We start from the raw sequence: 144,179 nt of genomic DNA, 5'->3' as shown, positions 1-144,179 counted from the left end.
TGGGGAATATTTTCAGATAAAAATATAAATTGTTGGCTTACAGCACCAGGATAGTGTGTCTCAGCTTGATGCTTATAAAAGTATCCCATATGTATTCCATGACCAGGCATTTTAGTTTAGTTTCAGTTTATTTTAGAGTTATGGCAAAAATAAAAATGCAGATTATCAGCAGCCTTAGAAATGTAATTCCTTTGTGTGATTTTAAGCAGCGTCAACCAAAATAATCCAAGAATTCAAGACAGCCAGTTCAGTGTGATTGCATGCCCAGCATTTAGTAACCGAAGCTCTGATTCAAATGATTTCCCATGGTGTTTAGGAGTAATCTGAATCATTTCAATTTTATGTGTTGGTGTCAGCTTTCACATTTCATTCACAGGCCCAGTTTGTCTGCAGATCGTCTGCCTCTAACCCCACTACACACTGCTGTTTGAATTTTCACACCACAGCGAGTAGGAATATCACATCAGAGGGTGTAAAACCATCTCAATCCAACCCCTGAAGGCCTTCAAGTGATCTCACAGTTTTGTGGGTGTTATGGTACATTTATTGTCTAACACATTTGAGAGCACTGTGAATTAGTTTTGTCTCTAGTACACAGAATGGAGGAGGGCCTAGCAGAGAGTTCATTGAAGGGTGGTATTGACCAGGAGGCGCTCCACTGCAAATTAACTCTATAGGGAGACAGCGGCCACACACACACACACACACACACACACACACACACACACACACACACACACACACACACACACACACACACACACACACACACACACACACACAAACATTGACCTAAATCTGGGAAGTGTTTTTATGGCGAAAAATGTTGATTGATCTCAAAAACTCTGCAATCATCCGTATGAGGAAAGATGTCTCCAACAGACATATCGCTGCTCCCTTTAAGGCTAAAACATGCATTGGCAAATCTCCATGTGATCCATATTTAGGAAAGCAGCAGAGGTGTTAGAGTAGCCCTCTAGTAGCTCTACAACATGCATCAAGCAAATGCTGAAAAACAAAAGCAAAAAATATCTGGCAAATCTGGAGTTGGGCTAAAGCAAAATATGAAACTGAAACAAATATAATAGTTCCTTGATGCAAAACACAATTTGGATACATGACAAAATTGCAAGCAAATAATGCAGAAATCAGTTTCTTTTGCATAATTTATTTTTAAATCAAAACTTATTCTAGGGCTTCCTTTGTTTTCTCCTTTAATCAAAATATAATGTTTTATATAAAGTTAATAAAGCAATATTTGTAATAATAAGAAAACCGACACAATTCACTTTACACAAATGTGTGAGAATATTGTAAGATGACAAACCAAGATAAAAAAAGGGAAACAGCCAACAAAAGATACACCTCATGGACTGTACTGGCTTTTACAGTACCCAAGGACATGTTTTTAGCCATTGGTTTTTTGTTTTATTCCCTTTAATAATAATATAGGCTTCATTCCCATATGCATGCGTTGGAGTTATAAATTGAAAATGGAAATTTTTCTATTTAAGTCCTGATTATCGAAGCAGGTGGAGAGCAATTAAAATAAATGAATGTTGATGTGCCTCTGTCCGTGCATTACAAAACGCTGGGGGCGTCTTAACACACATTTATACACACCCACATCGGAGATTCTCTTATCACAGATTTCATTTAACATTTGGCCTACATTCAAAGGAAAAATAAGGAGGTAATCATGCTAGATATATATGAATGTGTGTTTCCGTTTCTGTGTCTGTGTGCGTTAGTGTGTTTAAGCCTGTGCACATCTGTGCGTGTGTGTCCTGGGTAAAAGAAATAGTTTACATTTGGCTTTTGAGTGTCAAACAGCTGAGAATGCAGGAAACTCAGAACAAGTGCTGTCATCTGCCACACGGAAAACTAAAACTTTCACATCATACATCATCAACATCACCGTCAGACAGACACAAAAGCACACACACCCCCCACACACACAAACACACATATTAAGAGGATGGCAGGATGTAGGAGAGTCCCAGCAGGAAGGAGGAAACATCTGACATATTATAACTTTTTCTCTAGTGCTAAAACATAAAATGAAATGTATACCTCCAGTGGATTATCACAGATCATGTTCACCTTCATGCTAAACCAAACATAAATCATTAATAAAACTAAATATGGTTTAGCATCAACTTAGACTGACTATTGCATTTTCAACTTTATCTTAGAATCAACATTTTTAGCGAGTTAAAGATGTATCATGGGCTTTAAAAATGTGGTGTACTCCCTTTTGCAAATGAACAGAATGATCAGCTTGGTTAAAAATACCCTACATGACTGATTACTTGTGGAAATGTCTAAATTGGCAATTTATATTGTATGATTTGTGTAAAATCTTATATTGCAGGTAGGTGTATAGAAAATCTGGCTGTGGTTTTGAAGCAGATACTTGTGAAAAGTATCCCTTGACCGCAAAAATAAAAGCATAGGAGGCCTGTTTCATGTTGGCGATGGAGTCAGTAACATAGGGGTTGGTTGTCTTCTGATTGGAGCATGTCTTGTTGATATCATTATACCTCTTAAAGTAGACGCCAGCTGCTGAGGTTAAACTTGAAATGATTCTTTAAAATAGCCATGACTGCTTTTCGTCTTTACAAAATGTTTTTTCAGATAAGTTCATTTAGATTTGACATGATGAAATTGCATTTGCCAGACGGACAACGTGTCCATGTTAACCAGGCTAGTTGGGATAAGGAGGATAACATAAGTTGGCAGAGAGTGAGATAACAAGAGGAAGGAAAAAAAGACCAAATGACAAATAGGCACAAGAGATCAGACTTAAAGCAAAGCAGGATGCAAGGAATGGTAGTGGAGTTAAAAAGAGATCTCAGAGGTGTGGTTGACAGGAAACACAGCCGTTGTGTCTTGCTTTGCCCCAGTTGGGTGTCGTCTTCAACTTCAGCCCCTGCTGATGGATGATGAGACACCAGTGGGAGCCGAGCGGCGAGGCGGGACGGGGAATTGGAAACGTTGTCTGAAGCTGCCTCCTTTGCCATAAATTAAAACAGGACGGGAAGGATTGAATAGTATGTGTGTGTGTGTGTGTGTGTGTGTGTGTGTGTGTGTGTGTGTGTGTGTGTGTGTGTGTGTGTGTGTGTGTGTGTGTGTGTGTGTGTGTTTGTGTGTGTGTGTGTGTGTGTGTGTGTGTGTGTGTGTGTGAGAGAGTGTGTGTGCTTCTTTGCTGTATTCTTCTATACTTATAAGAACCAATTTGAGATTCAGACGTAAGGAGTGGCGACATTTTGTCATCTGAGATCATTTTAGTTGAAGGAGTAAGGCGTCTGTGAAAGAAACAAGTTAAAAATGGTTGTATTTGACCTAATCAAGGATTTATTTCTAATGTTTTTATTCAAATTTGTTTTCCTTTAGCCACATTTTCGATTAGTTTTCAGAAATATTGGGGACTAATAGAATACATGGTAGTGTGTAATAAGGATACAAAAGGTAACCATGTCTCTTAAAATAAAAAAAAATACATAATACAAGTACAAGTACATCTGATAAAAATGGGGATAAATGTCAATTACCGAACGACATATTACATTCAGCATTTGACAAGCTTACACATTATAATACTTACCAAGTCTTACAACTGTTATTGTTTGACTTTAGACGACTGCATGGGTGAATGAAAGGCAGCTTTTTCCCAAAAAAAGACTGAGCAAAGGGAATAGTTTTTGAGAAAATATCCTTGTTTTTTATTTTCTAAAGTTACATTGTTTTAAACAATATAAAAGCAATATTATGGATATTTCTGTTCGCTTTATTTGCTATTTTGACAATCCGAAAGTAACGGAAAATAATCAGTGTGTGTGAGATATAGCGTAGCCGTGTGAAGGATAACAGTCCGTGTGTGGATTTGTGTGTGCTTGTCCATGCATGACTATCGAAGTGCACTGACTAGCATGTGTCTGGAATCTCAAATTGCATCCAGATGTCACGGCAAATCAATTTGAGTCAAAGACAGCCGAACGTGTTTCATAAGGCTCACAAACCCACGGCAGGTGCGACCTCTTTCTCAGCTTTCAACAATGTGCTGGTGGTTGGTAAGATGAGTGGAAAAATGAATGGATACAATTATGGTTAGAGTGAAATATCAGCCCTATATTAAATATGGGAAATCAGCTACAGTATAGTCTGGGTACCATTTCTGATGCAATCGCAAACCACTATTTAACCATAGTATAACGTTTACTTAAAATGCTGTCAAATTCTTGTATCACAATAAAACTTAAAACAACATGCGTGTACTAGCTTAAAAAAGTGAAAGAAGGTTGCAAAATACTTATGTATCTCATAAAAAAAAACAGTTTAAGGTATAGTTTAAGCTTCAGTTTTAGCGTACTTCTCAATTTATCAAATTATTAAAACACAAAAAGCAATGTAGTGGGAACAAATTGTATTTAAAATGTATAATGGGTTTATTATTTCAAATTATATTGTCCACTTTGATGCAAACATCCATCTAAAACGTTACCTTTCTTTTTCAATCACTACTTTAAAAGACAAAGAGATTTTGCGAAGATAACGGTCTTAAATAACAACAGAAGTGTTCCCTTCAGATGAGTTCATGGGAAAGTCTCATAAAAAGTTATATATGATAGATACGTTTGATGTATTGGTGATTTATGATCCATGTTCCAGTCCACCTCTCTATCAAATTCATGTGTAGCGATCACACTCCCTGAGGTCCTCGTTACCAGCATGGCCCCTTGACCCAGTTTCAAACTGGACAAACATGTACACTCTCTCATGAACGTATACTATATAATCCATGAATGACATATTTATGAAAAATATCAGCAACTTTAATAGTTACAACATACCAACTGTATACTTCTGGCCCGGGTGTTGTATCGTTTGTCATTCCAGCACAGCATGATCCATTATCCAAAATGTATATGACAAATAATCTTTAGCGACAGGAGTAGAGTGAGAACTGAGAGGATAGAAGAGAAAGATCTCTGGAGAGAGATGCTTTATCATCTGTCTGGTTTGGATCATGATAGGGAAAATGTGAATAGGGTGCACAAAGAAAACACAATAAATTACTATCTGTGCTCCTCATTCATAAGGCTGGATTATCATCCCCAAACCATACATCACGTGGAACATTTTGCGCACATGCATGGCCATATGGAAATGGGCAGGACTTAGGACTTAGGAAAACAAGCAGTCACAAAGACACACAAAATAGTAATTGTCGGCAAAGAGCCATTAATCCAATTTGCTATCGGGAACAGGTCCAAATAGGTTTTGTGTTGGTGTGCGGCTAGGTGTTGGATTTTTGGTATGAGGCCTGTATCAATCCATCCCCTATGTATACTTATGTGATTGTAACTCTGTGTAAATAGACCTCTGAGAGCTGTAATGTCAGTAAAACGCTGACATCAAGGTAAAGGAAACACATTACATCCTTTTATCACCAGTAGGTCACTTAGGTCTTTTGACCAGGCCTCACTGGTTGTCCCTTTGCTTTAAATAAAATGTGAACGTGCCTCTGACACAGTAAAGCACTCTTCCTCATAGACATACTCTGTAAATATTCTGTCGACGCCTTTAAAAAGCAGATGAAGCTCATGTTAAGTATTTTTAATTATTGATGATTGTATGGTGTGCTTTCACCAACTTCACTCTGATAAAGCATTGTGTGAACATTCTGTGAAAGATGCAATACTAAATACACTTTACTTACTATTAATATAATCTCCACAAACATAACTTGCCATTGAAGTCAAGGCCAACACATATGTCTTATATCTAGATAAGAAAAACACATTTACTGCCTCTTTCCAAAACTAAGCATAATATATCAGCAGGGGTTGCAGTTGCTTTTGGAAATTGCCAAGCCAGTACATTGATGGCTTAATGAATGCAGAAACTGTTTGTTTTGATAAAAATACTTCAGACTCCACGTCATACTGTGTGACTTCATGTGTCCTGTCAACAATAAGACACTTTTTACATCATATAAATAACATATAAACCAACCAACTAAATAACTTGGACGATGTGTGGATGAATGGTGATTAACTCTGTTTTGCGAAGTTGGACAGCGTTATTATTTCTTGTACTAAAACGAAAACCTTGAAACTCAAATGTAAACATGCAGGAAGCAACATACCCAGGAATGAAGCAACTTTAAGGACCAAGAACAGGACAGTCATCACTCGCAAGGCTAAACCTCGTCTGAGTCCTACCTCTAGATAATTCCTTCACATCCTATGTTCACTTCACTCTGTGACACCACTGGGATGTAGTTCCCTTTTTCACACACTATATTTTCTTACCCTTTCCTGTGGCCGTTGTTATGGATATATGATGTATCAACAGAAGATGGTGCGATGTTGTCTCGTGAATGTGATGATGACAACAGTCAATCATGCAGTCCCGCACCTGTAACACATCATTTTCAGCTTGCAGTCTGACCACCTGCTCCCACACTAATTTACTCCATCCTCTCCCTTTGCAACATCCCACACTTCACACAGAGGCAAAATCATAGAAACCTTTGTCATTGGTTGAAGAAAGGTGTGAGAGGAGACAGGCCCAAAGTTGTGATCGCTGCAGACAAGGAGTCTACGGTGGGGAGGACAAAGGCTTCTCTGACACAGGAAATCACAACAAAAGCAAGAAAATTAGGTACAACCACAGACTGTAAAAAACACGGACATACTCTCTGTGACATCAATCAATCAATGACCGGATGGTGTTAGACACACGACTGAATCAATACAAAAAAACCTTTCAAAGTTTGAGTGTTTGATAAACCACCGCCAGTCCAGTCCTCTTTCACATGATCTCATACTTTTCCACCTGACCTCGTCCACTATGCAGTCTTTCTTTTCTGTCTGTGGGGTGGCCTCAACTTCTCATCTCTCCTCTGTATGTGAGAATTCGACACATAGCTGCTGGAGCAGCACTCGAGATACAGCTGTTATTGTTGTTGTTGTACGTGTTTGAGCATTGATGTATTGTTTTTTTTTAGTACAGCCACTTTTGTTATCCCTGTGTTTTTCCTTGTGTGTATGTTTGATGTTGACCTTTGACCACTCGGCTTTTTCATCCTATCTCCCACGACACAAATCCATCTATTTCTATGTTTCATATACTGTATGTGTTCTATCTACACTTCATAGTTTGCTTGTTGTTAACACAGGCAATACAAACTTCTGTTTGTTTGTTTTTTTTAATTTATTGTCATTCAGTGACTCATGATCAAGCAGTATCTTACAAATGTCACTGCCTAATGTACTCTCTGATGTGTGTTTCTTTTTGTGTTTGTCATTTGTTAAGTGGCATTTCCAGGTTGATAACAACGTGATGAGAAAGAAAAAAAACACATTTTATAATGGTTTAATATAGTTTGTATTTTCTTAAGAAAGGACTGTGGAGAATTTACATTTTTAGTTCCAATTTACAACCTAACCTACAACTATGTTTTTATGAGCTTTCAGCTGATAACAGTTGCCTTATTCTGAACCGATATCCCCCTCTTAATTTCTTCTACTCTCTGCCTGTATTTGTATATTTTCCTTTATCCCACCTTCACTTCTGTCCACTTCTTTTCTCAAAATGAACAGACAAGATAGTTCATCACTGGATAAGATGAATAGTCTGGGACAGTAATATAGATGGTGGCTTTGACCTGTAGAGACTCCTCCAACTCGATCCGAATCAATCTCCCATCCAATCACTGCAACCCAGATGTCCATCTTTCTTCCCTCTCTCTATCCCCTTCTCTATCTCTTGCCAATCTCCATTCATCAGTCCTTCAATCTCCATTTTCTCCTCTCATCTTTTCTTGCAAAATTACTTGAGTCTCGATAAAAAGTTGGTCTCTTTTGTTGCTGTGAAGAAAGGAGTACATGATAATAAGACTTCCAAAGTTTGCCCTGAAACTCTTTGTTCCATGGATCTCATGCAGTATTCATATTTTGGAAGAAACCTCCCTAGATTTGCTGTAGTTTCTTCTTACTAATCAGGTACAGAGTTAATGACCTTGAGGCATTAGCAAAACACGGTCAGTTACACCTGCAGCTTTTTGCTGAGTGTGTGTAGGAAGGGTAGGTTTGAGGTTTAATTTCTTTATGATTGTCCTTACAATGTGTTAACAAGCTAGAGTTAGACATATAGACACTTTTAAGGGTTGATATAGTTATAGAGGTTGTGCAATTGCATATGGAATGGACTAATGTGATAAGATGCAAATTTGCCCGGGGCTTCTCAATCTAACGTGAAAATTCCAAACAACTCAAAAATGTTTTGATGTTAGCCAAAACTTTGTGATTATCGCAGTGTTACATTCAAATATGAATAAAATTAAAAAATAAATATCCAGTGACAAAAAAGTAAAAGAACAGAGTTGAGGAAGGATAGACAAAGAACTCAAGTGTCTGATGTCCTGGACACATGCTCCCAGAGTGTCAATCTACTTTTGTTTAAGAAACCTGAGCGTAAATGCAGAAAAGTGAGGATACTGCCAAACATGGTTTTTCTTTAGGCTATAAAGGAAACTTTGCTAGATCAATAAAAGATAGAGGAGCAATGGGAACAGATTTGGCGAATGAATCATGCTGTACATCAAGCTTCACTCTGGAGAGAAATTCTGGCAGAATAAATCACAAGATGTGTGTGGACCAAAAACAAGGGTGTAACAATCCTCTAACAAATATTAACGCGAAATATGAAGCAATATTCCAATCACATTTTCCACACAGCCATTATTCATTTGTAGTTTGACTGTATGGTTTAATAACAGGAGACTGCAGAGTACTATTTATATTATTGCTCCAAACATTTACATTTTTTTTCCCAAATATGGATGGAAGACTACAGACCCCCTCAGACACATGGTAAGTGCATTAGTCTCTTACTAAGTTACAGCTAATGACTGTACAGTCGGCCCCTTGTTTGTATAACAACTTCATCTCTTCCATTGGCAAATTTGTGCCAATGATCTAGAGTTACAAAAAATGATTGTTCACCATACCTTAGGAATTATTCAACAATTAGAAACTCAATATTGGATGCATGAAACTCTCAGACGGACAGCAGATATTTCAATGTCGGTTTGTTTAATTCTGGCTTTGTGTTTCATTCAAACTTGAATCCTTATTTCTTCAAAAGCCTAGATGGAGTTAGTATCTGACTATTTTTTCTCACTGAGCAAATAAGTACATCAATATGTGTACCAGGGTAGTGACTTTTAGGTCAACCCCCCTTTGTAATCATTCTACCTATACTTCTAGTAATACGGTAGCGTGACATGTCATTGGGTTATTTTATCAGGAGCAGAATGAGATAGGGGGAAAATCCCTTCTTGTTCCTTTTGTAATCCTGTGTCTGCTCTGCGACAGGGTATTGGATCCTTTGTAGAGATGAATCGATGATGGTATTTGCACAGTTCTTATCACACTGCCTACCTACTGTCATAGAAACCCAGGGATTACATTCATCTCCGGCTTACCGCTGTCAGCAAGGGAGGGACGGTGAGGCTCCCCTAACTTTCTTTTTCTTCCATTTTTCCTTCCTTCTTTCTATCAATCTTTTTATCCGTCCATAAAAAAATTCATTTAAGAGGCACATAATAAATGTTTACTGAAATGTAGGATCTCTTTTGGTGTCTAATCTCACCTGATAAAGGGTTCAGTTCAGTCAGCAGATCACAGAACACCACGGTTTGCAAGTGAACATTATGGGATATCACTCAAAAAAGGAGCAAAAGGATTACATCGGGCTCACAACATGCAACAAAGAGCAAGACCCAAAAGAAGAGGAAGGGGGAGAACGCAAACTGAGAAGGACAAACAGCAAATAAATGGGGAAAAATATGTGTTAAGAATGTCAATTAAAAGGGAAAATAAAAAGCCATGATAAACTACTTTTCTTTTTTGTTGTTGTTTTTTTAGAGTAATGGTATTGTGAGCATAACCAGAACAAAGAGCCGCAACCCACATCTGTCCTCTCTACTCTGCATGCAGGAGACCACCTCCAGCTGTCTGCATAATAAACACCCTCTATGACACACACATACACACGCACATGGCAGAAACGAGCAAATATGCAAGCCTGCATGTGCACGGCACGCTCGGTTCCTCGTGAACATTGCTGTGAGTGAACATTAAGATGTTGTAATTTTTGGGATAATTAGTTGGCCTGTCAGTTTTATGGCTGTACCTTGCTAGCTCAGAGATTAGGCCTCCGAGACCTCTTGCTCTGCTGAACATGCAGTGCTGAGCCATTGTGTGTGAGTGTGTGTGTGTGTTTGTGTGAGAGAGAGGGAAATGGAGAGAGAGAAAGCCATGCAACAGAGTGAATGCCACAGAGAGGGAATTATAATGCCGCTATTTAATTAGCAAAACCTCATTCAACTTCATTTCTTCCATTAGTGATTCAGAGCCGGTATCACCGTTAGAGATAGAGATTTCCCTTCAGAGACATTCCAACGTTTTCTTGCACATTTAATAATTTAAAATTCATAGCAGTAATTTACATTCAAATACCCATTGTAATCACTGTAAGCATAACTTCTCTGAAAGAAATAGCAATTATATCTGGATGAAGTTCTGATAGTAATGCGATCCCAAAGATTGAAGAAGAGCAGTTAATGTCTAAAAATATAAAACATATACTCCATCTGTTTTTGCACATGGTGGTAGCAAGCTTTTACTCTTTTTTGAAAGATACATTTACATGGAAAAGAACAACAAAACCTATAAATAGGTAAAGCTATACAAATAAGTTATAGCTACACGGTAAGTAGGTGAGAATGAATCATTTCCGAAAAAAATCCAAAGCTGTTCACTCCTCAACTCTTCATCATGTTTATCCTTTCGATCTGGATGCTGTATACAGTAAGTTCATGCTCATTTGCTGATAACAAGAATGCACATGACACACACAACTCTTTTGGCAAGTATCTCTGCCAGCAGACATGTTCTCCAAGGATCTGATTTGTTTTTCTTTTGAAAAGACTCAACAATTATCCAGCATGCACAATACTTGCTGAGGGAATAAACCTGGCAGCACAACTGAGAGTTCATTTCTTTTTATAAGTAACGTAGGCAGGCAGCAACTGGGGAGAGTAAAAGAGCAAGCGAGAAAGTAAGACAATTCCATTATTCTTTTTAGCACATGGCTGCAGCTTGTGGACATCTTAAACACTGTGTTTATAGGGCTGCAGTCCATTAGCTCATACAGACTGTTAGTCATTAATTTCCTCAGACACACACACATGCACTCACTCACATGCACATACATGTGTGCGGTGCAATTATTCATGACTTGAAACAGGGGAAGACAAGTAATTGAATTATGTTCCATATAAACAATAAACTCAGGAGAAATGAACCTGCTGTTTTGACGTCCCCGCATTACATCTAACACCCTTGGCAAGAAGCCCGCATGTGAGACAAACACACACAATTTAGCATCTTTATGATTCAGTTTCACATTAATCACTATAGTCTTATGAAACCTCCTCAAACTAAATACTGTAACAAAATCTAAGAAGTTGGTATTTGGTATTGTTGCACTCTTATTTTTTGGGGGGATAAATTGTCCTGTCAAAGTGATATCTGCTAAAGCTCATCTTACAAATGAAAAAAAAGAGTGTGAAGACAAAATGTTGCATTATCCATTATCACTGAAAGGATGTTGCTTGACCTCTGGTTAATTGACAGCTTGAGTAAATTGAAAAAAAAAGCTGTGATATCCAACCATCATGTTCACTCTCAGAGGTTAAAATGGCAATTTGTCGACTCACTGTCATCTCCTTGCTGGGAAATACATTCAGTTCATGGTGGAGGACAAACTCAATGACAGCTTTTAACCAATACAAAGCTATTTTTCTTGGAATTCTTTACAAATGTGTTTACACATGGACAGTATGTAATGTAGTGAGAATTCAACATTTAAAAACACTTCGGTGAATAATTTTTATATTTGAGAAAACACCATATGATTGAATGAAGTTGTTTCTCTTGTTTATGGAAAGTATAATGACAGTCAGAATTTACTCCATAGCTCTCATGCAAATACTATCAAGTCTATCAGGTCTAATGTCATTGTTCCTAGGTGGGAAACCATTTGGGTATCACATACTTTTCATTTCACCAGTGACTCCTACTGGTTGAGTGAGGTGTTTAAACACAACTTTTTTTAGATTTTAGTAAGATTTTATTGTATATATCACTCCCATTCCCGACCCAAATACTGTCCCCCTAACCCTCTAAAACCCAGCAAGTGTTTGGATCATAACATACATTATCATCCATCTTGTGAGGAAACGGGTGACATTGGACATGGATACTTCTCGCAACCTCTTTTTCCTCTTTCCCATAACTAAAGGATTTACTATGGGAGAGGCTATGCAAAGAGTGTGCCTATTTTTTTGCACTTTACTTTCAACAGTCAAAGTGTGAAAGTAGAAACTGTAAACACTTCAGCCAGAGCGGGCTAAGGGGAAATAAGAGCCACCAAGAATGTCTTATCATAGCTGAGGGTTCCTTCATGTATTCCTTGGTTAAGCTAGGAAGAAAATTGAACTCATTTTTTATTTAAAAAGATCAGAACCAATCGCCTCATACATTTTATCTTCAGGTTACCTCTGCTTTTCTGTAGCTCACATCCTGTTGCATTGCACACTTTTTTTCAAATTCAACATCAGTAGGTAGTAAGTGCAATATTTTTATGAACTTCAATTAACATACTCTGGGCAATAATAACACCAATGCTTGATACCCCCCACATAATGATAAATGTGCCAAATAGGGCAATAAATCAACACAACCAATCAAGCCTGTCAATGCAACATTGCACACTTCCCTGAGTTACCCGTCGACCTCTGTGAAGCAGACGGCGTCTTGCGGACATCATGCTGGTTTGAGAGTACTGCCTGAGGGTAATACCCTGTCCACCGCACACACACACACTCACACTCACACACACAAATATACACAGATTTCCCCTGGCTCTGTCCTGGGCAGCATATGGCAGACCTTGAGGTTCAAGGACACCAGTGTTCCACAGATTTAGGAGATTCATCACTGACAGGAACACATTCATCTCAAGCCTTACCCACACACACAGGGACAAACACATTTGTGCACACACAGACACATATACGGACTATACATTCATGACAGAAAAGTCTGAGAAAAGCAGAAGTAGCCATCCGCTCTACACAGATTAGTTTCTATCTGATGACTGTAGGTGCATGACAGTGGCTTAACAAAAGAGCCCCTAAGGGAGAGCTACACACAGACACACACATAAACACACACCAACTCTGTTGTTAACCTTGTCTAGATCATGGGAACCATAAGACTTCTTTCTTGTCCACAGTTGACATAAGCTTACATTTATTTTTAACTGTTGACATTAAAAACTATGTAAATCCTCATGTTTGCTGTCTCCTGTGCCAATTTGAAATTGAGGAACTCGGCCGTTACTTGTGTTGATATGGATTGGATTATAGTTAATCCGTGCACACAAATACAGAAACATGCAGACATGCTGAACATGATATGAAGCATTGATGCAGAGGCACAACATGCAGCTTATGTGACATGTAGTCAACAAACAGCTACCGTTGGCCAGCTCCTCTTATTTGTCAGCAGCGTGGCCTTGGTCCCTCGTCCTGACATGTTTGAATATTCCGGGATGTGCTTCAGTAAACACAGCTCCTATGAGCTTCACATGGATCTGATGGATCATATCTTCTGGCATGAGTATTTGTCACAACAAAAGGAGGGAACAAACACAATGGCTACAGTAACTTACATTTATAGTGGATGTTATTTCATGATGAGTTCATGTGTGTGCGCTTTGCTTTCACAGCAATACTCAGATGCATACGTGGTATTTATTAGAACTTCTGCTATTTTTAATTACTGTTTGATTATGATTTGAGTGGTCTGATAAGACAATAATGATAATACAAATAATAAGACACTTTTTATTTACAGAGAGCTTTTAAAGGTACTCTAAGACAATTTACAGATACACACAAGAGAGAGCGTTTTTTGTTTAATGAATGGTTGCAGTAAAAAGGTACCACAGCTGAGGTGCAAAAATTAAATTTAAATGCCAAATATACACTTGATATAATCTACTTTAAAGTTTCATAAACCATGGGAAGTATGATCGACTGTATGATTGTGTGTGTGTGTGTGTGTGTGTGTGTGTGTGTGTGTGTGTGTGTGTGTGTGTGTGTGTGTGTGTGTGTGTGTGTGTGTGTGTGTGTGTGTGTGTGTGTGTGTGTGTGTGTTTGTGTAGACGACTAATTAGCCTGTTTGTTCTACATGCTTTATTGGTCCTGGGGGGAAGACAGGAGATGGGCACATACACACCTTGCTCCCTACAGAGGCCCATCTGCTGTACAGCCACACACACATATACTCAATCACGTACACACTGCTATAGAAAGCCACTATAAAACTGCTGATGGGGGAACACAAGAAATTGATGGGATCACTCATTTGAACTGTCTGTTTGGAAATATTGCTCCACTGGCTGCAGAATGGACTCTGATGAAGAGTGAATGATGAAGAAATAGAACTGAGGCAGGGAAAAAAGCTCAAAACCATCAGTTTTTACTTGATTTGAGCAAAAAAGAAAAATAGGTTTGAATTAAAACTGGTTGTAATGTAATGTAAAAGCATCCAGGAGTAGACTATACAAGTAAGTAACCTACTTTGGGTTGGAATAGTATTAATAAAACGGTTTTTTTTGACACTTTTTAATTCCACAATCTTATCAATCAAACTAAGTCATATCAAATGCTTATCTTAATAACTGCTGAATTCAGAACCTATTGAACAGAAGTATATTTATCTGCACACCTTATCAAGCAGTAAAACTGCATGTTTACACAAAACTCCTTCAATGCATAATTGATTGATGCTCAGTCAATAGTGTTGGAGTAATCTCTTCAGATATAACTTGTTCTCAACACATAAACACATGCATCAATTTTCCCAGGTTGAAACACAGAATCATGTTATTCTCACACTTTTATCTTTCAATCACTTGCAGAGGTTTGTGATCTTTTTCTGAGGCATGCATTCCTTCCTCCCATTTCTGCTCTATTATTACAACTCTAAAAAGCCTCTGCAGCATTAAAAACAAATTAAAAAAGCCAGAAACAAATTCTGAGCCTTAAAATTGATCGTAAGTAATTCCAGATGCATCAGTTTTGATGTTTCAAATGCTTTTATTTCAATAACTTTGAATAAATAAACCACAGATAAAAATGGGGGTATAATGCTTCTACTGTATCTGTTTCTGTACCTGTATAACTGAAAAATACATTTCTGAATCAGGCATACATATCCATCCCCCTCTGAAGGGTTGAGAAACTGCCTTGAAGCTGTGGACATCCCCATGGAATTTGTTTAATTATCACACCACAATAACGCTTCTCACACAAACTAAATACATAGTACTGCAAACAACAGCGAGCCCCCACTGTATGCTATCAAAGCTCCAGAGAAAAGAAAGGGAGGTAGAAGAGTCAATATTCCACCTTTCTGAGAGACATATAACTGTGAGGCTTTGCTTTAACACATCGTGTGGTAAGCTCTTTCTCACTTGGCTAACCTTGAATGATGCCTCAGATGAGAAGAAAATGCTATTTTCACCTCGCTTGTGGACCAGAAGTGGCTTCGCTATGAGATATGTGTGTGTGTGTGTGTGTGTGTGTGTGTGTGTGTGTGTGTGTGTGTGTGTGTGTGTGTGTGTGTGTGTGTGTGTGTGTGTGTGTGTGTGTGTGTGTGTGTGTGTGTGTGTGTGTGTGTGTGTGTGTGTGTGTGTGTGTGTGTGTGTGTGTGTGTGTGTGTGTAATGTTTTCAGATAGAGATTGCTTTCTTACAACCAAGACCATATAATTACAGCGTTACCAGTGGAATGTATTAGCTACCACCTAACGCACCAGTCTTATCAAATGCAGTCCAATAAGATAATAACAAATTCTAATAGTTTTGACAACAATATTAAACAAACAAATAAATATGAGAGTTGAATTGACATCTGTGCCATGCATACACTTACTTAAATAGTTTAAACCCAACAAAGATGGAATTAATGTAGCGTTATTGGATTAGATGTAATATATACAAATGCATGTGTTTGTCTGTCTGTCTGTCTGTCCGTCTGTCCGTCTGTCTGTCTGTCTGTCTGTACACATTGTCTCTGTACACACAAACTGAAAGATTGAAAATCAAGTTGACTTTTGTATGTAGAGCTAGTTAGAACAGTAGTTATTTACCTGACTACCTCAAGTAGAAGCTAGAAACAATCCACTAAAGTACCTGGTATTAATACATGTATGTGTCTTTTGGACAGATCTAACTAAATGTGTGAATGCCCCTAAGACACAATGAGGAAACACATTGAGATTACTGCGACTACATTGGACATTGGTCTGGGCAGCATATGGCAGCATTCTTTAGCAGTGTGCACACAAATGTTTCCTGCCCCACATTGAAAAATCGACTTCCAAGCTGTAGTCCCGTGCGTGGGCAGAATTAAGCGCTCAGTCCAAGCTTTCCTGCCACAAACCAAACAATGACATCACAGTCGCTATGTCAATGTCTTGAGCATTAACAACAAACTGATCATCACACAGAAAACCATCCCTAGAGCTTAAAAGCCTGGCTTGAAACAACACATATCTACCTTTGTCAGATTTCCTTTCAAGTTAACTTTTTGTTCCAATGCTGGAAATTATATAAATAAAAAGTGATTTGATTTACAAGCCAAAGTGTAAGAAAACAGTGTATTTGATTAACCTCAAGTCCATTCACTTTGGATAAATAAAATAAATGTCAACTCTTAAATTAAGAAACCTTTAAATTCTCATACAGCAGAGTCATGGATAACACTCTTAAAAGTGTTTCTTACTTTTGACATCCTTCTACTTTACCTGTATTATGAGAAAATATATTAAAATATGAAACACCTTGCTTATGGCTGAACCGTTTCATACACTACTCATTTTTCCTGGCAAGCTTTTTTATCAGATGAGGGGATACCTCCGGATGATAGGAACTTTCATATAAATGTATTAATAAAAGCAGCAGGATGATTCAATCACAGGGTACGAATAGTTCAGTGTAAAAGCTTAAATTGAAAGTGTGTGCAAAAGCCAGGTCATCTGTACATGTAAAAGTACTCAGCACGATCATATTAAAGTTTTGGTGACGTCTGAGAAATAGAACAGGCATGTGTGCAACTGGCCGTCTGTAAAAGCCAACCAAAGTTTTTTTTTTATCTTTTAGGGCTCAGTAGTTTCAACCATACTGTCCATTTTTTGCTAAACTTTCCAAAAGCTGGGGCTTTTGTGTGTGTGTGTGTGTGTGTGTGTGTGTGTGTGTGTGTGTGTGTGTGTGTGTGTGTGTGTGTGTGTGTGTGTGTGTGTGTGTGTGTGTATGCACTGTTTGTATGGGTGTGTGTATTTCCCTCCCTACATACCAGACCACAGTAGGATGTCCTTTTCACAAGTTTAGTCCTCTATCCATCAAACACTAAACCCTCGCCTTACTGTTTTTTTCCCCGTCTATATATCAGACCCCATCTCTCTCTCCCTGTCTGTCTCTTGCTCCATCTCAGTGGGATTCAGGGCCCTAAACTACTTTCCCTATGGCCTATAACCTCTCAGGTCACATCCTCCATGTCCCTGACCCTCAGAGTCAGAGCAGCCTTGGGAAAGTGCCGGCTGACTGATTTACCGATACGCGGGATGCTGGAGCTCCGGAGGGGTCAGCAGGGGCTCGCATTGCTTCACTATCCCACGAACTAGGCCTGTTCTCTGGGTTAGTTGTGATTTAGTGATAGGGTGTTCTGGATCTAAAGCACAATGTCAGAGGACATGTGGGAGACATGTAGAAATCTGAGAAGTGTGTTGCCACTGAGCTTTTTCTCTGTTTGCTGCTCCATCATCTGAGACAGCCAGGGGACGGGAGGGTAACGGCTTCTGGTTCGGTCAGCAGACAGTTTCCTGCTCTGAAAGTGTGTTCAAGTGTTCAAAGGTTCTCTCTAGTTGTCAGCAATAATATGTTTTAGAAAATCAATTTTAGCAGTAAAGTAAGTACCCTTGTTCAACTTTGAAGAGTGTCAATGGCTTTTGGATGTGGTATCTGTGGTACCCGATCTTCAAACACATTTTTAAAATGTGAATGCTTATGATAAAGGGAAAAAAAAGAAAGGAAGTCGTAATGTTAACATGACACTTTATTGTTCCCTGCAGAGATATTCTTTCCGTTTTTGCCCCCTTTAACAGATAGGTCAGAGGTCAGGGTCAACTACAAAGCAGCACCACTGGAGGTGGAAGATGTTCAGGTCCATCTCAGAGATGGATCAGTTTTAGATTTCAGGAAGCCCTTTATTTGTCTTAGACAGCAGTTTGTCAAGAACAATAAAGTTATACGGTTGTTTGTTGAAGATAAATTGTGAACATTCCAATGAGATATCTTGGAAGATGCGTCCAATAACTTACAAGAGTCGTGCTTTTTGGTAATTTGTCTGACATTAATTCAGAAAGTTTAGCTCTGATCTTGTCTTTGTAGTCTCTGTTTCTTTCTCAAATGTTAACTGCCAACATAGTGAATGTGCTAAATTGCTATTTTGTACTTTTGTAGTCACAGCAAGTTTGCTGAAAAAGTGAAAGGAGTTGAGGAAATAGTTTGTTATTGGATCTACAACAGAGTTCGGTGACTTGTACACAGAGATACCCTGTGGACATTAATATATCAAATAACAGGGGGGGACTTGTGGATTTAGATAAAACCCAATCTCTATGGATTATCTCCATGTTCCCCTATTCCTCCTGTACATTATGCCCTCTTTTAATGGGGTGTTATCTGGCAGAGGGGTTTAAACACTTACAAAACCATGTGTCATCTTCGTCATTTTGTTCCTTTTAGTTTTCCTTAGAAGATCTAATAAGCGTCATCCATCTGTCATTAGATGAAAAGCCCTGTACCTCATAGCCTGGCATCTCACTCACTTACTCACTGATGCTGATGTTAAACTGGCTGTAGAAGCGTTATGTGCAAATCATTTATCTCACATATTTTAATTTGATATATTCTACACACATAATATATTGTACATCATTTTACTGAAGGATAGGATTAATGTACTCTGGCTTAATGTTTTAGCTCTGATTGATTGATGTGCTTACAATTTCTGAAACCCTCTACTATTCTACCAAATAGATACACCCTTATGCTAAAATGTGAATATTAAAATGTAAACTATAATGTTTATCCTGCGTACTGTATACAATATGTTATGATTTTGTTTGCCACAGCACATATGCATTTCAGGTAAACATAATGTGTGTCATTGTTTAGAGCAATGTCATATTTTGAAAAACTCTTTGAATAATATTTAATATACTGTTAGCATTTTCAAATGGTGTCGTCATCACTGATGGACAAAGAGCGGGGTCTATCAGTTATCCTGTAAAGCCTTGAAACACACAGTTTACAGTCAATTCATTCAACATTAATCTTCTGTACTTCTTGTGAACTTTATTGTATAATGTTCCTGTAAACAAATATGACTGAAAATGTTGGTTAAAAAAAAAATGTTCTCCATGCCTTCCGTCTCTCCATCATGGTGGTCCTTCATTTAACGCCTCTATTAATCATATGGCAGTCATTAATTCAACCAGGGTAAGAATCATAAGGATTTGTCCCATAACAAACATGAGCCATTTCTGACATGTTTAGAAACAATGTTGAATCACCTAATGAAAGCTCACGCTAAACACACAGCTGAGTGCATGACATGTTTTCAGCTTTGTTCATGTTTAGGGCTTGACTCAAACAAACATCATCAATTTTATTTCACTGATGTTTTTTTGTTTTTTTCCACATGAGGGGGAAGGCTCGTGCATACCATAAACAACTATGCTAAGAGGTTTCTTTAACAATGTGTTGCACACTTTTCCCATTAAATGATACCCACTAGTAATCACAATTAAAGACAATTACCTTTAATCCACCAACTTTAAAAGCCTTTAATCAAAAACAATGTCCAGGCTCATCCCTTACTATTATATGTTATAATTCATATCTTAAATGTTGCATATCTACCAGAATAAAAGCACAAACAGCAATGTCCCTTTTTCTCAGGGAATAGGATATGATACATAACATCATCATAAAATAAGCTTGAGTGGCTATACTCAACAAGGTGCAAACTATGAATATGTTGAGATGCTATAATAAGCTCTGTAATGTTAATGCACAATCATTTTTTGTTATTTCAAAAAGGAAGTTATATTTAAGGTTTGGTTTGTTGGTTTGTATGTCACCAGGATATCATTAAAATGACTCATGAAACTTAGTGGAAGCAGGTTGAAATATGTTGTCATGGGGGTACATCCAAATAATGGGGTGGATACACCAATTGATTTTCACCTTGAATTTATTTTACACAGGTTAAGCAGGTTTGTCAGAGTTTTGTTTCCTCTGTTCCCACTTGTAGTGGTTGGTTTACTTAAAAAAGGTCACATACAGCCTCCACATTCTCAGCCAATGAGGTAAGGCACTTGAGAGACTGACAGACAAAACACAGGGCAAAACGTCCCAAACCATCTCTCCTTGGAGGACAAGGTAAAAATCAAAGGCGACTCAGTTTATCAGATCTTCATTTGCACACACACCAATCTCAGACACACACACACACACACACACACACACACACACACACACACACACACACACACACACACACACACACACACACACACACACACACACACACACACACACACACACACACACACACACACACACACACACACACACACACACACACACACACACACACACACACACACCCCCAGTGTCCTTAGTTGAAACTACTCTCTTTCATGCCAGTGGAGCCTGATGCAGATCCTGAATGTTGGTTTCATATTAGCTCAAGTGACTGGCAAGTGGATCATTGTCTATCACATTTAGCTAAGCATGAAAATCAGTGCATTCATCATGTTGTTAATAAATGGTTTATTCTGTATTTATATGCATTGAAATACATTGGAGTGAAGCAATACCATTTATTTTCTTTTACTACTTCTTATCCAGTTTTTTAGTAAGAAGTGTTTTCAAGCCATGTTGACGTGTGTATGAAAATAATTCAGAAACTTAGCCTTCACGATCTACTCACAGACTCTCTACAAAGCTCACTCCCAACAACTGTAGCCTTAAACATCAATGACGGATCAGTAAATCCCCTAAGAAACTCCAGCAGGCCGCGCTTCACACATTAGAGCGGCCGACATCATGCCGGCCGCACCAGCCACCACCGTCTGTAATAGTTATACAGCTTACAATAAGAAGTGCAGTATAAACAGCTCCGTCCATACATCAGACCTTCTGAAATGCAACAGTTGCTTTGGCCAATTTTTAATAAGCATACTCAGCCCAAAGGCACGCATTAAACATTAACACTGGCTCTATACAGGCCTGTAATCCTGCACTCTATTCTTCATGTGAGCCAACATGAAAGTTCTACCAGCCCAAACAGAGAGCTAAGCGACACACATCTTGCTTTCTTCTGAACCACCTCAACACAAGTGCATCTGGTCACTATGAACATTTGGTCTGATACTTTGATATGTAACTATCAAAAACATGCTGGATTATAATAATGAACGTATTACACAATGAACAAAATATGACTACCGTTTGCGTGGTTGGAAAAGTTTTCAAGTGAGCAGAATAATGGGCTACTTTGTTGCCTTCTGAAGCTCTGAAGTAGCCAATAAAGCCATATATTGGCATCGGTTTGCCACATACTGAGCATATGGGTGGACATATGGAGGAGTGGATAGTGCTGCAGGAGTTGTTCAGGAATCTTTTACCTATCTTTTGACACATAATCAGTAATTTCCAGGCCCTATACAAGTGGTGAATTAATTTGTATTCCTTCGACGTGGTTACATTGTGTAGGCAGGGTGTATTAGATGACATTTTAAAGTCGTTAATCACATCATTTCCACTTGAATCCAGTGGCTTTCAGCGGTGCATTTATAAATGACTGGCTGGCAGGATCCTGTGACACAACTCATGGCGCTGAATGCTACTGAGATCATGGGATTCATTAGTTAACCACACTTCCCCTCTCTTTTCAACAGACAATGATTGCCATGTAGCCTCTGCTGTGGAAGCTTCCTGGTGAAGGGTGATGATTAGCCTTTTCTTGGGGGAGTGTGTGTGTGAAAGGAAGTGTTTGTGTGCCTGAGTGTAGTGGTCCACATTGAGATTTTCATACTTCACTTCTTCACTGGTGACAGATCCTAACTTGGCAGAGCAAAGGAAGACTTTCAGTGAACCATTTACTAAAAATGCACACTCAATGCACATCCAAAGCCTGGTACTGTTTAAAGCCAGGAATTAGGCTGCACCGCTCAGTGGTTTTTAGCTCAACTCTGGTATTAATTGTAAAGCTGGGTAATCTGCTTTATCAGGAGCAGATTGCAGAGTTCATGTGATGTAAACGTTCTTTTATACACTTCCAAATGGGCGCTGAATGACTCAGTAAAAAGAAGTACAGGATGTTGTTACGATATTTGAGACTGCTACCACAGCCACAGAAAAAAAAGTGAAGTTTTTCTGGCCTCAAATTAATGTGTTGACTTTGGAGTTCTCATTTAAGCAAGAAGCATGAAGTTGTTTTGCTGTCACATAATATCTTTACGTTTGAGGTTGGGGTGGATGTTTGGGTCAACCCAAAGTTTTACAGGCTGGGGTTCGCATCAACATTGTTTTTTTGTTTTAACATTGACAGTGCAATAAAACTATCCTTTGTTTTCCTCCCTTTATCAATACAATCCCCTTTATTTTCTTGTTTCTTTTTGGGGGATTGTGTTTGATTTTATATCAAATCTAAAATGATCATATTGAGTACTGAAGTATTTATGTTTAATCTGAAAAAATCTATTAAAATACCATATTATGCTTTCAATTAAATGCTCGTGTATAACATCACCGCTGAATGTACTCACACTGTTACTCCCTCAGGCCAGTGTCAAACTTGAGACAGCCCCTCTGAAGGGAACCAGACATGCTTCTGCAGCTGGTTAGCAATCGTTTGGTTCAAGTTGGATAAAGAACATAAATAGTTCAAGTTGTCAGCAGATTGCCTGTACAATAATTAACTATATAAAAGATACACAAAAAATAGTAGGATTACAAAAGAATGAATAAAGAAGACCTAAAAGAAACAGACTGAGTTTAAGAGTCAGAAAGATTAAAACAAAATGAATAGGACTTCAGAAGATAAGGAACTCAGTAAGATGAGAAAATATATCTGTTTGAATTTGCTGTTATTCTCTATAAACATGTAAAAAATATCATTCTATAAAATATTTAATTGATATTGTTACTGAAATGTAATCTTAAATGTCCCATATAAAATAAGATTAGATAGAAATATAAGAAGAGCATTACTGGATAAGAGAAATAACTAATTCTTATAAATTAAGCAGTGCTTTTTTTAAGGTGTTATGAATTTGTCTGAAAATTAAAGTGAATATCTAAAAATATCCAAGGATGGATTCATCTCTCTAAAGTGTTTCTGCCTGCCCAGCTATTGTGATTCAAGCCCACATTATGTATGATATATCGGGAGGCAAAATATGCTTGATGGCATGGTAATTAGGAACCATCTATTTTCCCCAGCAATGTGACGCCAGGATCATTACTGACTATCGCCGTGATGAATGTTTCATGAGACTTAGTGGTTATGAATATATTTGTCCGCATTTTGTATGTACATATTAAAATTATGGAAAGTTCCACTGAGAGGATGTTTAGGAACATTCAGATTCCAGTTGATGTCAAGGCATTGGATCCAGCTGTAGGTTGAATGCTGTCAAAAACACACATAGTCCATTATTTAAAACAATATATTTTTTATCATATTATTTATCGGAATTATTATTGATGTTCCTGGATATTTCCAAAAAATAGTGATGTCTGGTGAAAACAGTGAATCCAGACTAATTTTCTGGTCTGAACAATATTGGCACACATTGGCAGCCATTGGCAAGATGACTACAACATTTTCCAGTATTTCATGCGCCTTCAGAATATAAGTCTAGACATCAGTGAAAGCATTATGAAAACAGCGAGATTAGAGCGAGTAGGAGGACATTTTTAAGTACAATAATTCTCATGCAACAGATGTAAACTGAGCAGAAAGAAATGTAAACAGAGAATACTCAGTGTTTCCGAAAATGTAATTTATCTCTGGCACAAATGTGCCAACACACTGTAGCAGTGACATGTGCTTGCATATGCGCGTCTATCTCTCTCTCACAGGCGCACACAAACACGGTTGCAGGTGCAGCTCTTCTGACTGATGAGTCTGTAAGTGTTTCCAAAGCGCTCTGTGACAGCTGTCTCTACACACACTGTTAACATGAAACTCTCCATCCCGCTCTCCCTTCCCTTTGTTCTTTCTCTCTTTTCTCTATCCCGCTTTGGCTAGCACTTCTCCCTCTCTCTGTCTCTGTCTTTCCGCTATGGCTGGCCAACGCTGGAATCAATCTTTCATCCCGAGGGCTTATAGGTGCCAACTCTCAAGGTACAGTAACAAGAATAAAACTCGAACTCATCTAAAAGAACTTTGCTCCATTGTCCGATGTGGCATGGTAAAAACCAATCTGTAGTGGTTACGGAGTTCAGGCCAAAGAAGGGAAGCAGCTGCAGCTATGCCATTGCCAGGATTGCATTTTTATCACCACACATTGACAGAAAGTTCGACAATAACCCCAGAGCACAGCCTCAAAATATGATTAGCATGGACCCAGATCATAATGGCTTTTACATGCAATTACGCTGAAGGGGGAATTATCCAGAGTATAGGAATAATGTAGCTGGGGAATGAGACAATTGCTTGCTAATGTCTGTTGTTGTTGGCAGACCCTCTGGAAATGTGTTTATTATAAGGTTTTACATTCAGACAGGCTGCATCTGCAGTAAATCATGTGATGTATCTTCATTAAAAAAGTGTAGTTGTTTGTATTCAATTAATGAAAGGATTAAAGTGATTTTAGACAGCTAGAATCTATATGAGAAAATAGACACCAAAAATATTAAAATGTACAATCAATTGTGAAAAACAGTGGATTCACTGCAGTAACGTAACACTGAGATCTACACATTTCAAAATATGTTTTATATTTGTTAAGGCTGGTTGACCTAATGCAGAGATGGTATAACTGTTGTAAAGGGCTGTGTGCAAACTTTATTTTTGGTTTGAATTAAATAACACAAACTTAAATTAAGCACCAATTAAATGTATTCTTCTGATATTGCAGAGCATGAAAATACAAAAATGTCAGCAAACTCAGAGCATGCAGATGTTTAATACAATAATAATAAAGAGGAGACAATACCGAAACACCTAAATGTATTTTCAAATTCAAAATTATAACACAAATAACTGAAGCAAGCAATGACTACCAAACAGCCCCATATGGAGAACAAATACATAAAAATGAATGTTTTTCGTTTCTTTTTTTTGTTATTCATTTTAACACCCAAGCACTCAGATTGCCCAAGAAATAATATTTAATTTCTTGTAAAAAAACAAAGAAGTCATTTAAAGCTATGTTTTTTTGTAGATGTTTTTGCTCAACATTGTGAAAAATATTTTAAAGCAATAAAAGCTGATTAAAGATGTGAGCAAATAAACTCAAAGGTCCTTATGACAGGAAGTATTGCTAACTTTCTTTAAATCAAAAGTTGAACAAAGTATAACCAACGAAAAACAAGTAAACTAAGAAAGCAGCTTAAAAAAAAGCCTACCTCTGTTGTTGGGTAGCGCCTCCACTGCCAAGAGGGATGTTCAAAAATAGCTTCTTTCTTTGTGACTTAATTTGATTTGAAGAATTTCCTGAGGCATCTTTGGATGAAAACCAACAGCAAAGCGAACAATAACTCTTTTTCCCAGACATAAAATGTTTGACTGTGACAATATTTCCAGCTGAGTCGATCACGGCTTACAATACCATGCCTATTCGAGCTTTCAGTGGGTGTCACACATCCTTTAACAAAACTTTGATCCACACAGACACAAACACAAAAATAATACTAAAACTAAACCTAATTTCCTATAATCCACCTTATCACTTAACTTTTTATTTTATCTTTAGGCTTTTGTACTTCTGTATTAAGGACAACAAACTAATTTAACACATAACACATAAAAGCAGAAATTGTAATAGAATCAAACAATCATCAAAGTTGAAACACTTCACATCTTCGAAAAATTAAAGTATTTAAAAAAAAATATTTTTCTTAATTAAGCTACCGATTGCACAACTCTGTTATAAAGGTCTACTTTTACTCTATACTCTAGTCTATTTTAATAAAACTATGACTACAACTCATACTTCGACCGCTTCTACTACTACTACTACTACTACTACTACTACTACTACTACTACTACTACTACTAATAATAATAATAATAATAATAATAATAATAATAATAATAATAATAATAATAATAATAATAATAATAATAATTCTAAAATTTCCCTAAAAAAACAATGTTTTCTATGGATCAATAATGTATATTGGACACAATGTGCAGTAGATATTGAAACAAACTGATCTCAAAGACATGCAAATGCTGACAGTTATTCAATAAATCAGCTTGACTGTATGTATAACTATCATGTCCAGAGTGCTCCAAATCATTTCTATAGTTTGTACAATCTGTGATCAGAAAGCTCATTCAGTCGTTGCTGCTGCCCCACATGGGTACTGTTTCGCTTGGAGTCAGCTGCGTGCAGTGCCGGTGTTGGGTAACCCTGAATCAGAGCTCTTTGGCTTGTCTTGGTATAAACAGATGGTCTTGGCTCTGATGACTAACTTCTGATCTCACCCCGATAGGATTCTGGCTGTCAGATGTGCTTTCCAATCTCTACAGAGGTGAGACGACTCAAATGGTTTGAAATATGCGGAGTGTAAACAAAGGCCCAGGTCCGATTTCCTGGAAGAAGTTCTATTTAAATAATCACAATCGAACTGTGTAAAGACCAACAAGCTCCAGGAAGCCCTGGTTTCGTGTTTGACTAGCTGCTGGCCTACATCTATTGGTTCCTAACACAATTTCTTTTTTAAGACATTTCCGTTGCACTTTAACTGCTTGATCTTTATTTTGGATGAGTTTTCCACATGAGATACTCATAGGGCGTCAAACTCTGATGTATTTTGTCAGTCAGACATTGGTTAAATGGCTTTAAGCTAACTGTTAGCCATACAAGATTTACTTTAACCATTGTCTGAACATGATAAGCTCTCTGTAATGCTAATGAAGTTAAGGGTGTTTCACTAAGCAGCATACATTACTAGCTAGCTTTATATCTGCAATCCCGAATATTATTTCAATATCATTATTATAAATCATTATTGGTTCATGCCGATATAGAAATCCCAAAGACCCTCCTGTCAAAGAGTATAGTATAAACCATGCGTCTTACTTCATGCTGTCACAGAGGGAAGGCCATGGCCAACCTTAATGAGAACCAAATGTCTTTGACCTTTCCTCACACGGTTGCCCTTCCCTCACATTGTTCACACACTGACTGTATTCTTCCATTAATGATGTCATCTTAACAACAGTGCATTTTCTCTGTGGCCGAAATGAGGGAGGAAGAAGGACTTTCCAAGTGGGATAAAGTGATCATCCCTTTAGGTATTCTGCTCACACAGCTTACAAGCCTGATGAGGACCAGGGTATGCGTACGAAGCCGCTTAATACAATGAAAATATTCCTTTCGATTTCTGCGCCTTGCTTCTCGTAAGGGAAGCGAGGAGGAGGGAGGATTTGGAAGGATTGTATTATCAAACAGGACCTTAACTAGGATCTCTTCTCACATTTTCCATCCAGAGAGGCTGGGGCGCTAGCAGACCATCACATCATTACAAGGGGCTGTGATAGCCATACCTCTGTTATAAGGGAAAGTAGGCAAGGTGCCGTGTGTGTGTGTGTGTGTGTGTGTGTGTGTGTGTGTGTGTGTGTGTGTGTGTGTGTGTGTGTGTGTGTGTGTGTGTGTGTGTGTGTGTGTGTGTGTGTGTGTGTGTGTGTGTGTGTGTGTGTGTGTGTGTGTGTGTCTGTCTGTCTGTCTGTCTGTCTGTCTGTCTGTCTGTCTGTCTGTCTGTCTGTCTGTCTGTCTGTCTGTCTGTCTGTCTGTCTGTCTGTCTGTCTGTCTGTCTGTGTCTCATCTACCATTTTTACCTATTTCAAGTTGCCATGTTGGGCTTGATGATGAAATATAAGATTTCTTCAAGCTATAAAATTTGTCTTAAATTCCTCTGCTCATTGCTATCTGGCTCTTCCTCACTGACCCTGTAAAATGATCCAGATTGATTGTATCTGGTGGTTCCTGTACACTCACAAATATATTTGTTATAATCTTATTTCCTTTTACTTTGTCATAGATTTCTTCCGGGTGTTGTTTGTGTCACATTTCACGTGAACTTCTGTTTAATAGTTAAGGTTGAAGCTACTTTTTTGCTCCAATGAACAAATACAGAAATGAGTTATGGCTGTGCGTTAGTTAGAGTACCCCTAAATATTTTTGATTATGCAAAATGACTGAAAATACAAGCATTCCTAGGAGGTTGAGTTTAAATTAATTTCCTCTTATCTCATTATGCTGTGTGCTCAAACTGTGTGTAATTAAAGTGTTCTCTCACTATATATACTTTTCATCACACTATACTTTCCTGGTTTACCTCAGTCATCAATTACAAAAAAGATGTTTATTATATTTATTGAACAGGTTTTGCATCTGTCCATTCCAAAACCTGCCTTTGGCAATAGTTATAATACAATTATTTTAAATCTCTGCAAAACACAATATATATCATGACTTTACACTACACCCCATACAAGTATGTACATGTGATCAATAAATCAAAAAAGGCTTTTAGTACCCCAAAATGTTAAGTTGGTTCCTCCAGTGGCCTGCTATAATGTCATATTAACAGCATAATGTTTCCATTAGGACATAGTATCATCTTACCAAATCAATACTGATATGTCTGACAGTCCCCACGAGTCTGTGTGTCTGTGTATCTGTGCCCTTCTAACTGTCCATGTCATTAGTGCATTACAGCAGGCACTTCCCTGAGCTGTTTGGACGGCAGTAACTGGAGAGTAAGTCAGAATCAGAGCATGAAAACCCAGCTGATACGGCCCAGCTCGTTAATGTCGCTTTTTCCTTATGATAGTCATCGGAAGTGGGGTGGTTTTATCAATTCTAATATAGCAATAAGTCAGATTCGGTTCCTGAGGGCCCTCACTGGTCCTGCAAAAGTCAATCTATATTTATACAGGTGCACATGTTCACATAAACAAAAATCAGTCCCACAAAATGTGTCCCAACCGAGCTCTTGCAACCTTATCATTGAAACGCTTAGAATTGTACAATAAAAACATGTGCACACACACACACACACACACACACACACACACACACACACACACACACACACACACACACACACACACACACACACACACACACACACACACACACACACACACACACACACACACACACACAAACAATGAGGTCCCCATGAAAGCAGCACTGAGATCTAAGGAGGCTTAACCAAGTTTGACAGTCAACAGGCCTATTAAAGCAAGCCCCGCTGCAACCAAACACAGCGGTAATTGTAAATGTCAGGCAGAATTAACACAAGAATAAATAGCTTTACTTTCCTTATATGCATATACATTGCATGAGAGAAAGGAAGAGAGAAACAGCACATCACAACGCTAAGACGCAACCCTACATACGCAAGTTAAGCATCTTCATAGCATGTCTTCGAATACTTTCAATCCAGGCTCGTAAAACGAAACATTCTGCCTATATAAAGAGATTACACATTTGTGAGCCATGTCACATTTATGGCTTTTTAACAGAATACATTTGTCATGCTATCACACTTGTATTTATTTTTCCACATTCTCTTTCTCAGCATGATCAAATTGCAAAGGAGATGATGAAAGGATTAACACAGAGTTGGACTCTTCTGCATTCCTGTAGGACTGGTGTGGTTTTGACTGACTGACTGGCTGGCTGGCTGGCTGGCTGGCTGCTGCTGGCTGGCTGGTGGACTGTGGTAAAAATCTGAATTGGCTCACTTTGGGGAGAGGCCGGAAAGAACTTGTCATGTCTCCTCCACTGACATGGAAACACACAAGAGGGAAGAGAATAAAGGGGAGAGATAAAATAAAAGAGACGGAGAAAGAAAGATAGAAATTTCTTTATGCGCTATGTAGAAGCGATCATGCATGCATGCGTTATGGTCTCTGCAGTATCTGCTTGTGTCATTTGTTGTTTTCATTGCTTTACGTCCCAGTTGCCCAGTGCTCTGTATTTATGTGTGCAAGCAAAGATCTGGTGTTGTGTTCACTGGTTAGGTCATGGTTCCTGGCCCGAGTCCTTGTAGACTGGGTATGGATTAGTTTATGATTGTTCTGGGAAGAGCTGCCCACACAGCAACTCCATCGGGAACATTCAGAAAACTATTTTACATATTGTGCTCTGTGCTAACCGTCAAACTGTCTCTGCAAGTGTTCAGCTGGATAGCAAGAAGTATAATTGAGAAATAACCAGACTTAGGATGAGATCACATCACGTTGCATTGTTTAACATTAGATTGAGACTTCAGTAAAGCCTGTGGGGTGATGAGGTTACTGCAGCGGGAAAATTGATGCAGCAGAACTGTAGAAGTAGAAGCATCATCTTTTTTGATCTTTGCATTATATTCTTTGTCAGCATTACCCACAATGCATATCAACCGCTGATAGTTGGTTGCTATGCTAGAACCCTCCTGTTGCTAGTCTCAAGCAGAAATGATGAGTGGTCCAGACAAGCTTTTGTTCTTTTTAACTCCACACCTTCACCTTCTGTTCAAAATGGTATGGTAACCAAAACTTACTGCGCGCTCTCTGGAGTCACAAAAGGCTTCATACAACTTTTCCCGCAATAACAGTGCACTTAACAAGGCCTGTAAACACACTTTAATCTGATGATCAACCCTTTAATTTCACCAACTTTGTTTGAACCTCTTTTAAATGATATGGTTTGAGAAAAGTTTCCTAAATATGTTTACCACACAGAAAATTAAGAGTCCTTTAGTTGCCCAGTTAAGCATGTACTCCAAAAATGTTTCTATGTTTCCAGTTGGATGCATTTTTTTCATGGTAGGGAAACCTGTTCCTAAACCTATTCTAAACACTTATATGTAGCAAAAGCATAGTATGACTAGGAGTTTAGGACTAGAACACTTTAAATGGTCAACATTATCAACAGGATTGCTGTAAAGGGCTGCCTGTTTCTTTTTAAACATAAAGTCTTTAATGTCATTCACTGATAATTTGTCAAATAAACTTTACTTTTACTGAAACCAGCCCCTCTAACCAAATGGTGGTGCAGACTTTTGCAACTACCCACACGAGAATTCCTTAACTGCCCCAGCAGCTGGCAAGCGCTGGCTGCAACTTCTTCTGGAACTCAGCTGTTTAAGTTAAAAGTGGCATTAACATGTGGCCTTGCAATTCACGGAGGTCAAGCTGAGCGAGGAGGCATGAAAAGTGCTAGAAACACCAGTAGTCAAGGAGAGACCTTGTCAGAAATATATCCCTGTATCCCTGGCCCTCGACCCCAATCATAAAACTTACAGACACAGAGGAAACCCTCCAGTAAATCAGCCTGTCGCTGGCTCTCACACACCAGGTCTGATCCCGGTGATGTATGGCTTTAATATGTGGATGGAAAGACAGGACATTTAAGAGAAGGCAAGATGGAGAGAAAGGGAGAGAGGGAGAGAAAAGAGGAAGAATAACACAGAGTACTTTGTAACTTTGTTTCAAAGTGTGTGAGCATCACAAGGAAACTTAACATTTTTCATAGGTTATACCGTAGACTAGGGGTGTCCAAACCTTTTTCACTGAGGGCCACCAGAAAAACACACAAAGGGCTAAGCCACTCAATAGATGTAGGAATATTGAGGTTATAAGTTATCAAAATTAATCAAATGTAGGTAAATTATAGGGTTTCGTTTATTCTGTTGGCAGCTCATTCATTAAAACAGAAGCCTGAGATTGTTTTCTCAATCTCCCTTTACAGCCCTGCGTATAGGGCCGACAATGAAGAGAAATATAAAGGGTACATTTCAAGCTTGTTATGCAAGCATTTCTTTTCAACTTGAATACTGTAGACTGATTGTATTTGAAAAGTGGGCTTATTGACACTTGAATACTGCTGTGTAATACATGTTTACTTTTCTTATATTGTAAAAGTACAATATAAGAAAAGCACAAGTTTCAGGTGAGGACCACATTCCATTATACCTTTAAACTTTGCTGAGGGCCAATTAAAAATGGACAATAGCCCGAAGTTGGCCCCCGGGCCGGAGCTTAACTGTAATTATATCAAACAAATATAAAACATGCTTATAAAAAAAGACCCCTTGAGAAGTTTCAAAATACCCCAAACTGTGAAAACATCTGCAATGCGTTTTCGATGCTGCCATCAGTCCTCAGAACACACTGAATTGGTATTTTTCTTGTTTACATACAGTTGTTGATACATTGTGGGAAAAAACCCTGGGAAAGAACATCTCTATCCTTCAAATTCCCTGTTTCTGCAAAAACAGAGACCTTGATGAGATGTAAAAACAATTCAATCTTGTTCTACATTAGAGACTCTATCATGCTCCACTGTGTGAAATTCATTCATGGTAGTGGTTCAAAGAGTGTGACAGCAGTGGAAATGGTGCTCTTATTTAGCATCGTAATTTCCACATGTAATCACCCTGTAGGAGAGGGAGGAAGTGAGAGGAATATAAATCGTCACCCATATACTAATTAGATGTTTGTGTCTATAATTGATCTTATTACATACATTATTACTATGTGATGCCTCAAAGCAAAACTGACTTGAAAAGCAGAGAAGAGAGGAAAGAAGATGACAGGAACAAAGGAGCAGCTTAAGAGAAGAGGGCAGGGAGGAGAAAAGGAAGAAAATAAACTGAACTATACAGAAAGTGAGGACGAAAAGTACAGTAGGGGAGAGGGGAAAAGACTGAAGAAAGGAGAATATAGAGTGATGGAGATGATGTAGAGAGAGAGAGAGAGAGAGAGAGAGAGAGAGAGAGAGAGAGAGAGATGTGCTGACATCAGAGGGCCAGCAGTCCCTGAACATCACTCAGCCTTCATGAAAAATCGATTCTTTCCGGTATGGTCAGTGGTGTCAACAGCAGGAGGAGCAGCAGCTCTGTGGCCGTGCTACAACCATTAACATTAAAAGACAGAGAACTCTTCAGGTATCATTACAGTCACTCCGATCTTCATATAGGCTCTGGGCTGTGATTCAGGAAAAAGGTTTTTCAGGGTTTGTGGTAACATACAGTATATGATATAGGTGTAATTTTTGAAGATTGCGGGGGAAACTGAAAATTGAAGAAGTAAAAACAAGGTGATTAGTAGTTACATAAATGTTGTTGTTTAACATGTTTTGTCATTCTACAGCTTCCCTCTAAAAGTGCTATATAAAGTTGATATATCTTGTTGTCTTGTGTTCAATTAATCAATCAAACTTTATTTATATAGCCAAATATCACACACTTCACATTTGTCTCAGTGGACTTTAAAGTTTGTGCAGAATATTAATACGACACCCTCTGTCCTTAGACCCTCACATTGGACCAGGAACATCTTCCATAGAAACCCCACAGATAACAGTGGAAAATGGAAAAAGCCTTGGGGAGGACAACAGAGTAGGGATCCCTCTCCCAGGACGGACATACGTGCAAAAGATGTGGTGTGTGAATTCAAAAGATAATACATTTACAACATAGGTAGTCCGAATGCTGGAGAATGCATGTTTCTATAAATAAGAAGAAGATGAATCCAGGTGGATGTCAACAATCCTGTGGCAGCCATTATATCACTTTGTTCCTCTTATGGAAACAGAGACTAAGTACTGTATATGCAGAAGCTACTTCAACTTGTGGGTTGAAGAGGGGACAGGGTCACATACTGTATAAGCCTCATTTGGACAACTTAGTGTTTCTTTTTTTTTTTTTCTCAAGACAATAGCTGAAACCACACATTTGGTTAAAACTGTCTATATAGTGGCTTAATTTATTCTGACACATTCCAGGTTTGTCATATGACTACATGCATGGAGCTCTGGGAAAACAAAATCCAACATTTGAAATAGCTTTTTCTAAAAAACACAAAAACAGTAAGTCATGTAGGAACATTGTGTACATCTGGTGTTGACATGCACACATCCTCCAGGTGATTTTAAACTTCTGATGAACTTGTAGCAAAAACAAACACAGTTTCTTTTAAAAGTTCATAGCACTTGAGACGCCTCGGTGACAGGGATTTTACCTTAGGTGCAGCTTGATCAAAACACACACCTACCTGTACGTTCCAACACTGGTGAGGATGCTGCGATGATAGCTTCACTTCCCTTTGTGATGAGACCATTTGTTAAAGTGACAGAGGCGGCCTGAGCACTGCAGTCCTGGGATCTGTGTGAGTGTGTGCTATGATGATAACACTGCATGTAACTTTGGTGATACAATGATGGAAGAGGCAGAGTGTGCTGCGGTTCCACAGAGAGCACAGGCATTACAAAGCCAGCAACTAAAATCCATCTATCTTTGCGTATGTGTGTGTGGCGGAGACAGTATTGTGACAGCTTTGTGCTCCCTGCAGTGTACATGTGTACATATTAGACCCTCTTTGTGTCAGTATTGCCTCACTTGTTGTGTGCGGTAAGGAAAAGCCCTAATTTTTGTACATTCTACCACTGCAGATATATAAACGTGGTTGCAGCAAAGATAATTAAAATATGATATCCTGGTCCTTTATCAGTAAACTTTGATCCCAGGAAGTAATTTTAGGAGGATGACATTCTCACAGCAGGTCACGGGGGTGGCTGAATGGAGCAGTATGAGTTTGCAACATGGCGTTAGGCCATGCAGAGCAGCTGCACTCAGCTGGAAGCCAGTTTACCAGGAACCAAGATGGAAGAAAGAGAGGAGATGAAAAGGGTGGGACATGGGCCACTTTCCTGCTATCAAAACAAATACGAATATTAGGGCTATCCATCGGCTGTATTCAACTTGCTTTTGAAGATACTGAGTGTACATGACTATCAATGTGCATTGAATTCAACTTCAAAATATTGCCCTACAATCACTGTGAAGGTTATGTTTGACACATGAAACTAATGAAAGCCTCCATAAAGAAAAAAAATAAAATTACATTAGCTTAGACATTTGGCAATATTTCATTTTAGTTTGCACATGTGAAAAGGCTTTACCAAATGGCATGGCTCATCGGTTGTTAACTTAAATAAAACTCAACTCAAAAAACACTGCAGCAAACCTGTCAGTGTCGGTCCTGCGACGAACAAGCCCACATATATACATTTATAAGTCTGGAAAAGGCAGAGCTTTATTTTTGATGATTGAATATTACCCCTGTTCAAAATGGGGAATGAATTTTACACATCATGACTTTGTTTTTTCATTATCATTACTCTCCAAGTGCAACCATGCTTTAAGTATGTGTTGCAGCTTCAGGGGGGCACATTTCAGCAGTACGCTGCCAACAGGATGATGAATGGTGCTGGTTAATCTTCTCCTGCATTATTGCATTATCCTGTGCCATTTTTTAAAAGTTGTTATCTACTTGGACAGAACTGCCACAGGCATGACACTACGAGCCCACCTGCCTTCTATCTTCTTATTACCTTTCCCCTCAACTCTTACTTACTTACCCTCTCTACACCCTCATTTTCATCTTCCCTCCATCTTTCCCATCACTTTGGCATTGTCAGTACCATGGAGATTTTAAACAAATAAGATAAAAAAAACAAGAACAAATGGTTGGCATTGTCAAGAATACGATGTTCATTGTTCCCTGAATTAGTGTGGGCAGTATCCTGTTTTCCGTATGTGCACATCTGCCTGGAACATCTGGAAGGTGTCAGCCTTTCAGCATTGAGTAGAGCGACCATCACTCTTTTCTTGTCTGACACATCTCATCTCTATAGAAGCCCATCGCTGCCAATAAGAAGTAAAAAATAACCTTGAAGGCAGCAGCCCCACCAAGAGCATTGTCGTGCGGTAGGGCTCTCTGTTGCCGTCATGCCAAAGAACACTTCAACGTGCCGGGGAACGAACTACTGACCGTCAGATTGTTAGACACCAATTTACCGCTTGAGCCATGACCACACAGACATATTTAATTACAATTGGAAAGAGTGTGCTTTGGAGGACAGTAATCCTTTTTATGGTATTCCATATATTTTGAGCCATATAAGAGCTACACTGAGAACTAAAGTAACGAGAACACTGGGGATGGAATAAATACTTCAGAGGGAAACAACCTAAATGGGCGTTTTAACAGTTATAAATAATGTATACATGCTCACAATTTACTTATACCACCCTGAATACACCTCATCTCGTAAATTGGTGTGTTGTGTTAATGTGTACGATATTAAAGTGCATGTAAGTCGCTTTGGATAAAATCTTCAGCAACAAAAGTTAAGACTGTAAAACCACAACAGTGTAACATGAGCAACTAAATAAACTACTGGATGCAGTTTTCAAACAGTAACTTTGATTTGTACAAGCAATACATTGGTTTCTCAGTGGCCTGACAATATTCTTTTTCCCCTCAAATACATATATCATCGGTATTACATAATATAACATAATTGTATTTTTGGGGTTGGAAAATGCAGATTGACTGTTTAATGATTTTTGCATTTACATTTGAATTAAACATAATTAGCATTTTCCATGGTCATATTTAAAGAAGCAGGATTCTCTCAGACACTCTTTAGTGAAATCAAGGTTATAACATCTAACAGACTGAAATGCACCAATCAGAGATGGTTTAAAAATGTATGTGACAAGGAATGTACTGTACTCTAAAAGCTGTATGAAGATGACCACACTGTCATTTACAAAGAGTTAGTTAAGTTAAATATAATACATTTGTACACCTAACCTTTATGTACTTTAATTTCGTATTTTTTACTATCAGATATCAAGTTTTTACTTAAAATTAAGTTGATGTATATGTATAATATTTTGTGTACTAATTGCTCAATTTGATTAAGAATTTGTAGATAATGCTGTACTTTCATAACCTTTACCATCAATTAAATATGTTGATTCTTACTGTGTGGACGCTGCTGGTGAATATCTTCTTGGCTATGAATGTCCTTTCTATAGACTTCCTCTCTGTTCATGTGGATTGCCCTGTGAACTCAGTGATTTGAAACACATGTCCTGTACAGTATATATGTCAGTGAGATGATTGCTGACTATTATCCGAAAAAGGCAAGATGTGCCAAAAGACTGATCTATGGAATGTAAAAAAAAAAAATATCTAAGTTATGAGTGTTTTACTTCCACTTTTGATCTGTTAAACATATGGAAATACTGTTAGAGTGAAAGAAAAGTATGTGTTGGTCCGCCACATCATCACATTACAGAATAAAAACACAGGAGCAGGTCTATTGTCATCCATTTTTTGGAAAATATTTTGCGAATATTTATTATAAAAATATAAATGTTTCCACTACAAATCATTTTACATTAGTAGACAAGGCCATCTACATTTGCACACGTAAACTCTCACACAGACACACGGGTCAGTCTTGAGACAGAGAATGGGGGGGGGGTCTGGATATAGGGTGCATAACAGTATTGCTCTTTCAGATGTCCCAGGTTTATAAAGTAAGTCAAAAATCAAAACACAGAAACCACTGACACATAATTTACTGTATGCTACAAAACCTTCAACATTGTGCTGTATAATGTTAACAAATAAATAACGTAATCATAATTGCCTTTTATTGTAGAAAAAAAAACAAGGCAGACAAATAAAATCCAAAATAACATAACATATAATACAGATGATTTTGTCTCTTTTTTAATTAAAAATGTTGCACAATTTTTATTTATTCTTTTATACATACAAACATTTGTACAAAGAGGGATGGCCATGTACATATAGAGGGATCTGTAGCGCTAGTTGCTATCCTTATGACGGTTTACATTATGTACATGCTAATTAGAACACATAGCAGCAACAGCAGCATCCACAGGTAGCCCGGGTAACAGAGGACCGACAGACACACTGAACAGGGATGGGTTTCCCAAAAGCACCAGAATCATTCCTTTCCATTAGATAAGCTTAGCGTCCATCAGAGGCAATACCATATCCATTAAAAGTGCTCAAATATTGTTTACTAAGTGCCTGGAAGAAGCGTAAAGACAGCACCACTTGTGGTTAAGTATGACCCATCCAACAGTACCAAAGTGTCAGCAGAAATACTGGATTTGGTTGCACTGAGGGATCCAATCGGTGACATCAAACCAGGAGACTACCATCTTGAAGTGTGTACTTCTTTGTTCAAAGCTCATCTAAACTCTAAGGTGCCTTTAGGGAATCCCATCCTGGACATATATTGTACTATCTCAGAAAGCAATCATTTATTGGAAGAGTTGCATCTCATTCAGAGAATTTTCACACCTTGTTGGTTTAGCGCAATGATCGGAAAACCCCATGCCCAAATTAGAACACAGAAAAAAAGATCAACTCGACTTTGTTGGGAAGAAATCAAAACTGGAGCTTTTTGCTTAGAGATCCCACCTTGATCCCACCCAACTACAGGAGGCACTCTACTATTTGCATTACACACAGCAGGATTCATGGATTACTTTAACAGCTAATTTAGATCCTGCATGGGTTATGTTAGTAAATTTAAACTAAAGCAAGACTACAACCCCTCTCCAGATCAGATCTCAACCTTTTAAACAAGGTGCTAAACAAATCCCAATCCTTTTTTAAGGAAATGATAGCTGATGCTGTGTGGGGTTGAAGACGTTAATCCATGTTACCTGAAGAAGAAACTCAAGTACAACTTGAAACTGGTTACAAGTTTCGAACACTTCCGCAGCCCAACGAGAATGCCTGAAGCAGAGGCCTGTACGTCATCTCATAAAAGTTATATTTTTCCTCTTATAAATCTCTCTCTTACTGCTTCCCCTTTTCTGTCTTTCTTATTCCTGTGACTGCTCCATCCCCTCTGTCCATTTCCCCTTAGAGAAAATAGAAGGAATAACGTATACATCCTGAGATTTCACACAAAGGGCATTGGGTTGAGGGAACGGGACTATAACTGTACAATATCTGTTCATAAGACATAGAACATAGATGTCATGATAAAGAAAAAATCTGTGTGAATTGTGTTATGGCTCCTGTACCTTCAAAGCACAGCGTCCAGTACATTGTGACAGACTCAAGGCTTCCATACAATGAGACTATTTAACTGATTATCATACTTATTGCTTTAATGTGACTACTGAATGCAAATGCTATAGGTTAGAGCTACAGAGTAAGATGGCTTGGTTAACGTTTAGGTGTGTCCAACCAGTGCCGTTCTCATATGGATAGAGACAGTAAATGTAGAAACACAATCTCACGCCTCAGACCTTATTGTCCAGGAAGGGTCCAAATCCGATTAAGCTGCTGCTGTCTGCCATACTCTCCTACACAAGGCGTTTCAAACATTTCACCGACGTGTTTCCACAGGCTTGTTGCTCAGGCGAGGTGGGAGGAGACTATGAGCATGCCCGTCCCCTTTTTAGCCATAAAGGGAAGGCTTAGGGATCGAGAATGGGCTATAATGGAGAGCTCCGTCTTTATGTTAGTCCAGCCCAGTTTATATCTCTGGGCAGGTCCTCCTGTCCTCCATGGCTTTCGTCTGCTTTTTCTACCCCCATTTAGTCTGTAAGGCATCTCAACTTGGGCATGGAGGGATGGAGGATCAAAAGTCTGCATTGAACTAATTTCCTGTTTCCCTGACATGATAACTGTCTTCCAACGAAACAGCAAAGCCCTCATATGAATCATATTTTCCCTCCATTTCTGTCTGTCTCCACTTTACGTATGAAGCCACTGTGTTCGACTGTGATTAGCAACCACACCGGCAGACAGGTCTCTGGTGTTTGTACTCGCTGGGTTAATTTCTTAAACAGGTACCGGGCCATTCTTGGTGTGGGAATCAAGGGCTTTGAGACTGCTCACGATCTTCTTCTGAGGTCCTACGATAGTCACTCCAACCTTTTTCAGATCCCTAGTTTGTGAAAGGGGGTGGAGACAGAAAAGGGAACAGAGGGGAGGGGATGTCGGAACACCAGACACAATCAGGGAGGGAGATGTGACAGAGGGGAAGATGGAAGAAAAAAAACAAGATGGAAAGTGTGCATTAGTAACGGAGGATGTTAACACCCATGTGACGTTCAATGACATGTTCCCGGTGCTGCTCCTTTCACTTTCCCATACATCCGTCATTCACAAAGGACTGCATTTCCCAGAAGGCCACTGGGCTGCCTCATCTCTGAAGGGGGGGGGTCTAAGGGTTGAGGGGGTGTTGTCTCCACTCTCCATTACTAACAAAGAGGGAGGTGGGCCTATGGGGCTACACTGACAGCTGCTATTATGACCCTGTCAGTGGAGGAAATGGCATGGGAGGACATGACGGAATAAAATACTGTATGTAGTTTCCTGTATTGTACTGAACTGTATATCTTTGACAGGGTTGGGATAAGTGTGTGGGGAGCAGCAACACTGGTGCATGTGCAGGAAATAACACTCTCCTATACATTTGTTAAATTGTTAGATGCTCTAAAAAGATTAGTTTCATGCATTCAAGTGTAAGAAAATACCGTTTGTATAGGACATTAGAGCTGGTGTGAGTTTTATGTGTTATGTCTCAAAAGCATGTACCACTCACAATAGTTATTGAGCTCAAGAAGAATATCAAACCCATAATAAAAATTGCTAAACGCACATTATATGCGGAGCACTGTACACTGAACATTGGTGATATTTCAGGACAGAAAAAGTCACAGCACATGTCAAGACTCATGTTTTTGATCATCTAGGAGTTAAAACATTAGCATTGTATTAGTAAAGCACAGGAGTCGCAGTCACACACTCACAGCCATTAAGACATTTGTGTGTTATTCAAAAATTGTCACAATGAAGTTTGTATTATTCAGAGGCAAGCAGTGATTTTAGTTGTCGAACGCATCATAATTAGCAGAAACATCTCGACCAGCCAGAAACTGAAAGCGACAAAAAATCCCAACTTGGCTTCACTCTGCACGACAATGTAAAGGGATAGTTCAATAACGTTAAGTAATGATATGAATATAAACTTAATGTGTTTTAATGTAGTTGATGGAAAACAATGTTTTTGCCTTTTGTTGCAGTTACAAAGAATAGTATTATGTGGGTAAATAAGCAGAAGGCTGAGTTTATTTTGGTTGTATTACATTTAACAGCTGGATGGAAAAAATGCTATTAAGTCAACATTCAATTCCAACTAACTATCCCTTTCAAAGTCAGACAAGTGAATCTATTCAGTGATACTGGACGTAGGTTACTGCTCCCAGGTGGGGCGTGAGTCTTTATCCTCCACCCACCATCCAGAGCCTGAGGAGGCGGAGAGGAGCTGGGCGTTAGAGAGTGGTGATCCCCATGGACGGCTCCCATTCTGGGCAAGTGGCCGGTGTGACGTGGACCTCCGTCAGAACCACTCTACTGAGAGACAGCCAGGCCGAGCAACATTAACACATGAAACTGTATACCATTAATAGGTGCTTTCTCTAGAATATATCTGATTTTTCGTGCAATAACTCAGGATGAATCAGATTTCTATGTTACAGTCAGGAAGTAAAGATAAAAAATAAAAAAAATTGAACATCTAGCAAACATATTTCCTTTGTGCTAAAAACTACCAAATAAAATCTGATAAGAACAAAACATGTTGCATTTTTGAGCCACATGCCCTTCTATAGGAGTAACAATGTGTGTAGACGAAAGGTTTTCTCATCTAAATCATTCTTTGTTTTATGTCTGGAACCCTAATGTATCACCTCAAGAAAACACAATGATGAAAAAATAATACATTGAAGCATTTTAACATGAAACACATGTGGTATGATATAAATCAAACATTTGGAAGCCAAAAAAACAGACACACATCACATGAGAAAGATTAACAGTTGAAAGTGTCTTTCTACAGCGTGTCATCGTGTTAACACAGAAATCCCTATCCTCCCCGAGTCTAACATGCGACGGCTATTCTCTATTCACTGTAGGCATAAGTGAATTCTCATGTCATTTTTCAATAGAAACCAACAATATTTAACCCCTGCATTACTATATACTGAATATGTTTTGCCCTTTAATTTACAACACCAAGTGTGCACAGTTCAAAATAGCTTTTATTTTATTAACACATTTTTTTATATATGCCGTAAAAACTGCATAACAGTTTTGAATTGAAACAAAGAGCATCCTGGGAAATAGTGGAAAAGTACATTTACTTAAGTAGGCTACTGTACTCAGTAGCGATTTTGGGCATGGGTGCGGCATTTCGTGGGTGGCGGCACAAGTGAGCACTTAAAAAAAAAAAAAGTAATCTGGGCCGCGAAGCGGTTTTCTATCTATCATATCACTGTCTGGGGAAATTGGAGGGGGATCTCGCCCGGGGTGTAATTCCATGTAGAACCGCCACTGACCGTACTTAAGTAACATTTATAGGTATTTCGACTTTACTTGAGTACTTATATTAAGTTACAAAATACTACATTGTTGCGACACATTATACATTTTACTCCTCTATATTTATTTGACAACCTCAGTTACAAGTTACATTGGAGGTTGATATTATCAATAAAATGTATAAATCAACTTCTACTGATAAATATATATATATATATTTTTTTTTATAAAGGGCAATTAAAGTTAGCTCCACCTTTACCAGCTGAAAATGTCAAATAATGGATGGATCATAAATTAAAATCCAGTAATATAATACATATTATTCTGGAAATGGCCATTCTGCAGAATGAGTACTCTAAGTTTGGTTACTCAACATATATACAGTATTTCATAACAAATACTTGAATGACACTTGAATGCAGGACCTAAACCATTAGTAAAGTATTTATAACTGTGGCATTATTACTTTTACTTACAGTAAGTACAATATTTGAGTACTTCTTCTACCACTGCGGTAAGGTTTGGGTACCATGAAGGGTTGATGGGTCTATCCTTATGGTTTTATCACTTTAGATTGCTCTACATAGTCTCAGAGTTTAGGTTAAGTTAATCTCGTTCTTAATCTAATACCTGATATTAACTTTTCATGCACTCTTTGTATATCATCTAAATGATGCTGTATTTCCTAATCAATGTATTCCATCCCGTCTTTAAAAAAAAGGATTCCTCAATTACCACAAAAGATGAGTCAGCACTCTGCAGCCACGTATGATTACTGTTCCCTCAGAGGTCAGAGCGTTGCCAAGCCTGGTGCTGAATATCAAGGACTAGATTAAGACTGTACAGATCAATAGAGCGATCTATACGAAGCAATGCATAGTCTCAGCCAAGGCTGCCAGACGTGTAGCTGTGCTTGCCTTGAGTGCCTTAGCCCTAGCCTTCAATGGATTAATGCAGTAGTGATCCAATTGAGCATCCAGCTACACAATAAAATCGACCAATATGATTTCTTTAGTGAGGTTACTACAGAGCGTTGTTATCTGAGATTAATGGTATATTGTCAATACCCAGTGTCTGTAGTGTAAGCTCTTTTATGTAATATGTTGAACTTTTGATCGATTACCGGTACACATATTCATTGGTGAAAGGGCATGATAAATGTCAATGTATCTTTTGTATTGAACCCCTGAGACAATGGAATGAGAAAATAAAATAAAATAACATAGAAAACCAATAAAGAAACTCCTTATTAGCATAAAACAGGTGTGTCTTTAAAGAACTCTGCATGTTGTTTCTTTGGTGTGTCTGGTAGTTCTTACACGTTTACAAGACATTGCAATTCATATGTGCCAACTTGCCAAGTTTTAAACTTTACGTACAGCACCCCTAATGATATAAACTCCCAAATTCATTATTTTTTTAAAGGGCCGTTATCAGGCACTACTTCCTTTTACCATTTTAAGCAGGGCTAATGAATATCTTGTTTGGTAAGTTATTGACACGGGTTACACCTTTGTGCACTGCCCACTTTTACTGCCATCACCATAGTGAATTGCTGGTTTGATCACGATGACAATAAATGAACAATTATTTATCTGATCATATTCCATATTAATTAAACCAGATGCTGGCCAACAGAGGGAGTGAAAGACAGAGAAAAGGAAGAAGAGAAAGGAGGAGGAAAATAATTGCTGCACTATGGCTTTAACAAAAATGTTAAAATAAACTATAGCTTTATTTTCTCAGATAGCTGCACTCTATCCTAAAAGTCTAAAGGCTGCTTGTTACCCGTGTCATATTCAGTATTTTTTCACTTTGCATGAGGTTCATAATTCCTTTCCGTATCTGGATTGTGGCCCAACATGATCAACTCTCTCAGAACCTTTTGTCAGATGGGGATCCTGCCAGCAGCGTCAGTCCTATAATCTCTGCCTGTGGTACTACCTCTCCTTTATCCAGAGGCATTGATTTACTAAAGCCACTGCTGCAACAAATACCCTCGAAGATAGTTCTCCATGGGAAGTTACTCATAGTACCATGTACACGCATTCTAAAACATATGTTTTGAGGATTGATAATGGCTGGATTACATTCATATTCATACATTCATTTTCATACTCAAGCCGTACGTCAGTGCTTCCTTCACACCAAAAACTATAATCACATTGTAATGTTAAAAAAAGGTGCCATAATGTAAGTGCAAGAGCTTATATAATTGAAAAATAATATACATATACTGTATGTATAGTGGAGAAAGACACTATGTTCAGTATCTGAAACACCATGTATTTAAAAAAATATATCAGTGGAATCACATTTACAAAAATATTCTTTTAGAAGTTGTGACAACATATCTGTGATCTGTTTATTTCCTGCTTTATTTTGTTAAGGGTTCACCCCCTGTCTCATGTCTGTATTTGCTTCCTGTCTGTGTTTTCTCTCCTGTCTGATTATCTGATTCTGTTCATCTGGTGCCTTTGTGTTTTCCCTCCCCTGTCCAGCTGTGTCTTGTCTTCTTGATTGGTCTTGTGAGTTTACAAGGGACTGAGCTCTGTTTACCGTTTACTGCATGTTTAGCATTGAAATAAAGGTATGTTCAGTTTAAAACATTTGTCTGTCCTGCAATTGGGTCCTACCTGCTCTGCTCAACCTTGACTATAACTGTGGATTGATGGATCAATAACTGACCCTGCTTTTGTTTTACTGTATGGTCAGTTTGACTCAGATCAACATTAAGAGAACATACTTTAGGTCCAGCAGTTTGTGCTATCCAAATCTGGTTTCTGTAAAATTGGCTTCTATATATTTTTCTGCATGATCTTTTCTCTGCATTTGAATGCTCCACAGTTTAGAAAGCATCATGCACACATATTTGACAGGTTCTTCTGTTTTGAAAGGCCTCTCTCTCCCCTTTTATCTTCTCAAATCTCCTCTCTCATTCTCTCCCTCAATAGTTTCTCTCTTATCCTCTCCCCCTACAGAACTTCTCTCTTTCTTTCTGTCTCTACGTATCTCTCTCTCTCTTCATGCTCTCACCTTCTCCCTCTGTGGTCATACTTGCAACATCAAGAGCGTGGCCAAAGGCCTGTCATAATGAATTACCATGTCTCATCTGGACACCTTTAGTAAGGGCTCTATAGCTTTCTCTACTTTGTGAGAGTGTGTGTGTGTTCTTCACCAAAGGCCCCTCAAATTCCTGGGCCCTGCCACGGGTACTGTGACCCTGTAAACACTGCTGACATGAATAGCCAGAATAGCTTGGTGTGTGTGTTTGTGTGTGTGTGGTTGTCTTACTCTGTGGAGGTCTTGGCCAGGGTGTCACAGGAGCTGTAGCTGACCCCAGAGAAGGCCTCTTTGCAGGGCAAAGTCCTCATTCCATCCATCCAGTCCCCCAGCGTCCCCATGGAGGGGACCTCTGAACTGCTCCTGTCCAGCAACAGGTTGGCCGGCCTGAGGGGACACGGGAGGAAAATTCAAACATTAATGGAGAATAAATAAACATGTTTTCCTTGGGAAATAGTTTATAGCATTTTCAGAAACAAAAAAGGAATCAGCCTTCCCCATACCATCAGCTATTGTTGTCATGATTGAGTTTGTGTTTATTTTCCTTTTTACTTTGACATTTATTTTCTCCTTGTGCCTTTACTTCCTGTGTTTTCCCAAGCTATGTCTTGTGATTAGTCTCGTTAGGATTTATTCTTTTCTTGCCTAATGGTTTTGGCTTCTGGTCCTTAATCTGTATTATGGATTATTTGCTCTCCGGTTTTTACTTGTTCTCAGTTGTTTTCTAGTTTTCAAGCTCTCATCATGTCACTCCCAATGTACTGGCATACATTGTTAACATAGAAAAGTTCTCACTCATTTGTCACGCCATTTAAATGTCTACATTTTATTAGGTTAGTGTTAGGTTAGGTTAGTGTTATGAGAAAATCATGGTTTGGGTGTCATTTAACTGGTCATGGCAAAGTTACAATACATGAAAAGTTAAAAAAAAACGGAAGAGACATGACAAATAACTGAATTCTGGTTCCAGAAAGGACATGGAGAGCTGTCTCCTGAATGAAAGTCTGGTGTTTGAGCTCCTACTCATAAACATCGATTTCAACACTATGCAGACTTTGTGGCTCTTTACACTTCCCGGTTCACAATTTTGTATAATGTATATGAATTGATTTTGTGGGATATAAATGAATTACAGAGCAGTGCTTTGGTAACGCTATGAACAGTGTTGAGAACAGACTGTCCTGATTATATTGCATTACTTATTCATAAAACATTGTTATAATTTTTCTATTTATTTGGAACAGGTTATATACACACTTTCACATGCATAGTTACTATTATATACTCTCTGCGCTTGCATACCTACACAGAACTAAATGTAAACCAGGCCTCTTGATCTGATTGAGTGGCACTCATCAGGGAGCCAGACACACACACTCCCCCCGACACACACACACACACACACACACACATACATACATGCAGCCCATGTGTGTCTGTTGCATACAGTAAACTTGCACAGAGCCTTTGGGCTTTAAATACAGGGGGGAAATCAGGCCGTTACACAGAATATTTCCATAATGCATTTAACATATTCAAGAACAAGATTACTAACAAAAGCGGCATCAGTTTTCTGTTTAATGTCATTACCGGTTCCTGCTGTACATGTACCATGCTGCAAAACACAACATTAGATTTGATTAGATTTGATGGTTTCAATTGGATCAAATCAAATTAAATGCACCACGTTGGGCTTTAGAGTGCTCATTCAACAGCAGAGGGTGAAGGAATGGCTGCAGGCACTGTTCAGACTCACTCTGATTGATGGTTGCCAAAGATGGAGGAAGAATGTCAAGTGAGGTAGAAAGACATGCAGAGAGAAAGAGGAGAGAGCGGAGAGGAGGCTGTCCAATCTCTAATGTCACTACTGATGCTGTCTTTACAAGAGTGGTTCACTTTGCTTTTGTGAAAACAGATCACACCAAAGCAGGAAGTGGGAAACCAGGTGAAACACATTAGGTCAAACTGGGACTCGAAACACATTCATCAATAGCCAAATAAGGGATTGTTTAAAACATGGTGTGTGTTTATGGCTGAATGTGTGAGTGGCAAATGCAATCTTTTTTTATAACGACGTGCTGCAACTGTTTTGCAGAGTAGCAATGGTGCATGCACGCACACAAACACACACACACACACACACACACACACACACACACACACACACACACACACACACACACACACACACACACACACACACACACACACACACACACATATATACACTCACACAAGGGAATAGAGCCTTGAGAACAGGGCAGAACAGGACAGGAGTTCTCCCACAGGGAATACTATTCATGGCCCTGTAAATAAATTTAGGAGAATACCAGGAATTCAACCTGTGACTATTTTGGATTGGCATAGAAGTTTGGAGCCACTGTGTGAAAGAATATTAGAAATATTACCCACATTCAGGGCACTAGGAGGGGGTAATGCCATAAGGCTTACAAAAAAATACATGTTCTCAAACAATTGTTTTTTTAAATATTTGGATTCTTTTGCATATGAAGTTAGTGGTGGATGTTGATGCTCAACATGTATATAACATGCTCTAATTTTGAATTATACAGTGGGGCAAAAAAGTATTTAGTCAGCCACCAATTGTGCAAGTTCTCCCATTTAAAAAGATGAGAGAGGCCTGTCATTTTTATCATAGGTATACCTCAACTATGAGAGACAGAATGAGAAAAAAAAATCCAGGAAATCACATTGTAGGATTTTTAAAGAATTTATTTCAAATTATTGTGGAAAATAAGTATTTGGTCAATAACAAAAGTTCATCTCAATACTTTGTTATATACCCTTTGTTGGCAATGACAGAGGTCAAACGATTTCTGTAAGTCTTCACAAGGTTTTCACACACTGTTGCTGGTATTTTGGCCCATTCCTCCATGCAGATCTCCTCTAAAGCAGTGATGTTTTGGGGCTGTCACTGGGCAACACGGACTTTCAACTCCCTCCAAAGATTTTCTATGGGGTTGAGATCTGGAGACTGACTACGCCACTCCAGGACCTTGAAATGCTTCTTACGAAGCCACTCCTTCGTTGCCCTGGCGCTGTGTTTGGGATCATTGTCATGCTGAAAGACCCAGCCACGCTTCATCTTCAGTGCCCTTGCTGATGGAAGGAGGTTTTCACTCAAAATCTCACGACACATGGCCCCATTCATTCTTTCCTTTACACGGATCAGTCGTCCTGGTCCCTTTGCAGAAAAACAGCCCCAAAGCATGATGTTTCCACCCCCATGCTTCACAGTAGGTATGGTGTTCTTTGGATGCAACTCTGCATTCTTTCTCCTCCAAACACGACCAGTTGAGTTTTTACCAAAAAGTTCTATTTTGGTTTCATCTGACCATATGACATTCTCCCAATCCTCTTCTGGATCATCCAAATGCCCTCTAGCAAACTTCAGACGGGCCTGGACATGTACTGGCTTAAGCAGGGGGACACGTCTTGAACTGCAGGATTTAAGTCCCTGGCGGCGTAGTGTGTTACTGACCTCTAGCCTCTGTTACTTTGGTCCCAGCTCTCTGCAGGTCATTCACTAGGTCCCCCCGTGTGGTTCTGGGATTTTTGCTCACCGTTCTTGTGATCATTTTGACCCCACAGGGTGAGATCTTGCGTGGAGCCCCAGATGGAGGGAGATTAGCAGTGGTCTTGTATGTCTTCCATTTTCTAATAATTGCTCCCACAGTTGATTTCTTCACACCAAGCTGCTTACCTATTGCAGATTCAGTTTTCCCAGCCTGGTGCAGGTCTACAATTTTGTCTCTGGTCTCCTTTGACAGCTCTTTGGTCTTGGCCATAGTGGAGTTTGGAGTATGACTGTTTGAGGTTGTGGACAGGTGTCTTTTATACTGATAACGACTTCAAAAAGGTGCCATTAATACAGGTAACGAGTGGAGGACAGAGGAGCCTCTAAAAGAAGAAGTTACAGGTCTGTGAGAGCCAGAAATCTTGCTTGTTTGTAGGTGACCAAATACTTATTTTACCGAGGAATTTACCAATTAATTCATTAAAAATCCTACAATGTGATTTCCTGGATTTTCTTTCCTCATTTTGTCTCTCATAGTTGAGGTATACATATGATAAAAATTACAGGCCTCTCTCATCTTTTTAAATAGGAGAACTTGCACAATTGGTGGCTGACTAAATACTTTTTTGCCCCACTGTATGTCCTTCAGATTAGTGGTGAGTTATCCCTTATTGGTAGATGTTTTTCCCTCCGAGGTGATAAGTGATTTGTTGCACATGTAAACTAGACATGTGCTCTGACTATCTCATGCCAACAAGATATATTGTGATTTACATAAGAAAATAATAGAAAATCATTACGCTACCATCAAGCAACATAGATAGACACACCATACTAGGCTGTATGTAGAGAGAAGATGATGACAACTAAAGCAGAGACAGGGAAAGGTGAAAAATACATTTGTGGCAGATGAGTGGGTGTTGTTACAATGACTGAGTCTTTTCCTGCCAGATCAGAGGCCTGTCAAAATGCTAAGGGGCCCGCAGGACCCCCTGGAGAGACTGGTTTTTGTAGAAAAAGATGGGAATCCACTCTTGGGAGGTGGGGGTGGTTTGCATGTGGGGAAAAGCGGGAAGTGAATCTCAGTACACTGTAGAGATTCTTTTTTATGAGAAAAAGGAACACAACAACGCTAATAACTACTTTTTTAAGGACTAATGTGATTGTTCTGACTGATTGTATGCCAATACACATTTGTGGATTTTTTCAGGAAAGAAGGGTATCCAAAATGTGTTAAGATAAGAACTTTTGGGCTGACAAGATAAGAATGTTAAGCTGTTTTGCAGGATTATTGATCCTTTCCTCTCCTCTCCTTTCCTGTACCACTTTTCTTCTATTTCTCCTCTGATCTCATCCTCGCCTTCATCTTCTTCTTACCCCCCCCCCCCCCCTGTCTCCGCTGAGAGATAAACTGCAAATGACCTTGTTTCCCCTCCCTTATCATTTTCTTTGTTTCCTTTGTTGTTACATTTTCAGCAACATCTCACGGCTGCTCAAGAGACAATATGATTGGAGAGGAAACAGAGAGATGCTACGAAGGGGAAAATAGAGAGAAAAGAGAGCATCTTTCTGATGGCAGAGGGGGGTTTAAAACCCTTCCTGGACTTAACACCATATAAGATTGTGGAAAACACCAGCTTGTACAAAAGGAAATATAAATACAGCAGAAAGAAAATGAAGTCTTCCCCCATTGTCATGTTCATTTCCATTTCCTCTATTCTGCTCTATCTTTCATTCTTGTGACCTCTAAATAACCAGGACTGTGTAGTCTCTTGTTTTTAGAGCCCTCCAGGGAGCAGCAAGGTGGAAGAGGGGATGAGCTTCAACAGATAGATGTGGGCAGGGCAGAGGGGGAGGAATTCACCTCTCGCTGTGCTACCAGGAAAATTCCCAGGGTGCCTCTGGGAGAGGTTAGACTGATGTACTGTTAGGCCTAATATTAGTCCTTTAAATATACATTTTGATATGTGGCCACTTGTTATCCTCTGCCTCTGTAGGATGTGATGGATATGTTGTATTTTTAATCAATAGTACTCAGTTGGTGAAGAAAGCTATTAACCTAAATTGATTCAAGTGTGACATTTTCATTTGATTCCAGTCAAGCATGCATGGCTCTTACTCTGAACTCTTAATTTATAGAACTCACCAGTTTTTGAGAGTAAAGTTTTCATTAGTTTAAACACAAACACCTTAAACACCTACAATGCCCATTACCAATCCTGTATCCCCCATTCAGTATCCTGTACACTCTAGTCAATATGTCAATCTACAAATTTGGTAATTTTTGATTCACTAAACTGACTTTTTATATCTTGTAGCGTTGCTTACACATTTGCATTCTTAAGACCCTGAAGTGGTTTCTTTTCACCAATAGAAACCTGTTTTCCATTCCCAGTCCCAAACTAACCCTTCTGGCCAAGATCCACACCGACATGGATCTTTGCTCGGTTCCATCGGCAGCCCCCGGCACTAGCTTACTTTCTCCCAAATCCCTCATCATGGAACGGCTCAGCTCTTGTTTCAACCCAACCCCAAATCCAGCCCAGCCATAACTACTGAAAATGAACCAAAGATCCTTATTCTCCAGATAGATTTAGCTGGAAAAAGAAATACAGTAAGGAGAAATAAAATTGGTTTGATTTGTTGTTACAGGTTCACATAGGCTTGTCATTATTCATTTTATTTTGTGAGGCTTGGGGAAAAAAGGGTATTTTGTAAAAAGCCAAAAACCATCTACACATGTAGCAGTCCATTTCACATTGAAGCTGTATTCCGAATAAGTACTAATTGTATTTTAGCATTTTGTTTGCAGCAACAGTAAGGTTTTGGAACACAAAGAAATAGTTTTTTTCCGATCTGATGTCCAAGAGACCCTGTAAATCCATAGCAAGAGACAATGGCCCCTAACCCTGTCTAGGCTCCTGTTGGCCCATAATTAGTCTCTGACAGCCAACCTTGGCCCACTGACCCTAGTGTCTCTCCATCCACAGGCAGGGACAGTAAACTATGCCCAGGTTCCACCCCTGAATCCTCCAGATGCTCTGCTTGGGTCCCAGGCTATAGTCTGGGCTCTGAGGAGGAGGGGGTGCTCCATTAACCAGCCAGGGCAGCCCTGAGACAAACGAGGTGTGTGGAGCTGAGTGCAGCTGCTCCTGCTGCTCCCGCTGCGCAACTGCCGCCACCACACTCTCACATACACACACGTATATACACACCCAGGTCTCATAAATCAACGCAGCAGCCTCTGTCGGCCAGCCTTTGCTCGCCCGGTGTTAAAAGCCAATCAGGGAAATTACATGCAAACTCCAAGGGACCCATTTTCACTTTCTTAAGAAATCATTAGTCAATGTTATGAGCTTTGACATCTCCATAATACCACGGCCGTCTGCTGCAGACCCAGTGCTGGTGCTCAGAATTGACAACTGAACATGGGCTGCCTTGGTCTCCTCGGCCACCTGGGAGAAAATGGTGGCCCCAAAAAAGGAGTTATGCACAAGGGAGGGCGAAAGAAGGGGGAAATTTAACTAACAACAGAAAGAAAAAGTAGAGAATAATTTGACATTAGACAGCATGGAAAGAGGAAAGATGAAGGATAAGGGAACATTTTGGTGAGTCAAGCTAATTCTCATGTAACACCCTGCAAACACAGGAAGCAGGAAGCCAATGTTTACTTCCCTCTTATAAACTGTCTGGTTCCTGGTTAACCCCCTAACCCTGGCGAATTGTGTTTCATTCATGGAAAATCAAATTGCCTTCACAATGCCCTATGATCCCAGAACAATTAGTGAAATCCCCTGCCATAACCGAATACTTCTGTGCATGGAAGGTATATACCGGGCACTACTGCCGGTGTTGGGCTGCCTGGAGGCAGGTGTCTGTTGGTCAGGAACATGAAGCAGGAGAAAGAAGCAGCTAGCAAAACAACAACCACATTCTGAACGTGTTATTCACGTACATTTACTAGCAGGAAATGAGGGCTACTGAACAACAAACACCAAAAAGAAAAGGTAGAATATACTTCTGGTACCTGGATGTGGTGTTGGCAGTGATTTTGAGGCTTCCAGGGTTACGGATGAGTTTATCCAGGATACTGACAATCTGTTCAAACTTAGGCCGGTTGTTCCGCTCTTTCTGCCAGCAGTCCAACATCAGCTGGTAGAGGGTGGCAGGGCAGTCCATGGGTGGGGGGAGGCGGTATCCTTCGTCTACAGCCTTTATTACCTAAGTTTAGGGAGGAAAGGGAAAATGATTCAGAAACAATTTGAAATATGCTCAACATCAAAACAACATCTAATATGTTCAACTCCCACTGTGGGACTGTCATTCACTTGTTTCTTTTTGAGCCAAAATCATCTTCACATGACCTTGAACGTAAAGTTCTCATGTAAATCAGTGGCTGGTACCTTCACTGACTTCCCATCAGTAAACACAAACACCCGGCTGAACTTGGCAACTTGGCCACTTGGCAGTACTCACATCCTGATTAGACATCTCCCAGTATGGTCGTTCCCCGTATGACATCACTTCCCAGAGGACAATGCCATAACTCCAAGCATCACTGGCTGACGTAAACTTCCTGTAGGCGATAGCCTCTGGAGCTGTCCACCTGATGGGAATCTTACCTCCCTGAGAGACAGACAATTAAATTAAAAAACAATCAGTTAGAAACTTGGCTGATCAGGTGGTTCAGCAAATGTATATTTGGCTAATGGATTTTCAGATATGTGTTATTGTCAGTTTTATGATAAAGTTGAAATGGTATGACTATAACATAAAGGACTTCAAGTTAATACTGAATGATGCATACAGGATATATAACATATTGTGTAATAGGTTTATGTCACTTGCAAAGCCCTATAAGGTCCTGAAAAAATAAAACTATTTATGAGCTGTTCTGAAACTAAACCCTCAGTGGTTCTGACCGAGAATTATGATCTCAACCGTTAAAGGAATCTGCAATGAAAGCTACAATTGAAACTTTGAATTTCACAATGATTAATTTGCTCTGCCATAATTGCAAGTATAAACATTCTGACAAAGATATTAGATAAAAATATATTTTTCCAACAAAATTTGGTTTTAAGGTATTCATATGAAGTGAAATTGAACCTCATTCTAACAAAAATGCATGGTTCGGCTTTAATCAGAAGTACTGGCATCAACCTTAGAGAAAGAATGAAAGAAAATACGTATTAATCAAACCCTAATCTAAAGTTTCCTGCACAACATTGCAGAGTTATGTCTGCTGCATTTGTCATTCAAGCTAAGAACCTGGACTAATGATGAAAACTGAGCTGGGGAAAAGAGGCCTATGGTAGCCAAAGCTAACAGAGACACCGGCCAAGCCACTGAGGTCTAGCCCAGTGCTGTCACACACGCGCACTGCCCTCTAGAAAACACAATACTAGTAGCATGATCAGTAATGAAACTCAGTAGTACTCAATGGGGAAACACACAATAACACATGGTAGCAGGAATGAACACAGGAAAACACAACAAAACAACACTCACAGACTCTGCTCCCACATTCATACTATGTAAGAGCAAGATGTTGAGCACTAAATCAACAATGACTTTAGATACCTACATGCACAGGATCATGAAAAAAAAGATTCCAAATGCCAAAGATTCAAGGCTAGAGAAGTAAAAAAGACACAAAGGGCCGGATGGAAATCTGCGTGCATGTGCTGAGCGTTGTCAGTTACTAAAACACTGGGGAGTTTATTATTCTGTCTTATTATTTTAGATTGTGTATTTCTGGGAGAAAGGCAAACGGTACATTGACTGTTTATTTGACAAGCAATTCTCAGCCAGCAAATTATACTATGTTTAAAGGTGCTGCACGCATGGCCGAGACCACAGGATCCTATGATGAAAATGACCACACGCACACACACACACACACACACACACACACACACACACACACACACACACACACACACACACACACACACACACACACACACACACACACACACACACACACACACACAGATGGATGTCTAAGGTGGGGTGTGCCTGTTGATAATTGATCATTTCTGACATGAAACGATTATAAAAATACCCCCTGAACAATCATCATTCTTACCTTTAAGATGTTTACACTTGTTTCTCAAAAGAAACCTAAATTATCTCAGCACTGAGGTTTAGGTGCTTAGGGATTCTTTTACAATTGTCCTTGGGCAAGCATTAAACCTTACTGTTTTGCAAGACACATCCTAAAACCCATTCATGTTTTCTAGAAAACCTAAGTAATTACACCCAAACTATTGTTGTTGTAAAGAAGTGAATCATCTAAAAAAGATGATGCACTTGAGGCCAGATATTTGAGGCCACGGCGCAAAGGAAACGTAATCTGAAATGTAGGTTGAAGCAAAGGGCAAGGAAATGAAATACAAAAAATCGAAATACTTATACAATCTTTTAAAATCAAATACTTGTGCAAATCTATGGGTTGTGGATGGTTAAAAAAGGCATTAAACAACAAAAACACAAACAACACACACAGACACAAAATCGCTTATCAATGTAATTATGTCAATGTAAGTAATGTAAGTGTTTCTCTCCATGACCTCCACAATTGTTATATATGTATGCCATAGCTGCACTGTGATCTAGGGAGGCAAAGCTCTGTGGATTGATATCAATCTCATCACAAAGCTCTTCTTTTATTTATGTGTTCTTCACCCTTGCCAGACAATGGAAGTGTGTTTGTATCTGTTTGTTGAGATTACCTGAGTATTAAGCGGTGCGAGAAATGGTGTAAATGTGGAACCTCTTTCATTATAAGAACATTGATGCAGTTTTTTCTTAAATGTACATAAAAGACTTGCAAATATTGTCTCTAGAGATTCTAATGTCTGTTTTCCTGTTTCTTATTTTCATTTATGTCATTGTTGATGTATCAAAAGGAGCTGCTGTGATGAAAAAAAACAATCCAGACTTGGACCGACAATAAGGTATCCTTGAATTGTATTGTATGATCATTTTAGCTGGAGAGGTATGAATTTAAAATGAACATTAGAACTTGTTGCCAGTTTAGGATAATATTTGTATTGAATACACTATATAATTGTTGCATTCAGGGAGTTGTTTTAACATTGCCTTTTAAGTAGCACATTCCTGGATAAAAAAAATTGTGTGGCCCAGAACAGTTGCCAACATATTAGTTCATTCTGTCAATTCTGTCCCTTGGAATGTGTGTGTGCTCCCTTACCCTGGTGGTGTAAGCAGCCTCCGGGTCGTCCTCCAGAACTCGGGACAGGCCAAAGTCTGACACTTTACACACCAGGTTGCTGTTGACCAGGATGTTTCGCGCTGCCAGGTCTCGGTGAACGTAGCCCATGTCTGAAAGATACTTCATGCCTGAGGCGATGCCACGCAGCATGCCAACCAACTGGATCCCTGTAAACTGGGCGTCGTGTTTCTAGAGGAAAGAAAAATCACACTCAATGTTAATGATATACATTACAAGTTATCATCTACATACATATACAAATTATATACAGTAGAACACAGAGGGAGTGTGACCTTTTATCTATTTGCATGAAATGAAACCTTTCTACATAAGAGTCCAAAGCATTTTCATTAACCTTTAAAACCACCTTTGACATTCTGTACCTCATCTTCAGCTAAACTGTGAAATACCATAGACAGAACCGCTAATAATGAATGGAAATTAGGATAAGACCTATATGTACATACAGTAAGTTATTTGTTTTTCTTTTTCAATCAGTCTGGTTACTGTCCGCTTTGGATACGATGCAATGATAATTTCCCATATATAATCGCTCATGTGATGACAAATTAGAGACCCTTGGCCTTGACATTTTGCTTGAATTAGTAAAAGTTATTTTTCCTGAACTCAAAATATAGTATTGCAATGGTATTCCTCTCTAAAAAAGTATTTTAGCTTGAGAAAAACTGATTAAAATGTTCTTTTATATTTTTAACACACATTGAATTCACTGTTAAATTCATAGCTATCCACATGGGAACTACAGTATTTAAACGTGTCTGGGTTTCCAGAAAGTCATGTCAGGAAAATATGTTTTATAAATGTTTGCCCTAACAAAATGTTTGCAAATTGGTAAGATGCAGTTCTAAAAATCTTTTGTCTGTTTGCATGGGCAATCGCGAGTCTGGTTTACGTTGGCAAACTTTTATAGGTAGCTCTGTATGTATGAACAGGAAACAAATACAAACAAAGAAAAAAGACGAGCTTAAGCCTATAAAATACCAGCAAACACATCTGTCTATCTATCTGTTTTTGCTCAGGGTTTGCAGAATAATTTGTCTATAACAACTTGCATTTCATTCACTGCTCAACACATGCACTGATTTGCTCTGTGTTTGTGAAAGACCAAGTCATTTGCGAGATGAGTGTAAGATGAGTGTGTTTTCCTTTGAAACCAACTGGGTCCACCTCGCCTCCCATTTGGTCTGGAGCAATTAGTGGCCAGACCACCTGGCTTAGTCACTTCAAAGCTTTGCAGATTCAGAACACAGACATGAGCTACAGTGCATGAGCTGTGTATTTCCATGTCTATGTGTTAGCGCATATGACACATTTTCAATGATGAAGTGCAGGACTCTGGGAAAATGTCAGGACACAACAGCTACTCCTCCTTCATGTGTCAGGATACTGTGCAGACACATGTGGATAAGGGCTTAAACAGGACTCAGTAAGCATGCTTCATGCCAATGTTGAGGCTTTTGTGCTTTGGCTTTTCTCAGTGAGGCAGGTCAATTCCCCTTTAAGAGAAAGAGGCATGGCAAGAATCAAATTCCATCCTGGAAGGAAGAGCAACGGGGATACAGTTCATAAAACCTTGTCATTTGATAAGCCCAGTATGGAAAGTTTTGCTGAAACAGTCAGAACTGCTTAAATCATCCATTCTTAGGTACAGCATTTCCAGGAATGTATAGAAAAGCCTGAAAGCTTTTTCTCTAAACAAGTCTGGAACTTTGCTGGATTTATTAATAATGATATGTATAAAAGAGAGAACTAAGAATGTAAATAATCGTACATTGTTATCAGGTCTAACTGTAACTTTACACAGTAGCTATCTGTTAACCGTTGAAGACAATACTGAACACAATAATTTTGCTGCATGAAACCGTGATTACATTTTTCAAGCAATATATTTTAGAGCTAAAACAGAAAGATTAAATCGATGCAGAGAGTTGAGATTTTGAGTTTAGATTTGTAAGCAATTTATTTGGCACTCTGATAATGCTCTTAACTCATGTGTTGAAGAAAGAGTCTTGCACTTTCAGGGTAAATAGTTAAACTTTTCAGATTTTTTAATACCAAATCTCATCATTCAGAATTTGATAAATGCAACCTTTGTAGACATTTGTCTTACTGTAAATTTGAAGGCCAAAATGTACTATACTGCCTGATAGTCCCCTGTTGTGTGATTGTGTGTTGTACAGCAAGACATTTTATCCACCTTTTTAAGGTGTTCCCCTGTGTCTTTTAATCCTCAGATTGAGACCAAGTAGGTGATCCCCCAACTTCCTCAGGGTGTGTACTGCTAAGATGCATCATGATCCATCCATTTTACACTTGTGTGTGTGTGTGTGTGTGTGTGTGTGTGTGTGTGTGTGTGTGTGTGTGTGTGTGTGTGTGTGTGTGTGTGTGTGTGTGTGTGTGTGTGTGTGTGTCCAAGTTAATACTCACTCTTAAGAAGCTGTCCAAGGATCCATTCTCCATGTATTCTGTGACAATCATGACGGGTTTACCTGTGGCAGAAGGAAGTGTTCAATCTTTAGTTACATTATCAGTTGTATCACTCACATAATATAGTGACAGCAATGACTTCAGTTTGCCGTACAACAGTCAACAACAAGTACGAGACACTCATGGAGCCCAGCATTATATTAATTTCAGATTTATTCCCTGAAATTGGAAAATTCATAGGGAGTCAAAAGGGGGGACTGTAACTTGACTTAAAGCAGACGTTCATGGGCCCTGATAGGGACCAGGTTGAGCTCTTTCCTGTCTGTCAAATACACATGCACACATACACACACATCAGAATAAAATGATCCCAGTCAGAGTTTAGGGCCCCAGCAGGTCAGCTGTCAGAGTGTGACATCTTTATTTCTGTGGAAGATCTGGTTGTAAATCCTCCCCGCCTGCTATCATCTGTACCTGATCAGACTACGGTCCAACACAACTTTATTACAGAGGGGAAAAAAGGGAAAGAGACTCTTAAGAAACCTTTAAATCAGCCATTGTTAAAAGAACAGTCGTTGTCAGGCATTGTTTGTGTCCCAGATGGCTTTGTTCTCCCTGCTTCCCTCTTGACTCCCCCACCATCCGTATGCTTCTTCTCCATTTTATTCTGATTAATACGCCCCCCCCACCCCCCCCCCCCCTCCCCCGGCCACCATTTAATTCCCAACTTACCTGTTCTCTATCAACCATGCCTCTCTTTCCCCATCCTCATCACCCCATTCTTTCCTTTTACATCTTCCCCTCTTGCATGTATTAAAGCAAACCCTCCCCACATCTGGCGGGAGACACAGATTGTTTTTTCCAGGAGTGACACAGGCTGCGTGAAGAGGGTGATGGAATCATTTGTTTAAAAGACACAAATAAATTGCTCTCACCGGAAGAAAAATAAATGGAAGTCAGCTGACTCAATAGCTGTAATTAAATCAAAGCCAATCTGGTGTGAATTACAATTCAAAATGCCCTTATGAGTCAATCAGACAATCAGCAAAAAATGTCCTATTTGGTACAACAAACAGCGGAGAACAAATGAGCCAAGACAGAGGGTGTGCTTGAGTTAAGTCAGGGTCGTACAGATTTAAAAAATAAACAATGACTTCCAGTGCGTGATCGTCACCATGAATCATAAAATACACTCTAATTCAAACAAACATTGTTGGCTTCTCAATTTCCCCTTAATGTAAGTTTTCCCTCTTATATACGCTTTTGTGCGTAAAGCGCCACATTAGGAAAGGAGATTTGACTCTCACAACAGCTTGGGTTGTCTAAATATAGTTGCTACACTTTCTCTTACAATTAGAGTAAGTAATTTCTCATCATTTAAACACAGTCACAGCTAAACACCCTCCACCCACACCCCCATCCCTAAAAGGCAGTGATGGATCGCTCCGTTTACCGGCGGACGGTTTTTATAGTCTCAGGAACACACACACCCGGTCCTCCCTCCTGTCCTCCGCCCTCTTCCCTTCCCTCTTACTCTTTTTTCTCAACGTTGGCAGCAAAGATAAAGGCCCCCGAGCCCCTTTATTCTGTGAACACAAGTTTGAGTGAATGTTTTTTTTTGTGTGTGTGTGTGTGTGTGTGAACGCGCTTGCAAATATGCAGCCTGTGGATCAGCCAAAAGCAGCAAGGTAAATGGGGTGTGAAAGTCTCAGGATTATTAAGAATTAACAGGAGCAGCTTAATAAATCACCCTACGGCAGTGTGTGTGCTTGTGTGTGTGTGTGTGTGTGTGTGTGTGTGTGTGTGTGTGTTTGTGTGTGTGTGTGTGTGTGTGTGTGTGTGTGTGTGTGTGTGTCTGTGTGAGCATATCAAATGGACCTCCTAAAACTATGCCCCGCACTCGTGCTGCTCCAGCTCAGGCACATTTTTTCTGGGTATCCTTCCAAATGTCATGTACACACACACACACACACACACACACACACACACACACACACACACACACACACACACACACACACACACACACACACACATACATGCAGCCGTACACACACACTCACACACACAAACTTGGCTTCCAGTGCGTGATCGTCATCACGTACGAATATTGAGCTTCCTCTATTAGTCTAAAGGCAGCAAATGAAACCACAGTGTTTTGTTATTGCAGCATTTTTCACCGGCTAGACATTCATAGGAAGACTGTGATATGTATTATGCAAACAGTCTCAATGATGACAGATTGTAAACAGGAAAACCTTCACTTTCATGTGCTGTGTTCAAGGCTGGACAACAACAAGGTGGGAACAAAGTTGAAATCACCAGTGAATTTGCTTCTTTACAAAACAGTAAGTCGTGCTGGTAAGTCACTTTTATCATTTTAAATGACTAAAATGTAAAAGGCATGTAGCAATTAGGGCAATGAGATTGCAAAAAATAAAACGAAGAAATGAATAAGAGGACTTCAAAATTAGAGACTGTAAAGTAAGAGGAGTTTTAAAGTTTTTTTTTTAAATATTTTATTCTACTCTTTAGAATAACCACGCTGGCAGAACTACTTAACAAGCTTGGTGCCGCAGGGAGAGATAGGGGCCAGGCCTGTTTCAGCGACAAAGTTCAGACTCATTATTTCCTTTTTTCTGCAGTCATTCCTTTTAAAAGAGGCCTTCTGTGTGCTAATGATAGTCTTATAAAGAGGCCCAGAGGGGAGCGAGTCAGAGATATGGATTTATGGATTTATGCTCGCTTTGGACACAGGCTTTGATCAGAGCACATTGATCTGAAGAGATTTACACCACGGCAACTCAATAAAACTCCTGTGCTCTTTCACAGAAGTGTAGGCCACTTTAGAGCCATTTGTCATGACAATTGCAAATCCTGAATCGGTAAAAGACTCTGGAGATGCTAAACCTGTGACAGAATGTGAATGCAAATGTTACTCTGCTCTTTGTTACTCCTTTCTATTAGATTTTACACTATTCTGTGCTGTTTTGTGCATAAACTCGCCAAATTTCTCCCAAAATCTGACCAATCACGAATCACAATTGTTATAATTTTTTTACCAGAATACCTATTACACATCTTGATGATTTAGGATTACTTAAAGAACCTTAAAGCACAACTTTATATGATTAGATTACTACAAAGTTAACTCCCTTCAATGTGCCTTTTAGTGACTCATGGATGCACTTACTGCGTGTTACCACCCCTTCCAGCCTGATGATGTTGGGGTGGTCAAACTGTCCCATGATTGATGCCTCAGCGAGGAAGTCCCGCCTCTGCTTATCAGTGTATCCTCCTTTGAGAGTCTTGATGGCCACACAGATCTCCTTCTTGCTGGGCAGCTTCAGGCGACCACTGCACACCTCGCCAAACTCACCTTAAGACAAAAGCATGGAAGATACACATTTAAAATATATGAAAGAGACTGATAACAGCATGTTAACAGTTCTCTAAATACCATCTATTGGGTCTAACTAACTAAAAATGATTAATGTTGGTATTGTCTTATGGTGATAACGTTCAGACTTTATCGCCATGTATCTGTAAGACGTTTACTATTAGCATATACATATATTGTGTATCATTTATATGAAGATTCAAATGTCACTTCCCATAAACATATATTTGAATAAGATTGTCAATGTTCAAACGCAGAACTGAATCAATAAGTGGGGTCTTATTATCAATAGCTCATTTTTTCCAATCAGACGATGGGTCATGCTTACTTTAAACTTGCCATATATTGTAGGGTAGGGTGATCAGGTGCCAATCAGTCACATGTGGGACAAATAATTTGTTTGCATGGGACAATGTGGGACATGTTACTGTAATGCTAAGAAGTAGTTTAGATTTCAATATACTGTAATTTCCATCTAACCCTAAACACTGAAACTACAGCCGCCCTATAAATATTAATTACAACACTTTACTATGGGTTGATTTGTTTGCACAAACCATGAAAACAGTGCAGACCAAGTAAAGAGCTGCAACCGGAACCGCACTCCACCGGCCTCACCCATAAGTAAATACAACTTGTGTTTATTGATTGACATCTGACACAGCTAATGGTGATAGCCCTCACTCGCTTTTTAGACCTCCATTGGATAAAAGCCACGTTTTCACACCTGGTCACCCTATTGTAGGGACATGGTTAATAATTAACAGTACAATCCTACATCAGGGAAAGGAGTCCAACTTTCCAAAAATGTTTACTTTCAAGTAAACATTTTTTTTTAACCCAAAGTATAAAAACTGAAATTTGATATTGAAAATAAGTACACAGGAATCCACTTCATCAAACCTTATATGTAAGTGTTCTAAAGTGCTTGCCTTGTCTATATTTTCTTACATGGATCTAATACAGTTTAGCATAAGGCTGAAGTGCTGTACTGTACGTACAGGTGTTTGGCACTGAGTTAGAATAGCAGGTTCAGGTTGTGTTGGACTATTTGAGGTGTCACTGCTTTTCAACAGATGCATTGGCCACTTAAGAGTCAACGATGCCGATCAAAGACGATTTTGATAATTACCCCTGTCATTACTTAACTCCCATTAATCAGGCTTGGTATTTATTGACGTTGGAGAGAGATCACGGCGTAATTATGTGTTACGACCACTAATTACAGTAATGACACCATGTGTATTAATACACTTTGAAACTGATCCACTCGATTCCACAGTCCAAATAAAATGATCTTTCAACTTTCCTCAAGTATCGTATTAAAACACAACATGACTCAACATACGCTCTGGGAAATCTCAATTAGCATTCCTCGCTGGTGAGGGGATAAGTGTGTGTGTGTGTTTACCTCAGCCCATGTGTGTGTGTGTGTGTGTGTGTGTGTGTGTGTGTGTGTGTGTGTGTGTGTGTGTGTGTGTGAGCTTCACCAGGTATTGTAAGCTCTGTAGGCAGGCTGGCCACTTCAAAGGCAGCCAGCCATGTCACAGCTGGTGACGGGGATTTGGCTCAAAGACGACAAGAAATGAGTGGAATGTGTATATGCGTGTGTGTGTTACTGGGAGAGTTTGTTTTACCCTTTACTGTATATGAATATTGAGTGTGATCATGCAAGGTGATGTCAGAGCAAAGACATGTGCAGATCTCTCTCGGAGTCCAGTACAATCATTTCCCATAGCAGCTCAGGATCAGAGAGCATGGGTCAAACATTGGACTTGAAGAGGGTCTGGAAGAACTTAAGCTGGAATAATTACACCCTGTCTAAATACCAAATGCATGGCCTGTTTTCCTGGCCTTCAGCAGGGGAAGGACGAGCCAGGACGAGGCACCTTTTTCATGTGGTCACTCTGAGAAAGAAGATCTTGTTCTAATAAGTCTTGATTAGGGACGCTCACCCCTTTCCTGCTCTGAGTGGAGCTAGGTATCCCTCTTTGATGTTAAAGTCTGACCCATGTTAGCAGAGCGGAGCATGTGTTCTGTCTTTTAACACACAATCACAGATTGGCAAGAAGATCAAAGTGTTGTTAACATGTGTAATGAAGACAGATGGGGATTGAGGCAGGAATGGAAACAAGAGGTACAGTATGTCGTGTATTGTTCATGGTGCTAATATGCTTCACTTAAAAGCATACAGGTACCCGATTGTATTTAAGTTGACGGGAAAAAGTTTACATCATGGCTAAAGCTTTAATGTTCAGCTCTGATGTTCACTTCCCAACAGTTCAAGAGTAGAGAGCTAAAGCTTTACCTAGCTAGCTTGTGTTCCAATAGCATTAATGGGTTTTGTCATAGAGGCTTATTTTTCAAGCATTAAAATGTGTTCAGGGTAGCCTGGTGATATTTTAACATATGTGTACTACTTTGTTGTACTTTATTCACAGTAAAACTATTATTTCATTAGCATTCACATTAAGCAACAACACAGGATGTCCCGATAGCAATGAGTGTCATGGCCTCGAGGGAGCTGAAGTTGCTGAATGCTAACAAATACATACATATGTTTGCCTTGTAGGTTTAAATGAACAATTGTGTGATTATCAAGCTCAGTGCAGCATTGGACTATGCAAAGAGAATTGGCTCCAGTCCTCTAAGACCTAAATATATTTTTGTTGTAGAGCCAAAGAGAGGCAAACATTGTTCCTAGTTGGTTGGCAGCAAAAATATTGCACAATGTGAAGTTGAAATTCATGTGGAGACTAAAATAAATACTATGTCTTGGATATGCACTGCGCGCATTAACAATGTATAGTATACTGTATTGTAGCCTACTTCAGGGTGAACTCCACTGTGTGTCGGGGTGTTAGGGTTCAACTGATATTGGTTTAATGTGATGATATACGTGACAGTATTTAATAGTACATTATTAATAAAATACGTTCCCTCCCTTTTATAAACCTGAACTATTGCATGTAATTTACATCTATTAAACATGCATATGTTCATAGATAGATATTTTACTTAAGTAAAAGTAATAATATATAGTATATAGGTACTCTGCTACACATGGAAGTCCTGCATTTAACATTTTCCAAACTAAAAGTACAAAAGTATAAGCATCTAAATAAACACGATAACAAAATGTAAATTATTCAGTCCGGAAAATGTACTCAGGATTTTAGACTGACTATTGATGTTAAAATAACATGGATTTATAAATGATTGGACTATGATTATTGATGTACTAATGTGTTCATTACTTTTATGTTGCAGAAGCTGTATTGGGTTAAACCATAAAGTAACATATAATTGACATGTTTAAGTAATAACTTAAATTGTACTTAAGTACAGTACCTTAGTCAATGTCACTATTCACCACTGCAAACATCCCTGTAATGGGCCTATGATGAGTAGATATATTCTACAATGAATAAAAACACAGGCTTAATATTAGAAGTGGATAACACTGATTTCAATATCTGATTTGCAATTAATTAACCAATATTCACCAATGTATCCTTTTACCCCTAGATATTCACATGTTTTATGTGTGCTATGTACTATGAGGAATGCAATGTTGAGTGTGTTGTAGACCATTGTGGAGCCAGGCATAAGACTCTCAGGCCTTCCTGACAGCTTTACAGTGTGGAGGGGCTGCAGGGACTCTGGAGACCCCCGCCCCCTCGCCTTATGTGCTGTGAGCTTTACTCTCCATCTTCTCCGCCTGCACTCCACATGAATCACAATGCATTACCCTCCCGTCTGCACTCCTGCTCAACTTATCAGGGAATACATGAGGAGACGAGAGGAGAGGAAGATTGTTTTACTGTTGCTTTCATTAGACTAAATTCAGAATAAGATTAACAGACAATTGCTCGAGGAAATGTAAATAAAAGGAGAGAATGAAAAGTAAAAAGATGAAACAAAGAAAGGAAGACTAACCGCAGGAGAGCAGAACAACTTTAAATCTCACCATCTCTCCCTCTATCATAGAGGAGGGCTGGGAAGAAGGGAACTCAAGCTGTGGCTTTAAATGCTTTCTCAATCCCAGCTGTGCAGTATATGACACACAGTTAAACTAGCCTGCTGCTATGAAAATGTAGATATATGGGAACTCTACATGCACCTCATTTTTTTCTATATCTTGGTGTTTCTTTGTCATTTAAATAGAGCATAAAAACGAGCAATAACGTGAGATAACTGAGGTGAGAGTGGGAAAGAAGAAGTCGGTGAGGGGAAGAAACCATTTCTCTCTCTTAATCTTCTTTCTAGTTTCACTATTTTTGATGCTGAAGGACTTTTCTGCACATTGTTTCTGCCCTAATATACATTTTTTTGATGAAATATAATAATGTATGCCACTCCATTATTCAGTGAGGACTTTACTTTGATGATTCAGAGACAATGAGGAATGCAATTGTATCAGTTTACCCTATAATTTTAACTGATGCATTACCTTTTAACAGACTTTAAAAATAGACAATTTTTCCAAATTGTTTTTTTGAGGGACAATGCTACATAAACGTAGCAAGCAGCTTTCGTCTATTTAGTCTCTATGGTATGATTTGTGTATTTCATTGTAGCAAAGTGTACTTGAGCATTTTCCTTTGTCCATTCTCACCTGCTCCCACCACTTTGTCGATGGCAATGCAGGAGGCGTCCAGCTCCTTGGCAAACTCGTGCACAGCCTGGCTCGGGTCCTCATACGTGTGGGGGTCGACGTAGGTCCTGATACCCGGCAGACGCACTGCAGCAGGAGAGAACGGGATCATCAGTTAAAGACCAGAATTCTGTCGGTCCTTGCATCAACATTTCCCACAGACATTTTAATGACTTTGTAAGGACATAGCACTTGCTAGTGCTTAGCTTTACTATGAAAAGCAAAACAGAAAACATATTAATGATAAGTGACAACAAACACTGGGCGAAAAAAACTAAAAAGATGTATATGGCATTCCTCCAAGTATATGTTTTGAGAGAGACTCTTCTATCCATTAAGTAATAAAGCTGTACTTTAAACATAATAACGTTGTGCTTTATTAGTCCCTGTTGGGTAATGTATGCTTTACATCTGACCTATCCAAACTGTCCATGATGCAGTGTGAAGTCGTGGGTCCTAATACCTGGGTCAAGGTTAATGGTAGGAGGACTACTAATAAATAACAGGAATAAAGCAGAATAAGTAACATAAAAGAAGCGAAAATATAGGATTTCATTTTTTAGCTGTTTTCCCTTTGGAGAGGGAGAGACTCTTTTGACCCTGGTCATGTTTCAGTGAAAAGGCTTTTTGTCTGAGGGAAACTCTTTAATTAAAGATGGCTCAGTCCTTGCTGTAGCTGTAAGAGAGAACAACACGGTGACCTTGCTCTCTATCCAAATGAAGCTTTCAGGATGAACGGACCCTAGAAATCATCTTTTGAACTTGGCTCCAGTCTGAATCCTGTCTTTTAATGTGACCAAATGAACCAAGGTAAAGGGGAAACCACTTCAAGTGAGGCGCTAGCTGCTTTAAAACCATCATTGTGGGTAGACACACTCAAAAAAGACATCTCCCCTATCAAACTATCAAACCATCAATAATGTAACTACCTAGTTGAGTTTTCTAGTCCACCAATAGATACGTGTAGAGATGATGGATGGAAATAAGCCCAGAAACTCACAAAAACATGGAGCAGTACTTACAGTGGCCGTTGCCAAATTGCAGTCTTTTCTCATCAGGATGTTTGGATTTGCTGTGGCAACAAAACCTGCCAAACCAAACAGAAAAAGGTCATAAGTAGTGCCACATCTCCCAATAAGACTTCACCCATTGGCCCAGGCTGGAAGCTAGTGAGAGACGTGTGTGAGTGTTTGTGTTTGTGTGTGTAATCCCAGCTCTTATAAACCAAGAGAGGATCAGTAAGTCTTATAATGAGCCATGGATTTAGACTCTCTCTGAACAGTAGTGACTGCCAATTTCAGCCACACACACATTCACACAATTTATAGTTTTCCCTTATATACAAAAACGTATTTACAGCTGTTACAGTATATGTTAAAGTAGTTACAAAAGAGAAACAGAACTAGTCTTATTTGGTGGAATATTATATAAAGTTTGCAGTCATTGGGAAAAATACACATCTAACCAACATTCAGGTACAGCTGGAGGGAAGGAGAGCAACAGGATTACTGTGATTGGAGGAGTAAACACCAAGTGTCAATCAAGTCGGACCGACCTGCCAATCAGGACGTACAGCAACACAGTGAGCAGGATGATGGCCACGGCGGAGGAAATGGCGATCAGAACAACCTGGCTGCTCTCACTGGAAATGGAGAAGGCTGCTGAAAGTCAAAGAGAAACAGGTGATGAGCAGTTCATTTGAAAAAGCTTCTGAAACCCAAAGGGGCTTCCAATTCAGTCCAATTCATAACAGCAAAAATCCTACAAGTGCATTGGCTTCCAATAACCAAAACCTTTTTAAGTGCATGTGCATTCATTTCAAATAAGCCAAACATTTTTAAGTTCTACAAATGGAAATTAGATTTTAGTTCATATATATTTTTTATTTTAATGGCCAGGGTTTCACTAATCTTACTCTTTTATATTTTCAACAATAGCAGTAAAATAATAACTATACAACTTTTATTGTGGGCTAAACTTACAGTCAGGGCTGGTCTCAAACTGGAAGCTGGGGCTGCTGGCTCCGTATCCGGCTGCAGTGCGCGCTCTGATCTGCAGCAAGTAGGCCGTGTTTGGCTTCAGACCATTCAGAGTCACGTTACAGCCCCGAGCACGGAGGATGGTGTAGCTGGTCTCCTGCTCCTCCTGTAAGACAAGGCAGATACATTTTGAGAATTCAAATTATAAATGTTGAGATTTCTTTTAAAGAAACATACCACCATTTAGGTTGGAAACGAGTAATGATTACCATACAGTAGAACACAGTAAGTATTATGTGCATGAACACAAACACATGCTTACACCCACTCACAAATATCCCTGACAGCTATCTGATGAATTATGTCCTCCTTATTTTATGGCTTCTCTCCTACTGATCTCCACTGATAAACAACAGGGGGATTTACACACCGGGGCTGCATTCAGAATATTGTTTCCAGATGTGGAAGGAAGTAAAACGCTGAAGAAAAGATGAGAGGAGGTGGATGAAGAAAAGTAATCATACAAAGAAGCAATTTTTGTGTGGGGGAATATTTAAGAAAACATATATTAAGTATGATATCAATTATATCTTCAATTTAAAGTTTTAAATTATAAATGAGCAAGTAAGTAAGTAAAAATACATGACTTGAAAGTAAAATACATCACACAAGGCAAGCCTGTAACTTTAAGGACAGGACACATAATTTACCGTGAACGAATGAGTACGAAAACCTTTTAAAAAATCAATTTACATTGCTTTTTCCCCTCATTTTGTGTTACACAGCATGTTTGGATTGTCCAGGGTGATAATTACTGAACCAATCCATGCAGATTTGCAATCACATAATTATGGAAGCAATTCGATGCTATGAAAGAAACTGCTAAATAGACGGAAACTTGCACTAAGCCGATCTTACATTTTAATGACAACTTATTAGAGATGACTTCAACAATCCTTAACATTAGCTACATGTTTTGCAACATAGCCAGCCTCGTAAAAATCATCCAAGGCCAAATTGCATTGCACGCACGCTCAAATTCTTATTTTATAGGCCTGGTTACAAATAGGCCCTCACTGGTAATGGTAACAGCAGAAACACAAGTATACATTCACACATACACAGAAGCAGCGTCCACAAAGAACTTCAGGCCAATTAATGGGGTGGATCAGAATTTTATGGTGCACAAAGCTTTATAAACTGCTCTATGTTTGAGGAGGTAACGGATACTCCAGACCTGCACTGGGACAACTCTTCATCACAAATATAAATCTACCCGCAGCTTGTCACCGTTCCTCGTTCTAGACAGCATGTGATCCCCTGAAAATTACACACAGGTGTGGCTAGAGCACCTTTGTGTGTGTGTGTGTGTGTGTGTGTGTGTGTGTGTGTGTGTGTGTGTGTGTGTGTGTGTGTGTGTGTGTGTGTGTGTGTGTGTGTGTGGAAACAGAGACAGAAACGTAGGTCTGACACCTCTCTTTACTGTAGCCCAACAAGTAGTCCGATTCTGAACCATCCACTTCTGTGTGTGTGTGTTTGTGTGGGTGTCACCAGGGCACTGCTAGAATTTAATACAGCCTCTGCGCTGCTTTCTGCTTTGACAACCTAAACAGAGCTGTTGCAAATTATATATTGTATAACACACACGCACACACACACACACACACACACACACACACACACACACACACACACACACACACACACACACACACACACACACACACACACGCATGGATGCAAACTCCTACAGACCCGAAAACAGGAGATGAACAGCAGAAGTCTTATAAATACAGTGTTTCAGGCAGCATTCCTTCCATCTTAGACTAAATAAACAGCCCAAATTAAAGCAGATCGAAAGCTCTCTCTTTGCTCTTTAGATTGCTGTGATAAAACATGCAAAAACAATCAGCAAAGTGGATTCCCACAAATTCTATTTTGACAAAGTGCACTTGAAAATGCCTTATTGGCTGCGGAGCGCCCCTTTAGCCGGTGTTAGCGTAAAGAAGATCACACAGTTAGCATGGGAGGAAACACCTCCCTTTTTCGGGAACATCTCACTTTTTCTGGGAGCGATTTTTGGTTTGGAATTCCCAAGAATCACCAAACATTCTATAAGAATTCCCATGTATAGGACACACAGTTGGGGATCAGCCCTTGCACTTTGGAAACTGGGGCCTCTGGTTTCACGACCGTGTGACAGAGTGGTATGTTTTGGCGGAAAGAACAGTGTGGCAAAGACAGGAGAAAAATACTGTTTATGTTTTTTTTGGTACAAAACATACATTCTATTGTACCTACTGTGAAATTATTCTCAGGTTGATATGAGACTTTTGTAGAATAAGTATAAATTCCCTGAAGGTTAAAAATATAGGACTGAACGTCTGAAGATTCCAGTTGTTCCAAAACAAATATATGTTTTATATAACTTAAGAAACAACATGTGCCATGTACATTAAAGGTTATTAATGCTACTGGAGCCTCGAATGAGTCAGCTTTATGTTCTTTTAAATGGTTATTAACATAGCCCTGCAAATATATATGGGTAGATGTCATAATTGTACAAAGCTTTGGCAATACTGTTGTCATTATGGTCAAATCAATAAAGGTATTTTAATTGAATTTGTGTTACAGTACATCATCGATGGGCTTCCCCTGGGGGAATTAAAAAGTCCATCTTTTCAACAGTTTGCCAGAAAAGTTGCGCAAAACTGGTTAATTGTCTTTAAGAATTAGATGTCCAATCAGCACTTAGCATTAAGAACCTACATTACTTGAAACTTCTGCCTTGCACTGTAAAACCCTTAACTATACCAATTTAATACACAACTTTTAAAACGGTCATCCTAGCATTACCCTCATTCAGCTCACTGGACAAAACAAATCCTGTTTGATTTTTAAACCTCACAAAGAAAAACAGAACTGTAAGGTCAGTCCATGTCCGCCATTGGTTTATCTCCAGAAATCTCTTGGTCCATGCATAGCGTAATTCATCTACCATACACAAGAATTTTAGCTTTGAATGATGTGGTTGTTGGCACAATGTTCATTTTTCTAAGAGAAGCTGGAGTCATCGGTATATTGCTATTGGGTTTCATGATAATGTACACTGTGTATGTCTTGTGTAAATAAAGAAGTAGAAAACCACAAACACATAAAAGCAGAAAGTCTGGCTGATGCTGCAAATCTGAACATCTTCCTGCTAAAAGCTTCTGCTATAATCTCTCTCAGTCTGTTTTGGTGTTCTGTTTGACCATCCTGTTTATGCGTTCATGCAATTATATCTGTGTGTGTCTGAGTATGTGTCTCTAAAAGCCTCTTTCTGTCTCATAAGTGACTCATGGTGTGGTCTTGGTGCTAGGAAGTTGTGCTCCAACTCTTGCCCTCTCACGGCCTCGATCCTTGGCATGCTGGAGGCTCTCAGCGTCCCTCAGCCTGCCACCAGAAGAGGCCTCTATCCTGTCCATTGGGGGTCTAACCTGGTTGTCCCAGTTTGCTCTTCTGCATGGAAGAGCCTTTTGTCTGGGGTTTAAAATCCCTGGGGATGTATGGCTGCTGTGGAGAATCTTATGGGAACGTATGTGTTTGTGTGTCTGTCTCAGAGTGTCTCCAGTAATTCCTCAGCGATGATGTGATTAACAGGGATCAGCGCAAAGGCCAACAGATTTCTCATTACAAAACTCTGACACACAGACTGTTCCTTAAACTCCACCCTTTCATGAATTCCCCTATCTTCTCTCAATGAATATGCATCTGTAATGTGTGAGAATGTGTGCGATTGAAAGAACACAGCTGAGAATTAGACATGCAGTGAGCTCTGACCCAGGATCAGTCATTAACTTCTCCTCTCGCTGTTTTCCGTTTTAACATCTTAGGTAAGGATGGCTGAGCAGGGAACTGAGTTTAGAGAGGAAACTGCTTCTGTCGGCCTACTAATCAAGAGATTAGGGGCCACTGTTGGCATTCAAGCAAACTGTGATCTGGGACACACACATACCCACACAAACTGACACACTCACATGAATCTGCCAGAGTGATTAAACTTGCATCCATGGCTAATTTCACCATCAAATGTCAGCCATAGAACGACATTGGTGCTGAAAGCCAGTGTAATTCGTTCTGCACTAATTTCTCTCACAGGGGAATGAGCGACCCCACAGATGCATTTACGGTCCGCCATTAAACTTGTCTCCATTAGGAGGACTGGAGGGAAGAGGAAGACAGGATGAGAAATAGAAGGGAGGGAGAGATGAAAAAAAGAGGGTGTGAGGGGAGGAATATGAAACAGGGGAATAAAGAAAGAAAGACAAACAAGTATAAGAAGTGTCGATAGAGGTGTAGTAGTTGACAAGAATGGCGCGGTGGTAGAAAAAAGGAGAGGGGAGATATCGATGCAGAGTGAGACAAAACTAATGGGAACCTGTTTGGCTGTTTAAGTGAGATAATGGGCAACACCAGTCTCATGCTAAATATTTTTGTTACTCGACAAAAATACAACTTTTGTAGTTAAACAACAACTCCTTTATTGACGCTAGCCATAGTTCATTCAATGCTCCAAGCGCAACAACCAACATTAACTTCCTGTTTATTTCACAATAAGAGCCCCTACTTCCTTCTACTATGTCAACTCTTATACATGCATTTATATGTAGTTACGTGAACATAACTACAACTGTATGTGAACATAAGCATGTTAACAATTTTAACCCAAGATTTCTTTTTTTTACCTGACTTTAGGGCTCAATACAACACTAAACTTACCATACCATTCCATTCTCACATTTATCTGGTAAGTACACACACAGTTAGGCTTAGCAAAAAGACAACATAAAAGAAACTGCATCGGACTGGGAAGGCATTTTGTTGCAACACACTTGTTTTGCAACATCATAACTGCCCTTGCACAGTCATTTGAAAATTTGAAAATTAGCAGTTGTAAAACATTGACTTTGGAAAGTTCTTATTTTATCTACTTTATCATGTCGTCAGGGCAAGATGAAACATTGCACATGCCTGAAGAAGGACTCTAGTGAACATGCTCAATGGGCTTACAAATGCAGAGGAAGGAATCCTTAAGACTTTTTAAACATGTGCACCGAAGAAGCACATTTTATTGGAATGAATGGTTTGCCATCTGTGTGAAACAGCTAGCCTGACTATCCAATTATAACACAATCAACCAACTAGCAAATCAAGGGTTAACTTATCAACCGATGTTATGTTTTATGCTAGCATTAGCATTATTTTGACCAGGCAGATATCATATTGATTTAAATGTTCTTACCAAAGTCGCAACTAAGCACATTTTCCACAACTATGCCTTTAAGAACTCCAGTTTATCATGCTGCCCTGCTCAAAGGCACATGAGGCAACATATTAACAGTGATATATTGTGCACCAACCTTTTCGTAGTATTTGATCTCGTAGTCCAGGATAATGCCGTTGGGTCTCTCTGGCTGCTGCCAGGACAGGGAGACGCTGTTTCGAGACGTCTTCTCCTTTCTGATCACTGTCACCGGGGAGGGAGCTGGGTGGGAGACGAAGACACACAGACAGAAAGAAAAACAGAGAGAGAGTGAGGTTCAGTGGAAGTTCAGTCCCGCGGTGTTGCATCCTGGCAATAGTCTATGGTTCCAGTTAGCCTAATTCAGTTTGCTGCCCAGTGGGGCCGCATTAAAGGCTGAGGCCTGGACATGGTGGGTGGAATGAGACAATGTACACTAATGCAAACACTGGCTGGTGAACACACACACACACACACACACACACACACACACACACACACACACACACACACACACACACACACACACACACACACACACACACACACACACACACACACACACACACACACAGTACATGGTCAAAGAAATATGATATTGAGATGCACGTTCAATAGTCCACTGCGAGGTTGATGCGAGAGATAGTGCTTAGGTCAGATGATTCAGATTTCTGTCATCAAAACAAAACATTATGCATTTTAACATTTAATCAAATTATAATAAATCAACATTCCAGAGTTTTATATTGTGGTCAATGTTACTAATGGCAGCATAAGCCCTTTGTATCAGTCGTGTTGTGATCTATTGTTTTTTGGGCATGAAAGGACTTGTTTCTTCTCACATCAAATATTTATTTTAAGACATTTGATAGCTGTTTAACTCTAGCAAGTATGAAGGGATCAATTTAATGTTTTTAAAATGTTTGCATTCTGGGAGGAATATAATTACAATGAAAAACAAAGCAATGCTATGCTTGGTTGTTACAGTAAGTCTCTCTGGATCTGATGAGAATATCAAAGTTCTGTTCAATCCTTCATTAAGTTTAAAATGTGTTCCTGCTCGTATTGTATGAACTACACTATGAAGTACACTGGTTTGCCCTTTAGCGTTTATTGCGGCGTAGAATGTTTTTTCTGCATGGTGTTTTATTTTGAAATACTATTCGAAGTCCTGTCCCCGTCCCTTTTGGTATGACGCTCCCTCCCTCGCCGATATTCCTCACCAATCCTCACCATGCATTGCCCTGCCTGCGGGAGTTCAGATGGTCTCAATCTAGTAATTCAGCCCACCTATGCATCTACCAAGCCCTGCATCCTTCCCTCGTTCTCTCTCTCTTCACTCCCTTTCTCAATTCCCTTTTTTACTGCTCTCTAATTGCCAGGCAGCTCCAGGGCCAGCCCGGCATCGACTTTTAATTGTATTAGACCACAGGAAAAAATATGTTTGTCTTTGAAATGTTTGAGCCTTTCTTGATTGTGATTATATGGCTGCGGAGTGTGCGTCTGTGTGTGTCTGCGCTTATATCCGCGGGAAGTTATTCTTTCTCCTGTAATGAATCCAGATGGGAAGAATCTGTTTCTATACCCCCAGCTCCTCCTCTCCTCCCCTCCCTCTGGTTCTGATACTGGGTGAAGCTGTGCTTTTTATTGGCTCTGTGGTTTATAGTGGTAATGATTTACTGTGTCTGGGCCGCTTGGAGGCAGCTTCGGGTTCCTCTCCTCCTCCTTTTCCTCCTCCTTGCTTCCCTCTTTCCTTCTATCGCTCCCTCTGCATGTCTATTTCCGGGCACTTAATTTGCTGTCACTCTTGGTTTCTGTCTGTGGTATAACTGTAAAACTGGAACAGCAAACCAAGCCCATAAAATCCTTAAAAAGTGGCCATCAGCATCATTCACCTGTGATGAAAGGGACACAGCGCAGACCTGAACCACATCTATGAATTTGTACAACATTTGCGGACCTTTGTGGGAAGATTAAAGATAAAAAACTCAATGAATAGCGATGATATCATACGAAACAGCCTTGCTATCTATCTGTTCTTGTTTTTTGTTCACTTGTCATCTCTTTATTTCTGCATCTTCATCTTCTAATGAAACCATTTGGGTTATTGGACTGAACATATGTTGATCTTTACCACCTTAAAACGTTAAAATAGGATGAAGTATTGAAACTTTCAATTTAAATATGGTCACCTAAAAGCAAGCGTCCTGTATGTGCATGTGTTTTTTTACATGTTAGACCCACTTGGCGAAGTCCAGCCACTTTTGAGACTGTTGATATTACACTTCTCTAAATGTAGATTACACACTCTTAATTTTGTGCAGCTATGACAAAGAGTGTAGGGTAAAGGATGTGGAAGGTGGTACCTGACAGCCCCTTGAGAGCACAGCCAGGACAGACAGCACCTTCCCAAGGAAACACTTAATCCAGCTTTTAACAGCATTGGATTGTATGTCTACAGTATGTGTGTGTGTGTGTGTGTGTGTGTGTGTGTGTGTGTGTGTGTGTGTGTGTGTGTGTGTGTGTGTGTGTGTGTGTGTGTGTGTGTGTGTGTGTGTGTGTGTGTGTGTGTGTGTGTGTGTGTGTGTGTGTTTATGTGAGAGAAAGTGTACGCTGACGGGTGGTGCTGGGGCACTGACATACCTAATCCTTGTAAACTCTCAGGGCTGATGGAGAGTGTGCAGCTGCAGGCGGAGATATTTGTAAGAGAGGGAGAGGCCCACGTGTGTGTGGTGAACGTGGGTATGGTGGTAAGGTGTGTGCGCTAGATCTATGATACGCAAAGACGAGGATTCATCTTCCGTGATGATCGCTTTAACATTAAGATGGTTTTCAATATTCAGAGCACACGTTGCCCTCTTAGTGTTGATAAGCCCTCTTCAAATGTAATATATATGCCGATCTTAATGGAATAATGGTTTAGCACGGGTGTAATATGGGAGTTATACCGGTGTAATTATTGTGTAATAATTGTGTTGGGATTGTTAATGTGTAATAAAAGTGTAATGTAAAGAAAACCAATTGATTATTTATACCTTATATTTGTATGTGATTGGCCATTTAAGGGTAAATTTGTCTTTACGTCAAATAGTACTTTTTAAATCAATCTTTCCCTTTCCCCTCATAGCAACATATCATTTGAGTCCTGACTAATATTCATGCTTGACACAACTGCACATACTGTATATGAACTAGCACACACAATCTATATTTACCTCGCTGTCGCTGTCCTGTCACTTTAAAGAGGTCATGTCTGGACCTTGTCATTTCTAATACAGTCGAGGTTTGTCAACACAGATCAAACACTGTGTACATCTGTCCGTCTATGTATTGTATTCACACAACCTTTGACATTTGCATGTTCATCACCCTGACATGTTTCTTCCTGAGGGAGTTTACTCATGTATGATTGAGCCTATCTATCCTTGCATGGTGTGCTTATGTGTTTGCACACTCTCCACACACTTTAGGCTAAATCGACAGCAGAAATAATAAAGTTATTGCCTTGATTTGGATAAATGTGTCTTGCCTCAGTGAAATTCTAAATCAAAGCAACTCTAGGGTAATGAAATAAAGCAAGCTCAAGGAGTTTCCATGTCTAAATGTAAAAGAAAACAAACAAAAGTCTTGAATTACAATACTTCTCCACAAACCTACTCCGACCACTAGGTTTAAAATCATAGCTCTTGCCATCTGCCTATCATCAGAAAAGTGATGCAGTGCCTGACCTCGCTGTATGACAACCACGGAGAGTAACTCCCAAGTGTTAAACCACCTCCCAAGGTTTGGAAGTAGTAAAAAAATGCCCCACAAGAAGAAGAAAATTGCATGCTGTGGGTTGGGAAAGGGACAGGTAGAAATAAAGATCCTGTTCGAGATGGAGAGAGAGATAATGATTGAGAGGAAAACCAAAACAAAATGCTAAATTGCTGACACAGAAACATTACCTAACACAAGGCAAACTGTGTAAGAGAACAGTAAGGGATCGGCAAAATGATAAAGGGATGTAGTACAGCAAGTCCTTTGCGCATTCCTCGATCGAGTTAGAGATTTCTGAGGTTTGGCACTCTCTACTGAAACTACATTTGTTTTACTCTTTGAATTTCAAAACACCACTTCCATTTGACCTCATATTCATCTAAGGACTGGATGTGTGGAGAGATATTTGTATAAAAGATATATGGGACTTTTAGGTGCCCAACCCCTGAAGTTAGGAGTTACTGTTAAATGGATGAGAATGTCTTTTTTGTAAGAAGGAAGATATTCAATCCTGGTTGTTAAACTGGAGAATAGTGGTCCGGGATTGCCTTGTAAATGTCCAGGGTTGATGGTTGGAGTGCCTGTGTTTGGAGCACATGGACTTTGGGCAGTATACTGTATTATATGATACAAATATGAAGAGGGAGAATGAGCGCAGTTTAGTGAAATATACTTGCATATTATCTATGTCGTCGCTCTACATCGTTTTTAGTTATACATTTGTGGTTTTACAATCAGCAAAATTTTATATACACATTTCTTGATGGATAAAGACCACACACCCATATTTATACATAGAGTGTGGACTCTTGTTGTAAACCCTGAAATCTAAACCTCTTGAACTAAAATTAAAGCCAGTCTTAATTTTGCAAGTTTGAGATGTTCGAAAAACGTTTTTACTTAATGAGCCATCTACGTTCAGTGACTGATCAGAGGTCATTTGGAGAAAATAGCTCAGTTTTTATCATTTCTGGTCTAAAAAGATTGCTCTATAGTGTGTCTATCTGATTTTCTGAGTGTCTGCCTTCATCCATGTATCCATCTGTTGTGACATCTCACCAGCTTGGTTGGTGGTGATGGTGACGGCGGCATACTGCCTCATCTTGGGTGCCAGCGATGACACACCGTTCAGTGCTTCAATCTCAAAGGTGTAGTTGGTGTGGGCTAGCAGGTCGCCCACCGTCACCGTGGTGTTGTGGAGACCCGTGGCTCTCGGCAGAAAGTGAACATTGCTCCGGCACGGCTCACAACGCAGGTTGCCACCGTTACTGCCGTTAGCGCCCCCGCCCCGGCAGCGCTTGCAGAGGACATTGAAGGTGATGTCCCTGCGGCCGCCGGCGTCCTCCGGCCAGCTCCAGTCCAGGATGACCGAAGTCTCATTGATGGAAGAGATGACATTTCGAGGAGCTGAAGGGGGTCCTGGTAGACAGTGAAGAGAAGGAGAGGAGGTGGGAAAAGGAGGATGATGTCATTAGGGGATGAAAGAAACGTTTGGTTTGGATAGAAAAATAACGTAGAAAGCAAGGTCATTAGTAGAAAAAGAAAGGGAAGAAAGTAAATAAATGTGAGGTATCAACTTCAAGGAGTTGGAATAAGATTTAACAGCAAAGTCAACTGCAGAGGAATTCAATGAAGACTATACTCTAAACTAAAAAAGAAAGGATTATTTAAAAGAAGAGAAAGGGGCAGGATTCCTCTAGAGCATTGTAATGGCTTTATAAAGTCTGTGTGTTAAGAGGTTGCTGTTTTTTCCAGGAAGTAAGTTTTCCAGGAAGGAACTGGCCATTTAAATGAGTCTTTAGAGTGCAAAGGAAGTACCTTCTTAGAGATTTTTACTCAAGAAAATTGCAATAAATGCTTCACAATGTATTCTCAACCTCTGTTATTGTAGTTTAATTACGGTAATGTCATGGTTGAGTGAATATGAGTGTGCATATGCATCTGTTTTCCTCTTTTTGGTTCAGTAAAAGAAGAAAATGGCATGACACAGCCTCTTCCACAGAAAGACAGACTGTCAAACTCTGACATATAAAAGACTGACATATAAAAGTAAAAACGTCTTATTACAAACAGATCCCTTTTGAATATTTCCAGATTTGTATATCAAAGCTATGGCTGTAATTACATGGAGAAGAAAAACAAAACTGCCAAGCTACTCTGTTGAGGAGTTGCAGGAGGAGAGGAGGGAAATGGGCTTAGTGGATTGTGCCTTGAGATAAAACACTTTGTTTGGTTTGTTTGATTTAACAAGAAATAACTCACTCCCAAACTATGCATAGCTCCTGTCTCCTGGTAATTATAGTCTGTAATTGTGTTGTACAAGAGAGAAATCAGAAGAAAATATACCAACATCTGAAAATACATCAGGGTATTTGAAATTCTCTCAAAATTAAATTGACCATTTCCTAAGAAATCATTTCATCATGATTAATTTCTGCAGCTCCTGGACTGATTGATCTGTCATAAGCAGGTTTCTTATTTAAAATACTAATACCATTAGTTTGAATGCAAAAATAGAGCAAACTACGTATTGGCTCTTGCATAGGCTTTTTGGGGTGTCAGGTTCATTTAAATAGAAATTAACACGATTTATGATAGTGTATAGTTTTAGAACTATTCAGCTTGTTCTTAAGCCTTACGGAAATCACCCAATCTTAAGAGTTTTATGTCCCGTTGCTATAATCAAAATGCAATTGAATGAGGCACATTTTATTCAAAGTACGACAGACAGCGTTTCTCATAATAAATGTAAAATTGTTCTCAATTTGACCGTCAGCACAAACAATCAAAGGAAGTCTCAAAATAATTGTAGATAACGTATTCAAAACTATTACTCCTTTCAGTAACAGAGAGAAAACTACTCACCCAACTGTAAGTATAGTTCAACCTACCTTGTATATTGGTGAACGTGAGACCGTATTTTCTTTACTAAACTAATCTGACCCTGATAGTCCTCGGGCTCACCGACACAGCTAACTCCCCTGACCACATCAAACTCTTGGACCTGTAATCCATACAAGGTATACCTGCACGGGCATGCACATGTACACATGCATCCAATCATACACGTATTCCGAAACGTCAAAATAATACTTCGACATCGAGATTAACATGAGACATGAGTTACAGAGCGTAAAACCCGAGGATGTGTGCGTAATCTCCAATCCCTCACAAAGACACTCATGTTTTGGCAATTCTCTTTAGGCCCTTTCCAGCCTCCTACTTATAACTGGAGATGACTTGTAGAAAGGGATTTCCCTGAGATTTTTTGTAAGTTACATTGTAGGTGATGCTCAGCTAGGCAGACCAGCACATTTTTGTTTAAAACTGAAGGAGTTGCTATGGGACAGAGGGGGTGTATTGATGCATTTCTAATTGGTGGAACTGAAATCTTGGGAGTAGACATACTACACCTTATACACTGCTACGACAGCTGTTTCATAAGTGTCCCATGTTGAATAAAACAGGAAATACCATACGGATTCAGAAGTGTTTTTGTCTTTGTTTTTTAGTTATGAGTTTTGTTCTCTAATTTCCTGCCAGCATTTTCCGTTTTCTCGAGTCAATTTTAAACAACCTCTATCCCACCGCTAACAGTATAATCATGATCATTATCTCTTAACAATTTATCTATTCATTTGCAGCCCTCACGTCTCTCAATCTGTCCCAATGAGGTGGAATTTGCCTAGTTGACAAGATGGCATCAAGATAATCACAACAGGGACATGCCGTGACTGCCTTTTTAATAAGGAGTCTGTCTCTGGCTCAGGGCGTCCATTTCTATGTTGTACTGTCCTCCACACCCTACAAGCATTTCTTCTTCTTCCTAGCTCATTTAGTAACGGATATCTCCATAGTCTGACATCAGGGAATGCAGTGATTTATCATTTTTCGGGGAATGCCTTTTGGAAAGCTTGCAGGAGGTGACTGCATCTGCAGTCCATTTGCATCAGAGGAGGACAAAGAGAATCATGTAGGGAGCTGTAAAGGTGATACAAATGTTCTTGAGCAATCATGGCTTTGGTGACCTTTAAATAAATAAGGAATGTTAAGAAATGCTCTTGGTCTGTTAGTAATATATTTTACTGGTGGATTGGGAATCTTCAATTGGATTATCCATACAATTCCAACTATAAATGAGATCCCACTGAGTAGAACAATACCTGTTGCTCTCCCTGAGGTTTCTTCAATTTTTTTTTCCATAAATTGTGTTTTTTTGGGAGAGATTTTTCTTTTTCCCCTGCAAGGGTCCAAGAACAGATGGTGTCGCATGCTGTATGAGACAAATGTATAATTTGTAATTTTGGGGTATATAAATACTATTTAATTTGATTTGTATAGAAATTGTATTTTGCAAATACTGTGAAAATAATTTTAAAGCATTGTCAGCTTCATAGGAAGCTAAAACTGCCAAATTCATGGCTTTCAGCGTCTTCTAAAGGGAAGGTTACTACATGATTGATTTAGCATGTTATATATGAACTATGAGCCGAAAATAAATCCTCCTTTATCACATTGGAGGGCTCCTCTGGTCTCTTGGATTTCTCATAGCCCTTTATCAGGATGTCACTGAACCCTCACATGATATCTCAAATGGCTCCAAATGTTGCTGAAATGCTAACTCTAATATGAAGGCACACTTACGGGTACAGGCCATGGACGCAGGATCTCCTTCGGCACGGAAGTAGTTTTTCTCACAGCCACAGTGCAGCGACCCCTCGTGGTGAGAGAAACTATGAGGCGGACACTTGGAACACTCCATATTTCCAACAGTTGATTTGTAGAAGCCCGCCCTGCACACTGGAAACAAAATAACACAAAAAGATGCATGAGTGTCAGGCTGAAGCAGTACATCGATACCTTTTTTAATAGCCGCCTTCTTTCCCCCGGAGCACCTACAACAAGTAAGAAGTGAAAGATGGGGATTTAATGCACTCACACACACACACACACACACACACACACACACACACACACACACACACACACACACACACACACACACACACACACACACACACACACACACACACACACACACACACACATAAGCAAACTGCAAGGAGAAGACGGCATGTAAATCTTCTGTTAATGTAAGAAGAAGCCATTGACTGCTGGTAAAACACAATAATTCTCTTCTTTGTCTCTACTTCTTGGTCTCTTCATCTCTCAGAAGGCACAACATGAATAATGCAAATTGTCCCCCTCAGATAAAAGGACTGCTCTCTTTAAATATCGCTGGTGTTAAATCTGCACTCAGCAGCTCTTTTAACTCCTACTCACACACAAATCTGTTGCAATATGTGCAAGTGGGGTGACACTCCACCTGTGCAAAGTATATTGCATGTGTGTGTGTAGGAAGAAGATCAAACATAACTTTCCCCTTGTGTTCTCTTTTGTTCTTCTCTAACACATGTTGAGAACATTGTCAACTTATGTAGACTTGATGATGGGAAATTGAAGCCTACAAAAAAACCTATATCCAAGATGGTTATGTCCATTTTACTGCCCATGACTAACGGCATTACCTTTCCAAGAACTAGAGGTATTTTTTCTACAAGGATGCAGTAACTGCAAAATCAAATAACACAGGTCAAATGACTTACGCAGCATTTGCCTGGGATTTAATAAAAAATACGTATTGCAAAAAGGCTTGGGCAAGCAGGCTAGCATTGACTAATCATGCAATAAATAATAAAGCAATCACCTACTTTTTATTAAAATGCAAACTTGAGACTGCTGAACACATACACGGACAACCCCCCCCCCCCCCCCCCCCCCGCATCTCTTCTGTCACTGACACACACACACACACACACACACACACACACACACACAGACACACACACACACACACACACACACACACACACACACACACACACACTAGATTAAAAAAAATGGCCTGCCCCAACAGCATTGAGCCAGCAGAATGTGTGGGCTCAGCAGAATAGCTCTGACAGATCCCAGTGGTGGACAACACACTTCTGCAAAAGCCAACACTGCCATATTCATCACTGACACGGCACACCAAGGTCCCATGCTGCACTAAACACTCCTCTACCACCCCTTAGCTGTGTGTGTGTGTGTGTGTGTGTGTGTGTGTGTGTGTGTGTGTGTGTGTGTGTGTGTGTGTGTGTGTGTGTGTGTGTGTGTGTGTGTGTGTGTGTGTGTGTGTGTGTGTGTGTGTGTGAGAGAAAGAGAGTAATAGAATGTGAAGCAGGTTTAAACAGCCCAATATAACCATACTGATGGAATGACAACCACAACACTTGCTGACACACACAGAACAGACCACCCTGATTGGAGGACGCACCAGGAAATTAGACATGACAGCCAGCAGCTCCAGCCAATCAGGTATGAGAAGCAGCGAGATAGCCACAGGGTCAGCAGAAATGCACAGAGAACATAAAACAGGAGTGTGTTTGAACAGACAAAAGTTAGAATGAATTAATCTCATAACAGTGGCAGACTGAGATTTGATCCCTCTATCCATAAACAACCTCTGACAGAGCACACATGCCCCTGACAGTTCACCCCTATATAACACCAAACAAAGATCCTTTCACTGTATTCATTGGATAGTTAAAGCACTGGGCTCCAGTCCAACTGGATCTGTTTCCATTTAGGTACCGTATATACTCTAGTGTGTGAACTCCCAGCATTGATCTCACTGCGGATTAGAAACTAATCAATTATGGAGTTATTCATATTCACAGGTAAATGTGGTGCCAATAAATCTGGGGCTTTCTTATTCCAAAGTCCCTAATCATATTTATGATAACAATGTGGATATTTTTTTTTTGTTCTGCTAGATTGACACAAATGGGACAGAACAAGAACTTTATGTGCATATACTGTATAAGGCTGTAGGCTTTATACCTTTGGACTTTCCAAATCTGGCTGTAGTTCTCAGGCCCAATTGATAAAAAAAAAAAAAAATTAAAAAAAAACTCTTAAAAAATCACAGAAATATATTTAAATTTTAATTTCCTTCAACAGCAGAGCATTATAGTGCCACTTCTGTCGGGGACTATTTTCAGCTGTGGATTAATATGCATTTTAAACATTAGTATTGAGAGTTTGCAGGACTGGCAAAAATCAAAGTACATAACTCATACTTATTGCAATGACGGAACAAGTCATCCTGTGCAATTGTGTGCCTCATTAGATGGTTTTACTGTAATATATTTTAGAAGTAATGTGCTGGTATTCTTTAGCTAGGCCAAAAAATACTTTTTAGTAGGATCCATTCCTTAATATTATGGAACATATTTAATACCACCACATTATCCTTTAAGCATGGCCCTCTGTTAATGCTGGAGGAACTTAACATCTAAATATACTTGGACGAATGACTTTGGCAAGTCAACCCTCCATAAGCATAAGAAAAACCGCCTAATTTCCACTCTGAAGTAAAAAATACACAGGAACTTTTAAGTGTCTAACACAGCCGAGAAACTTATTAGGCACTGAGAGGATCCCATAAACTCTCAATGTAAAAAATCAATAACCAAAGCTGCACTTACGGTATGAGGTTTTCATATGACAGTATAGTGATATGTCGTATATGCTCGACCACAAACCCTAAAAATATTTTTATAACAGTTGGAAAAGGATAATAAAGGCCCCGTTTCTTCTGCTAGGATAAAAAGTAGCTCTGACAGGCTGATGGTAAAATCAGATTCAGCTCGCAGGAGGTTAACTACTCATTTAGAGGAGAACAGAGAAGTGTTATAGTAACATTCACCAGCAGTGTGTGTGTGTGTGTGTGTGTGTGTGTGTGTGTGTGTGTGTGTGTGTGTGCGTGTGTGTGCCCCAGGAGAAGAAAAACACAGCACCTCTTCAGATGTCAGAGTGTGTGTGATTAATTAAAATATGTGGGTGTTTGAAAACAACACATACAGACACACATTTTAGAAGAGTCATGACAAATACTGAGAAAATGTTATATTTGCAGAAGACAAAAATATCAAGGTTATCCCCCTGAATCATCTTTTATTTATTTTAGAATCAATATCAGCAGCGGGGACAGCATGTAAGGACTACTGTTCCCCTGTAAGTCGCTTTTTGTTATACACACTTCTTACATACACACAAGTTGAAATTCTTCATACTCACATGGGTATAACACAATGTCTTGCTACTTTCTACATAATGACAGCCGAAACACAATCTCTTCATTCACTTTTAAAGAGAAGTACACACTGACATACAGACACACATGTACACACACATACAGCTGCAGCTGCCACATGATATAGAGGTTGTAAAATAACTGGGGCTCCAATTTGCTCAATCAATAGTCTAGGTCATGGGACACCATCATCAATAATTAACATGACTGCTGGGTGGTGTAGTGGTCACATGCACTCCCTCTTTTTTACTACGCGTTGACAACCCCACCTGACCTTGGAGAGAGAGGATTTGGTTACGATGCGTCTTTGGAATGAGGCAAATGTTTAAGAATTGGAGACAACGCAGATACATTAAACTGGTTGTTTTAAAGCTAAGATATTTCACAGTTTTAGAAGAAATTTTAGAAATAAATGGAATAGTCTGTGATTGGCAGTTAAAGCTCAGTTAAACAAAACTTAAGAATTACACATTCATTTAATTGATTTTCATTCATAAGCCTTTAATCAAATGTACTATAATCATCAGAAAAAGGTGACCAAGTTAACACCGAAACATTTCTTACATGACTCTTGTCCCCCTGACCCTGAGCTCCCTGAGCTTCCTTGTACATTGATGATTTCCACAAAGGAAAAGTTAATCTTCTCTTGACCTCTTTTTATCCCATCAGAATCTTCAGTTTAGGTCTTCATCCTCTCCCTTTCTCTCTCACGCACACTCAGAGGTTTAGTCTAGCTGCAGCTGGAGCAAAACGCAGACCTAACAATTGATTTCCTGTTTCTATACCACCTCCGCCTCTCTTCTCTTTCAATCCGACAAGATCCCAATGACTTTCCCACCCTCTCTCCTCCCCTTCCATCTTCTTCCGTCTCTACCTCCCTTTCGTCCTGCCCACCCTTATCCAGTTCTTTTCTGTGGCTTTCCCCGCTCTTTCTTTTGCTCTTTCGATTTTTAACCTAATTGGAATAGCTCTCTTTGAAATGGAAAAGTTATTTACTTTGACAGCTTAGGCATTTGGCTGGAGGTCTTATCCGGAGCCACTTGTACTGTTACTGGAAACATGGCAACAGTAAACATCTCGCCCCCTGCCATGCTATCCTGCTTCGAGCAAAACAAACACAAGCCACAGAAATCTGGAAAAGGTCAATGCCTTTTATGGAACCACGGCAAATTTTGTTGGGAAATGTTCACTTCCTTATAATTGTTTCATTGTTTAAAACTGTGTATCATAGTATGACACATGCATAATATTAGCTAATGAAAAAGTACGTAAAAATCCTAATGACATCTTCACCAATGCAGTTATGATGATTTTATTACCATGCATCCAAACATCAGAGGAGAGTTAAAGTGTGTTAACTGCTGGATCAAAGATTTATGGCATGTTTAATATGGTAAAATAACTTAATTTTACCAGCAGGTATAACACGTACACATTGTCATCTGTACTGATATATTAAATCCTGGAAGACTTAAGCCAGGAGAAAGTCACAGGACTATCACATATGCATTAATGTTATGATGGCTCCAGTTCTCTCAGACAGACAAAGGGACGCAGACATCACTTAAACCAAATTACAATGAATTTGCTAAAGCTAATTTTTCCATAACCTAAGGAAATTTACTCATTTTTTTTATCAGAAATAGAAATGATAGCAATCACAAAAAATGGTAGGTTGTGTCTTGGGGCAAATTGTTATTTTTTTTTACCTCTCTTGTGTTTAATGACTGTGTCATTTTCAATGATAACCACATTGGTAACACAATGGACTTTATTCTTATGTCAGTTTTTGAGGATTGATGTGCTGTTGTTGGCCAGTCTGAGTAGAAAAGTGATTTCTTACATTTACAGATTCCCAGAGCCACTGGAGGCCAACCCAAAACAAACCTTTTGCCTAAGTTATTCTGATGATAGCTGCCAAAGCTAATCATAATATAACAAAGGCCTGCAATGGGCTCTCAGCTCTTTCTGTTGCATTTGCTGATGATATTATACTGTGTTAAAATATAGAGGATGGATCCGATGGGATATAGAACCAACATCAGCACTATTTAGTGGTTTCTTTGTTGTTTTGTTAAAGACCGGAAGGTCTGTACCATCCAAGTTACTGTTCATCTTCATCACTTCTAGCTGGAATAATATGAACTGGGGACACTGTACATTAAGGGTAAATGATGAAGGAATAACACACATTTCAAAGACAACTTGCCTTTTCAATTTCTTGAACACTTTAAGGAAATACAATAGTGAATATATTGTGATTTTTAGTTACTGTTTTTGTCCAAGGAGGCCAAATATAATAGGACAAGGCAAAATATGTAAAAATAATGAAATACTGATTGTTTGATTGTGAACATCTAAACTCAATCTTAGTTCAAACTTCTCACTAAAACTAGCAATATACAAAGCTCTGTGTTGGAAAGCTAGCAACAGTGCTCATCTAGCTTTTCCAGAGAACCTAAAAATGAGACACCAAATCAATTTCTGACTCTGCAGTTGTATCATTGCCATGACCTCATAGGCTGCATTTCCAGCAGCAATATAACCATAGAAGTTGGCTTCCTTCAGCTGCGGGGATGCGGAGGGCCAGATCGGCCTTTTTGAAGCTAACTTCAGGCTAATGGCCTGGAGAGACCCCGCTATTCAAGTCTGTTTATCTGTACACACTCAAAGAGACTCTTCTGCTGCCGAGATGCACTGTGTGTGTGTGTGTGTGTGTGTGTGTGTGTGTGTGTGTGTGTGTGTGTGTGTGTGTGTGTGTGTGTGTGTGTGTGTGTGTGTGTGTGTGTGCGGCCGCATGCGCAACTGGCATGGTAAAGCTTATATCACACAACCACCAGCAGTTTCTATCCGTGTGTGTGTGTGTGTGTGCGTGTGCGTGCGTGCGTGCGTGCGTGCGTGCGTGCGTGCGTGCGTGTGTTTCAGAGTCCAGAATACTAATCATTATACCACACAACCACCAGCAGTTTCTATCCGTATGTGTGTGTGTGTGTGTGTGTGTGTGTGTGTGTGTGTGTGTGTGTGTGTGTGTGTGTGTGTGCGACCGCACGCGCAACTGGCATGGTGAAGCTTAATTAAGTGATCTGATCCAACACTGATTTGCATAATAAAGCAGCCTGATGAGGAGGAAGACGAAGGGAAGTAGAGGAGGATGAAGGTAGAGGGGGAGGATGTGAGGAGGTGAAATAGAGGTGGTGGAAGAGAAAGAATAAATGCAAGGTGAGGAAGGGTTGCATGACATGTATTGTAGCAGACAGGAAGGCAGAAAGGATACACGTGTTTGGAAGTAAAAACACTCCAAGCCACAAAGGCCCATTAACATACGAACAGAACAAATACTGTTTGTGTGTGTGTGTGTGTGTGTGTGTGTGTGTGTGTGTGTGTGTGTGTGTGTGTGTGTGTGTGTGTGTGTGTGTGTGTGTGTGTGTGTGTGTGTGTGTGTGTGTGTGTGTGTTCCTCAGGTTATTATAATTCAAGCAACCTGCAACATTGTGTATGTGTTTGTCATGGTACATATGTTCAGCTTTTTTGTCCACAAGTGAAACTATGTAGAACATATTTTTCTATTCACCGTCTTTCCAGTAGAATAAGAGTCTTTTAGTAATTAATGTTATTTAATCATTAAACAGGCAGTTTAGCCAAAGCGTGCTGCCTGGTTTAAATTAAACTTTAATTGTATCATTTATTGGCCATCATATTTCAGTCCGACATTCATAAAACAGACTCAAACTGACCTCCCTTTATTTCTCCATTCTCTCTTTTGAAGCTACGCTCAGTTCAAGGGGAAATTAGCACAACCAACATATCTGATGTGAATGTAATTATGATGAATATAATTGTTTGCTGCAGTTGCTGCACTTTATCATACAGAGACCCTTTAAATCTAAAAAAACAAAGCAGCAGAGAATTGTTCACAATATAATCGCTTTATTGAATGCCTAGAATGATTCCATTACAACTAATCACATTTTCATTGTTCATAAAAATAACAACAGTTATATTTATATTACAAGTCACTTTAGAAATTACTACTAGGTCTCTATTTAGGGTATAAAACTGTATTATTGTATTATAGAAGGATGCCTTATGGTATACCTCTCCTTAAAACTAAATGAATGGAGCATGACAGAGAAACAGCACTTTTATTAAAAACGCATGCTTTGTGTGTGTGTGTTTGTGTGTGTGTGTGTGTGTGTGTGTGTGTGTGTGTGTGTGTGTGTGTGTGTGTGTGTGTGTGTGTGTGCTCTAAGCAGCTGTACTGTGAAGGACAATAAACTGGGGCAAAGCAGGGCAAGTACTGTACTAAACCCCACACATGCAGAGGCATGGATCAACTCCCAGCTGTATCCATCAAGGAGGCAATAACTGTTTCATACAACCTCAACACTTCAGAGATCAGCTGGGTCAGTAAGAAAATCCAGGGCGAAGCAGCACAAACACAACCTCCAGACACACACTAAGGTAATTTCACAACTTTACCTTCGACATAAACATAAATTAATCTGTTATCATTACCGTGCATATTGATCGCTTTGTTACCCCAAGGTGTGTGAGTGTTATAGATCGTAAGATGGAGAAGGAAGAGAGGATGGAGGAGTTTGAGCATAGAGGGACAGACGGAAGCCCCAATCAAAATGCACGCATTGCCACATTCCCACACTCACTGTGCAAACACACCAACAATAAACCCATTTGTCTCAACCCATCTCACAGTTTTTCACAAAGCCAATACACTCGTCTGTGTGTGTGCACCTATGTGTATATGCATGCATTGTGCTGTGTTTTAAGATGGCACTGACCTCTCAATGCCCTCTCACTTCAACAAACACCCACACATACACACACACACACACACACACACACACACACACACACACACACACACACACACACACACACACACACACACACACACACATACCACTGTTACGCTCCTTGGAAACACGCTAACCGTCCTTAAACCCATTTGCCTCTGCTCATCCATTACAGCACAATTGTGTTGCCTTGAATGCAACAGATAACCAGCCATGTACTACGAGCACACAACAAACACACTAGCTGTCGTCATCTCGGTGATTTAGAGCAGGACAGACCATTGTGCCATAATCCCTTGAGTGACAATAGTAGCCGATGGCAACCATGTTTCTTTTCCAGGTTGATATGGGAACGTTGATGTTGACAGATTTCCATTCTTTGCTTGGTTTCTCATTGGCAAGTGAGGGATACAGACAAGTGATGTTATTGAATACAATTCTAAAGTAATGTGTATGTACAAAAGTTTTTCTTCAGAATTCACTTACTTTGTTAGTAATCTGTTTACATTCAGATCTAAATTTGACTCATCGATGAACAGAGAAAGGGCTGTTTAATGAATGGAAAGGGACATAAAGGGTCAAATAAAGAGTGGGAGGGGAAAAAATGAAAGGGGACGGTAAAGAAGTATAAAAAGCTCAAGTTAATTATTTCAATTCCATATGCATCTTTCAACGACCAGTCAATATGTGTTTGTGTGTGTGTGTGTGTGTGTGTGTGTGTGTGTGTGTGTGTGTGTGTGTGTGTGTGTGTGTGTGTGTGTGTGTGTGTGTGTGTGTGTGTGTGTGTGTGTGTGTGTGTCTGTATTTGTATTTGTATTTGTATGTGTATGTGTGTGAGGGCCAGGTCCTCTTTATATGCCTCGGGAAAGTTTTATTGACCAGTGCCAGAGAGGACACACTCTCTACTTTAAGAGAAAATAGGCCAACTACAATGCTGCTGGACACGGACACACACACACACACACACACACACACACACACACACACACACACACACACACACACACACACACACACACACACACACACACACACACACACACACACACACACACACACAAACACACAATGATGGTGACCCACTTCAGTGAATGTGCTCAGTCGGCAAGACTTAAACACAAACATAGATTTGAGGCTTTTATAATCGAGGAAGGCAACCACAGGCAACTATTCTAAACTTCTCATATTATGCAAGTTTCAATATCATATATTATAAAACTGATAAAGACTAGAATGGAAGTCAATTTGACAATGAAGTGAAGTGTCTGTAATCATTTTGATGAAAAACAAACTGATTTAAAGTATTTTAAATGTATCATTTTAGGTTAAAGTTTTTGAGATTATGTAAATGCTTATTTAATAAGAGTGTCCATCATTGTATCCATAGTTCTGCTTTTATTTTTCGTTAATGCATTTTTATTTTAAAGATATTGTTATGTAAGCATAAGCAATGCCTAATGTAAAGTACAGCTGTATATCATTAATGTGAACTCTTACAAAAAGGACTTGGGCTCTAACTCCACTTTGAGGTCCCTCTAGTGTCTAATGTTATTCAGATGAAGAGGCGTCCATATGGTTGCTGACTTTGAGCCCCAGTCAGGGAGAAGCTACACTGCCTGCTGGGGTCTGGGTGGAGATCTGTAGAAAAGCCCATTAGGGAAGCCCACTTTTACTGCCGGGACACCTGAGGACGGTTGAAGGACACACACGTAAACACATACGCATATGCAAAAGCTGACAGACCCCTACACAAGCCACTGCACACTGCTGCTTTGGCTGTTATGCTAAAGAGCCTCCAGGCTCCTTGCACTTCACAAAACATGACATTCTGGATTCCATATTACCCACCGTGTTACTCTCAGAGGGATCTGCACTTCCCACACTGAAGAATGGATGCTTGGACAAAACTAGCTGTTGTTTTCTATTACCTTACCTAGTGATAAACGTAGGATGTCCTTTCCTGAATTTAAATCTGATGAACACATAACTTTTCTTGAATATCATGTGGAATGCAGGTGATTTAATCCTGAACAATAACGTCTACACTGTTGCTCTGCACTCTAAGATTCCGACATCTGGTTTACATCTGTTGCTACGGGCGACAACATAAACCATCATAAAAACAGGGATATGATCCATAACGATTTTATCCACTGTTAGTTTCCACTGTTCCACTGAAGCTAAAACCTTCTTCCTTTTCAAAGGCTTTCTTTCCATTCATTAAAAGGTACATTTCTTTCTTTCTTAAAAAAGCCTGTAAGGGGATGCATGTGTGTTGGAGCATGCAGGTTTTGAATGGAATTCAGCAATGTAGGCAGCAATGTTAGAAGTGGGACTTGTGGAATTATATCATCAAAAATATTCATCTAAATCCACTTCATTTTGCAACCATATTCAACCCTATTCAACACAGCAAACCTGACCATGTCTCATTAACTCACGCATAACCAAATATTTCCTATTCACCTCATTAATGCTCACCTTGAAAGTGAATAACACCGTATCAAAAAAAGAAGGAAGGTCAGAATCTATTTGTTAAGGTCTGAGAATTCCTCAGTGTAACCCATGCCGGAGGTGGCTAATAGGATTCTCGTGCATGCGGCGGGGGATAAAACGACATGCAATTTGATCAAGGTTTCGTTTCACAAAATAATAATCACATTCACAGCTTCATGCTAATGTCACAGCCCCCATCCACTCGCAGTGATAAACATTCAAGCCATCTTGGCTATGTTTTTGTGACGCTGCTAACCTGTGATGTTCTTTTAGGAGGAATTTTGAGACCGAGACCGAGACACACTATAGTACAGTATTCATAGATATGTATGTTACATGTCTTTTAGAGCATGTAATGGTGGCTGAATCTGAGCAATTTGAGCATAACTGAAATAAGCTGATCTTGCAGTAATTCGTGGTCGATGGAATATCCTTTCCAAGGTTCTGGGATTTGCTTTGGCTCCAATGTAAGTGTATTTGGTCTATACAGTAATAGATAATAATATGAGTTTGATGTTATGGTTGGAATCTATAGAGAATGTGATCTTGCGGTGTTGCTGGTGGTGAACCCTTCGGGGTGTTTCCCTCCCTTGAACCCAATGCATGCTGGGACAGTGTCCAGTCCTAGCATGCAGTGGATCCCCCTGGAAAGGATTAATTGGCTAGAGGAAAATCCAGGAATTCATAACTGAACTTTTTACTCCATGATCCACTGAGAGCTCATGTGTTTCACAGAAACAGTGAAATGGGGTCTCCTCAGGCAATCGACCCTATCTACGTATTAGGAGGTCAATGTAGTGAGGAATTATGTGAATGTGCACATGTGCAAATGCACACATGCATAAAAGTGTGTGTGTGGATTCCTGGGGCAGGTGTCTCAGCGGTGGTTGGGGCAGAGTGGCGCTAAATCATTCCACAACTGACACACCTCACCATGGGGTGTCCCACCATGTGTTACTGCTGAGGGGGGGCACCCAGAGGTAGTGGTTACTGGGTCACAGAGAGGGAGAAAGAGATAAAGTTAGCTATAAATCATCATCTTGAGATGTTGGTGTACGCTATGCATATTTATGTGATAGAGGTATAGACAAGGACAAAAAAAGAGAATCTATGTTTACATGCTATGCCATTGTAAGTGTGTGTGTGTGTGTGTGTGTGTGTGTGTGTGTGTGTGTGTGTGTGTGTGTGTGTGTGTGTGTGTGTGTGTGTGTGTGTGTGTGTGTGTGTGTGTGTGTGTGTGTGTGTGTGTGTGACAGACCAGCGCAGGTGAACTACAGACAGAGCCAGACATCCTGGCACGATCCAAGAACACATCAAGACTCTCGCCTTACCCCCATCCCAAACTTTCTTTTGGCTCGTCCTTTCCCATCATCCCCAGCTGCTGCAACGTATGCCGTACACACACATACAATCAACATGCAAGTGTGAAACATTTTTATTTATGTGCCAATGAGTATAGAGTATGATTTGTTTGTCTTCACTTATATGCTTTATACCAGCAGTAAACTTTTATGTGTTGTATGTTACATTGAATCCATATGTGCGAAGAAATGCACACCTCCCACAATCAAATTCAAAACACACACTCCAGTGTACTGAGTATACCACATGCAAGAATCCAAATGAGAGTGTAAACAACATTTGTATGTGCGTAGTGTTTGTGAAGCGATGAGTCATCATTGATGACACAAGCATGCTTAGTATTCACATGGGTCCATTCAAAACAAACTTCCTGTACTAATCTTAGAACACACACACTAGTACACACACACTTGGAAATACCAAGAAGGATCCTATGGAGATCCATTAGAGCTTTGTGAAACAATGCATTAGAGGCCAATTAGTAGTAACATTTGTATATTAACAGCCTATCTATGGAGCAAAATAGGGTGATATTGGTGAATTAAAATGCATTTGTAAAGCTTTATACATACACTCATATTGCTTGGAATGAATGAGTGGCCTATAATGAATGGATGGTTTTAACGTAAGAGGCTTAATGTAAATACCTCAACAATCAACTGTAGATACGAGTGCTAGATTTGCATCAATACACCATGTTGTGTAAGGATGAAGATGTGTTGTATTTCATCAGAATCAGAATTTGTGTTAGAATTGTGCAACCTTAATGAAACCTTATAAGGTTTTGCAAAAAGAAAGTTGAACGAACGGAGATACAAATACAGATTTATGGTACAAATTGATGGAAAAAGTTTGGCATTAGGACATCTAAATAAAGCAAATCAATGAGGTATCACAAATCATGTTGAACTGGGATTGACTCAGTCAGGACTTTCTAAACTTTCATGTCTGCGAGTTTGTGCCCTAGGGGTGTGGTGGATTTGGGTTTAGACACTTGTAGAAGTGCGGGTTCAGCAGAAGTGTATTTCCTGCGTGGCACCCTGCAGAGCTAACGTCAGTGAGAGTATGTGGAGTCCCGGCTCATCGCAGCGGGAAACATGAGTTAGACAGCAGATTTTAGGCGTCATCGTCCCAAAGCAATGCTTACAGGTTTCATCAGAGTGGCTGTTATGTGCAAATACAGTATACTATATCTTTCTTACTTACACACACCAATACTGTGCCCGAAATAATACACAGAAGCACAAGCATTGAAGACGTTTGGCCACACACAACGTCTTGTTTTAGAGCTATTATTTATTGAGGCAGCAATACAAACTGAGTTAAATACAAAGCCTACAGAGTGCATCTGTGCCATGTCAGCATCAGCAAGCAACACTCAGAAAACACACATCCATGCACGCAAACACACACATACCTCTGACCATCAATCAGAGAAGCACTCTGGGCAGCAGAAACCAACACTGACTCACATTGTCAAGATGATATTGGCCTTTTAATAGAAATCAGATACTGGCCAGTGTGTGTCGTCCACGGCCTTTTCCCTGACCACAGCTAGTGAAACTTAACTCAACACTCTGTAAAAGCTGCAATGAAACCTGCTTCACCCTGTCTTAAAAAGCTGGAGTTACAGCATCCAGAAGCATTCATTGCCCCAGAAAGAGTCACAAAGTGCGGAACACTTCTTGTGTTTTCATTATTTTAGATAAATTGTTATTACCACAACGATAAAGTCAAGCTCTACTTTTCACAGAGCATTAAACAGTTGGCTTACCATCGGTACGTCTAACTGTGAACACAAATTGGAAACCTGCAAATCCAATCAATTAACTCTTCTTCAGGAAAAATTATCATTTCATTTTGGATTGGATAGCCTAACTGGGGGTTAATGTTATGAGAAATGGCGAGAGCAAGAAAGGCTCTCACTCCCGCCATTCATCAAGGGAGAAAGCAGACATTCATCATAGGGTTGCCAAAGATGCTTGTAAAGAATGGACTGCCACGGCCTATTTGAAGTTCCAACCCCAATTTGAATGCTTTTGTGTATTATTTTAGCACGAAGGTGCATTATTAAGTAACCAAGCATATTGTTTATTTTCTATTCAAGGAATTATTTGCAATTAGTGTAATGGTGATTATCTGGGAAACCACAAAACTGTATGGACGGTTTATTTCTCACACACACAGACTGCACTGGTGTCCCCCTTAATACCGGGGCCAGTGACAGGCTGAAAGGCGAGTGTGATGGATAGGCACGGCTTAATCACCTTTAATCAGCTCTGTCCTTGAATAATGATGAACAGCCTCTTTTACAGGCACAGAATGCAGAGAGAAAGAGGAAAAAAGAGGGGGAGAAGCTTTGTGAAAAAAGATGCATACTCTTTGTTGAGTAATGACAGATGTCGTCCCTTCTACTGCTTTCAATCGACTTAGTCAAAGCAGCAGATTCGCTTTCTACAAGGCGCTGGCTACTGTGTTCCTCTGTGCGGCCTCATCCATGTATCTTTATGTACCACTAAATAAAGTGACAACAGGCGCTATCCTATTTAGCTAAGCGTTTGCTGGAAGGAAGAGTTGTTTTGTAATGTGAATTCCACATTACTATAGAAAGCTGAGGCGGACATATACTGCGACTCTAAGTGCAGGATGCTGTGAAGGCTAAAAGGTGCTCTCAGCTCTCCAGGTGTGAAAAGCTTGCTGACACTCAAAAGTGAAGTTCCCGTTGAACACAACAGTTAATCATTTTCAACCATTTCATGGGTGAATGCAACTGAGTGCTTCCTTTCAGTGCTACCCAGTTAAATATTTCCTTCTTAGGATCTATTGAAATTAGAGCACACATTTAGTAAATTGCTCTGCACGCTTCGAGAAATTCAGCTTACATCAGGCATTGATGAAAGTTATATTTTACTTCATAATCACTTCATTTTTAATAGCAAATTGCCTGAATGTACAGACAGCTCCAGGACCAACCCAGCCCAGCCCAACACCCCCCGCCCCCTTCAACCACCCAGAGCTCAGTGTGGTGGACAGGCAGCTGAAGGGCAGCGCTGTCAGGAAAGCCAAAAGGCTGAGGCGTGGGGGGCCTGGCGATGGCGGCTGAGCCCCAGGACAATGCCATTACAGTGGGGATGAGGACTGCATGAATGACCTGAGGAAATCGTGGGGCCAGAAGGAATGTACTCCTGCTGGGCGCACACATGGTATTTCGCTCTGCAGAACGATGATAACCCCCACTCTCACCAAAACAGCCACCCAGAGATAGTCCATCATTAAAACCATGAAGGGCAGGCAGATGCAGAACATGGTTAAATGTAAGCAACACATATGACAGATGTACAGAACTCACAATCTTTACAGACAGCATCCAGCCCATCGAACATGGACGTTGCACTTGACCTTGCTTTCATCTTATTTTCATACATTGTATACCTTATCTTTCTGTATTGATGATGATATCCCTAAAAAAAATATAAAAGAACCTATTGATCCATTTGCTTTACCAACATATGTATCTCAAACTCAGCCTTCCATTGCGTTTGACAGACAGTAGGTGTGAGTGGCCTCCCATTGAGCTGCATGCAGCCCATTGTGGCCCCATGTATAAGCCTCAAAGGAACCAACAGCAGCATGTTACAACTCCATATAGACTTGTCTATAGTGTCTGTTACATACTTTTCATTGACATCAGCCACAGGTTAGTATAGTTCATTGGCTGAGAAGAGTCCCACAGTTTGAAGTCTTTGAGGTTCAATTCTCTTTAGGACACAGAGTGAAGAAAGGACAGTCTAGTAGGCAACAGATAATGGAGACCAATAGCTGCCAAGAGTGGACCTGTAGATACATTTGATAAGACATAGCTAGCTGAAAATGCCAGGTTGTTACCTTATGTAAGCAGCGCAATATATTTGATAACAGACAAAAGTTGAGACATCGACCTTTGAGATACAGCAATTTCTATTATGTTACATCATACCCTGTTTAGTTTAGTACAAGTATCACACTGACTAAAAACACAGGAATCTGAAGTTTGACCAAAGAATCCATTTAGACTTTTTTACAGCACAAGCTACTTTAAAATGTATATCTTAAATAATATACATTTAATGTTGTTTTTCACATTTTGGTCACTGGTAAAAGTCAGTCTGCATGGATAGTCTTATTTTTTACACACATTCTAAAATATGGGACAAGCTAGCTGTGATATGTCAAATAACATATGAAAACATCTCACCATATGTTAAGAATCTAGTGCAATTAACCGAAAGTGATGTGGTATGCTCGATCTAACTCCACAGGCTTCCTCATCTTTCCCATGCTCTGGAAACTTCTGTCGTGCCAGTGAAACCCTTCTTCTCTTTCCTTATTGTTTTTATAGGCCCATAAATAGTCCAGGCTAAATTAATGAGGCCACAGAGACGGTGATGGAGGGGTTTGGGGATAAAGGAATGGAGAGATGAAGGGATGATAGATGGCATCATTATAACACAGCACATCTCACTTAACAGAACTGTTGGCTTTGGATGTTGCATGTTTTACCATGTGCCAATTCTTGTCTTGCCTTGCTTGAATGTACAAACATACACACACACACAAAGCTAACAAAGCTCTTGATGCACAGTATTCACACACACACACACACACATACACACAAACACACACACACACACACACACACACACACACACACACACACACACACACACACACACACACACACACACACACACACACACACACACACATATACAGACAAACATACTACATACGCAAACTGGACGAATGAGTTCATACTAAGAAACATATCTCGAATATAAACCAAATAAACATGTTTATGAACATCTCACACTCTCTCTCTCACACACACACACACACACACACACACACACACACACACACACACACACACACACACACACACACACACACACACACACACAAATCACCATAATTAGCTCAACTGCAGCTATGTGAAATGAAGATAGCCTATTCTTTACCCACCTGGGGACAATTTACTGAGTATCTCAGTTAGGCTGAGTACACTGCTAATTAACACTGAACCTGAGTCAGTTGGCTGGCTGATAGCAGAACTGGCTGGTTGCATTACCAACATTGTTTAAGATGAAAGACTTAACAGGGCCTGTTTTCTGCAATCCATCACTGCGGCATCCTCACAATAGAAGGACAAACTTGAAATGCATAGAGAGTGGAAATCAGATTACTGTAAAACTAGAATGCACTTAAAGAGTGTTATGAGCTTCCCAGCTCCCTATTAGAACCAAACACCCCATTCCTATCACGTTCTCATTTTCCAAAGTCTGAACTCTGTTTGTTTTAAGGCAATTTATACTTGGTTTAATATGTGAAAACTGACAAATGTCTGACAGATATCCCAAATATTTAGTGCTTCCTTTACTCAAGGTCCGTGTGATACAAAATTGATAAACATTTTAAGCTTCTAATATGCAGCGAGACCAATTCACTTTCAAAGTCATTTATAAAGGACATAAAAAACCCAGTCTGGACTTTTAAAGTTTGCTGTTTCCCGTCAATTGATATTCCCAAGGAAGAATTGCAAGAGCAAGAAAGAGTTTTTATCGTTAATATCAGAATGTAACTTGAAAATAAGCTTTTCCAAATGTGCAGGGGGGATGTTGGTGGAGATTGACACCACACTAGATGAAAGACGTTGGCTTGATAATTAAAAGGTGTGCACTCCTGTGGTTGCCATATGGCACTGTAATTAACACCTTATTCTGCCGTTAATGAGATGCAGAGCAATTTTTTAACGATCAAACCGTCATGTCTCTCCCTCCTTTTTCCGTCTGTCAACCCTTAAACTCCTGCATGTGGGTTGACTGTGTCACTCAGCAGGGTATTAGCATGGTAAGTACATGCAGATGGGAGCGTCAGCCAGTCACCTTTCAGGAGCCATTTACATGTAAATCGATGGATTAATTGGCTAAAGCTCATTATAGCTGATCTCATCGATACCACACACCACAATTACCCCTGGCACTGAGCTGTCATAACCCCCCACACACACACACACACACACACACACACACCATGCCCCCCAGCCCCCAACACACAATAACCTGTGGGGCACATAAGGACTTTTTTGCAAAAACCTATTTTTTAAAGTTCTGAATTAAATGTTTACTAAAAGTAATACAAATATTCTCAAAGTCATAATAAAGTACACTATTTGAGTGAGTTTACACCATTGCATTCCACCTTGGGAAATTATGTGGTGGTTGAAAACAAAATATTTCATATCAAAGTTGAAGAACTAATATCCAGGGTGTAATGAAGGAGTAGTATCAGCCCCGAAACATCAATAAAGCTGTTTGCATCAGCAGCAATACAAAGGCCGTCAACATAGCAGGTAATCAGCAGGAGTCAGAGCAGAGGCCTTTGCATTAATCAGTGAGATTTCTCTAACCCGAAGCTGTGCACTTTAGCATCGCCTCCAGGTGCTGAAATTGAACACTTAATAGCAAAAGACTAGCAGAGCGGAAGAAATGGAAAAATTGGTCGGTTGTATCGCTAGACATGGGCCGTGCTTCCTTCACCTTGACAAATGCCTGGTGCCATCCATTTGAACAGGGAGAGATGAAAGGAAATGAAATGGAGGAGGTGGGAAATCTGTGGATGATGAGTAGAGTAATCTTGTTGGACACTGCTGTCTGCCATTTTTCTCTGCTTGTCCTCACACTGCTTCTAACTTTCCATACATATTTGTGTGTGTGTCTGTATGAGAGAGATGATGCATGAGTGAAGGAGTGTAATTTGTAAGAAAGGTCAGTGCTCATCTCCACAGTATCCTGCAACCTTTAAAGGTTGGATCCTTTATCCCGGTATAAGTGACACTTTATCCCAGCCAATTCAACAAGAAAGACTTTGGACAAAGACAGAGAGAGGCCTCTAGTTTGAGGGCAGTACCATTACACATTTTTGGCAGCACAAACTGGGCAATAAGAATGGATTGCCATGCATCTCATTCTACACCTATACCAGCTAAACTCATTGGCATCATTAGCATAGCTAATCAAATTCTAACTTTATTTCATACCCAATATTAGTTATTTCAGCAGTCAAACTACATGTACGTGAGCGTTCAGTTCTGGAACAGACACTGAGTCCAACATCCCTCTAAAACTAGGAAAGTAATGAGCAACATATTTAAAACACAATTAAAGGAATTCCATGTAATATGAACAATGTGAAGTCCTCATGGTAAAGGAACATTATAAGAAACTTTTTGGTGAAAATAGTGTGGTCCTGCAGAGAAGTCCTGTCCTAAAACGTAATGTGCAGTCTTCATCAAACAATCGTTTTCAGATCCTCTAAAAAAACACACCCCAAACGGTTTTACATTTTTTTGCAGAATAACGTGAATGATCATCGCAATATATTAGTAAAAAAAGAATTGGAATTAGTTTTGCAGCCCTTATACACACGTAGTCAATGTAGTGGGAATAAGGCATACAGAGTTAAAACAATATTCAATATGAAAGGTTCTTATCTAGACTACTTGTTATGGTCAAAGAAACACATTAAGATAAACACAGAAGTGGGACTACACACACACACACACATACACACACACACACACACAAACACACACACATACACACACACACACACACACACACACACACACACACACACACACACACACACACAGACACACACAGCTGCAGGCCGTTAAGGTTGCCCGGTGTGGTCTTGCGTTGCAGCCTCCATGCTCGGCTGCTCTGGGCATGCTCTGTTTTGTTTGGCATTCAGAGTGCAGGGACAGCTAAAGGCCTGATCACTGAGGCATGACCGCTTTTAATCAGCACACACACACTGACACACACTCATATGCATACATAACAGTGGTACATATCTCACACGCAGATGACCCCCTTCCCTCTAACAGATGCACACATTCACACACACATATACACACCAGAGGGCATGTCTTTCCATCTGACTCCATTTGTCAGTCAAACGCAGAGGCTGTAGGTAAAATGTCACCACTCTACTTCTTTCGGGTGGATAGGGAGGGCTAGAGTATTCAATAAATGAGTGCAGGGACCTTTTCCTTTATCTCTATCAAACGTGGGAGTAGGGAGAGTCAAGGATGCATGGTGTCATTTTGTCTCTGTTCACAAAACGATGCGTGTGTGTTTTAGTAATGAATGGAGGCCTCTGGAATTGGAACCATACTTTTGGTGAAATGTTGCACAATTCATGGTAAATATGTTTGTCCAGTGCCCCAAAGCTAGAGCACATTTCTAAAGTTTAGGTAGGTGTCCTATTAAGTTTTGGATAGGCTCTCCCAGAGTTCTTTTCATACATCCACGTCCCTCAGTGAAACCAGCAAGCATAAAAAGAAAGGTCACTCCAGCTATTTGTCCCCAAGGTGTAATTTTTCCCGGGCTCAAGCTCAAGCTGAGGTTATATATTCACAACCACAATTGACCTGTAAGTAGGGTTCAACACTCGCCCAATATAGCCGCTGGAACAAACGGGTTCTCACATTGTCCTGTTAACGCACACAATCCAGGTAGCAGGTGCAGCAGTCAACCTTATTTCCTGTGGAGAACCATGGCTTCAGCCCCAAATATACCTTTAACAGAACTGCAAAGTCCAGATTTTTTGAAGGAACAGTAAAAACAGAAATGTACGAGGTGCATCTTGGCCAAAATCTGACTCAATGCCTTAACTTCTGTTACTTTAACTGTATTGTATTGTATTGTATTGTATTAGGTCCAGATTCAGTCTCCTACAGGATACGATGTGAAGCTCAGACATGGTGTGCATGAAAATAGTGCAATAGAAATTTGACAACCTCAGGACCTGTGACTGGACCTAAAAACTCAAGTGCAGCACTTTCACAGCCTTTCATTCATTCCAGTCCTTTAAAATGCAGGATTTTTATTCAGGGTTTCTTTTGATCCATACAGGCTGCTCTGGGTCAGAGACGGGAGACTATTGACAGGCAGCCACTTCACCTCAATGCTGAGGCAGAGTAAAATGTACACAAAGTTTTGGAAGTCAAGAAGATGTTTTTATAGATGCATCTAAGCAGGACGACATTTGAATGCAAGGAATTGAGTTTGTGTGCATGTGTGTATTTGTGTGTGTGTGTGTGTGTGTGTGTGTGTGTGTGTGTGTGTGTGTGTGTGTGTGTGTGTGTGTGTGTGTGTGTGTGTGTGTGTGTGTATGTGTGTGTGTGTGTGTGTGTGTGTGTGTGTGTGTGTGTGTGTGTGTGTGTGTGTGTATGTTTGTGTGTGTGCAGGTGAGTTTGTATGTATGTGCGTGTTTGTGTGTCAGACAGAAGCTGCTCCTGCTGTGGTAAGCACTTTGTCTTCCTTTCCTCACCTCTGCTCACTCTTGTTTTACTAATGACCTGTATATATTGACAGACATGTCAGTCACACAATGTCTTGCACTTATTCCCTCTGTATGTCTCTCCAGCACAGACAAGCTTTCACACACACATACACAAGCAAACAAAAACACAGGCACACACAGATCCCAGAGGGTTTTTGATGCCTCACTTTCTTGAAATCTGATTAAAATGCAGGACGCAAACAATAAAAACACCATAGTTACCATAGCAAGGTCAAGAACAAAGAAGCTGATACAGGTACGAAGAAATACACACACAGAAAAAAAATACAAAAAAGCAGGCGTTGGATAACCATGGATAAGTTTAAGAACATTGTTCCTCATCAATTTTAGATGAAGGTGTATAAATGTTATTGAGACCTAAGACTTTAAAAATACACATTGATGATTGATTTATAGTCATTAACTGTAGGGAACCTTGAGATTATTTACATGCACAAAAGTATAACAAACTACAGGAAACGGTAAAACCCCCAAAAGCAAAATAGGGCCCCTTTAAGTGGGTGGGTAACTGCTCTAATGCTAAATGATGTGATACATATCAGTCAAAGTCCAGGTAGTGTTAGTGCTGTCAATGCAGATGGTAATAGATCAGACAGCTGAAAAGTAAAGAAAAACACAGCAGTTCTGATGTGTCACAACAGCTCTGGTTTCTGTGTCTAGGAAAACTGGCTAAGGCCTGCAAAATGACCACAAGACATCCATGCTGTGCCCTGAGTCTCAAAAGCGTTAAAACAGACATTGCTTCCTTTTTCTTGGCTGCCATTAAAGAGTTCAGTGTTTGTTGAAACGGAAAGGTTGTTACGCTGACATCTGTGATGTAGCTGCGTAGCGAGAGCAGGCAGCTGCTGGAAGACAGACATTTATGCAGTGACGTTTGGGTTTTTTCAAACAGAAATGACAATGAGAATCCTCTCTGCACTGAACGCATCGCAGCTGTAGCAAAAGATGATGCTTCTGACAGCTTCCCGCTCTGTCACTATACAGCACATGCCTACAGGATGTGTTGAGATAAGTGAGACACTTGACAGCCGCACCCCCGAGATGTGTCGGAGGTTACGGCTGAGGGCATCTTCAGCACCAAGGACAGCAGACATCACACACCATATATTACCAGTAATAGGCCTATTGTATTCATGAGTTAAACACAAGTTATATAATCGCACAGTTAATATGGTACTGTATTGCTTTGTTGTATTATAAAGAAAAGAGGAAGTATTATTAATGAAAGACTCACTGGACATGTTATGGCAGCATTTAATGGCACTCATATTTACTTTTTGTTCAGTCGTTTAAATTACATCCACTGCTGAAAATAGAAATCAAAGCAAAGTGCATCATAACAGACGTAAAGTTGTAAAGGCAAACACTAATAAGAGGAGAAGGGGTTCATGGAAAGTGAGTAGAAAAAAAAGGAAAAATGCAAATGATCAGCTAATTATGCCAAAGTCTGAAGAAGTAATTACAAAAATAAATAACTGAGCTGTGTATATAACTAATACAACAAGAAAGTGTAATACATTTAAAAGCAGTGCCTAAGTCATGATTTAAATCAGTATTTTCTATTGACTTTTTACACTGATGGTTATTTCATCTTGTGTACTCCCTGCTCCTAGTTGGGTTGGAAATATTTTCATCAGCCAAGTTACTGGAACATTTAAGAGCAATGCACTGAGGAAAAGGATTAATGGAGCACTGCTGAACAAAAAATAATAAATAAAAAAATGGCAGACATGTCAGACTCTGTGGATGTTGAATTGATAGCGATAACGTCACAAATCGCAAAAGAGACACACTGTGCCAAACTGTTTTCAGCAGGAGTCTGTATCCCAGTGACAGCTCGCTTTCCTTCTCTCTTGCCTTCACCTCCCCCCCACCCCTCCCTCCTCAGCTTGCTCCTTCTCATCTATCAGGAATGATGGAGTGACTCCTTTATCCTACTCCCTCCTCTGTTGCGTTAAATGTGTATCCAAACATCCACTCTGTCCGTCAAACAGGATGTTCCGTACTTTATCCATCCCTCTGTCCTCACCTCACACACACACACACACACACACACACAAACCGAAACACAAGTAAAGTGATCGCCCATGCATAGAAGCCAAGAGATAAACATATCCCCATATGCAGGTAAATTATATCTCTATTTCATGTCATGATACCCATTCCTCAAACACACACACACACACACACACACACACACACACACACACACACACACACACACACACACACACACACTCAAAGACTGACCACTGTGAAGTGGTCTTGTCAACTGGCAGGGGCCTCACTAACAAATAAACACCCCCTCTATCCGTCCCTGCATTTCTCTTTTAGGCCTGGTTGTGTGTGTGTGTGTGTGTGCATGTGGGTGTTTTTGTCTGTGTGTGTGTTAAGTTGAATTCCTCAGCCTGTGGTTACCAATAGCTTTGAAGTCCTAACAGCACCAGGGCACCGGGGTGATGGGCTCACCCACCACCCCCAGCCAGCACTGGAAGGCCCATAAAGAGAAAAGCAAACAGGCAATAATACCCCGAATGAACAACCTTTCCTCCATCCCTGGCTGCAGCCTCCACCATGGCCTGGCATACTAGAGATACACACATAAACACACAAACACACACTGCATCGGAACACTATATGTGTGTGCACAGAGATACAGACGCAGGCATTGATTTAAGAGGGACTGAGACACAAACAGACATTTGCTCATGCAGTCTTGAATTTGCATATAAAGCAGTTGATGAGAATATGAATGTGATACACACTGATAGATGTTTATGCGCTACACACTATATACTGTAGAGTGCTGCAGGGACAATATAGTGTGTTGGCCAACCCAAATGTTAGCATTTCACTGTTTCCCCTGACAAAAAGCCAATGGGATTCTTCTATTGGATTTTGGATCATTGTAGAAAATTGGCCCTGTGGCAAACAAACTTTTGCTTCCAAATTTTGTTCAGTAATATAATCTTGAGAGATGAACACCACTATGCAATCGGAATAAATATAACATTAAAATACCAAACCTCAGTCGCTTGACTTCCAAGTCCCTAGCCTTTAATATGGTAATTTGATTTCATGCACTTATCTTTTTTGAATAAAGCTTTTAGTCTTATTGTCATGAATGGATTATTGTTAAAGTTGGAAAGTTTGAGTTAGAACAGTTTGCAAGAGCGCTGCATGAAAACAACAAGAATGTAAAGGCGTACTAGTAAGATGTCCATTTTTGGAGTAATGGCATTTAGTGTCCCCAACAACTTCTGTATACTGTCGTTTAGCCACTGACTTTTTAAGACACGTCAAAGCTTAACAATTCATGATTCCCTGTTTTATAGTCATTGCTGCAGCACTCCATATGAGTACATAAAAAATATTGCTGAGTTTGCTTGCTCAGTGAGTAACTCCTGCATTTGGACTGCAGCTGTATGGTGTCTCTAATTAACGCCATGCTCATTATTTCTCTTCTCTCTCTACCTTTTATTTTTCTAACTCTCCCTTCCTCTCTTTCCCTCCCTCCAGTCAGATTTCCCTCCCGTCTGCTGTTATGGAGTGGGAGTCAGTATAATTGCTGCAGGCTTCACGGCATACTTTAATTAGCATTCTTTTTTTTGTACATCAAGGTTATGGAGGATCCTCAAAAAGTCAAACAGCACTGGAGGGACTGAACATTTAAACAACAATGGAAACCGTATGAGATCAAAAATAAACATGAATAGATCAGCTTGAACGAAGGATGCACTTTTAAACAGCGATACATACTGTGCATGCCTGTGTACCTTAAGTGTATGGATTCCCCTTTAACTCCATGTTAAGCTACAACAAAGTTGTTTAAAAGTAAATAAAAGAGGGTGAACATAGATTGATACACTGAAGCTGAACACATTTGAGGAAGACATTTCTGAAAAGTTTCTCTGGAGAGAGCACTCAGTTGCAAAAGCATTATAGTCGATGCTAGTTGGAATAACACACTGTGATTCCAGGAATGAAACAAGATGGCTTTACTTTTACATCCAGCAATTGTTGTAACTTTGGTGTTAACATCATGATTCAAGACTTTTCTCTCTGGATCACTAAATCAAAGCTTTGTCCTTTCTTCCAGCCTCTCCTCTCATTTTGAGCTCCAAAAAGGCGAAATGCCATGCAGCTCACAGCCAAAAGGCTGCGGCAGAGAAAGCTTCTACATTAAACTGAACTGACAGCAGAGGAGGACTTTGATGCAATGGAACACTAGCGTTAGCGCAGAGCGTTGTACAGTATAACACTTCATACACACACGCAGGGTAGCATGAAGTGATGTGATTGCCTGGATTGGCTTTGAAAATGTGTGTGGCCGAAGTAAATGAGTAACACCCGCTCTCAAGGACAACGATGGAGGTGCCCCTCAACAAGGAACAATAACAGTAACAAGCTATTGTTAAACTGTGCAGTCTCCATTGTGTATGTGTGCAACTTGGTATATGACATGTAGCAGGGGGCCGCTGGGAAAAAGGACAATGGCTCAGAGGACTCAGTGAACTAGATAAATAATGACTATAACACAAAAAGAAACAAACGTAATCATGCAAAAACATATTCGGTAAAATAAAAGAAGAAAATATGATATATATTATCCTGATCCTGGATTAGAAATGCTGTCACTATAATTTAAAGGATGTGGTGTTATGTGTGTGTGTGGGTGTGTGTGTGTGTGTGTGTGTGTGTGTGTGTGTGTGTGTGTGTGTGTGTGTGTGTGTGTGTGTGTGTGTGTGTGTGTGTGTGTGTGTGTATGTGTGTGTAGGTGTGTGTGTGTGTGTGTGTGTGTGTGTGTGTGTGTGTGTGTGTGTGTGTGTGTGTGTGTGTGTGTGTTTAACTGACATGTTCTTGTAGAGAGCCGGGCAGTTATGTAACGGCCAACACAAACAAACACAGTTCTTCCAAGGGACCGGAGGAGAGCCAATGGCTTCATGAATTCACAGCACTCAACCTCAACTGTCTGGCAGGACAAACATACAGAAAAACAGAGAACAAATAACATGTGGGTGATGTGAAAAAAAGAAGGGAAACATATCCGTGGGACTTATACAGTAATGCTGTGTCTCCTTTTTAAAAATTGGTTTTCATAGATATTGGGACTATTTGTATGCATGTGTATGTAGTCAAAAGTAAAAACATTTAGCATTATGTTTTACTATCCTCAAGAAATAAGAGTTTGGAATAACTGTAAAATAATGGGAAGTCAACGTTATACATTATTAATAAATTAATATTTAAAAAATGATAATCTTAATTAACATGGCAGGGTCTTTTATAACATTCAAAGATTTATGATCACTAGGGGGCAGAAAGGCTCCAAAACCATATCCAAATAAAGCATCTAGCAGAAACAATGACATTCCTTAAACAAATCCTCCCAACTTGATGACTCTAAGTTTAATATTTACTGGAATTTTAGCTCCAGGGTGGTCCGACCTCTCTTAAAAGTATGCGGGCTCCCTTTTTGCAAGTTAAATTAGTTTATTCCCCAGCCGCAATGGCGCTCCACCATTTTGCCTCAACCCAAGGGACCAGCAGACCAAAATAATGAGATGAAATAGAGAAAGAGACTCATTGGCAGTTCCAGCAACCCCCAATGACATTACATGGAATCTTTTGATTCATCATTCAAGCTGAATACAGCTTTGCTTCCAATGAAATGATGAAATGGTTGCTGAATCATTGCATTGGTCAGGTTGATGTAGGTTTTGCGTGACAAAGCCAATGAAAGATGATAACGCGTCTGCTTGGAAGTATATGTGTGCATGAGGGCAGCAGCTAAATCACTTAAGCCCGAGAGTGGAGAGTGATATAAAACATTCTACGTGAGATGGACAGCGGGCTTTGAACCAGCGGCCAAGACCATCAGCCACAAGGGTGAGTGGAGAGAGAAGGAAAGGAAGAGAGGAAGTAAACAAGGAGAGAACGGCCTTGTCATTTGGAAATGATGAGATCATTGCGGTCTTTTAAAAAAGAAATAACTTTAGAATATGTTCCATTGGGTTGGGCCATATAAAGAAAATTAAACAATACAATATTCTTTTACCGTCTAACTCAGATTTTTCACGATATTGTAGGGTTGACCATTGGTGCTCTCACAAAATATTTTCACACATTTTGATGAATATTCATCAATGATGTAGGTTTAATGACTTAAGTGGGTATATATACATAATAAAAGAGCTAGAAAATTCTGGTAAATTCAGAAAATACCATTGTTTTATTGGAATGTAGCCTTGAAAACCATTAAAAGACAAATATGATTTCTTACGATGTTGATATAATATCAATATATAATACAGCCCAGTGTAACATCAGTACAAAATGATCAAAAACAATCATATTAATCTTTTTAGTTCCTTAAACTTGACCAAATGCCTTTTACTTTAAGGATTTTTTTCCTTTCCACATATACTAAGATATGGTATGTAATCGATGCAAAACCATAAACTCACTTATGGGTGAGTGTCTTTTTTTACTGATTTACTGTATGCGTGATTATAATAAGCATTATGGTTCCAGCAACTTTGAGGATTGTGTGTCTTGATAAATCCAGTAAGAATGTAAACCTGCTGCAAAGTACAACAGAACAGCTGCATGCATTAGCATTTGCAATACACATACACACGAACACACTCACTCAAACTGGATGGACAGACATCCGTTTGCTGTTTTAGGATCAAATTAGGGTGGCAGGAATTTCACACTGTTGGTAGATAGAAGGTGGTTCACCTGCTCCAGCCTGTTCTAATGACGGATGAAAGACTGACTTAGCGAGATTAGATCTGGCCTCACATTCTCCGTGGAAAGGCCGAAGCCTGCTCACAAAACATACAGTAATCCAGACGATGACTGACGCGTCCATTCACCTCGTAAATTCTTAAAAATGCCACATCCACTCACCGCGATTCTCCCTGAGAAATGATCCGATGACATCTGCACTGATATGGATGATGAAACATCAAAATCTACTCACAGTAATAAATACTGCGACCTGTGAGATATATGCAGCCACATACTGCACACACACGTTGTCCCATTGCCAAAGTCAGACAGAATGCATGTGTCCTTTTGAAGGCGCCACAGAAAACTCACCCTCGCTTTCACAAACATTTCTGGCTATACACACAAACACAGACAAATACACAGCCAAGCAAGATAATGACAATCTAATACTAGAGTGTATTCTATTAAAGCCCTTAAACACACTTTGGAGTCTGTGTAAACAAAGGCAACTGCTCTCACACTCTCTAACTTCCTCCCCTGCTAACACACACACACACACACACACACACACACACACACACACACACACACACACTCACAGTCATGGAGCAGAAATTAGGTAAACAGAGGATGCTTCTTGGAGGGATTTCGGGAAAAGGAAACAAAGCATGAAATATTCAACGGAGGTGCTCCATCCACATCTGATTTAGAACAGTCAAAGCCAATAACGCCCAATACAAACATTTTATTCAGAGTCTTAAATCTACTTCAAGGCTGCTGCCTGACAGCCTGCATATTTAATTACTACATTATTAATTTGTGGCCCCGGTTCAATTACATTTTGTTTTCATTCTTTAGTAAAACAACAATTTATGGAAAAGTATCCAATTATGAATAAGTTCTGTTTGTTCAGCCAGTTCAATAATGAACCAACAACCTTCTCTGTGGGGTGAAATATGACATAGTATGTTTGGGGCCCAGTTTGTGTCCAGGAAATGTAAATACTTATACATCTGTTTCTTTCTGTTTTATCTGGCTGTAGCGCTGTAAATATGTTTTCATCTTTCTCTCTATCTGCCTGTTCCGTGACCTAACCCGCATGCACTCATCGATCTGTTAACACAGAGGGCCTGAAGAGTGAACTGCGTGTTGGGGCCCCCGACGGCTGCACGCGGGGGCTGTGGGGGCCTGTTGGTGCAGCTGTCCCACTCCAGGGTAACATAAGACCTTATTAGAGTCCATTAGACCTCTCTGAAACTAATAAGAGATTGTCAAATACATCCAAACATTCACACAATTCACAGAGAGACAGGAAGTAAATGGAGGGTGGTATGGAGGGGGGCAGGGGTCTGCCATTTGTCTACATAAGGTCCTGTTCTTGTATATTACAAATGAACTCCCAAAATTGGGGGTGAAAATTAAATTGGTGTATTTAACCTACCCTAACACAATATATAAATGTCCCTATAATTGACTCATGTCAATTGGATAACATTTTTTAAAATGAATATAGACCAGGGACTACTCCAATTAAGAGCTACTCTAATGACTTTAAGGTTTTCAACACCATTTTTAGGGACAACATAAAGTTAAAACGATGATGGCATCAGGTTTTGTTGTCATTTTCGGCTACCATTTTAAATTCCTCTCAGTCTGTTTACTGTGTACATTTATCACCTGGCAGCTGCGACAAATATTCCTCGCATCTGGACAGTGAGACAGGCTGCTCTGCGGTCCACAGAGCCAGAAAAAGAGCTTCCCTTGGCCCTGACAGCAGGGGCTTGACCTGGGAGCCTGCCTTTGATCTTTAATTAACACTGGTTATGGCCCTGGAGAGGAGAGAGTTGATTAACATGGGAGCATTTAGGGCAAGGGACAATAACTAGGACTGCAAAGGCTAAAAACAAGCAGCATTTTTCTAAAAACCTCAAACACTTCCTTTTTTTTTTTTTTACTTTAAAGATAGTGTGGAACAGCCGCAGTGCAGAGGTGGCTGCTTTCAAATAGCAGCTGCATCTGAATTCTGAAGAAGGGTTAGGAGCAAACTGAGAAAAGACGAGCACATCTAGTGATATGGACCACAGGAAGTAGTCACAACAAAGGAAAGTTGAAGATTCATTGCACATATGGAGCTTCTCATTAGTGTTTTCTTACTTATCTTATTCAAATTACAGTATATATTATATATTGTAGTAATGTGCAAATTTTTACTTTAACCTCTTATGTCATATACATTTTTTTGAATTATATTTTATCCTGTTTACATTTTCTTATCTTTATATAAATGGGTTTAGTCTTTCTTTTTTTTTTTCTTTTCATACAGCAATTACCACACAACTCAAAGTATTCTGATCAATGGTGATGCTGTTTTCTCTTTGGCATGGTCAATCAAATCTACAGAGACATAAACAACTCAAGTATGAAGTAAACAAGTACATACCACTTTTGTTATTTCACTTCACTCTATAGTATTTGAAAACATGATGTGCTCTTACATACTGCAGAAACGCGCTTACTTGCTTTACTTTCTTTGAACCCGTGGGACACACTGGAATCACTTTAATGGAGCTGCTGCACTGGATGAGCTACTGCACAGATGCAAAACATCTTGTCGCAGGGAAACGCTGATGAAGTACTGCAACTGTAATTGATGAAAGCTGTTACGCTGGCCGCAGAAGCCACAAACACAGGAAATTCAATTTAGCTAAGTTTGTTAAATGATGTAGTTATCTTGTGTCTGTGCGCATACATGCAACCCTTTATAAAGAAAAGGATGAAAAATAAACATACTTTTGGGGAGATTATAACCCATTACACTGTTAATGTTAATCCCATTGGGAGGTTGTGTGCAGAGATGAAAGGCTCCTTGCGACACTTAACCTTTGAACCCACTGGTTGCTTGATCCCAGAGGGGCTATAAAAGTTGCCATGGGGCATTATTTACTAAATGTCCAAGTAGTTAAGGTGAAATAAAGTGAGATGGTGAGGAAAAAGGACATTCAAGGGACAATTACAATCAATAAACATGGAAAACAACTACATCTACGAGTAAAACCCTCAGGTTTTGCGTCATTTAAAGAGAAATATGTCCAAATGCTCAGCACAAGGACCAGAAAACATATTAAGTGACTTCAGTCAAGGAGAGATTTTGATTCTTTCTCAATAACCAGCTGGCAACAACTGAAGCCAGTCGCCCTGCAAAGCATGTGTGATGATGATGTCGCAGACAGTCTGAAAGAAAAAGGCAAAGCCAGGCCGCCAGACTTATACTTTTTGGCTTTTTCAACCACCTCCGAGGCGACAACAGACTTTGGGGCGAGATCGAGTATCTCCAGACTCCAACGTCTACTCACTCATGACTCCACCAACACCCGCAACCACCACTGCAACCATTCCATTATTCACCATCCACTCCTGCCTACTCCTTTCTTCTGGGTTATCAGTCCCATCCCTGCTACTCTGGTCAAGAGCTTCCAATTGCTAATGATGTGTGACACAGAAGATTACTATTGAACTACTGCACATTGCACATAGCATACTGTCCAACAGCGCAATGGGATTTATTGGGTTCTTTTGAAGGTACAGAATGACATACATAGAAAAACATACACACATGTATAGGTAGGGCAAAATATATTAGATGTTTTTGGCTGACAGACATGAAGTTTGAAGGTCTTTTCATCAAACACTTCTGCAAACTCTGCATTGTATCACAACATTTCAAACAAATAAAGAATGTTTGAGAGACTAGGAAATAAAGCGGATAGATAAAAAGCTGTCTTACTTTGGCAGGTGTTGCTTCTCTCCTCATAACCCGGGTTACATAGACACTTCCCGATTGGCACGAGCCACTCGCCCTCTGTGCTGCAGTACATTCGCGGAGGCTCCTCCTCTTTGGAGTGATTGACACATGACCCTTTGACCTCCACCAGCGACTGGGAGTCCATGGGCACCGTATCAGGGAAGGAGGCCAGATTCCTCACAGTGTTCGGGCACTTCTTGAAGTAAACCCTCACTGAAACCAAAGCTACACAGGCGCCCACGTCCTGGAACGCCAGGTAGAAGCCTTTCTTGGTCATAGGACCCACCTCGCGTACCTCAGTGTTCAGCTTGAGGATGCGATCTCCAAGGTCCATTTGGGTGAAACTCTCATCAGCGGCGATGGTGTCAATCTTAGTGTACTGGTGTTCTCTGAAGTGGCTGCCCTGGTCGTCGTCCGTCTCCTGGTAGAGGAGATTGAAGGTCTCCTTGCAGGTGCCCAACACCAGGGGGATGGAGTTGCAGTCCCTCAGGGTGAACTTCAGCTCCACGTAGATCTTTTGGGCCGACTGGCGAGGGATCCAATTGGTGCGAAGCCAGTTGTTCTGGCTATACTCCATCACGTTGCACACCTGGAAGGTCCTGATGGGAGTGTAGTGCTCATCCACCCCGCTGATCTCCTCCCACTAAAAAAAGAATGGAGACAAGGAGAGGTGGAAGAGAGAAAACAGAAGAAAACGAAGGAGCAACAAACAGAAGAGAGACAGGGATCCACGTGCAAGAGGGAAAAATCGAAGGTCAAAAGACAAGAAGGGTTGGAGAAAGCAGACAGTTAAAAGGAAAGGTATTTTGTATTTTCATCACAAAGGAAGTGATGAAAAGTCGGTAAAAAGAAGTGAGAAGATAAGAGGAGAAATGAAGGTGGAGCAAAGATATAGAGGTTAAAAAAGAAGAAAAAAGAAGCAGAGGAGGAGAGGTGAAGAGCAGGGAACGGGAAAAGGGAAATTTGGAGTCAGAGAAGGAGGAAGAAAAAGGAAAGGGGGGATAGCAGAGAAAAAAAATAAAGTTATCTCCAGTCTGTAAGCATTTACAGATGAATTATTTAGATACAGATTCACTCTTGCTGAATACTAAGCATCTAATAAACACTTAAGGGTGAAAAATCACACTACCAGATCTCTAGTAAATTACTCAAATTAATTAAAAGCAAACTTGCTGCATTAGCCAAATTTTCTCGATTAGTGCGCTGTGAAAATATCTTAGAGTAAAACCATGATTTTGATTTCCTATCTCCGTTCTACTTAATTTTGTGAAGCTGCTTAATTGCTTTTAAATATTAGCAGAAATCCTATAGTGTTTTTTTCCACCCTTTTACTAACATGTTTTTTTCTCTACAAGTGAGGACTTTCAAGCTGCAAGTCTTGGTTATTTGCATCACAGTACTACTGCTACTGAAGGAAACGTGCTGAATCCACTATGAAACAAAAGAAGCTACGAAGTATAGACAGATGTGAGTGTATACCAGGAACGTTCGTGTCTATCTTACATTTTCCCTCCACTGGGAGAAAGCAATGAGAGGAGAGGAGAAAAAGAAAGCGGGGTCATTCCTTTTGAATTGGACACAGCGGGAAGACTCATTGATCATGCGCTTTCGCTTCGCAGTCCAGGCAAATCAACAATGAATCGGAGCGATGATGAATGGGCAAACACCTGAAACACTGGGCTCATTGTGGTTAAAATGACAGTCATTAGAACGAATGGGCCTGAATGTGTAAATGGACGCTTTTTCTATTTTTTTCCGTGAAAATTCAGAATGAATGTATGCCTGAATGCTCTTTCTCCTGAGAGAGAGAAAGAGAGACGCTCTCTTGGTAAGTGAAACTGAATTATCGCTCCTTTCACTCAAGCATTAATGGAAACATAAACCCAAACACACATATACATTAACATAGGGCTCATGTGAAGTGTTTAAAGTCCCATAGCAGGCGGACACAGCAGGTGCTTTCAGCCTGAACACAGAAATTAATGACGAGCTAAGAAAGTCTAGGTTCTCTATTACATGTTTTTGTGTGTGTGTGTGTGCAGTGTGTGTGTGCGCGGTGTGTGTAGCACATCTATGAGAGTGAGGCGTTCAAGAGGCTCTCAGTCTGAAGGATGGCCACTTGCTTTTCATCTCACAGTAAAGTTAATGAAACACCCTTGAAAGAGAGAGAAAGATATTAAGGAATGGAAAAGTAGAGGAAGTAAAAGAGATAGAGCCGGGAAAAAAGTAATAGAAAGTAGGAGGGTGAGACAAAGTGAGAGGAAAATTGAAGGGAGAGATTCCATTGGTGTTTAGTCTCCCCGTCATTCTTTTCTTGGCGTCACCTCATTCATCAGAGTGCAGTGCAAGCTCTCTGTAGCTCTAACAATAACAGGGGAAAGTAGTGTGTCTAAAAATAAAGGAGATGAAGCTAATCTTAACATTTCACCTCGCTTTACTAATGACTTTAACAGCTAGACGCAAAATGTATGCAGACATAATGATGTGATGACGTGCTAGGAGATTTGGTGAAAGAACCTGACACCACCTAAAGCGGCGGGAAGAGAAGAGCTGCCACTAAGATTAGTGATTGTGTAGACATTATGTTTGATAAGACAATGTACTTACATGAACTAAATGAAAAGATAACATCCTAAACTCCTTCAGCTTCACATTTATAATGTCTGTCTTGGTTAAACACAGTCTTTCTGCTGAAACTGAAAGCAGCACAACCATTAATCATTGATTTTGAGCAGAGGTGATGTGTCACTGGATTAAAATGTCATACCAAAAATATTAAAATACCTGTTAAAAGTGCTCAATACAGAAATGTATATGTCTGGCTCCAAAACCAAAATATTTTCTTAACCGTAACTACAGTAAAGTGCTTCTGAACACCTAATCCTAACCTAAACCTTGGTAATACCTTTAAACTATTTTAAAGAAACACTATAGATCTTCTGCTATTGTTCCACAATGTGGTATGCCAGCTGCACTGCAGAGAAAGACTCCACTGGTTAAAATGGCACAGAAGATTGTGGGAACTGTGCACCCAAATTTGGACACAGTGTTTGCCAACTGTCCACAAAAAAAGGCCCAGCCCGCCCAGCTCACAGTCTGTTTGGTCCAAGGGTCATAAGGGTAAGCCATCAAAGCCACAACAAAAAACCTAAATAAAATAATTTATTTTGCATAGCTGTTGAGGACTGGAAATATCGCCAACCCCCACACTACTTCTAGTACACCATTAAAAGCTAACGTATGGTACATTACCATTTAATCATCTTCCTCTTACCATGTTTTTTCAATCACTGTTGGTCACTAAATGTTACCAAATGTTATTTAAGTTATATGTCTACAATGACAATAAAATGTCTTGTGTCTTGGTTAATCACAGTACATTCCCATACAACACACCCACATTCTCAAACATATTTTGAGAGAAACTTATCTTGGGTTAGAGAGGCAGTTTTACAGACGTGGTTAAGTTTGTGAATTGATACAAGGCAAAACTAACAAAAAAAAACACAACTTTGCTATGTTAAGTCAACAAAATTACTTGGTTTAGAGAGAACATTGTACAAATAAGTGTGTTGTTCACATTATTAATGTAGAAACTATACATTCAATTAATTCTAGCTTGACTTGTTATTTCACACAGTGCATGAACATCAACATTTAAATGAAAATGTGGTTTTGTTGTATAGCAACATAACGTTTAGGAGATCAGTACTGCAGTTTGACCAAAGTACTTAAACAAAACATTGTCACTGAACATAATCCAGGCAACACTCCAAATTGTAATACTCTTGTAATAAATGTCCACCCCAACACATTGGTTCTCTATTTATTCAATGGAAATAAATTAAAAGGACTTTGCCACGTTTGATTTTCCTTTACCCCTAAAAATGTAGAGCTACTCTGACAAAATTGGTTTCTAACGGAACAAGTGGCCTAAGGCTGGAGGGCACAGTGTGTGTGCATTACTGTCCATATGTCTGTATCGAGTGAAAAAGTGTGTTTGTGGGTGTGTGTGTGTGTGTGTGTGTGTGTGTGTGTGTGTGTGTGTGTGTGTGTGTGTGTGTGTGTGTGTGTGTGTGTGTGTGTGTGTGTGTGTGTGTGTGTGTGCGTGTGTGTTCTTTTGAACATGAACTATGTTTCACATGCCGTCCCGAGTATGAACATGTTGTGTGCATCTGTGCATCTGTGTTTCTGCATGAATTGGTGTGTGTGTATGTGCATAATACCCAGCCTTTGTAAGCAGATGTCTGTGAGAGCTGCAGGATTTATGTCTTATCCCTTTATGTACTTTCATGTCCAGCAATATGATGCAAACTGGGCTAAATCTAAAGTGACTGCGAGTGATTGCTCTCTGCTTTTAAGCTGTCTTTGGCAGGGGTCTGAAGTTTGCCGAACCCCAAACACACAGTTTAAAAATCAAACCCAGGTGTGTGTATGCGTCTTCACGTATGTATGCGTGTGTGTGTTAGGCATGCTATATCCTTTTCCAGAGAAGATGACTTGACTTGAGCAAGACTCTGGCAAAGTAAATCAGACCTCCACTATGATGTGAAGATGCCACTCTGGAGGATAGCATCAATTACAAGGAGCTATCCTCTTCCCAATCCCCAAACATTACATCATAAAAATGGGCTTGTTTTCTGTCCTTCCCTTGACAAGGAGGATAAAGGAGTGTGGAAATAAACAGAGAATATCTCAACATTATAATCCTGATTCAGAAAAACATCATGTTGGAGAGTTCTCAACGGACTGTAGGGGTATCAATTGTATGTACTGTATGTATATTAGAGTAGATCCAAGGTTTACCATGTTCTGCACATTGGGAAACATTGTTCATTGAATGCGGAAACATTTCAGGAACATAGTAAAACATGAGTATCTGGTTATCAAATTAAGATGTGTTTATGTTTTAGAGTTATTGTAATGATTGCATGATTATGTTTGTTTGCTAAAAACATTTTTTTTATCAATTGCTCCCAAAAGATCTCCTTTGTTTGGGAATGTGCCGGCGAAGTTGCAGACTGCAAAACACATGTCCCAAGATGGGTTTAGGATTTGTGAGAGCAGATTTGGATAGCCAAAATCATTTTCTTGCATCTGGAGTTGACTTTTCTTATTTAAAATTAAAATACAGAGGCCACATTTTTATCATTATAAATTCCCACTGTGAATATGTGAAAGAGTTTATGTGATGACCAGCATAAACAAAGTCTAAAGTGAGTACCCACCCTCTTTTTTTTCTCTCTCCTCTCCCTGCCCTCTAATTGATACATAACAACACGAGGACCCTATCCCAGTCCTGTTGATCTCTGAACCCGACCCCTGATAGTTACTGTTGGGGCGTAGTTTGGTGTGATCTCGCCACTGGTTTCTCTGATCCGTGCTGTAGGTAGGTGAAGCAGCTAAAGGGACAGTAAAATGGAGTGTCGTAACCTGATCTGCTCATATCATTGCAACTTCGGCAACAGGCACGTCTCAGAGGCACCAAGTCAGCACACCAGTTCACCCACTTCAAAGAAACGCAGGTCAATGGGAGTTAATGGGCCAGTATATTGACCAGTATAGGGTTATAATGTATTACTACCAAGAGTAGACATATTTAAGGAAGATTGCAAATGGGTGTCCTATGCTCTAAGGTTTAAAAGTTAGATTTATTTTTAAAGAGGGTGACAGCAGGGTTTGTTTACAACCTTGTAAAATGTTTTATTTCTTACTGGACTCTATTCTAGCAATTGTCATCTGTTAGAAAGTTATTTGGAATGGGAATGATGGCCAAATCTATATTCAAACAATAATTTGTGTAGAAATAATCTGGGTTTGAAAATCATTTTTCATTAAAATTGAAGTGCCAACAAGTACGCAGCTCTTGTGCTCCGTACAGGTCAGTGGGGTCACTGGCACGACAACTGTGGCATATCTGTCAGAGGACATTTCATCAGCCGGTCTTACCAAAGGAACACTGAATGCACACTTCACTCCTCCTCTTCGTGGTTTGAAAAGGCATCAAGCTTGAACTACTAATCCTTGTTCATGCTTTGCTCAAGGACACGTCAACAATAATGAAGGATTCTGGAAACAATACATTCCAAGAATCATTGCCTTTTTGTAGTTATGCTGAGGTCTGATATTTTTTGTAAGGGGGAATATCAACACATTTCCAGTACTAACGGGTGTATTTGATACCATTGTGATGTGTTGTCATGCTGTAAATGTTACCTCCGTTAAAATGTTTGCATCAGCTGGTCTTACCAGGAAGAAAATAACTATTAATACCCTTTAAACGTCACCCTCTTATTCCTCCTCTATGGTCCTTTGCCCTCCCTACTAATCCTCGTTTATGGAAGGGCTTTTCTCTGTACTCTCTCTCTGTCTGGGGGGCAGGGGACGCGTTTTATGCTGGTCAGGCTGATTTCCCAGATGGGGTAGCAGCAGCGTATGGGGGGCTTTAAGAGCCCATGGGTGACTAAAGAAGTTGAAACAGAAATATGTACTCTGACAGCACACTTAAACACAGAAAGCTGTCTGACTGAAGTGGTGGACATTGTCCACAATATAAAAAGCTGTGCTATTATTCTGTGTATGGGCCCCCCACTCTCCTCTTCCAGCCCTTAGAATTGGAATGTTAGATGTGAATGTGTGTGTTAATATTTGGTATTATTGCTGACAGATTATGCGGAGTTCACACACTGCGACTGCTGGCTTTTTTCTAGGATGTCAAGCAATTTTATGAGACACAATAGCTCTGTCGATGGCATTGTTACTTAGCTTTACTAGAGTCCTGCGGAGACTGAGACGATGCATGAAAAAAATGGTATATTGTCTATCCAATAGGCAAATCAGATGAATTGATCGATTGGGACAATTGAATGCCTTGAATGAGTTGAATGAGTTCAATAAGCCAATCAAGTTGCTCGTTCCATTGGGACAACCAAATGACAGGATCCAATGGGCCAATCAAATAATTTAATACAAATGGCTAATACAATTGATCTATCCAACACTTAAATCTTTGATCAAGCTGGCCAATCAAATAAGTAAATCAAGTATATCCAATGGACCAATCAAATCACTCACTAAAATGGGCCAATCAAATCCTTCAATCCAGACAAATTGAAGAATACATGGTATATTTAATAGTTGTATTCAACATCAAAAATGGTTTTAAAGAAGGATGGCAGTGAGCAAACCAAACTGCACATTGTGAATTATTACTAGCTGAGCCACCAGAGTATTGGAACTCTATTCCTCCTATTGGTTCCTATTAAAGTTGACTTCATTTTGTTTTGGCCCAATAATTCTATTTGGTATGCACAGCCAGTGTCTGGGGTGTTGGTTTGTTGCTGAAGAATGCTCTCAAAGAACACAAGAATGTAATCTCTAACACTCTTTAGTCTTGTGAAATACTAAGCCCCCTGGACACTTCTCAGCAATCAGCCTGCCTCCCAGACAGATAACGGTATATGTGGATCACACACACTCCACACGAAGACACACACGTTCACACGTACACACACTTGTCAGTCTGCTTGTGGCCCTGGAGTGAACAACCTGGGGAAGCTAAGCTCTTAATTTGTTCTGACCGGAGCACGGTGTGTCTCGGTAGGCCAATAGCTGCGGCCTCTCCATCAATGTGAATGAGTGTTTTGTGTGTGTATGTGTGTGTGTGTGTGTGTGTGTGTGTGTGTGTGTGTGTGTGTGTGTGTGTGTGTGTGTGTGTGTGTGTGTGTGTGTGTGTGTGTGTGTGTGTGTGTGTGTGTGTGTGTGTGTGTGTGTGTTTGTGTGTGTGTGTGTGAGAGAGAGGGCTCAGTGCCACTGCCACATTATGAGAAATCATTTGTGAGCAGCAGTCTCCCAGGGCAGGCTGCTTATCGGAGCGCAGTCAGTGGATGACGTGAGTAATTACAGATGATTCACCTTGAGGACTTGATCATCAGTAATATCTCTCTCTCTCCCTCATCCTTTGCTGTCCTTCCCTCTTCCCTCTTCTCTTTCTTTCTCTTCCTCTCTCTCTCTTTCTCCCTTTTTCTGATCCTCTCCTTTCCCCTCTCGTTCTGGAGTCATTCTCATTTAATTCATTGGCTTCTATTCTTGCTGCATTTTCCTGAACTGTATAACCACACACTTTTCATCTGAACTCATTGAAAGCAAATCACTTGAAATAAAGCAGAGCTCACTGTGAACACTGCAAAACCTCCGCCACACATTCCTAAGTCCAGCGCTGGATCAAGTCCCCGATATTGGTATACGCATATTCCTACATGTGAATAACTCATATCAGCACAACATCAATCTCTTCCTTTCAAATGGTCACGCTATTGTTTTGTAGCCTGCAATTGTTGTCTGACTAAATGACTTTAAAGGGCATGCTGCTTTTTTGTTTCTTCTTTTGGGTCCTTTTTTCTCATTATGGTTCTAACTCAAACGATACCAGCGCTGTATATGGCTGAGGGAAACAAGGTTTGGCAGCTCCACGGGACAAATGACTGGATTACCTTAAGCCACTGCCAAGGAGTAATTCTAACACTTAATAAAGAAAAAAAAAAGTAGGAAGTGTGTGTGTGTGTGTGTGTGTGTGTGTGTGTCAGTGGGCCAGCCCTTAGGCTCAGTTGTCTAACTTGCTAGGCAAATAAACACTGAGGGAGAGTCCACTGGAGGGGTAGCAGAGAGAGGCTTATTTCTTTTCAAATGTTTGAAACTTTTGTTGCTGCATAATTGCTAGTTGTTTTTTGTTTTGTTTTAAAGCTGTACAATTCTCAGATGTTATTATATTGTTTTGTTGTGGTGGATAAAAATAATAATTTCATCACCAAATATAGTGAATGAAAAATATAAAACAGAGGCCACATCCAGAAGTGCAAACTTTGTCAAGAATTTCCTAATATCCTTTTGTTTAATGTTTATGTATTAACGCATGACACTGACAAACTTGGAAAATGTGTATTAAATGAACAGTGTTACAGCATGTGTGACGGACAGAATGAGGTGGTGCGTGTTTTGTACAACAAATGGATTAACGATCCATTGGATCAATGGATTTAACTGAAATCCCAACAATGGCATTATTATGTTTACATGCAACATAAGGAAGATTCTATCTGTTGTTGATGTAATGTTTACTTAAAAGGGGCTCATCTACATTCTTGTGTGGATGCGTTAATGTCTAGAACCTAAAATCTTTTAATGCCTTAATCTTTCTTAAAACAAACGCAAACTCAAGCACACAAACACAGAGTACATTCTCCCTTAAGCATATTGACCATATGGCGAGCCCCGAATGCTTCACCCTTTAACCTAAGAGACGGAGAATGGACAACAAAATGTCTAAAGAAAAAGTGGGTTAATCTGCACTTGACTCAATGGGTCAACATAACATAATGAGAACCACAGGAGTTTGAAAATCCGGATTTCATGTAGTGTGACGTTGAATCCAACATCCAATTTGTGTTGCTGGATCTGCCCCCCCAAATGTAAGCACGTTCAGACATGATGTGGGTTAATGTAGAGACAGAGGATACTCACCCCATGCAGTGGGTAGGAAATCCATCCCAACTCCCCTTGGCTTGCTTTAGAGTCTAACAGGTTGACTGTGGAGAAGGAGAGGAAGAGAAAACAAAGAGAACATGAATGTCTAGTCCTTGTTAGCCCCAATTAGTTTTCTTCTATTCCCACAGGGGGGATCACCAACGAGCAGTGATCATGACTTTATTGACGCAGCTGCCACACACACACACGTGTGCCACCCATATCACATGCTAGATAAAATTGAGCGGCTTCCTTGTATTGCATTGTGAAGAATTGAAGCAGAAGTTTGCTAGCTACAACACACAGATCCTGAAGTGACATTGAACTGAAGTAGAGTACGCATTATTATTTTTTTTTGTCTTACAGTGTTAAACCCTTTTTCTATTAAGAACACACAAACACACACACACACACACACACAAATGGAGATTGGACTGGTACCAGGTAAAGCAATACTTCATCAGTTTCCGATGAAATCGCCAGTTTCCAAGGTGGTCAGAAATGCGATTGGTCATACTGAAAGTAAAGTATAACTCAGTTTATAATGAAAGGAAATACGAGTTGCACTTACAATTCATTCACATCAAACAGAAAACCAAGATGCAAAGAGAAAAATATCTTTCTAAGAGATGGAACATGACAAATCAGAAAAGGAGCTTTTAAAGAGTGATTGGGTTTCTTACGGTGAACATATGTTGAATATGCCAAAGTAAAAGTACGAGAGGGTTTAGGATGAGGAATTGGGCCAATTTAGATTATGTTTACCAACCCTTTATATACAACGGCTAAATGAACTCTAACAAAGATAGTCTTCCTCAAAAATTGAATAAATGTGGAACAACTGTTTACATTTTTAGTATGTTCACATGGCAGTGGTGAGAATTATTGTCATTGTATACAACTGTCAGTAGTGACATATAGAGACATGGATTCCCCACTTCCCCACACAGAAGGCAAACTGTTTTTTTATCACCAGATTCTGTTTGAGGTCATCATAAAGCAAAGGTTAAATGCAGCTTGGGAACAATTATAATTTGAACAAATTAACAGAAACAGTATTTTGCTACAAAAGAACTAGGGGAAATAACTTAGAAATATTCATAATAAATCAATTATATGTTGTTTGTTATTTATTTCATTGTTTCTACCAAACAGAACCCAGACAAAACTAACATTATGCCTTGCTTTAGTTTGAGATAAACTAAATTAACTAGTAAGCGGAAATGTAAAATACTGAGACCATGGTTAGAAAGAGGATGGCTTTATTATTTTTAATGTATTTCTTTTTTTTGGTGCAGATTGTTTAAGGTATGCTAAAGTAAGTCGTGTTTATTTACTGTACCATATTTTTTGTAATCACCAAAAACACATGAACTTTCATGTCAGTGGGATTAATAACATGTTCACCGAGCGGCCTGCATGAAAAAGCAGAATATAAATAACCTGCCACAGTAAACAGATGGTAAAACAATATAATTGCATTGTTCCATAGGTCTCTTACTTTAAGCTTGAGCATGAAACTGACTCAACCCCTTCCTCATCCTGCTGAAAACAACTCAGTCCACAGCTCAACACACACAAACAAGTGTACACTTACACACACTTACCCAAGCGAGTGTATACACACATAACAAAGTGAAGCAGCAGTGCAGTCAGGCCCTGCAGCTGTAACTCTATTCACTGTAAAATATGATGAATACAATCTCCCTGTACTCTCCCATTCAAAGCTTCACTAAGCAGGAGCATACACATCTCCAAACACAGCTAAAGAGAGTGTTTGTGGGTCATGAAGGACTGCTGTTGTACTGAGAAAACTATTTCAGTCAAACAAAATGAACCCCTCTCAGCAGGGAAAACCGAAACTCCAAAGAAAAGTGAATTTGCCAGTCAAAGTAATTGTTGTTTCACACTGGAACAAGGGTTGAGATAGAAATCATAATTTTCTTCAGGCAAGTCTGATAACTATCAGCCAGTGTGGCAAGAAAAGCGCCTGAAAGGGAAAACGGAGAAAGGAAGACACACACACACACACACACACACACACACACACACACACACACACACACACACACACACACACACACACACACACACACACACACACACACACACACACACACAGTGTGACTTAATATCAAATTCCAAACTGAGAAAGCTTCTGAATTGAAGCTCACCTGAGCTGTATCCATGCTGAGCCACTCAGCCAGTTGAGTGGCAGTAGACACGTTCCTATTAGAGTCTAATGAAGCTATCTGTTCATGTCAGATAATAGCAGCTCAGCATCCAGGGCCATTGCTTCCAATTTACATTTCTCAACGAGCCGAGCCCACCACTCAAATTGAGCCAAGCGGGGGAATTTGAGAGCAGAAAATTAGACGGCTCTCATATTGCAGGAGGGAAAAAAAAAAAACCCTCCAGCTGCACTTGGCTGGGGAAATCAGCACCCACACACAATCATACACACATTCACAAATGCATGCATAAACACTGGTACACAGTCACTAAAAACACAAAAAGCACACCAAAGGATGCGCCCTATCCAAGAAACTAGAGCAGTTAACACACAATAAAATACATAAATGTGTGCTAACATGTACCAAATAGAAGAACCCGCTTCCACTCACAATGAAAAATATATAAAAACACACAAATACACATGGAATGTATGTATATACTATGCCTGATGCTCACCAAAACACACTTCCCTAGACATGCGCACTTGAATAACGCACAAAATAAGAGCATACACAAACAGTCTTTCTCACTTTCGCTCCCTCGCACACACACGCACGCACGCACGCACGCACACACACACCCACACACACACACATACACACACACATACAGTCGGTTAGCAAGCTAGCGTCAGCCAAGCATATAGCCCCTGCCCCATCAGGGAGTGCCTCTGAACGGGAACTAGGAGTATTAATAGCAAACTGAGCCAGCCAGTCTGGGAGGGAGCAAAAAATCGCAGAGGTAGAAACAGGTGAATCAATACACAGACTCATACCTACTGGCCAACAACATTAAGTCGCCCACACACAAAAAAACTGACCCTGATAAACCCTTAAGTATGAGAAGACTCCATGCCACAGGCAGCTAAAATGTCCTGCGAGGTTTCATAAACTGATGGGAATGCATGCTGTATACTGTATCACCAAGGCAGTAAATATAATGAGCATCTTGCAAATAGATTAAGAGACTTGTCATGTAACTATGCCTTTTATTCCAATTGCTAGTGACCTACTATCGCTTGTCATAGCATATGTTGAAATATTAACAGGAAACATTGGAGCAAAGATGTACAGGGGGCCTAAGTTGATGTCTATGTTCTCATAATTTAACAGCTAAGCTAACCATTAATAGGTAGCAGATACTTGAATTCAATACCCCCTCACCTCCGGTAAAATATGATGATACAACAAAGGAAAAAGAACGATTCACAGCAGATGGAAATGTAATCCTCAGCCACAGTACAGACACAATTAAAATGTGGGATGAGCGCACAAGAAGAAGCTGTCAGTCAGAGACACTGGGCTAGAATCAACACATGGCTTGATCAGTAAAGAGGAGAACCTTCCATATGGACTAAGTCACTCCACTCAGAATAGATGGGGCTATATTAAAAAAGTTGCATGCAGATGATGGTGTAATATCACCCTGTAGTAAATGGCTGCAGCCTGGCTGTGTGCTTGCAGGTTGGCAGGCCGCAGTAGAGGCAAAGCAAGGCGACTTGCGTCTGTGTTAAAGGGTGAAGTGTTCACCTCCCATTATGAATTATTCAAGTGCAGAGTCGCTCTGTCTGATGTTGCTGCTGCTGCTGCTCGCCCAACCCCTCTGCCCCCATTCCCCTTTCTTTTTTCTTTCTTTCTTTCTTTCTTTCTTTCTTTCTTTCTTTCTTTCTTTCTTTCTTTCTTTCTTTCTTTCTTTCTTCTTTCTTTCCTTTATTCTATTTATCTGTCTTTATTGCTTCTATACCCATATACCTTCTACTTTATATGCATTAACACAAATAGATTTGAACACTTGAATAAGGGTTTACAGCACCTCTTCACACAGTCTGCATAATCTAATATCCCTACAAAAAAGCCCACATACACTCAAACACAACAAACACACGCAAACCGTCTTTAGTTTCTGAATTTGAAGCCTAAAACAGATGCTGTTAAATTGAAGATGACACTCCATCTTCAGTTCAATGTTGGGCAAAAAAACATAGGGATATAGCAGAGATGGTTTATTTTTAAAGGAGGGGCATGTGTAAGCACATTTCCTGCACCTCTGAAAGGTACCATCGCTCACGAAAGCCCATCCGTCCCAGCGGGACTGCAGCGACGGGCTCTCCGGGCCAAGCCTCCCTACAGCCGGCTAAAAATACACGAGGCCTCCCGACGCCCGCAGCGGGCCAACATCACACCACCAAGGCACGCAAAGGGGACTCGCTGCACCACAGCTAAGGAAACTCACAACTGTGTTTCTGTATTGTTTTCGATAAATATGGGGGGAAATATAATATTTAATATCTGATATGTAAAATGTGCCCAAAGTTCTAGTTAATGCATCCGCGCCAGCAAATGAAATTATCAGGGATTTCCTCTGCATTTCCTTCAACAGTCCCCCAAAGTTTTATACACGATCTTAACGACCTAATGAAAGCCAAACAGATTTTTTTTTAAATGTTGTTGGAGGCACGTTGCCAAGAGGGAGCACGAGATTGCACCTCTAGGTTGCTTATAAATGGGAAGGGAAATAATAAAATAATGAGACGAATTCCCCATCATCCCATCACAGATGAGGTTTGTTTTCCATGGAGTATATTTGTCTTTACATGCTATACGTAACAAATGAATTAATGTATTCCAAGTTAAGTCTTTTCAAGTTTGCGAACAGTCTTTCGTAACTCTGAAAACTGCTCTATGATCTGCTGCGTGTTAACAGGCGAGATTTGATCGGCATAAGTATGTCGGTATAAAATTAAAATCCAGTATAACTTTCATTTTCACTCGTGTGAAAACTGACGTAGGTTTTTCGACCCATAAGTCTAATTATGAATATTAGAACAATAATTGTTCTATAAAAATAAGAAAATGCACACTCCCTGGCACGTTTAGTGACTTTTAATGTGAATTTTACAAAGTGAATAGGCTACATCTAAAATCGTGTATACGGTGGTGGTGAAAGTTATAACTTTTACTATGTTCCATGAGGATAATGTGGACCAGCTCAGGGAGTTTATAACTTTATAATCTGCTTCATGATTTCTTGCTACGGTGAAGACAACGACGAAATATCTGACCTGTGATCGAGGCAGGAAAGTGGAGCAGAATCAGATTTATAGGGCAGGGTGATCCATGTGGAACAACACTGTTAAACAGTTCAACCGGACAAGATAAGCAGCTTTATCTTTTTATAGGGTCAATATTTGCAGTGTAGCAGTCTGTATTAATTTGTATACAATGTGGAGACGCAGCAGCTCGATACTGACACTCTCCGGTAGATGTACGTTGTAAGGAAGGTGAATTTAATTACCTGATATGGTAGGCTACTTTCTCATTTTTAAAGATAGCAGTTTTATGTTTTACTAACTTGCAGATTATTGGTGGACTTTTTCTTTCTTTTTTTCTGCCTAACAAGTTTCACAAATGTGTGTGTGTGTGTGTCTCTCTCTCTCTCTCTCTCTCTCTCTCTCTCTCTCTCTCTCTCTCTCTCTCTCTCTCTCTCTCTCTCTCACACACACACACACACTCACACACACACACACACACACACACACACACACACACACACACACACACACACACACACACACACACACACACACTCTCACACCGGCAGAGTGTATATTTTCTCAGGGGTGATGTGTATTTTATGCGGTTGTGTTTCTTTGTTCAGTGCTGGAGTCACTGCTACTATATCCATCAGCTTTATACCTCATTAAACTACACTTACACCTAACTAACTGTAATAACTGTAAAACAACTAAAGTTTCTCGGGGCAAAGGAAGTTCACGTGAACAGATTTGCTGTAGGCCACTTGACCTTGATATAGTCACTTTTACTGAATTGAACACACTTTTTTTCAAGATTTCCAATGTTTTCATGTCTAGAACCATGTATAAAATGTACCGATATCTTGCATTCACATCTACGCAGAGCAGATGCTTCTTTACAACGTGGCAAACAAAGATAAAACTGTAAGCAAGGCATTTTTTTGTTTTATATCAGATGAACACACAACAAACATTTTCTTTGAGAAACCTCACGTTTGACAAAGAAACCTGTACATATATGTAACTCCAGAGGGATGGTTATTTCTTGCAGGAGTTCCTATTCATATTGGCTATAAACTAACTAAAATGTCGGTGGCTAAGGAGTAGCCTATGGTTTGGATAACTTTCCCTTTCAATAAGACAATGTTAACTCTTCTGACCTACAGACTAAAACTTTACAAACTTATTGTATAGCCCCTTTTATTGTATTAGGGACATGGTTCAGTGACTTCATTTCTGTCCCTGAACATGTAATTAGAGAAGCGTAGGTAGATTACCCCTACTAAAGGCTCATTCAGATTCTTTTAATTACTGTATTGGTCTCAACGTTTAAATCACTCTAACCTACGATCGTTCAAAATGATTCAGAGATTTCAGAATAAGGACGACATATGCATTCATGTACAGGGAGAAATGTATTTATTCTTCTTTGTTTTCTTCTTTTTAACAGGGAATAACTGAGTCTAGTCCTTTAGACAGTTTGACCCACATCTTACCTAAAAATGTATTCCTCCCTCCCTGTGGGCAGTTGTAACCTTTACAGGACTCGGGAAACCTTTGTGTGCCATTGCTTTTTACTTTGAACCCGGTACAAAACACACCATGACAAGAATGCAGGACAGGGCGTGAAAGTAGCAATGTCAAAAATAAAAAGTAATAGAAAGTTGAGCAAATAAAGAAGGAGACCAGTTGACTTGTTTTCCCCGCAGTTTCACGTGTTTGAAGAAGCGGCAGCTGAAAGTGAAGCGGTCTATCTTGTTGTGGGTTTAAAAATATTGCCACATGCTTACAGTCACCGAAACTTGCAATGGAAATACAATAAATCAAGTCGTTTGCCCAGTTGTCATTTTTCATCGTTTAAATGTATCCTCCTATTGAAATATAATTCCATACACACGTATAACACCACTTCAAACGACAGACGGTTTACATAGCAGCCCACGAGTCAACTGTTTTGGATGTATTCAGGTCAGATACGTAAAAACAAACATCTGCGATTTTACGCACTATGAAATTTTGCTAATCTTCTATTTATTGCTTTTAAATTGGGCGAGACTGATAACGGAACTGGGGCGTCCACCCCAAATGGATTGGCTAAAACAGACCAACATGCACTTCAAATGGAAACACGGTCAGGGAGTTTCTTTATGTGTCTACGCTTCCTAATAAATCTGCGATGTTCGCTGTCTCGCCATCGCTCAGTTCACTCATCCCCATTTAAACAACTAATAACGCCCCGTGAGCGAGATTATCCGTATTCAGGCTACACCGTCTGCCTTGTTAAGATCTACTTTTAAGTTTATTATCTAATTATTCTCTAATAGTGTTTATAACCTCGCTCTCCGTGATACCTCAGTCACCCCCATGCGCTTTCTTTTATGTTGTTATTGTTATCAGAATAATTTGGACAGTTGAAGTCCGCGGTGAGCGCACGGTCTGGCCGCGATGTGTGCCGTATATAGCGCACCATTTGCACACACATAAACACCGCAGACTGAGAGTTGACTTACCTTCATTAGGAGGGTAGATGATAGCAAACGTAGGAATAACGCAGGACAATAAAATATGTAAAATGAAAAGAAGTGATCGCGGATTGCAATCCATGGCAGCGGATCAGAGGTACATAACTCCATGAAGCCACTGACTGATATGAGAGCGTCTCCTCTCCACGCAGCTTTCTCCCTCTCCCATGCTCTGGCTCCCTCTTTTCCGCTGGGTCCTACAGAGTCGGACAGACAGCAAAAACACAGTGCTCAAGTTCACCACAGGTCACTTTAGATCCTCTACCACGGACGTCTTCCTGACAAATTCAGTTATTCAGCATTTTTTCACAGCCTGAGTCAAAGCAAAAGCGTTATTTGATTCACTAAAATCGGGTGCAGGAACTTGGTAGAAGCAGTAGGGAATAAAAGTGTAACACCATACGTTCCTGAGACCTATAACTCAATCTAATTTACCAAAAATATTTCCATTCAGTATTTTTTTAATGTATTTTTTTATTCAAAATGTAATTTAGTTAAAACTAACATTTGCTTTGACTAGGAGTAGAAAATATGTGCCCGATTATCACATCAGAGTATCACCTTGGCTTTATTTGGCCCAACTTCAATTACAGCAGCTCATTCCAGGATCCACAAGCCTTTATTAGAAGTGAGTGTAAATCAGATTTACTTAACAGCCAATAAGAGTTTTTTTTCAAACAAGACTTTGGGAAAGTCAATAAGAGCCTGATGTTTTTAATAAAGCAGCCAAAGGTGGCCTGCGTTTTTGAATCTTACAGAGAGAACATCTTGGTTTTATTTTAGACTATGGAGCAAACCAATATTGAGCACTTGCTTTACATGAATAAACTGGAAAAGCCAGCAGAATCCTTTAATCCAGACTTTGTATTCAACAACGGGGAGAAGTTTCTAAATGTATTGTGGAACAAATGGAACCCAGTTGTTTGATTTGGTCTGACACAAATGATGCAAAGTATACAGTGAGTTTCTTTGAGAGGCAAAAATATGCAAACATTATTATTTGTCATGAATAACTTATTTTTTGTTCCAAAACATCAGTTTCTATGGCGCATTAAAGATCTACCTTTATGTAAAAATACATATTTGTATTCATGTTGATATGCTATTCCCATGTTTCTGAAGTTGTATTCATCATGGTATGAAGGATCACATAATTTGCTTGCATTTGGGTGTAGTGTGTGTATTTTTTCTGAGAAGGCCATTAGGGGCCCCTGACACCACAATACTTGATCTGCACTGAAAGGCTGGGGTGGCAGTGTAACGCCCGGGCCCTCGCTGAGATGCCAGCTGTTGTGGTGGGGGGTTGGAGACTGGAGGTTGGGAAGGCATCTGACGTATGGGAAAAGTTAAAAGCACATAGCACACCCAAGCCAACGACACAGCCTCACTTGGATTTGCACAAACTGCTACCAAACTTTAATTACTTTTTAATTCCCTCAATGTAATTCATAGCACTGTGGGCTGCAGCAGGAGGTCACAGTTAGAGATAAAAAAAAGAAATGTCAAAAGAAATTCTTCTTGAGTTGAATAATAAAATAAGTTATGTTGTGAAAAACAAATTAATTGAAATTACTTTAATGTTTGGGATTATTCCAAATCTAAAAAAAACAACAAAAAAAACATGGGTGTGCCAAAACTCTCATTGTAACTAATGCTAATCAAATGCTGCAACTGAATGAATTTAATGAACTTTTGAGAATGATTACACATTTGTGACAGAGTAAAACATATTGCAACATTTGCCGAAATGTTTCTAAGCCTATGCAAATTAGATATTACACTTTAAAACAGCTACATGTTTGGAGCACAGCTTTGCCGTGCTGCATGTTCATGAAGAAAACCTCATTATTTTTCTTGGTTGAAATATAAATTAGCAGGGAGTTTGTTCAAAAGTCTTTTAAAATTAACTGGGGCATTTCACAATGCATTTAAAATCAGAATCAGAATACCTTTAATCTTTTAGAACAAATGACTCAACAGCGAACTCGGAGCACTGTCTAACTCGGAGAGATTTATTAGTCTCAGGTCGTCGATGGATACATTGAGGAATGATGCCGGGAGTTCTCTGGCCAAGTTATTAAGAGGCTGTGGCATGTGGATTTACAGCAGATTTTAGACATGCCAGCCTTCGTCATACATCATTTTCTACATCCCACTAATTCACTTATTACACACTGAAAAAGATTAATACTTGAGGCCCCGCAGCTAACAATCAATTCAGAGCTGGTCGTTCTGGACTTTTAGTTTACAGATATTATGAAGATGTTTAAATCGAAAAGGTTTGGAGAAAACAAAAGTTTATTTCATATTTGTTAGAATTATAAACAGACTGGACATAGGAAGAGAAAGGAAACATGTAGGATTTGTTTTGAATGTATTATTCTTTATTTGAATAGTATTACATCTTACATGGAGTTTTGCCACAAATTACATAAAAATGGCAAATGAACAATAATTAATGTTGAAAAACAGAGTGACAACTAACGAAGAAAAAAGTGACCACACCCATTACACATTTTCATTATTACAGCATATGATCATATGGGGACTAACAAAAAAACGTAAGTCAAACATAATCAGTAGTAATTGTTTTCCTTCAGTCATCTAAAAGGCGCTGTCACTGCGTTGTTGGTCAATACACTTAGAAGTTAGTTCAGACTAATTGTTGGAAATCTGTTTCTGATTGTGGTGAACTGGAAAAATGCGATGCGTCCCTCCCGTCTATCCGCTCCAAAAATGTTTCCCTCTCAATGAGCGCTTGTCCATTCTTGAACGCTTGCCAGTGGAACAATCCAGTATGAGATGGAGGAAAATATTGATTTAGAGCCTCGATTGTAAGTCATGATGCGTCCCGACATGGCTGTATAGGGCTTCGAAATCTCAGAACAGATGTTGTTTAGGAGCCTCTTTGAAGCTACCATGGCCGGGCCTTCTTGCACAGTAACATACAAACAAACAAACAAACTGCTCGCTGTCAGTACCCTCTTCCTCCCTGTGGTTCTCAGACGGCACATTCCTCCAGACTCACAGCCTACAGAAGGAGGAGAAGCCAGCGGGCTGCTGGCATGTAATACTATCCCCCCCACACCAAACATCATAGCAGGGACGCTCTCTTACCACTGCCAGCAGCACCACCACTCTGCACCCTTTCCATCCTCCTTTTATTTTGCTGCAGCCCTACGGGGGTTCTAAATCTGGAGAAAATTGCAATAGCCTGGTTATTGCTCTGAATAAAGCGCAATCATTTTTCGTTTTAGTGTATATGAAACACATGTCCATAATAGCAAAAATAATACAACATAATGTGCGTCCATTTAAAAGGAAAAATAATAATTCACGAAATATTACTTATTGTTTTTGTGAGACACCATTTGCTTTACATCTCCAAATATCGAATGGGAAACAAACATGTTTAATTGTTTAAAGGATGTACAAACTAACAGGCAAAATGTACTACACAGTATGATTTAGAGTAGTAAAGATGGTACTACTACTACTACTAAGAATTCAACAGTATTGTTAAACGGTTCAAAATAAGTGCAAATTGCTGCTTCTGATTAGAATGACTGTGTTTTTCATACAGTTCAAACCATTGAAAATTAAAGTTTGTGACTTGGCATCAGGCATTGCCTTTGAAACATGCTAATGTCAGTGGCACATTTATGATGAATGCGTCTAGTGGAGTGTGTCTAGATGTTTATACAAAGAAATCAAGTGCTCCCCCCTCCCCATTTCCTGTATTTGCACCCATGATTAATTGGGTCATGGTTCATGCGGCAAATTCTCCTCGTCACCCTCAGAGAGAGGGCTCTAATGGCACTGACCGACTGCCATAACAGGGTGCTGCTGAAGAGAGCTGCCAACAACTCTCTCTCTTTCCACTTCCAGCCACAGTAACGTCCATCAAACTACTACAGTGCAAAGAGGCTGGCAGAGGGGAGAGGATTAATCGTTATGGAAGTATATTTATGGATTTGTTTTCTCAATAAATGGCACAAGTTATGATAATTGTCCCATTTTAAAGAAATGACGTTCCCACTCCTTCAATTATTGTTTTACTGAAGAAGATACATCTTCTCAATAGAGTAGTTAAAAATGTAGTGTATTAAAGTGTCTTTAGTAAAGAACAGTAGAGTCCATTTTTCCATTTTGAAGTTGTTATGCATTTTAAATCAACTACTAGTCAGGAAGCAAGGAGGAAAGAAATAGTAGTAGAATAATATTGCACTTGGAAAAAAATGTACCCCACAACAAAGGCGCCAATCACAAGGATTTATTTTGCCTGGAATTAATTAATCTACATGAAGGTGCTAAACCTCCTCCATCTTCGTGCTATAGTGTTTTTGTGCCTCAGTCAAACAGTTTGTAGGCCACAGTGAATTCTCCCCTATGGAAGTCGTTGGAATTTCTGGTGAATTTGCTGTTTTCTTTGTCTATTCAGGGTAGATATTGTTGCTCACGCAAACCAACCAGTTCAAACTGATTAACCGGTAAAATGTAGGACACATAACTTCCCACATTCCTGAGGATTTTCTTTTTTTTCCCTGGGAACGACAGGAGACTAAAGGCTTTATGGACTGGCAATAGGTTACATCACTACTTACTTATATCTACAGTTTATGTTAGAGGCAGAGCACAGTATAACAGAGGTTTAACTGCATGGGAATGAGAAATTCCGTGAAACAAAACAGTCTGACATGAGGGTTTATTTACCAGAGGACAGCTAAACAAGGCTAAACCATAAGAGCTGGTAATTAGAGAGGGAGGAAACAACATTTGGTCTCCTTGATGGCGTTGAGGTTTTGTTACAAGGAGACACACAGAAATTAAAACAAGCAGACAGAATCTCTCTCTATCTCTCTTTCTCTCTCTCTCTCTCACACACACTCAACACAATACAGTCTTGTGAAGAGTAAAGTTTGGAGGGAAGTATGTGGATGGCTGTAAATCATTGAACCCATAATGATCCATTTACCTTTAAGTTGGGGAGGCAGTTTATTTTGCTGTCACTGGGTAAAGATGTCGTAATAGCTTTTCACCATATCGTAATTCAAGTGGCCAGGCCAGATTTAAAAAATAAATTAAAAATACACTCTTTATCCTGCAGCTCTGCCCTTGGTCCTCTCTGTTCTAAGCCCCTCCCCCCACACAGGCATGCATTTGCACAGTAACCTCGACTTATTTTAAATATCATTGCAATTGTGATCCAGATGTCCTTGTTTAGAAGCAATTATATAATAATTATGTCCTGTATTCATTACAAATTTGTGGGTCAGCGGAGCCCTTTGAGATGACATATTGTGATTTGTGGCTCAAGCTGTAGCAACGATTTTGGTATTTCAGAGATGGAGGCATATAGGAGCAGGATATTATGCCATTAAATCAGGCTATTACCACTGAAGGGACGCACACATGCATCTGTGTTTACTGAATAGCCAATAGGAACAACTGTTTTCTGAATTCACCTGTGATTGGTCAAAGTCTGCATAACATAAAATATTTTCAGAAAACAGAACACAGAAAAGTTTCAGAAGTCTTAATATTGTGTTTTAAGGTTGTGTTTAAGGTCCTGTATTTTTTTCAAAATATAAATCCAAAAACTTTGGGATTTTGTTTTTATTAACCTAGCCGGAATTGTGGATCTTGATGTATGGAAAATGAATCATTTTTATTGAGAAAACAAACTGTAAGAAGCAGAATACTTGATCACAAATTTGACTGTAATAATAACTAATTTCATGGTGTTGCAGCATAACAGTCACGGCTAAGCATTGCTAGAGATAATTAGCCAAAGTGAATAGAAGTATTGTTTTCTTGAAAATAGTGATGTCGAAATACAAGAAGACATCCATCATAGAATCAGCTCGCATCAATCTTTGAAGAACAGCATGTAAGAAGACCACCTGTCTCTGTCTCTCTGCTGTTCTCTATGCCAGTATTGTCTTGTATATTATTTCTTCTCCATCTGCCATTCACACACATGCACAATACACACAATAACTCAACTTTTCGCACACATAAGATCTTGGCAGCAATGCACTTTGCTTCTACAGGACACATGCAGTTTTTGCCTTTTATTTATAAAATCGACTCAATAATATATCCCTAACATGAGGATAATGGATGGACACCTCAGTTATAGAATAACTGGCAAAGGAAATATAAATAAACAACGTTGAAACTTAAGTCATTAAAAGCACATTAAGTTGAATTAAGTATTAAACCGTATAAGCTAAAGTCTATAATAATAGTTCCAAACGTGAGAACAGGAAGTTCTGTACATCAATCAAAAGGTGATATCATGCTACAGTAATAGTGTGTGTGTGTGTGTGTGTGTGTGTGTGTGTGTGTGTGTGTGTGTGTGTGTGTGTGTGTGTGTGTGTGGGTGTGGGTGTGTGTGTGTGTGTGTGTGTGTGTGTGTGTGCATTCCCTTTTACTCTTGGAACAGCATTCTTTGTGAAGACAAAGAAGTCAGGTCTGTTGCTGTGCTGTTGCAGAAGAGACATTTTACTAAAATATTCAGGAGAAAAGCACCTTAATTATACAGATGATGGAGTACAGGCCCTGAAGTCGTGTGTGTGTGTGTGTGTGTGTGTGTGTGTCTGTGTGTGTGTGTGTTTGAGAGTGTCAGTATCACACAGCTTTCATAAAAGCATCCAATTGGCCTATGGCTCGGCAGATCTCTCACTCTCATTGGGTGCATCTATGTTGTCTAGACTGTTGCTGTACTTTTTTCTTTCCTGAAGAGACACATTACATGTGCAGATATAGCAGGCATGTATCTTTGCACAAGATAAATATGCAACACACACATATACAGCAAACAGTCATTCTTGCCACACAAGCAAAGTATGGTGCATTGTGACAGACGTGTGTGTTTACTTCTGGTGCTGCGGGAGAGGAAGACGAGACAAAATGCGAGACACTGGAGTCAGGAAGTACACACACAGACACACACACACTTAGAAACACACTTGTTGCCTGCTTCCTGCCAAAGCTACTAAATGAGGTGTTTCTTTTTCATTAATCATGGCTGTTGTTAAGGTTACCTGAGCGACACACTCGGGGGGGGGGGGGGGGGGGGGGAGCAGCTGCAGCACTGAGTGACACTGAACAGCTTTCCTTACACACTAATTATATAACATTAATGTGATTATTTCAACACCTACTCATTAAATTACACTCTTGGCCTACAGAGATTATTTTCATAATGGCTTATTTATTTGTGAAGGACACGGATACGGCTTAGACACAGGAGCATGTACTGTAGATACAGAACTGCATTTTGCAGATGTGAATAGAGTTAGCAAAAGCTTAAACAGAAAAGCATGTTGTGCAAACGTCTTAATAGTTATCTTTGTCTGCCGTTGTAAACCGCCCTTATGTGGATTTCTGTGTTTCTGTCATCTACTCCTACTCCTGCCTTTGGAGCTGTGAACAGTTGGCAAGCATGGTGCAAACCGAGGCCATGGGTGTGGTGCACATCTACAAATTTAATCCCAAGTGTGTTAGCACAACGTTGTGTTGCAACATCAATGGCTTGGCTGAATCCTTACAAGGAAGAATCGCTGGGATGTGCTTGTGGCAACACTCTTAACCGTGCCACAATACATAACATGCAGACTACAAACCCACTGGAAACATAGATAAACAATTCATACAATAATGCTATTAATTAGTCAAACGTCACAAGATAAACATTTCAACCACAAGGCATTTTAACTGCTGTGAACTATAAAGTAGTGCCAAGATGTTGTTCCTTGATGTGTGATGTGTTTAAAAGAAGATTAGAAGTCCATCATGAGCAGATATATACTTTTCTCATCACCATCCAACAACTAGAGTATAAGTAACTTTAGATTTATTATCATCTTTAACTGTACCTTCAGCCAAAAAGTAAGACAACCTTTACTTTTTACATGTTGGGTGCTACAGTAATAAACATGCATTTACAAGGAGCTTATGGAGCATAACATCTTTAAAGAAACTGTTAGAAAGTTGATACTGTGCATGGATATCATACTAAACTCTGCCAGAGAAGTAAAATATCAGAGGAAAAGTGAGGCTGAGTTGCCAATGTGAGCAAGGGGGAAATTATGTGTGCTTCTTGGACTGCGAATTTGCTCGGTTGAAAACAATCACAGCGACTCATAATAAGAGGCTGTCACATTAGTGATTATACATTGCTGACAATGCTCAGTGTGCTTGCTCATCAAATGAACTTGCACAGCAGGACAAAAACTGCCATGTATGAAAGTCTATAAGTATATGTGTGGGTGACATTTTATTACATGCAGTTGGTTTGCAGTGTGTGTTTAATATTTCCCAGCCACACTTTGCCATACAAACTTGAACAATACCAATTGATAGATTTTGAGCGCAATATACAGTTGTACAAGATCTACCTGAACTTTATAACGTTATAAATGTTAAAACCAACTCTTTCTTCATTATCAGTTCCTTTTAGTTGATAAATAAAAATATATTGAAACTTTAGTTTAGATAGTTGTGGCATAATGTGGCGTCAGTTTCTCCCATGGAATTAAAAGAGTACTGGATACAGCGTTCGAGGAGGTAAACTGTTCATTTCTATGAAAACTGCTTACTGGCGTATAAAGCCAAAATGGCCTGACTATGGAGAGCAAAAGTACCTGGGCCCATAGAGCTTGCACACTTGCATTTTTATTAAGCCCCGCCTCAGATTTCCTTCTCTCGGATCAGTCAGATGAATGGAGAGGGAAAATATCTCTTGATTCGGCTTTTAGAAACAACTTGTAGACCATAATGAGTTAAACAAGGGCTATAAACTGGATATCTGATTTAGTTAAAAAAATATCCACTGATTTACAGACCCAATGTAATACAATGTACAACTTTTGTCCACTTTTGTTGGGCCCAATGACACAGAAGTTGTAGTACTGTCGTTGGGCCAACGCAAACATGTAGCATCAACGACCAGCACTCCTCCTGAGGGCTTGGTTGTTGTTGTCAGAATAGAATAAAGATAAACTAGGCTATTACTCTTACTGCTTGTGTTTGCCAGTGGTTTGATTTTTAACAATACCCCTAGGCTAGAGGTCAGGCTCAAGTTTTCTTTAAAAGGCAGACGTTCACATTACGCTGTAAAAGACACAACACATTGTCCGTGGTGACTTTCTTCTCCAAACTATGAGCAAATGATGACATCCATATTTGGCAAATAGCCAGTGGAATTGCAGGGGGGCAACAGACAACCCATCCCACCTGGCATCAAATCTGTGCCATCTGCTTTCATTGACAAAGCATTTGGGCTTATTGTTGTTTAGCCCCCCTCAGGGCACTTGACACTATAAACTAACCCCACGTAGTTTTTAATTGAGCAAAGCACACTAAAATCACAATTTAAAAGTATTCTATCCAGCAATGAACCTTCAATTGTATGATAAAGATAAACAAAAGCAGACACCTAGAATGTTTTATGTTGTTTACTAATCCATGGTTAATGTCTAAATTACTTTAAAACCAAATGTTTTTTCTGCTTTGCCCCACTTGCCCCAAATGACCCTTAGCTGCAGTACGTGTATATAGACTTAATCACTGTTTATGAATAAATGAAGTAAAAAGTCATGTCAAAGTGAGCCAATGACTCCATCATTGCTCATCACAGCCAACCATGTTCCCGTAAAAACAAACTGGCAATTCATCATGGATCAGGTATGTTGGCAACCACTATCCCATTATTTGTCCGTGCAGTCTAAGTATGTATATCCTCTGGTACACATGGTTATCATCAGTGGGACTTTTACCACCAAAACCACAGTGTTAGTCTAATCTCTAAATACCGTGTGTAATGGGCCTGTGTCATTATGTTTCTTTGCTTTATGACACACGCTGTCCTTAGATGAGTGTGTGTTTGTTCCACATCCAACCCGAAACAGTATAATACTAAATGGCAAAAAGCCTCATCAGTCGTCAAACTGGCCGTCTTTCATGTGAAGAGCGTCTGATGCGCTTCCTGTCTTGTTTCAGACCTTTTAAATGCATCCTGAAGAGGGCTTAACACGCTTTTACCGACAAGCAGGCACACGATGTGAACACTGCAAGCTTTGCAGCTTTTTGTTTCAGGCTATTATCCGTGTGGGTTGATGGGCAAGATGGGGTCACATATAAAAGGCAGAGACATTTGGGTTAACTTATATTATCCTCTGTCTGTCTTTAACTGCCACTATCTCTCTCTCCTTTTATGTCTCTCCATCTCTCTACCAAGACTCATCCTGAGAACAGAGAGATTACCTCCATTTGTCTTCATTAGCATATTAGCTAACAGGCCCTTCCCTGGAACCCGTGGGAAACTTCTGTAATTGCTAAGATAGCCGTAGACTAAACCACTGAAGGAATTTGTAGAGCAGTGTGTGAGCGTGTTTCAGTAATGGAGGGATTTCCGAGATGAACTTCACCTTGACTCTCATGTCTCATGTCTCTCCTCTGTTCTGTCTTATGTCTCTGCCTGTGCACACTGCATGTGAAAGAGCTACGAAACGGGCATGGAAACTGAAAATGACTCTGAGCAGCCAGCTGTTCACAGGGATTCATCAGCAAGCATAACTCAGGCAACAACCTCCTATGGCGATACAAACATTTCCATGAAAAGAATCATCACACAACTTTTTTTTAGCTGCTCATGAGGAGTATTTTTGAGTTCCCAATTCATTCGAATGAATGCATAAATGAATTACAATTGCATATTTGAGCTTCTAGGGAAGAGAGGTTGTTTGATCCATTCTAATATATGGATGATTGCAATACACTGTGATTCAAGTTATGAGGCGTGCACTCATCATCAAAAACATCCTATACAGTCCAACTGGCAGCTGAAATGCTCCTAATTGCAAAGCGCAAACAAACACGGAAATTACAGCAACCGTGCCCAATTAGGAGATATTTTTGTGTTGCTTTCTGTGGCTCTGTGCTTGATTAGCTGCTTGTTTAGGTTACCATTGTGTACATCTGAAGTTCATAGAGTTCAGGTCAGAAGTGTAGCTCCAAATTGTGCTTTAAATTTAATGGAATTTGAGTTATATCAATATAAAAAATGTAGGCTTAGAGTGTTGATTATATGAATGCAATAGGAGGCGTGAAGTTAAAGGTTGCACTTTATGTGTGCATCAATGATACGCTCAAATGAAGTGGTGTTTATTTGCAGTTAGTAGCATTCTCCCTGTAATATCAACTTATTATTGTGAAAATAGGAACATAGACAGGAAGTCCACAATAAGATATGACTAAGGACCTTGTTTTCATATGGAGTACACTGTTTACATTACTCAACATACATTACGAATCCTACTACAGTCGCATAGTGCAACAATGTATCAAGGTTGATAAAGACGGTAGTAGAAAAGAAGGGCAAGCACGTACACACAAAAAAAACATACAATTATCAAGCATATGTAAGCACACACTATGCTAATGCAGCCTGGGGGTGCCTGGCTTGCGTGTACAGTCCAAGCAACATATACACGCATGCATGTTACACAGTCTAAAGCGTTGTGACATAGGCCCATTGGCACAATTTCATGACTCACATGCTGAGCATCACACACTCTTTTCCCTTTATACGATCATTCCTTACTGAACATTACTGTTACACAAGACAGCTATATAATGTGCACTAGAGAAAACCTCATGTGGCAAAGTGTGGCAAAAAGCTTTCAGAGTCTAAGTGTTATTTATAAATTGGACACATTTTGAGGTCCTTATGTCACCAACTTAGGCTGGCCTGTGCATTTTTCTTACAATCTGGACGACAATGCGCCTGACATTTTTCGCCTTTCTCTAGTGGTATCTCAGGTCAGTGGAGTTTTCAACCAGGGTTGGCATTCACACGTAAAGACACTCACAGTTTTGCTCATTTCAGCAGATCTGTCGCAGCAAAATATGCTAGGTTACAAAGTTGCCACTGTGAAGGGTAGTTTCTTAGCACGACACATTCTTATCATCCATTTTCCTTTGACCCAGACACAAAAAAGGTAGCAGACACCTTCTTTCATGGTACTGCCATTTCTGACA

At 39.7% G+C, this 144,179-nt stretch overlaps 1 protein-coding gene across 5 annotated transcripts; it reads right to left on the bottom strand.

The window, feature by feature from the left end:
- Nucleotides 1–37,628: 37,628 nt before the first annotated feature.
- epha3 (eph receptor A3) lies at nucleotides 37,629–132,247 on the bottom strand. 5 transcript variants are annotated; one of them, XM_063887642.1, is made up of 18 exons: nucleotides 132,120–132,247; nucleotides 124,338–124,402; nucleotides 114,801–115,461; nucleotides 82,706–82,861; nucleotides 79,121–79,480; nucleotides 74,421–74,545; nucleotides 69,022–69,184; nucleotides 68,595–68,700; nucleotides 68,062–68,126; nucleotides 67,001–67,126; nucleotides 62,176–62,361; nucleotides 58,983–59,044; nucleotides 56,514–56,723; nucleotides 53,771–53,920; nucleotides 53,322–53,515; nucleotides 45,988–46,143; nucleotides 41,610–41,727; nucleotides 37,629–40,255 (listed from the first exon to the last, which is right to left on the bottom strand). In XM_063887642.1, exons 1-17 carry the CDS (start codon nucleotides 132,211–132,213, stop codon nucleotides 41,646–41,648), a joined length of 2,961 nt encoding a protein of 986 aa, XP_063743712.1. In that variant the 5' UTR covers nucleotides 132,214–132,247; the 3' UTR covers nucleotides 37,629–40,255; nucleotides 41,610–41,645. The 5 variants fall into 5 exon arrangements, with proteins under 5 accessions (XP_063743712.1, XP_063743710.1, XP_063743711.1 ...); XM_063887640.1 differs by lacking the exon at nucleotides 41,610–41,727; XM_063887641.1 differs by lacking the exon at nucleotides 41,610–41,727 and having other exon boundaries at nucleotides 68,595–68,697.
- Between the last annotated feature and the right edge of the window lie 11,932 nt (nucleotides 132,248–144,179).

Source organism: Eleginops maclovinus, chromosome 7, assembly GCF_036324505.1.
Source record: "Eleginops maclovinus isolate JMC-PN-2008 ecotype Puerto Natales chromosome 7, JC_Emac_rtc_rv5, whole genome shotgun sequence".
In the NCBI taxonomy this organism is placed as follows: Eukaryota; Metazoa; Chordata; class Actinopteri; order Perciformes; family Eleginopidae; genus Eleginops; species Eleginops maclovinus.
The sequence above is the reverse complement of the archived record's forward strand: the minus strand, read 5'-3'. Positions and strand labels throughout refer to the sequence as shown.

What these genes read in the sequence shown, in the direction of transcription:
- epha3 (XM_063887640.1), bottom strand. Translation starts at nt 132,213, where the DNA reads ATGGATTGCAATCCGCGATCACTTCTTTTCATTTTACATATTTTATTG. An exon ending in TGCGTCCATGGCCTGTACCC is followed by an intron (nt 79,481 to 82,705) that starts GTAAGTGTGCCT and finishes ACTGTCTACCAG; the next exon opens with GACCCCCTTCAGCTCCTCGA. An exon ending in CATCACCACCAACCAAGCTG is followed by an intron (nt 74,546 to 79,120) that starts GTGAGATGTCAC and finishes TCTCCCACCCAG; the next exon opens with CTCCCTCCCCGGTGACAGTG.